Source organism: Leiobunum rupestre, chromosome 10 (genome assembly GCF_980474605.1).
Source record: "Leiobunum rupestre chromosome 10, qqLeiRupe1.1.hap1, whole genome shotgun sequence".
NCBI classification, from domain to species: Eukaryota; Metazoa; Arthropoda; class Arachnida; order Opiliones; family Sclerosomatidae; genus Leiobunum; species Leiobunum rupestre.
The window spans coordinates 39,059,311-39,176,667 of NC_143393.1; the positions used below are offsets into that span (position 1 = coordinate 39,059,311).

General features: G+C 37.0%; 7 protein-coding genes and 1 pseudogene across 15 annotated transcripts; 4 read left to right on the plus strand and 4 right to left on the minus strand.

The window, feature by feature from the left end:
* The first annotated feature begins 37,119 nt into the window (after positions 1-37,119).
* On the plus strand, positions 37,120-39,042 carry LOC149925623 (uncharacterized). Its single transcript, XM_090161794.1, has one exon. It carries the CDS (start codon positions 37,120-37,122, stop codon positions 39,040-39,042), a length of 1,923 nt encoding a protein of 640 aa, XP_090017920.1.
* Positions 39,043-39,500: 458 nt separating this feature from the next.
* Positions 39,501-43,040, minus strand: LOC149925624 (uncharacterized; annotated as a pseudogene).
* A 2,665-nt stretch (positions 43,041-45,705) lies between these two features.
* LOC149925625 (uncharacterized) lies at positions 45,706-50,392 on the plus strand. 3 transcript variants are annotated; one of them, XM_090160822.1, is made up of 18 exons: positions 45,706-45,804; positions 45,916-46,141; positions 46,206-46,333; positions 46,401-46,511; positions 46,572-46,667; positions 46,725-46,934; positions 47,006-47,243; positions 47,297-47,380; positions 47,442-47,503; positions 47,567-47,764; positions 47,827-48,104; positions 48,163-48,578; positions 48,641-48,858; positions 48,918-49,193; positions 49,260-49,720; positions 49,812-50,024; positions 50,085-50,175; positions 50,238-50,392. In XM_090160822.1, exons 2-18 carry the CDS (start codon positions 46,021-46,023, stop codon positions 50,286-50,288), a joined length of 3,252 nt encoding a protein of 1,083 aa, XP_090016948.1. In that variant the 5' UTR covers positions 45,706-45,804; positions 45,916-46,020; the 3' UTR covers positions 50,289-50,392. The 3 variants fall into 3 exon arrangements, with proteins under 3 accessions (XP_090016948.1, XP_090016950.1, XP_090016949.1); XM_090160824.1 differs by having other exon boundaries at positions 46,728-46,934; XM_090160823.1 differs by lacking the exon at positions 45,706-45,804 and having other exon boundaries at positions 45,811-46,141.
* A 15,604-nt stretch (positions 50,393-65,996) lies between these two features.
* On the plus strand, positions 65,997-72,983 carry Polr1B (RNA polymerase I subunit Rpl135). Its single transcript, XM_090159858.1, has 21 exons — positions 65,997-66,166; positions 66,241-66,318; positions 66,384-66,443; positions 66,503-66,697; positions 66,768-66,908; positions 66,969-67,240; positions 67,306-67,452; positions 68,200-68,253; positions 68,314-68,431; positions 68,500-68,587; positions 68,650-68,966; positions 69,497-69,703; positions 69,761-69,958; positions 70,435-70,542; positions 70,600-70,776; positions 70,831-71,069; positions 71,797-71,938; positions 72,004-72,286; positions 72,349-72,476; positions 72,530-72,694; positions 72,762-72,983. The coding sequence occupies exons 1-21, from the start codon at positions 66,047-66,049 to the stop codon at positions 72,966-72,968; spliced, it is 3,444 nt and encodes a 1,147-aa protein (XP_090015984.1). The 5' UTR covers positions 65,997-66,046; the 3' UTR covers positions 72,969-72,983.
* A 3-nt stretch (positions 72,984-72,986) lies between these two features.
* On the minus strand, positions 72,987-74,279 carry LOC149925627 (uncharacterized). The gene is made up of 2 exons (XM_090159859.1): positions 73,898-74,279; positions 72,987-73,832 (listed from the first exon to the last, which is right to left on the minus strand). Exons 1-2 carry the CDS (start codon positions 74,147-74,149, stop codon positions 73,158-73,160), a joined length of 927 nt encoding a protein of 308 aa, XP_090015985.1. The 5' UTR covers positions 74,150-74,279; the 3' UTR covers positions 72,987-73,157.
* Positions 74,280-88,631: 14,352 nt separating this feature from the next.
* LOC149925628 (uncharacterized) lies at positions 88,632-90,135 on the minus strand. Its single transcript, XM_090161795.1, has 2 exons — positions 90,127-90,135; positions 88,632-89,462 (listed from the first exon to the last, which is right to left on the minus strand). The coding sequence occupies exons 1-2, from the start codon at positions 90,133-90,135 to the stop codon at positions 88,632-88,634; spliced, it is 840 nt and encodes a 279-aa protein (XP_090017921.1).
* A 6,934-nt stretch (positions 90,136-97,069) lies between these two features.
* On the plus strand, positions 97,070-104,722 carry LOC149925629 (uncharacterized). 7 transcript variants are annotated; one of them, XM_090159838.1, is made up of 17 exons: positions 97,070-98,349; positions 98,653-98,694; positions 98,774-99,058; positions 99,130-99,219; positions 99,286-99,443; positions 99,512-99,626; positions 99,681-99,736; positions 101,313-101,417; positions 101,483-101,575; positions 101,647-101,712; positions 101,772-101,951; positions 102,042-102,458; positions 102,508-102,594; positions 102,679-102,854; positions 103,073-103,359; positions 103,447-103,492; positions 104,230-104,722. In XM_090159838.1, exons 1-17 carry the CDS (start codon positions 97,297-97,299, stop codon positions 104,433-104,435), a joined length of 3,462 nt encoding a protein of 1,153 aa, XP_090015964.1. In that variant the 5' UTR covers positions 97,070-97,296; the 3' UTR covers positions 104,436-104,722. The 7 variants fall into 7 exon arrangements, with proteins under 7 accessions (XP_090015964.1, XP_090015963.1, XP_090015960.1 ...); XM_090159837.1 differs by having other exon boundaries at positions 97,071-98,349; positions 102,057-102,458; positions 103,447-103,513; XM_090159834.1 differs by having other exon boundaries at positions 97,071-98,349; positions 103,447-103,513; positions 104,230-104,721.
* Positions 104,723-105,253: 531 nt separating this feature from the next.
* On the minus strand, positions 105,254-111,042 carry LOC149925630 (uncharacterized; the record flags this gene model as incomplete). The annotated part of the gene is made up of 3 exons (XM_090161796.1): positions 105,254-105,665; positions 105,748-107,302; positions 110,893-111,042. Coding segments are annotated over 3 exons (1,725 nt in total), but the record flags the coding sequence as incomplete, so codon positions are not given.
* Positions 111,043-117,357: the final 6,315 nt, after the last annotated feature.

The window sequence follows — 117,357 nt, forward strand, 5'->3', positions numbered from 1 at the left end:
TATGGTCCCTTTAACTTATACACGTTTTCTCCACTTTTTAAATGTTTTATGGACCTCACCCTCTCACACAGACAACAAACCAATTCCTCCTCTCGCAGAATCCACCCATTCAGACCATAGTAGCCTCGAGCGCGAACGAAGATATCGAGCCCATATAACACTTCGACGGGGGTCGACTCGCCTTTGAGAAAAAAACGCTCGCGGCTAAAGAACAGTGGCATCCACTATATGTATGCATAAATATTTTTTCGTCCCAAAGTTTTACCATCGTACTGTCAGACTTGTAAAAATCCCATGAAGAAGGAGGAACAGTTCCTCCGAAACGTTCGATTTTTTAAATAAATATATTGTGAATTTTAAAAACGGTTAAAGTCTCTTTTCACTAAGTATTTTATATATTTGAATATCGGAATTGTATTTCGTTGCGTTAAAAGTAGAGTTTAGATGTATAGTCTTTTTAAGTAATACTCGTGATATAGGGTCAAGTACCAAGCATATTTAAGTACTACAATGATATTAAATTAAAGTTTAAAAATATTTCCATTCTACGTTACTTTAACAACGAATATTCTATGACGTCAAAACACTCAAATCCATGTTTCAAATTCAAATTAACCGCGCAAAACACTTAAATCTATGTTTTCATTTGATTTTTAAATTAACCGCGACGCGCCCCCAGACCGCCCCCCCCCCCCCCCCCGAGAAATCCGCGCCCCAGACCGCGCCCCCCAGGGGAAATCAGCGCACGCGCGCCGCCCCTGGCTACGGCGAGGTGGGGAGGGCTTCGTATATCAACATATTGTGTTCAGGCCAACTTGTTCACTATGTTATATTGTTTTACTAATTTACGCGCACTGTGATTTTCGCAACTTACCATTAATATATTAGCATCTCTGTATAATGTATATAAACAAGGTATTTAACAATGAGTCGGTTAACGCCATGCAGTTACATTAACATCGCTGCAAAATATCGCGTTAATCATTCAATCAATCAGCTAAAGCACATATCGTGATGACTACATGTAAGTCGTTCCGGCTTCGTAGGTATGTCTCTTAAATAAATAACTAAATAAATAAATAAATCTAACCGTCATAAGAACATTTGTACCTACACATATTGCACTTTCATTACTTGAAACTTCAGATTAGTTAGATTGTATCGCTAATTAATCCACTGAATATTTTAGTATCCCGTTTTTGTGAATAATTCCAAACCGAGTTAGTTTTGTTTGAAGTTACGAGCAGACCTGTTTCAATAAAGTTTTAAAACGGAATTTATTTTTCCTGAGTGACAGAGAAAAGATTCGTTCATACCAAAAAAAGGTAACGTCGTCCATCGTAAGTTAATGCGAACTTGTCGTATTGTCGAAAACGTATACCGTTAAATTGTTAAAGCTCTCGTGGAGGTTTACGATAATAATATGTAATGACTAACGTAGCTAAACGATAATAGTAAGTTATGACTAACGTAGTTTAATGATAATAGTAAGTAATGACTAAACGCAAAATTTAACCATGGTTAATTTAAACTAGTAAATAGTAAGTAATATACTATAGAGACAGATACTTCATGGTTTAAAATACACTTTTATTAAAAAGAATATTGGGGAAGCTTTTTCGAGCCCACTCGTTCCTTTTCAACCCTGATAGAAATGGCTAAAAAATCCAAATACAAACAGATAGAGCGCGTAATCGGATAATACAGAAATATAAATTACTTGATCAAAAAATTTTACGAATAATTTTGAGAGCTTTATCTAGTGAATAAAAGTTAACCATCCCCGACCTCAAGGGTGGTATCGACTTAGATAGAAGACCCTATATGTTCGCGAATTCCGACAACGACCCTAATTTCAACCTATGTTTTTTATATTTTTTATTTCTTTCTTTTATTTTGTTTAATTATATATATTTAAAAATGAAGCTGAAACAAATTTTAAAATGACTTTGGTTTCCCATAAGACATGCTGAACACATATCAGTCGACTATAGCTATCTCAACAAGCTATACAGATGTTTCAACTCACACAGTTAACGTAACTTCAAGGCGGCGCGCGTGCGCTGATTTCCCCTGGGGGGCGCGGTCTGGGGCGCGGATTTCTCGGGGGGGGGGGGGGGCGGTCTGGGGGCGCGTCGCGGTTAATTTAAAAATCAAATGAAAACATAGATTTAAGTGTTTTGCGCGGTTAATTTGAATTTGAAACATGGATTTGAGTGTTTTGACGTCATAGAATATTCGTTGTTAAAGTAACGTAGAATGGAAATATTTTTAAACTTTAATTTAATATCATTGTAGTACTTAAATATGCTTGGTACTTGACCCTATATCACGAGTATTACTTAAAAAGACTATACATCTAAACTCTACTTTTAACGCAACGAAATACAATTCCGATATTCAAATATATAAAATACTTAGTGAAAAGAGACTTTAACCGTTTTTAAAATTCACAATATATTTATTTAAAAAATCGAACGTTTCGGAGGAACTGTTCCTCCTTCTTCATGGGATTTTTACAAGTCTGACAGTACGATGGTAAAACTTTGGGACGAAAAAATATTTATGCATACATATAGTGGATGCCACTGTTCTTTAGCCGCGAGCGTTTTTTTCTCAAAGGCGAGTCGACCCCCGTCGAAGTGTTATATGGGCTCGATATCTTCGTTCGCGCTCGAGGCTACTATGGTCTGAATGGGTGGATTCTGCGAGAGGAGGAATTGGTTTGTTGTCTGTGTGAGAGGGTGAGGTCCATAAAACATTTAAAAAGTGGAGAAAACGTGTATAAGTTAAAGGGACCATAGTCACGGTTTAAACATTGCGCAGATTTATTTTTTTAGATTTCGATGGATTCGCGTACATTAAAATTTGTTTTATATAATTTTGGGTCGAGCTAGTATATCTATTGAGCCCCACCTAGCATTATGGCCCCAAAAACACGAAGGTGTTCGTTAAGGGGAGAATTATTGTACGGGTTGTTTATATTTTTGGGGCTCTTTACGCCCTTGAAGAAATGGGCTACGGCATTGCCCAATGTAATTATCACCACAAGCACGGGAGATTTTATAAATGATGGCCTTGTTGGTTCTTTGTTATTACATAATAAAGCTGACAATTTGGGATGGTGGAAGATAAATAGGAGCGAGACCTACTGATTTAAGATTTTTGGCTATTTTTTGGAGAGAAACCATGATAAAAGGGGAAACATGCTGAGATGAAAGAAGGAGGAACAAGGGGAATCCCAAAATAGGCCTCACTTCAATTTAAATGCACTTTTTGAAACTTAATACTTTCATATGCTACACTGCCGAAACGTTGGATTTTTTAAATATATATATTAAGATTTTTAAAACCGTTTAAAGTCTCTTTTCATTTGGTTTTTCACAATGTGTTTTCTCTTCACTTCTAAAAATACTGAATTAAGTTAGTTTGTATGAAATACTTACTAATACCCGAACGATGGACTTTAGATTGGATAAGATTTGTAAATATCATTTCGAAACTAATAATTTTCACGCTTTATTTAAATCAAGCAATTTCATTTTTAAAAATGAAAGAAGTTAAACAATACACATGTAGTCAGAAAGATATTATAAAAACACTAAAATTAAAATAAAATGAAAAACTCTTTATTCAACTTTAATACGTTACGCTATTTAAGAAACGTAATTTTAGAAAACAGACATAACGTAAAACCAATGTGATGAAAAAGTAGCAAAAATAATCTTAAAACGACTTATATTTTCTTACACACGATTTTTCGGTACCACACAGCGATTTTGTGAGATTTCACAACGGCGAAATTATTAGGGTCACGGTGAAAATGACAATGTTTAGGAGCACTTATACAAAGAATGGTAGGACAGTCTAAATCCTCGACGTTCTTGACGTTAACTCCTATGAAATCCGATAAAACTTTGGCCTTTACTAAACCTTTCCAAAAAAAAAACTTTAACCCTTGTTCTTTTATATAATTCGCGATGGCTCCTAGGCTGTTGTAGTCTTCCTGTCCGTCGTCCCAACGGAGATCACAAATGTTCCAATACAACCATCTACAATGCCATTTATCGTCTTCCGTAAGACTGGAATATGGATATGGTGGTTTAAAGGTCCAGACGTTATGCTTCTCCGTTTCCGTATCGTAAATAGCTAACTCTTTAATTATCATTTCTCCATTCACACGGAAAAAGTTTGCCCCCGATAAAACATGTACTTTTCATTTTTAGAAATAAACTTGTTTTTAAAAAAACTTAGAATATGCAATTAAGACTTCGCTCTGAAAACACTGAAGCTTCCATCAGTCCAGTAACTTTATCTTATGAAAATTTTTCATCAGGTCAATGGAACCCCCAAAAACATTTTCTACGTTATTAGTACTTTGCACAGCTATTCTGACTTGAACCGGGTTTTTTAATGCTTGTTGAATTGAATGGATTAATTACTTCAGCTTTTATATAAAGGATATCGGTTGGATAGAAAAAAATCTTATTCAAAAGCTGAAGTATATTTTATTATATAACACCATCAATTAAAAACCACTTTGCCCAAGTCTGATAAGCTGAGTTTACTCGCTTCTTCAAATGTATTGAAATCCATATCGTTATAAATAATAAAACATAATTAATATAAAAAGTTCAGAAATGCTTATTTTATTTCGTTTAACAGCTTTCATTTTTAAAAATGTTATTGCTTGACTTAAATAAAGCGAGAAAAAACAATTGCTAAGACTAAATTTCTAACTCTAATAACTTGTAAATCAATTATACAATTATCTATTCATAAGTGTTAGAGACTTTATTACAGTGAAATAAAAACATGTAGAAATGTATATGAAATAAATTTAAGAAAACTCAAACATTTGACCGACATACCTTTTCTGGTTTAAATCAACAATTTTATTATTCTTTCTTTTCATTTTTTTGTACAACCATTTGTTTTTATATAGATAACCTGAGGACGGCTATAATATGAACATATACCAAAAAAATCGGGAATTAAACACAAACAACCTTAAGTTTACTATTTTTATATTCACACGTCCTCAATTATGCAAATTTTATATTAACATTTCTACTATACATATTTCATAATTAATTTTTACATAAATAATTATTTTTTATATAAAATCGTACAATTCTATCAGAACTTAAACCGTAAGATTCAGGCATATAATTTCCAAAAACACAAACTACATTTGGAGTACTAATATTTATACTCACACAATTATATTTCGTACTAACAATTTCACCATCTTTTAAACTTTCAAATACTGCCAAGTGTTCGTCGCATATTTTTATACTTCTCAAGGTGTTAAAGAAAAAGTGGTTCACACCAGAGCAAACTTTTTTCAATTGAAAAAGCATTTCACTCCCCGAAACTGTCACTTGCTGACAATGTACAAAGTCGGGCTTACGGGATTTCAAGTAATTTAACATCCACGATTTTCCTTCATTTCCATCTTTTCCTATTACAAATATTATTTTTCTGTCTGAGAGAATTAAATGTTCCAATAAACTTTTCTGCCATGGTCTAAGTTCTATATCTTTGTTTATTCGTTTAGGGGTTTTCATTTGTTCCACCCAAGCACTTGTCAAATTTCCAAAAAGATGCGATGGTAGTCCCGATCGAGCAACGGCTTCTGCGCGGACTCGTTGTTTATCAATTTCCGCTTCTACTTTACCCAAGTTTACTTTGTGAGGGCAGTTCTTAATAATGACGTGATTCCGTCTTTCTTCAATTCTTCGACTGATATTGCATTCACTAGTGGTAAATACACGCTTGGTTATAAATTCATATATAATTCTTATAATAGTTTCTAGTGAGGGCTACCAGTAATTAAGAATTAACATTACAACTAAATAATTATATATAAAAATAATGTGATTTCTAAGCTAGCTTTAAAAAAAAAATAACCGAAAACAATCTTACTTTTGAAAAATGACTCTTTAATATCAAAAATCGTCTGTCATACTCGGAAACAATTAATTGATCACTGATGTCGTTTCTAATATTTCTTCAGCTTTTAAAGAAAAAAAAGAGTTACTCGAGAATGGTAAAATAGTCTATACTTAAATTTAAAGTGCGTTTTAAATTGAAGTGATTCTTATTTTGTATTCCACTTTCACAATGGGAAAAGTGTCTTTCTCAAATGTTGTAGTTGTACTATTGTTAGAACTATTTAAATCCATAAGATAGAATCGTTCAGTACTTTGCTGATATAAAAAGAGGGACTCGTTCAAATGGAAATATTTTTAAACTTCATTTGAATATCATTAGCGTGTAAGTGGTCCATGTACCCAAAATTGAACCGCAAGTTCAGATATGCTAATACATAGAAAATACTATAAAAGCATCTTAACTCTACTTTTAATACATCAAAAAAAATTCCGATATTAAAATATTTCAAAATACTCAATTAATGTACTAAGTTACGTTAAAAAAGAGCCTATCGTAAACACGAATTCCTCCAATTGTTAAACATAGATTCCAGATTAGATGGTGTATGTATGATGGGTAAGACTCTTGTCAGAAAGATGAATTTTTATTTTAATACGTTAAAATAAATTTCGACTATACAAATATAGTTTTCGCATTTTAACTTTAAATATAGACTATTTTACCATTCTCGAGTATCTTGCATCTTGAAATTGTAACGCATACGTGGTTACCATTTAATTTTGGAATACATCGCCAAGCTAAAAATATAAAAATTGATAAAAACTTAAATGGCTACGTCCTCATCCGAGAACAGCGGAGATGGATTTTACATTTTTGGTGGGAACAATCGTTTGTTATAACCATTTTAGCGCGAAGAATCCACACCTGATGTAAAAACGACACTTTTAGCTAGCGAGAGGGGACACCCGCTGTGTCTATTTTACGCGCTGGGGGCAAGGGCCATCCTCTATCTACCCTTTACCCCTTAGGGCCGATATTCCGTAAGACGGATAGCTTTGCGCATCGTAAAAGTGATTGAAAATAATGTTACACGGGGAAAGTGTTTGTCGGTGAAAATAGTTATGAATTGATACACAAAAGGCTCGACCCATTGAACTATTTGGATTTATTTCATAACACCACTCGCACGTGGAAAAAAGTGTTTGACAGATGCCGTAGGGGGCCCATTACTCGGGTTTATAGCTACTGGCTGTTTGCATAACATCATGTCAGATGATTCCACCAGCCCTACCGAATAGGGACGATCCCGCCTTTCCCGTTACTCGCCTTATCGCGAACAATCCTAAAAACGCATTACTAATCGCGTTGATTTTACTTTTAATGGGACTTGTAGAATTTCTATCTCTTTGGTTTACCAATATGGCCGTCGCTATACACATAACACCGCAAAATTTGACTAATCGCGTGAGTCATTGAGTCAACCCATTACGTCATCCTGATTACGTCATCAAATTATTATCGCTATATAAGGGATTCATCCCCGTCATCCATCGGCAGTACACTACAAACCGTTTCTCGAGCATCATGTCTAAACGAAGCTGTGTAGATAACGTTCCTGGGTCTACTAAAATGTCTAAATTTGATCCGACTCAGCGTAACATTAACCCTCGGTATTCACTTTCATCCGAGCTTTTCGTTACTACGGGTTTTACGTCTGAGCTCGATATATCTGTAGCTCTATGCAATAAAATCACACACCAGGTCTTTGAGATGTCTTCGCGCGCCTGGGACGATTTATACGGGCACTGGGAACAAATAAATGATCCACAAAGGTTGCCCTTTCGATCACCGTTCCCGCTATCTGATGCGCTAGTGACCGCCGCCATGTCTGACCAAAAAGAATTAACCTTGCAGAGTACGATATCCGAAGCGTCGGTCGTAATCAAAGCGCCGGAAACTCGAGAATTGGACAGACTCAAATATTTCATTAATTCGCACATTCAACTCCTTAAAGTGAACCAAAAACTCTTTGAATTAATGGGTTACGTTATAACCGATAATTATCGTAAAATTTACGAAATATTGTATAAAGAACCATGTGCACCCAACAATTTATTTCTATCGGATGAACATGAAAGGTATGATACCGTTGTCCGCTACGCGTCCAATTACGTAACAGCATTTAAAATTATTGAAGATTTTAAAGAAACAGTGGCCAACCAAAATATGTTTTGTGTATTTAACTTTTACAATTTGTTTAATATGGTATCTACCAACCATAAATATATTAAAAATAAATTGTTTTATCTTTAAACGTTTTCATCCGCTTAATGTACTGTAACTTTGAATATCTAAATAAAACCTTATAATTTGTATACACTCTGCTCTTTTTTTCCCAAAACACTTTTACCGATGACCGCCCGCTATTTTACGCTACCCTTAGGGGCCCGAAAGTGTTTGTCGGCGAAAACCAACCAACTCGACATTCACTATGACGGGTAGGCTGTTTGCATAACATCGTTTCACCGCCATAGATAACCTATTGACCTAAAATGGGTTAACACCTTGGGTTTTATGGGTTATAACATCGTAAATCAGCTAACCTTTTGACCTAAAATGGGGTGCCTCCAGCTATTAACTATGACTGGCCGGCTGTTTGCATAACATCGTGTCAGTCCACACCACCTGCGGAATAGGGGCAGATAACCTATCGTAAATCATCTAACCTATTGACCTAACCTATTGACCTGCCGAAAATGTACGCAAAATGGGGCCCCTATAGGGGTCTGTTTCACCCTTATTTAACGGCTGTTTGCATCGTGTCCATAGGGGCAGATAACCTATTGACCCAGGGTTAGGTTTTATGAGGGTAACATCGTAAATCAGCTAACCCCGCCGAAAATGTGCGCAAAATGGGGGCCCCTACAGGGGCCTGTTTCACACCTATTTAACGGCTGTTTGCATCGTGTCCATAGGGGCAGATAACCCATTGACCTAACATCGTAAATCAGCTAACCTTTTGACCCCCGCCGAAAATGTACGCAAAATGGGGGCCCTATAGGGGCCCGTTCCACCCTATTTAACGGCTGTTTGCATCGTGTCCATAGGGGCAGATAACCTATTGACCTAACATCGTAAATCAACCTCGTAAAACAGCTAACCTTTTGACCCCGCCGAATATTGCCGCAAAAGGGGGCCCCTATAGGGGCCCGTTTCCCCCGCCCGCAGGTGCCCCTTATCGGCATACGCACTCCCTTATCTCTCGCGACGTATTTTCAAATCGCTGTAAATTAAAGAAACCGTAATTGTTGTTGCTTACTTAGATAAATTTGCTTTTCTTGTTGATCCTAGTTTATTTGTTGAAATTTCATTAAAATCCGTTGGCTGAGTCAAACAAATTGTCTTATTTCCAGTTTTGGACACTATATAGCAAGTGGAATTTTAAACAGGGATATTTTCAATTCAATTGATGAGAATTCAGCCTCCAGCTGCTTGTTAAAAGAACTAGATCCAACTGTCGAAGCTACAGCGCTTCTGATGAAAATCATCTACTTGCCGTTGGCAATTCTTCTCGCTGGTGTTTTGATTTCCACTGTTATTTTTGCTGTTGAGAAAATTATTAATGACATTGTAAGTCAAGCAATCTTAGTTTAATGCTTTCTACTATATATTTGAATTATGTTGTTAGTAAAATTAATTTACACAAGAACCACCAGGGTTACGCGTCTTTAAGTAAAAGAGTTTTAACGTTCCAGCGTGACGCAACAAAGTGTCCCAATGTAGCACAAAGAGTCGATTTAATGTCGGGTCGGTCCTGGATACGAGCTTTTAAATATTTGAAAAAATTAACTTTCTGTTTGAGAGGTTAATGTCATGATTTGTATTTCAAATTGTATCCAATTATTATTTGACATTTTACTTAAAATAGGCTTACATTAAATTACAAAAGAGATGACGACTGTAAGCTTAAAATAAAAAGGTCTTTGAGAAGGCAATTACAAATAAAAATTTATTACTTTTCATAATTTTTACCTCTCCGAGGGGACAAAGTCCACTAGGAGGGGTTATACAATCACGGTGTCTGTCTGTCTGTTTGTCCTGCTAACGCGTTCGCATTTTCCTAGCAAAGCTTAATCATTGCGTACGTAGTTTCTCGAAATCTTTGCGTTCGCAGTTGCTAGGAATTAGGGAACGAAGTCGAAGGGTTGACAAAACCACCGTGCGACGGTAAGCGTTAACGGATTAATTTGCGTTTGGGATTGGTTTGGATGGCTTTTTTTCGTTAACGCTCACCGTCGTGACAGTTTTAACTCAGTTTGATTGGATATTTCGTTACTGTAATGGTTATGTGTAGGGGGTGAATGTTGAGTTTGTGTTATGACGAATGTGGGTGTTAAGTCTGTTGCGTTTGTTCTTGTGTTTGTACGGGCATATTCTCTTCAATTTCTTCTTATTGACTTTTGGGACGGACCGAGTGCTGAGTGTTATGACAACCTCTCAACGTCCAATGACAGGGTTTTCACCAATTGTTCACGGTATTCGTCTTAGTGTCAATTTGCGCTTTATTGGCGCCGGGCGGGAATCAAACCCGTGTCTGCTGCGTGTCACAGATTTACTCTTAGAGACTGAGCCAACGACGCTTGCTAAGCTACGATGTTTTTCGAAAACAGCTTTGCCGAATGTCCTTTACGAAGTTATAACGTTAGGTAATATAATTTATTCTACATCATTTCAAATATTTATAAATTATATTAATCTTATATTTTATTTAATATTTATAAATTTTATTAATCTTATATTTTATTTAATATTTATAAATTTTATTAATCTTATGTTTAATTAAATATTTTTAAATTATATTATTCTTATATTTAATAAAATATTTATAAATTATATAAATCTAATATTTTATTAAACTTTTATAAATTATATTAATCTTATATTTAATTAAATATTTATCAATTATATTAATCTTATATTTAATTAAATATTTACAAATTATATTAATCTTATATTTAATTAAATATTTATAAATTATATTAATCTTATGTTTAATTAAATATTTATAAATTATATTAATCTTATATTTAATTAAATATTTATAAATTATATTAATCTTATATTTAATTAAATATTTATAAATTACATTAATCTTATATTTAATTTTAAATATTTATAAATTATATTAATCTTATATTTAATTTTAAATATTTATAAATTATATTAATCTTATACTTAATTTTAAATATTTATAAATTATATTAATCTTATATTTAATTTTAAATATTTATGAATTATATTAATCTTATATTTAATTAAATATTTATAAATTACATTAATCTTATATTTAATTAAAACTTTACAAATTATATTAATCTTCTATTTAATTAAATATTTATAAATTATATTAATCTTATATTTAATTAAATATTTATAAATTATATTAATCTTATGTTTAATTTTAAATATTTATAAATTATATTAATCTTATATTTAATTAAATATTTATAAATTACATTAATCTTATACTTAATTTTAAATATTTATAAATTATATTAATCTCATATTTAATTTTAAATATTTATGAATTATATTAATCTTATATTTAATTTTAAATATTTATAAATTATATTAATCTTATATTTAATTTTAAATATTTATAAATTATATTAATCTTATACTTAATTTTAAATATTTATGAATTATATTAATCTTATATTTAATTTTAAATATTTATAAATTATATTAATCTTATATTTAATTTTAAATATTTATAAATTATATTAATCTTATACTTAATTTTAAATATTTATAAATTATATTAATCTTATATTTAATTTTAAATATTTATGAATTATATTAATCTTATATTTAATTTTAAATATTTATAAATTATATTAATCTTATATTTAATTTTAAATATTTACAAATTATATTAATCTTATATTTAATTTTAAATATTTATAAATTATATTAATCTTATACTTAATTTTAAATATTTATAAATTATATTAATCTTATATTTAATTTTAAATATTTATGAATTATATTAATCTTATATTTAATTTTAAATATTTATAAATTATATTAATCTTATATTTAATTTTAAATATTTATAAATTATATTTATCTTATATTTAATTTTAAATATTTATAAATTATATTAATCTTATATTTAATTAAATATTTAAGTATTTTAATGTAAAATTTCATCGTGATCAGGAATGGAACTCGGGCCGCATTGTTACCATGCGTATGGTTCACCGCCGAGCCATTGACTTCCTTAACGAACATATTAAAGTAAAGTAACCATTATGATAAGGCGGGTTTTTTAATAAACGGATGAATACGATATCTGTATATATTGTTTATTGAACTTTGTTTTTTAATTTTTGTGAAATTGTTAACGTCTTAATATTTTACGTATGGAAATTTAAAGGTCAAATCTTGTTTTAGCGCAGTCAGCGCATAAAATGGTTAAAGGGTAGAACCCGTTAGTTTTTTGTAATTTATTTCGTTTTTTCGGTCTTTTTTATCTATTTCGTGTGTGTTTAGCGTATTAGTTTTCAAGGGTAATAGTTCATTTATGAAGAAAATATCGAGTTGTTTACATAGTGGTCTGGGTTTTTAACTGGGTCGTCATTACTTTGTAATTTATTTTAAACGTTTTATTTATAAAGAGCCCTAACTATTCCATCTACGGTCATTTATTGATATTCGAGCTGTCAAGGGGCTTTCTGTGCTGGTAAGTTTTTCACTTCTTGTTAATTCATTTTTTATTGGTGTGGATATTTGGACATCTACGATTAATAATGCAGTCATTGATTTCCTGGGTGTGCGAGTCATTATATGATATTGGAAATTGGACGGTATTGGTCTTTTTCATGCGGCATGTGTCACAACGTCAACAGGAAGTCTACCAGATGTCGAATATAGCTATTCTACGGTATCTTCATCAAGGGCGAGTGTTGAAATAAAATGAGCGTTAAAGATGCGGCAAATATTTCGTAAGCGAGAAAAATACAAATAACCTCTGTAGTTATTTCTTTCATTAAAATTTGCTTCGTATTATATTTAAATGATAAACTTGTTCTGTAAATAGGGTTAAATTCAATTGTGCATTGTTTTATTACGTCTAACTCGCTGTTGTAACTACTTAATTTATATTATTCTGAATAAATTAAACTCGGCTGTTTCGTCTCAATTATTTTAATTAAAATTAAAATTTTATACCTGGCAGGATTGAACCGGGATTACGTTTTTAGTAAATAACTTTTGAATTGCGGAGATATCTTTAAGAGTCGTCTCGAGAAATTAATACCACTAGGGACAATTCTTCCGAGGAGAGGTATATTTTGGCTTGCCAACTTGTTGTAAATATAAATTAATACAAACGTGAGGTAATTAAACTTCATTTAATTATTGATGATTTTGTATGTTAACAAAAAGAATGAAAGGCCAATGGTTCTGTTTTAATTTGACAAACGACATACAAGTATCTGTAAAAACCAAATGAGTTTCAGTGAAAACCAATTAACCACAGAATTTAGTTGATCGTTATTGTAGCGTTTGGTTTGCAACCCTGCGTACCAACGCAACACTTAAGTTGAGACTGCCTACACGTAACTTGGTATAGAATTCAAAAAGTACCTTCGTAAGGTTTTATCTCCTTTTCCCCAAGTAAAAGAGAGGTGTTTGTACTCACACTAACCAGCGGGTGGTCGTCCGCCACATCCTCAGTTTGACGGTCACTTTGGACGCCATCTTCATTGGTGGCTATTTCTTAGGGTCCTCTCCATACAGGCTAAAATAAGGAACACTGAAACCAGACATTACATCTTTGTGGGCAATTTTTAAGCGCCTTAAAATTCGATATTATATTATAGTCATTAGTCGTCCGTTAGGGGGAATGGTGAGGCTCCCCACCCCCCAAAGTTTGCCACTGATTAGTTCCGTAGACAGTAGAACACTATTTTAATGAAAATTTGGTTTCTTAAAGGGTCATGTGACATATAAGGTGAAATTATTTGAAAGTAAAATATTCCGCAATACAGCCCCTTTATCAAGTATAAAACGAGAGTAAAATGTTTGCAGCCACCAACCAAGCTCCCCAGATTTCGATGATCCTGTTACCTACAGCTGTAACAATCAATCTGGAAGGGGTTTCGTCGTTCATTAACTCGACGGAAGATACATTTTCAATATAAATTAGTACAATATAGATATGAAGGTCTAATATAGGTCCTATCCCCAGTTTTTTGTTCATTTTATTCAATTGTTTATCTTATTTTTTATATTATTCTAAATAATTGTGAATTTTTGCAGTTAGCATTGTTTTCATTTTCGTATATACCCTCTGTTCCGCGTTTGATTTCATTTTTAAAACACACAAATCGATGAGAAATTAAAGAAAATATTCATTCATCACTGATTTAAACTATTAAAAAAATAAGTTATGATGATAAAAAATAATGTTTTTAAAATGTAGGCTCCCCGCCGAGTGAGCGCTTGTTGTCCAACAAACCATCCGGTCGCTCACCGTGAATGAGATCATTCAGTATTATAAAATGAATTCAATGGCTCGGGTAGTTCTCTCTCGACTTTTCGGCAGCGCTTTCTAGTGAACGAGTTTTTGGCCGCTAGAGGACGCGGCGCTTAAAAGTGAGAATGCTAGCGCGTCGATCGGCCGATCGCGCTCAACGCGTCGTGAACGATCAGTGACTGAGAGAATTTCTCGGCGCTCGGCCTGAGCTGGCTCAGTTTTGCTTTTATTCTGAACAAGATTAGCGGACTTTGAATTTAAAATGCTCGCTCACTAAAAAGGATTTTCAAATATGAGCGCTCGTAATTTTTGCCCATCTCTGTCTAGAATAAACCCATAATTGGTCAACAAACACCCTACGCGGTCAACGAACACCCTACGCGGTCAACGAACACCCTACGCGGTCAACGAACACCCTACGCGGTCAACGAACACCCTACGCGGTCAACGAACACCCTACGCGGTCAACGAACACCCTACGCGGTCAACGAACACCCTACGCGGTCAACGAACACCCTACGCGGTCAACGAACACCCTACGCGGTCAACGAACACCCTACGCGGTCAAACGAAAACCCTACATGGTCAAACGAAAACCCTACATGGTCAAACGAAAACCCTACATGGTCAAACAAAAACCCTACGTGTTATAAAAAAAACCCTACCTGGTCCAAATAAAACCCTTTGTAGCCAAGATAAAACCCGAAGGTTTTATGCTAAGCCCAAAGGTTAAAACTAAAACCCTAAGGTTGTATAAACAACCTCTTCGATGAATAAAAACTCAATAAGGTTCTATAAAGAACCCGGGAGTAGGGCTCGGCGTTCAGTCGATGGTTATCCACTTATAGAGGGTGTCTGCACTTCCCATAAATAAAATAATGTATGCTATTCTGCGGTACCGTTAATCGTTTACGGTACGATTATTTTATTCCAAAGTAAACGAATTTTGACCCGTAGAAATGGTTAATCATTAAAAATAATAATATTTCTAAAACATAAAACGACTATTCGTCATTAAAAAACGAAATTCAATATTTAAAATCTTTACGATTAACTCTTTTTTTAAGACAGGCAAATAAATATATCTTTATGCTAGAGAGACCAAGGTGGAACATTTTCATTTGTTTAAGTATACCTATGTTTCGATTATTGTTAAAAAAATTTCCATATATTTTGGAGTAGATAACGTTACTGACCTTTCGACATAATAGCGTATGTATTCGCAAAATAATAATGTTTATCGAAATATTCGTGTTAGCTGATTGTACTGTTTCTTTCAAATTAGTTCTGGTTAATACATTTACGGAGCCGAGAGTAGTGGCTCACTCCTGTAATCCCAGGCGTCCGGGAGGCAGAGTTTGTGGATGGTCGTGTGAGGACGACTACCAATTCCCCAACGGGTGGTCGGAATACTTCCGCCACGGGTGTCCCCATCCCTGTCCCCACGTATCCCCCCGTTGGCGTGGCCGTTACACATATCTCGCCCTGATTAATCAGATGGTGTTCGCCAGGCTCGCGGTCTTCTCAGACTCAATCAGCCCTTTCTTCCTTGAATAAAAAAAAATAAAAATACATTTACGGAGAAGTAACAAATACCTAATTCGTGGTAACCAAATAGCATAGCAGAAAGTACTTATCGTGATACGACTGATGATGGTAGTAAGAAAAGGAAGTACCGCAGTGTTATGTGGCAGCATTTTCTTGTGGAATTTTTTTTTTTGAGATACATAAACATCGGTGTCGACCCGAGGCCTTACACACGAGCACACACACAATAACTGATTAATCAGGGTGAGATATGTGTAACGGTCACGCCAACGGGGGGATACGTGGGGACAGGGGTGGGGACACCCGTGGCGGAAGTATCCCGACCACCCGTTGGGGGATTGGTAGTCGTCCTCACACGGCCTTCCACAAACTCTGCCTCCCGGACGCCTGGGATTACAGGAGTGAGCCACTACTCCCGGCCTTTTTGTGGAAAATGAAATGGCAATTTGCAAATACTGCGAAATGTAAGTATTCTTTTTCACAGTTTACATAATAATATTTTGAGGCGGTGCTGTGGCAATAATATTTTAAGGGGTTGCTGTGGCAACAATATTTTTTTAGAGGGGTGCTGTGGCAATAATAATTTAAGGGGGGTGCTGTGGCAATAATATGATAAGGGGGGTGCTGTGGCAATAATATTTTAAGGGGGGTGCTGTGGGAATAATATTTTAAGGAGGGGTGCTGTGGGAATTATATTTTAAGGGGGGGTGCTGTGGGAATAATATTTTAAGGGGGGTGCTGTGGGAATAATATTTTAAGGGGGGTGCTGTGGGAATAATATTTTAAGGAGAGGTGCTGTGGCAATAATATTTTACGGGGCTGTTGTGGCCGATCCTATTTTACTAGTTTGTTGTGCCAATAACATTTTAAAGGTATGTATGGGCGATCCTGTTTATTGTATAATACGATGTAAATGAACCCAAGTTGAATTTCGAGTTTACTAAGTGTGTTGTGATTAGAAGTAAATAATCAGATATTATGAGACACTTAAAAGCCATCCAAGTGCCCTAAGTAGTTGTGATCAGAATTAAATAATACCAAGTTATGGAAATTACTGCGAGAAATATCCTCTCATTATACATTGTTAGGAGTCGTCATATGTAAATTCACCAAAGTTATTGTCCCACAACACATCCTATCACTGTACTTAAACCATGAAGTCGCTTAACGTATGAGTGATTAGAAGTAATTAATCAGGAATTAAGAAACACTACAAAAGCTATCAAATTGATCAGAAGAAAACAAATTGAAGTTTTGGGAATGTTCCCGAAAAATATACAGTAAATGTACTCTGGTTCATTTACTTATGACAACACCTAAGTTAGAGAAATTTGTTCGAATAACCGTCGAACAAAAGCTAAAGCGCGCCCGTCCTTCAGCTAGTTACCATTAAAGAGAAAACATAAGGTGTTAGAAGCTACGCCCGTTGGGTAGTGATTTCAATCCCGTAATATTGGGGAAGCTATCACGAAATATAAAGGTTCTTAGGAAGAGGGGGAAATCACTATAATTTCTTGCAATTGTGCTGGTACAGCTTCTATATATAAATATATTTTTTATTTAGCAATTTAATTTGATATTTTAATTTCTTGAATGTAGAGGCAAATATAAAATCGGTGAAAACACAAAAAACCAAGGAACTAGCCACTTAAAATATCACCTGGAAAAGAATCATCCTGAGTTGTTTGATACTTCATTTCCGGAAACGGAGCTCGAACAAATGCCGAACTTAAATTGATGCATCTGTAATCACGAGGTACCGAAGAGGTGGAGCTACTCGATTTTCACCCAGAGTTTTTTGAAAAGGCTGTGTTTCCCTTTAAGCAAAAATGCCCTAGAAGTTTCAACCACCTCGGGAGTCACGTGATCATTTTTGGCGTTTTCTTTTCCCGTTTTCACTTTGGTATCGATTAATTAAAAAATAAATTACATATATTTTTATATAGCTTTGGATCCAACTTTGATTTTGGATTTTGTGGAGCGGAACTTGGGAAGACAATGCAAAAATCGATTAAATCAATATTTACAATAATTTCTACGAAAATAATTCCTCTGCCTTCTCCACTACGGTTGAAGACTCTGAGGGAATTCCCGCGTTTTATCCCAAGCGACCGACTAGGTTAGCTCGTGGTTCACAGCTGCTTAAATTCTTCAAAGACGACCTCCAGGCAACAAAAACCAATGTACTTCGTTGGTGGAAAGTACGCATGACTGAGATTTTTTAAGCATTAATTAACCTTTTTCGATAAACGCGTACGATTTAAAAGAAGATATTTAATTTAATTCGGGGTAAATTTTCAAAACTAACTGGACATTTTTTAAGTTGAAGAGTGAAACTAATACGTTATTAAATGAATCGTTTTAATATTTGTTTTAGGCAAATGAAATAAATTATCCTTCGGTTGCTAAAATGGCCAGAGATAACCTCGCTATTCCAGCTACTGCGGTGCCCCATGAGAGAGTTAGTTAGTGGGACCGATCAGGGCCGTCTTAAGACCTTTGGGGGCCATGGGATAAATTATTTCTTAAGACGGTCAGCCTTTGTATGTCCGTTGTCTAAATTCAACTGCACAACAATAATCAAACCAAAGCTTTCAATTTCAAAAGTATAACATAGTCCTACTGAAAATAAGATTTTTACTGACAGTGACTCGCTGTTAGGTTTTAGAAATTGTTGGTACCGTATGATGTGGCGATGAGCCAAATTACCTTAGACGTAACTAAAAGATACATAATATGAAATGAGTATAAATAATATTTAATTAACTAATCCCTTATCCCTAGAGTATGGATGGCCTTTCCGGGGCCCCCCAACTGGTTGGAGGCCCTGGGCTGTAGTCCACTTAGCCCATGCCTTAAGACGGCCCTGGGACCGATTTAGTTACACCAAAGCGAGGAAGCTTACAAGCAGAAACAATCTCGGCTATGATGTCTCTGAAGCATTGGTGGAAAACCGTGGAAAGTAATTGATTATAGATTTCAAACCTGGAACAAAGGTTCACCGCTTTAAAAATATATGAATTCACAAATTGATAATAGAAATTGATAAGTAAGGTGTATAAGATAAACTTTGAAAAACATGTCAGAAAGATTATTTGATAATAAATCATAAAAGTAGGGCTCGGATTTTTCTGATCGTTTCAACCGGTAAATTCAGTTAACCATGATTAATCGGAAAACTTCCAGATAATTTAACGGTAAAATCTCGAGTTTGTTTATCAACTAATTATATAGTTTGAAAAAAAAACATTATCTTGATCGCTATAAATTCACCGCCGCCTTACTTTCCCCGAATGTATTTTTTTATCATGAAGCCGAGATGAACTTTTATTTAAATAAATTTGTACACACTTGTTTTTTTAAGAGAAATAAGATCAAATTATAACTCTTCGAAATATTTACGAATTAAATATTTACCGAAAAAAAGCAAATAGTTTTTTCTGGAAATATAGACCATATTTCTTCGTTAATCAATCATATTTGTTGTTCCGGTTGCGATGTGCCTCGACTAAAATGTAATAAAACACTAATGGAAAACTCGTATTAGTCTACCCATGGATAATAGTCAACTACTTTATCTATTTTTATAATAGTGTCAATGCTGACTAATGAAACGGTGAAATACATTTTATTTTAACAAAATGGATAAAGCGAGGGGTCGGACACTTGCCATTATTTTGTACGGGATTTCGGGATTTCGTAGAGATTTTGCGATTTTATCACTACTTTTTGAAGTGGTTTTGGGATTTCAATGTTAATTTACCATAGAGAGAGTTAAAAGATTTTGAGATTTTAGACAAAGTGTACGGGATTTTGGTAAATGTCCGACCCCTCGGGATAAAGTTGGTCATAAAATTCCCTTTCTAATCTGGGCCGCGGAAGTCTACATACATCTGGCCAGAGCGCAATATAACCTGTGTCGTTTGCGCAGTTTACTAAAATACGGAGCGACGTTTCAGTGAGACGGGCATTTTTGGTCCTCAATGCCCCCACAACGCGATTGAGTGACCAGTCCTTACAAGTACCCGGGTACAAGTATCGCACTTTCAATAATCAGCCTTTTCAGTTTACATAGAGCCACGTAGTGGCAAATGCAAGAAGCTCATAAACTGCTGGATTTTCGTCTGCTAAGCAGACGCTTTATGGAAAAATCGTCTGCTTAGCAGACGAAAATCCAGCATTTCATGAGCTTCTCGCATTTGCCACTATGTGGCTCTATGTAAACTGAAAAGGCTAATTACGTTTCTTTCTCCACTTCTGAAATAATATCCTTTTAGTAAGCTATGGAAATTTTACTTCCTTAATAGACAACATAAGTAAGGACTAGTAAACGTGTAGGGTGAATAAATATAGGAGTTATAGTCTTACAAGTTTACTCATTTTTTCCCAAGTTAATTTTTTCTACGCTTAACTTCCATAGTGTGCGTATAGATAATGTCAACAGTAGCAGACGTTGTCGTAGACAAATAAGTTACACGTAGAAAGGAGTTCTTCATAGTCCTTCAAAGAAAACAGGTGTCGGTTGCACACAGCAAAGCTATACGATATACACTCAGTGGCGTAAATAGCGCCCCCGCAGACCTCGTAAACGTTTATGATTGAAATTGATGCTTTTTAAAAGGACCCCGAGTCGTTTTTCAAGGGGGGCCCCGGAGTTCCTAGTTACGCTACTGTATACACTCCTAAAAGTTGCCGCTGATAATTATTGTTATATTATTTATTGGCTTATATATAGGGCGCCAAACCGGAAAAACTAAATAACATTTCTAGGAATATTTTCAAACTCTAGGAATATTTTAAAATTACCTATAAATTTTAAAAATCCTATATATTTTAAAGCGTTTCCTAGTTATTTTAAGAGAGACGTTTCCTACATATTTTACGGACATAATATATTTTTCGGCAAAACGCGGGAGAGAAAGCAGCGCTTGTAGTTTCCAATCGGAGAGTTGAGTGTGAACACTGTAAAGGCTAGCTATGATGGGATGGTACTTGTACCGTTGATGGAGTGGTACTTGTACCGTTGACCATAAATTTTCTTGAGGCGAGAACACGTAGAGCACAAGCATCCGAGTTCAATTAGGAATTAGGAGACCAGGTTTTCCAGAGGATACCTGTAAATCAGATCGCTTATTGAAGGATGCAGATTCGGACACTAGATCTTTCAGTGGAGGCTTATCATTAACGGTACAAGTACCTCTCCATCAACGATACAAGAACCATCCCATCAGTGGTACAAGAACCATCCCATCAATGGTACAAGAACCACCCCATTAACGGTACAAGAACCATCCCATCAATGGTACAAGAACCACCCCATCAACGGTACAAGAACCATCCCATCAATGGTACAAGAACCACCCCATTAACGGTACAAGAACCATCCCATCAACGGTACAAGTACCATCCCATCAATGGTACAAGTACCATCCCATCAACGGTACAAGTACCATCATAGTTCGCCTTTACAGTGTTCACACTCAACTCTCCGATTGGAAACTACAAGCGCTGCTTTCTGTCCCGCGTTTTAAAAATATTCACTGAAAGATCTAGTGTCCGAATCTGCATCCTTCAATAAGCGATCTGATTTACGGGTATCCTCTGGAAAACCTGGTCTCCTAATTCCTAATTGAACTCGGATGCTTGAGCTCTACGTGTTCTCGCCCCAAGAAAATTTATGGTCAACGGTACAAGTACCATCCCATCATAGCTAGCCTTTACAGTGTTCACACTCAACTCTCCGATTGGAAACTACAAGCGCCGCTTTCTCTCCCGCGTTTTGCCGAAAAATATATTATGTCCGTAAAATATGTAGGAAACGTCTCTCTTAAAATAACTAGGAAACGCTTTAAAATATCTATAGAAAGTCTATTAAAATATATAGGATTCTTAAAATTAATAGAGTTTGAAAATATTCCTAGAGTTTGAAAATATTCCTATACTAGAAGTGTTAAAATATTCCTAGAAGTGTTAAAATATTTGTAGAAATGTTATTTAGTTTTTTCCGGTTTGGCGCCCCATACGTTTCAGCCATGGTTAATCGCAACAATTAAACGTGAAAAATTTATTTCAACTACCTTGCGCATAAGTTTTAAAAATCGTTTTTTTTTAGTACGATAAGAAACCAAAAGTCTAAAGATTTTTTTTTCCGGTAATTGATAAATATGAATTTTTTAAATATTACCAACTATAAATAATGAAAAACTCACGGAAGATAATCAAATAAAGTTTTGGCCAAAAAGTGATAGAATAATTTAATTTTTTGGTTGAAAAAAAAACCTTAGGTGAATTTTAGATTATTGGATAATAGTTGAACTAATAAAAAAACTATTGAACATATTTGCTAATAATTACATCAAAAGATAACTTTATTTAAAAAAATATACGTATTAATCAAATTATACGAATAAAATTGATCGAAAATAATTAACAACATTTTTATTCAAAGAAATATTTTTCGAAAAAATTCGTTTGTGTCTTAGTTACGGTTAAAAGTTTACCGACACCGAGCCCTACATAAAAGGTATCAATTTCAATTATTTGTGGTAAATAAATTAAAACATATTTATAGACCGTAAATTTCGGGGTTACGTGAATTCTCAGGGATAACTGTTTACAAAGTCTGCTAGACTATTTTCGAATGGTCCCGACGTAGTGGATAATATCCGAAATTATGCAGGCGAGAGCTAGTAGTAACCAGATTTCTACGAGAGTTTGTTTGTATAGAGGGCTGTAACGTAATTGATTCAATTTAGTTTATGCGAACTCCGATCCGTCGAGCTAGAATGGAATCTAAGAGATATTTTACAAAGAGTATAAGGAAATAGAATTGTACTGGAATTGATAACACTATATCTATGGTTTTAAGCGGTTTTAAGCGGTGATGGACGTGTGAATTGAAGACTTTCCCTTTTGTATCGGTTCCGCAGTAGTCAGCACGATACGTTTGGGGTTAGGTACATTTGTTCGAATGTCAATCGTCCGAACGGTGGAACAAATGTTCGAATTTCATTCGTCCGAACCGCTGAAATAAAAATGTTTCAATTGTTCGAATTGGACAGCTTGTTTGTTTCATTCGTCCGAATCGGTAGCATCATTTGTCCGAATTCTGTCGCTAAATTAGTATTTCTTATTGCTGTTTTTTTTTGGTCCGGATTTTTTTTAGTACAAAAATTAAAAGTGAAAAACTACATTGTAAATATTGTTGTTTGTTCAAGTTGTTTTTGTGGGAATTGCGTTGAATGTTGTGGATATTTTAGGTTAGGTTAGGTTAGGTTCAGTTAATGTTACTATTTTCTTATATTAACAATATTTAAAAAACAACCAATTCCTAATGTTCGAAAAAACGGACAAACGATTATTCGAACAAATGAAATTCGCCAGTAAAGTGGTGATGAATTTTTCGGGTCAATGAAATACGTTTTCGGGCATACGATCCTGTTTTCCGGCATTCGGACAAGTTATCATTCGGACATTTGTACCACCGTTCGGACTACGATTCCAGACGTCACGCGTGCTTAGTCAATTAGCCGAAGGTACAAATTTAAAGAATAAATATGGCTGTCGGTCATAGGGCGGAAGAAAATAAAAATATGATAACGAACTTGCTGAGGCGGTCCTTCAGCTAGCTGCTCCATTTAGTCGAATTTTCCTTAAACATTGTTTCCCTTAGTTCCCTCGTAGAAGTGTAGTAAATCGGGGGAAAAGTCAGATAGAACAAAGGTAGTTCGAATGGCGTTAAAAGTATCAAATCGCCGGCCTCGCATCGAGAAATCATCGGTGACCCACGTTACTTACTGCTAGTTAACTTATGACACAACAGAAATACGTTACTTAATATTTTAAGTAACTTGCGTAACGTTTTTTGAACATTTTAAATTAATAAACTAAAAACCAAATTGGAAATCGAAGACTACTTTATGTGAAAACGCAAATCGTCGAATACATAAAAAAAATAACACACGTTTGTAACGCGCGCGCGAAAATCGTGCGAAAAGAGGAACAAAACTCGTCGACGACCTGACTGACGAACGAACGAACCACTCTACGTTTATTACATAGAAACGAACGAACCACTCTACGTTTATTACATAAAAACGAACGAACCACTCTACGTTTATTACATAGAAACGAACGAACCACTCTACGTTTATTACATAGAAACGAACGAACCACTCTACGTTTATTACATAGAAACGAACGAACCACTCTACGTTTATTACATAGAAACGAACGAACCACTCTACGTTTATTACATAAAAACGAACGAACCACTCTACGTTTATTACATAGAAACGAACGAACCACTCTACGTTTATTACATAGAAACGAACGAACCACTCTACGTTTATTACATAGAAACGAACGAACCACTCTACGTTTATTATATAGAAACGAACGAACCACTCTACGTTTATTATATAGAAACGAATGAACCACTCTACGTTTATAACATAGAAACGAACGAACCACTACGTTTATTACATAGAAACGAACGAACCACTCTACGTTTATTACATAGAAACGAACGAACCACTCTACGTTTATTACATAGAAACGAACGAACCACTCTACGTTTATTACATAGAAACGAACGAACCACTCTACGTTTATTACATAGAAACGAACGAACCACTCTACGTTTATTACATAGAAACGAACGAACCACTCTACGTTTATTACATAGAAACGAACGAACCACTCTACGTTTATTACATAGAAACGAACGAACCACTCTACGTTTATTACATAGAAACGAACGAACCACTCTACGTTTATTACATAGAAACGAACGAACCACTCTACGTTTATTACATAGAAACGAACGAACCACTCTACGTTTATTACATAGAAACGAACGAACCACTCTACGTTTATTACATAGAAACGAACGAACCACTCTACGTTTATTACATAGAAACGAACGAACCACTCTACGTTTATTACATAGAAACGAACGAACCACTCTACGTTTATTACATAGAAACGAACGAACCACTCTACGTTTATTACATAGAAACGAACGAACCACTCTACGTTTATTAAATAGAAACGATCGAACCACTCTACGTTTATTATATAGAAACGAACGAACCACTCTACGTTTATTACATAGAAACGAACGAACCACTCTACGTTTATTACATAGAAACGAACGAACCACTCTACGTTTATTACATAGAAACGAACGAACCACTCTACGTTTATTACATAGAAACGAACGAACCACTCTACGTTTATTACATAGAAACGAACGAACCACTCTACGTTTATTACATAGAAACGAACGAACCACTCTACGTTTATTACATAGAAACGAACGAACCACTCTACGTTTATTACATAGAAACGAACGAACCACTCTACGTTTATTACATAGAAACGAACGAACCACTCTACGTTTATTACATAGAAACGAACGAACCACTCTACGTTTATTATATAGAAACGAACGAACCACTCTACGTTTATTAAATAGAAACGAACGAACCGCACCCTGCCAACAGCTTTTTATTATATAGATATTATGTAGATGAGATAAAAGGTATAATTTGTATCTTCCCTCGAACCATCTATTGTTATTTTTATACTGACACGTTAGAAATTAAACGTTTAATCGTTAGGCCAAAAACGCATCGCAAACCTTTTGTGTGAACAAATCAGATTTAAATCGTTTTGGAAACGGTTTTTTCTCAAATCGATTGAAACCGTTTCAAACCAATGTATTTATTATTGAAAGGGGTGGCAAGCCATGCACTTCAACCTTAGGTCCATTGTGCAACCCCCAACCTGACTTTAGGTAAAAAGTCCTATTTCCGACAAAAAGTTAAGAAGTCACGCGTCGCCAACCGATGCATACCAAGGTGCTCAAACCTTTGAGCCGCATAATAGTCACGGCTACAAAGAATGTGAGAGGCAGTTTCCTCCTCGGCTAGACAAGCCATACAAATTGGGTCATCACTGACAACAATAACATTTAGGTTTCTGTTAACTGGCATTGGCCCGTTAGTAGGCTAGGTACCTTCCTCATATTCGTCTTAGAGAGCGAGAGTAACTCTTTTGCTCTCTGCTTGGACGGGCCAGGGATAAACTCCTTGGCCTGCCTTTGACCAACCATCTCAAGCCGAAGATAGAGTTGACGATCCAACAGTTTCAGACCAATAGTCCCAACGTAGCTTAACGGACCAAAGTCGGACGGGAATTTATAACACTAAAAAGGTACCGGATTTTAACAAAATGTGAAACGGACCGGAATTGCAATGCTTTTTTCGCAACGCGTAGCTTTCAGCTTTCCAGGATAAGCAGTTTCCTTCAAAATCATTTTATGTAATTTCGAGCAGAGCTCAGGGGCGGATCCAGACAGAAAAGGCAGAACAAGTCACGTGTTTAGCTACCGCTTTACTCTGGTATTTGCCTACGCAAATAATCAACCACAACCAATCAAGGTTTTAGACACATTACTACATTGTAACAACTTTACAACTAAACTCTGTAGTCTTCATCAATATAAATATACTTCAATAACCTGAAGAATTGCACAAAAATTGTTTTGAAAGTATTCTAAGGCAGGGGGGGGGGGGCAATCACCTCGATTGCCCCCTATGGACCCGCTCCTGGTAGAGCTAAGTGAAGGGAAGGTTTGGTTCAACAATGTATGAGGTCCGTGTAGTAAACAAGGGGGTAGTTACCCGGTCTAACCCCCCCCCCTTTGGGCCTACCTTTGACTGTACTAAATATTCCCCCTTACTCAACATTCACATACTCGGGCCCCCCCTTGACAAATTTCTGGCTACGCCACTGTATGAGGTTAAAACATCTATAACCGTTAGTGCTTTACCACACTTTATTCACACTCTTTGCAGAGAATGAGGAATTAAATGAAACGAGGCGTGATTTTTCCGACTGCAATATATAATCGATCATAATTTTTGTAAATATAATTTATACTTGGTTTAAAAAAATCGAAGCTATAAGTGAAAACTGCCTTACGGAATAATACCTTTTATTTTCATTACCAAAAGAATAACATATGAAAAAACGTTTACGAATATAAATACATTTTTTAATATATACATTTTTGTATGTATATGTATTTCAAAGCTGTTGATAGAGATAATCAACCGATATATATTTTTTGCATTAAATATTTCAATAACATGTTTTTTGAATAATTAGCGGTGTTTTATTGGTTATTGTAATCAAATTGTTACAAACTAATGTATTTTTTTCGATTAATCAAAAATAACCGCTAAATTTGTGGATAACGGTCGGATAATGCCGAGCCCTACCCGGGAGTTCTAGGAAAAACCCTACAAACACCCTTTTTTCTTAGAGTGTACTATCTCCTACCAGGAATCCATACCTCTACTTGGAATGCTTATAGCGGGAGATTTTCGTCTCGATGTGGCTGACGGGTTTTTTGACGTCACTATGTTAACTTAACAAACAACACGTGCGAGGGGAGCGCGCGCGAAGGGGATTTTTTCTCTCGTAGGCGGGACCAAAGCCGTCAGAGTTATCTTACCATACGCGATACGGCAGGATAAGCATTCATAGTAGAGGTATGGATACCTGCTCCTACTTAATGTTGCTATGCACAGAGCTGCTAGCGATCGTATTAACCTGTAAACATTTCCACTTCCATATTGTGGGATACAAAATAACAGGGGAGGCGGAGCACAATCCACTCTTAGGCATAGTCAAGAAGCCAATTCATCTCTTGTCTCCCCGGCTTCCAGGCCTACTAATGCGAAATTTTCGCTACCAACCTGAACTAATTTATGTTCCAGGATCACAATTGCATTTAGCAGACATGCTTTCAAGGACGGTACACTTTTAATTAAGAACTTCTCGGCGGTTCCTTTACCACTATATATGCCCTTACCACCTTACCTCCACTAACACATGAACAATATAAACAAGCTATTGCTTATAATCTTGTTCTTCAGCAAATCATTCGATCCAGTCAATCCGGCTGGCCACGCATCCTCAAACAGCTTAGTCCTGATTTACGCCTCACCAGGATGAACTACAAGTATTGGACGCCGGCGTGGTTCTAGAAATGTACTCTTAGGTGGGCCCATACTTCAGGAAATAATAGGGGGTGGTCGAGGAAATCGAATGGAAGTTTATATTAATTATAAATTTTTCGGTGGGCACGGGCCCATTGGGTCACCCCTAGAACCGCGCCTAATTGGACGGCTTAGTTTACCATATGGTTCAACTTTGGTCGTACCAAAGTCCTTACAATTGGAGACGCTCAAAACAATTCATGGATCCCACCAAGGTGTAAATGTTTGCCTAGCTAAGGCAAGGCTAAAATTTTTCTGGTCTTTTATTTCCGACGATCTTACCCGATATATACAAGCTTGGAAAATCTGCAATAACAGAGGCCTCAGAATTATCCGCTGCCAATGCATCATCACCCAATACCCCAATTGCCTTGCGAGACTGCAGGCACAAATCTTTTCCACGTCCATTCACAAAATTTCATCCTTTTAGTGGATTATTACTCTAAATTTGTGGAAGCTCGAGAACTCACTAACACCACCACTCAGAACGTTATAACATTTTTAAACCCTCATTTTTCTCGTCATGGCCCTCCTCAACTTCATATCTCTGACAATGGCCCTCTCTTTAATTCTACGGGTTTCAAGACCTTTTTAGAACCATGGGGCGTTATTCACATTATCCCCAATTCCATATGATGACGAAACGGACTATAGAAACCGTCAGGCTAACACAAGATGGAAAGGAACTATCCTATGTTCTTATGGAATATAGGTCGACTTCCAAGGGCTTATTGCCATCTCCTGCTGAAATGTGTATGGGACGTCGTATACGTACACCCCACACATAGGAGTCAACCTGGGTTGCAATGTGTTGCTATATCTGGTTTTTACCATTAAAAATTGTAATCGACTTTTGAATCGATTTGACATATTGGTATGAAAATTAGTTATTGGTATCAGAATTGATTAAATTACGATATCGAAAAAATCTACATTTGTAAACTCTACTTCAGTTTTTCTTAATTCTTCTATCATTTGTTTTTTATGAAGCTCCAAACTTTTAGGGTCTTCATAAGACGGCGTAACCTACAAGAACATTTTATTAGTTATCACCCACAACTTTTAAAAACTATTAACAGTCTTACTTTAAAACGTGTTCTGTGGTTTGTCGTTTTTTTCTGTTTGGAGTTTGACGTTTTCTTCAAAGTTTTCCTTCTAAGATTAGTGGAATTAGAACTCTGTGGTTTATCCGATGAGTGTCCAATTGAAGTCGAAGGGTAACCCAGAACTGATGTATCATCCGTTGAAGACTGAGAAGTCTGTGTATTGAAACTTGAATCCTTTTCATTCGTTGGATTTACTACTTTTTCATTTGTTTTTGATGTCTCAGAAGATTTATTTAAATTTTTGATTTCTATATGTGAAGGCAAACTAGGCTCTTTATCTTGAGGCGTTTCATTTCCGGAGATTATTTCGTCTTCAGATCCATATTTCTCGAGTTTTGGGCCCCAAATAACTCTTGCACATTCTACTTGTGGGTTATTTTTCACTTTCTTTCTATAGTTTTTGAACTTATTTTGCAGACGCGTCACCCATTTGGCCTTCACTTTACCAAAAATAAAAACTGATCAAAATTTTTACATAAAGTAAAAAAGTATTAAACCGAAGGCAACATTAAATAAAAATAGTTCACGCAATTTTAAATACGAAGTGCTACATATTTTATATCAATTCGTAGATGATAAATAACTAATAAAATAAATAACATTCATAAGCTATTCATTTTCAACCTACAAGCGTTCGGGTAAACCAGGCTTTAAAAAATCGTTAAAATTTATATCATTGTAAAAAAAACATAGAAATAATTTCATCAAAAGATCGTAAAAATAAGTGACTTAATTCCGGATTTACTCTCAAACTCTATATTTTTAATTGCTAGTGAAGTAAAGAAATAACCAATATTTAAGAAAAGAGTCTAAAAATTTAGAAATATATTTAAAACGTTTGACACTTCCTTTTCTTCAAACGACAATTAACAGTTACTTAATTTCAAAGATTTTCAATTTGTAAACATTACTTCAGAACATGCTTACCACATTCCCCAAGTACTTCCATTTAAATTTTCGTTCCAACATGCATAAGCGAAGGAGGATATCCGATAAAGAGGGTTCATTTAAAAAAAATTGTTCAAGATTATTAAGATTAAAAAACTTACAAGCCATAAGCGGACATCAAAGGGTAAAACAAGCAATTTGTTACATCTATATCAGCTTTTGCCTTATCTTCATCTTCCAAAGAAAGGTAACGTTCTTTATTAGTTAAATGGCGCAAAGAAGGTAATTTATACTCTATAGCAAACTGAGCCTTGCTAAGTTAGAAGAGACCACCTATGGACTGTGAGAAGGATGATAAAATACGCGAAAAAGTAGATTAGTCCATGATTAAAAGGGATAATATATCTAAATCCTAAACAAATTTGAAGAAATTAAAAACTTACTACTAACTCGTACCCCCCCCCCCCCCCCTTTTTCGGCTTTCCGTTGCTATGCAACGCGTTTTGAAATTTTTAATGTTTAGGCTTAGTTTCTCTTTTCGATATAACAGTCGCCAGCCATATTTCCCGCACGGTACTGATGAGTTCCAAATAGAACGAAACCGGTCTACCGTTGGAATTTCTGGCTATTTTATTTAGTTTTTATGTAGTTTATTGCTCGAAAATCTATTTGATCCGAGATTCGCTCGAAGACCTATCGGTACGAGTTATTAGTAAGTTTTTTAATTTCTTCAAATTTGTTTAGGATTTAGCTATATTATCCCTTTTAATTATGGACTAATCTACTTTTTCACGTATTTTATCATCCTTCTCACAGTCCATAGGTGGTTTCTTCTAACTTAACTTGGAATAATATTGACGAATATTGAGCTCCTTCATTAAAATACTTGAGATAATTTCATTGAACAAGAATGTTTGTACTTTTATTTATTTAGTTATTTATTTATTTATATGTTCTTGGTTTCTGTATAACTCTTTTATAATTTATAAACACCGTTAAAAAATTTGAATCATGAAAAAAATATTATACTATTAGTTAAATATTAACCTACATTCGGTTTAATTCAATGTTTTTTTAAATTTATTTAAAAATAATTGTTTTTTATGGATTTTTCCTATCTGACTAACCTTAAATTTTGGTCGTAGCGAAAGCCTGGTGGGAAAATTAATTCAGGCGATTTACGGGGCCGCTAAAGCGCGGTACGCGCGAACGAAGTTGGCCGTGGCCCAATGTAGCTTTATTGAAATTTATAAATTTGCTCGGTTTGTGCGGATGAAGTTAAATAATGAGTAATTTAGAAAAATAAAAGGTTGGGGAAAATGACCAATAAGTGATCGCTTTCCGAAAATGGTACAAGTCGTCGAAGTGGGATATTCCACCAGCGTTATTAAAACCCATATCAAGCCTAGAAGAGTTAGGCCTAGGCTCAAAAGAATCTGCAAAGACTCCAACCTTCAAGGTTGAACCTTGTAGATGCGCCAGAAAAGCTCAACCTGAATTTCAACTATTTTTTCCAATAAACCTGCTTCTTTTATTTGACAATTCAAATTTATTTTAGAACGTGAGTCTCCGAGAACTTCATTAATTTGCAAATTAATTACATTAACAGAACTTGACACTATATTGTAGTTCATTTTAGCTCCTAAGCCTTGGTTGTTCAAACCGGTTTGTTTACTAAAATAATGGCCGTCGGTTTATCAGACGTAGGGCATTATCGGCATTTGAGATTCGATGACGTGAAATATTACGTAGGGTACGGATGACGCAATATCTTTGAAACAAACCGTTAGTGAAGAAATAGAGCTAGTTTCATACTAATTATGTTACATATGCTCTCTGTTTAAGGTGAAAAGTTTCCATTATTTTAACAAGCACTATATAAACAGGGACTTATTGTTGCTGGATCTCAGAAATATTACTTCTTTTAAATTTCCTTGAAGATGTTTTTTGAAGCGCCTATTTACGTCATTTTCCGTGAACAAGGTTTCATTAAAGAAAATAGCTTTTATGGCGATTGTGTTACATAATTATGTCTATATTATGAGATGACTGAGGCACACATAGCACAAAGGTAAATCATACATTGCTCTTCCCAAATTTGGATGATCCCCAAAATAGTCCCAATTATTTCAACGTTAGACACGTTCCTACTTTTGCTCACTGCTGGCGGCACTACTTATGGTCAAAAGCGTTTGTTGAAATTGTTGTGGTGTAAATAATAATAAAATACACGAAAAAGTAGATTAGTTCATAATTAATTAATTATAGACTAAACTACTTTTTCGCGTATTTTATCATCCTTCTCACAGTCCATAGGCATAGCTGAACGGGCTCGTCTCACACTAAGAGCCCGAGCTCAATTTGAGAATGAGCCCAGGCTTTATTATGAGAATGATACGAGCCCGAGAAGAGACCAAAACGTTGTGGTCATTTAATTTGAGCCCGAGATGAGACCATTTTAATATAGCGTATTTGTGCGAGCTCAAGATGAGACCATTAAAATATAGTAAATTGCTGTGAGCCTGAGCTGCATCCAATATAATATAGTGTGTTACTACGAGTCCGAGCTGAGACAATTTGTTTGTAACGAGCCCGATATGAGACCTTTTAATTTTTAAGAGACGGTTATGTGTCCATTTTTGCACAATCATGTTCCCCTTGGCCACTGGGGAGCGCTACCGCACAGAGAAACACGGGCCGTAGCCGTAACGCTTTCTTTCTCACCGACACGACCAACTTTGATTGCGTGCTGTTTGCGTGGTAGGTAAAGACTCTAAAGAGCGAATAGCGCGTGATCATAGTTGGCCGTGTCGCCTTGAAGAGAGCTCTGGCCTACTAGGTTAATACGGAAACGTGTTTTCACTCAATGGATTTCTGATTGGTCCAAAGTAAACTACCTTCTGGAATTTTCGAAGATTGTTGTAGTGAAGAGAATGCCAGACCTGGTCGGCCGGCTGTTTCGTTTGACTTAGGATTTATATATCAACAAAAAAAAATATTAAAACTTCAAAAAGATATTAACAGACTGAAATGCCCCGCGAGTTACGCAAATTCTTCTGAGACTGACACGAGCCCGTGTTAGTAACATAAATAAGTATGAGCCCGAGACAAGCTCAAATGATTAGGGAGATGAATTGTGAGTTCGAGACGAGCTCTTGTGTTTAGGAGATAAAAAATATGAGCCCGAGACGAGCTCTCGTGTTAAAAAAAAAATATTGATGAGCCCGGGACGAGCTCTCGTATTTAGGAAAAGAAACTTATGAGCCCGGAACGAGCTCTCGTGTTTTTGGGGAAATTATTGTGAGACCGAGACGAGACTAAGGGCAAACAAAAATTTTGGTGAGACTGAGCCCGAGACCAAGTCTTGGTGTGCAGCTATGTCCATAGGTGGTTTCGTCTAACTTAAATAATAATAAAACTATTTCAGCGATAATTTTTTCTTCTTAAAAACTTTCTACTTCATTAATTCTTTAAAAAGTGTCTATAAAATAAGAAAATATAGGAGACAACTACATGTATTTTTTTCCATTCGGCAAAGTAACAAGTTTGAACAAGACGTACGACGGTCAGAATACACACAATCCTTCTAATGTGTTAAGTTTCTTTGAGCTATTCACATCAACCTGAGACGCCGGTATCACAACCAATATATATCCACGGCCACACATAATTGTATTTACACTTATTTGTTACTTTTAGTCATACCTTGAAAGCATCGAAGATTCCTTCGATCAGTGTCTTTCTTATTTTTTTCTTCTGATCACACTTATTTGTTACTTCTGGTCATACGTTGCAAGCATAGCGTACTGCTCCGATAAGTGTCACACTTATTTGTTACTTCAGGTCATACGTTGCAAGCATAGCGTACTGCTCCGATAGGTGTCACAGTTATTTGTTACTTCAGGTCATACGTTGTAAGCATAGCGTATTACTCCGATAAGTGTCACACTTATTTGTTACTTCAGGTCATACGTTATAAGCATAGCGTATTTCTCCGACAAGTGTCACACTTATTTGCTACTTCATGTCATACGTTGCAAGCATCACGTACTGCTCCAATAAGTGTCACACTTATTTGTTACTTTTGGACATATTAGAACGGCCTTGAAAAATGCCATAGATAAATTCGCGTATAGTCTCTATAACCACGCGTATTTCCAATGTTGGAAGTTGAGGGGGGTACGTATACGCTGTCCAAAAAACCTAACTTAGAATTAAACTTAAGCAACGTAATTGCAATTCTAGGTTATATGGAAACCACAGCTATTCAAAAATATAACTTTCATGAAAGTCGGACTTAAATCAAGGAACGTTATGTAGATTTTTAAGCGAAAATATAAACACACGAAAAATGAGGTCCCGTAAATTACCCTGAAAACTATACTTAAATTTAATATTTACTGATATAACCGAAGTTGTAGGTCCGCTGAATCCTTACCTATCCAATAATATATATTTTTTTAACGTTATCGGACTTAATTTTAAATAAAATATCTACCACATAAAGCGAAACCACCGAAAATAGTAAATTGGGCAAATGACCAACTTCTAGGGCTCCGATTTGAAAACTTAAAGGGGCTCCAAAGTTCGGTGGCAAAAAAAAAGAAAATTGAGCATCCTTTTCATAATAAAATACTATTATAATTATTAAATATAAAAAATAAAACACTATTATAATTATTAAATATAAAAAATAAAACACTATTATAATTATTAAATATAAAAAATAAAACACTATTAAGAATTAAATATATAAATAAAATACTATTATAATTATTAAATATATTAATAAAATACTATTATAATTATTAAATATATAAATAAAATACTATTATAATTATTAAATATATAAATAAAATACTATTATAATTATTAAATATATAAATAAAATACTATTACAATTATTAAATATATAAATAAAATACTATTATAATTATTAAATATATAAATAAAATACTATTATAATTATTAAATATATAAATAAAATACTATTATAATTATTAAATATATAAATAAAATACTATTATAATTATTAAATATATAAATAAAATACTATTATAATTATTAAATATATAAAATACTATTATAATTATTAAATATATAAATAAAATACTATTATAATTATTAAATATATAAATAAAATACTATTATAATTATTAAATATATAAATAAAATACTATTATAATTATTAAATATATAAATAAAATACTATTAATTATTAAATATATAAATAAAATACTATTAATTTTTAAATATATAAATAAAATACTATTATAATTATTAAATATATAAATAAAATACTATTAATTATTAAATATATAAATAAAATACTATTATAATTATTAAATATATAAATAAAATACTATACGAAGGAAGAAGAAACGAAGACTGAAACTGTTCCTTTTCGAAAAACTTTCTTGGGGCTAACAATAGAGGCAGATGTATATCTATTGAAATCAGTGACAAAGAACTTTTACATTTCTTAAATTCCGTTGTCAAGTGACCAGTGCTAGAAGTATCAGCACCACTGTAAAGGGATCCCACCTACCAACAGGTTTTAGCCTCAGTGTGGCCATGGAAGAAGTAGAGTAGTTAGGCTTAGCGGAGTTACCGCTGTAGCGAAGGAAGAGCGGCCCGTGCCAAAAGCACGGGCTAAGAGGCGCCATCCTGCAGTGGTAGGGTATTAGGCTTAGTCTTAGGTTGTTGTTGTCTTTATATCTTGCAAATAAAGGGCGAAAATGAATTCGAGTAAAGCGGACGTAACAAATGAGGACTTGTGCTATCTATGCAAAGAGGAAGATGCTCCTAAAAATAAAGGCACGGGGAAACCGAATACATGGATTGATTGTAGGCTTTGTAAGCAGTGGTTTCATGTGAAATGTGTGGAGCTGCGCATAGGGGATGCCCGTCGGCTAAAGGATATGTGGGAATGCAGTAACTGTTTCAAGAAGGATTGCTCGGTATATAGTCAAGGGCCCTTAGTGGCTATTCGATCGGTGGCAACCCGTTCCCTAAGCCAAAGTCAGCTTAGTCAAAGTCTAGTGAAGGAGCAGTTGCAAGAGCTACCATCTGCGAGTCACTCCGGGATTGTGGTTGGAACTAGCGGCGATCTGATTTTGGGTGGAACTAAAGATACTCTTGCTTTGGGGGCCTTGTTCTCTAGTCTGGAGTCTTTGATTGTCTCAAAGTTTTCCATCATGGAAGAGCGGTTGACGGATGTACAATCTATCTTTTTGTGTGAACTGGATAGACGTGATTTGGTTAACAGAGAACGTTTCGAAACCATGGAAAAACGACAGACTGACCAGGAGGATTATATCAGCGGTCTAAAATTACAGGTGGAAGCTGTTGCAATTACAATGCAGGAACGTGAAAACGAATCCAAGGCAATGCGTGACTCGATTTCGGCTCTCTCGGGACAAGTTGATACGCTAAAGGGTCAGACTATGAAATTTAAAGACTCTGACACTGCTCTTGTTTCCAAGGAAAGTGATGTTGTGGATGATCTAGCTACTAATTTAGTCGCCTTTGGTGTGGCCTTTGATGATCTGGACTCACCTAGTGGCGCTGAAAATTGGCTTCGGAAAAATTTGGGGATTGATGAAACTGTTCATTTCAGTGTCAAATCGTGTCAACGCTTTGGTAGAAGAGAGGATAAAAAAGACAAACCGGTGTTGATCTGCTTGGACAGTGCTGAAAGTAGAAAGTCCATACTTCTTGTCGCCAAAAGGTTGAGAAACCATCAAGTACCGGAGTATAGTCGCGTTAGACTAGCGCCCGATCGCTCTAGGGAGGAAAGAACATTCTCCGAATTTCAGAGGTGGCGAAAAAACCGTTTCCAAACTAACAGAGCTGTCGGCAACCTCAAGGATGGTGATGGAAAAAACTTGACTCCTGGCCTGCCTTCGGGGAATCAGGTTTAGGAATTCACGAAACCCCGATTTCCAATGTGGGATGCCGTTTGGCTACCCGAAGGACACGCGGGGGAATTCGTAAAAAATATAGACGTGTTCGATCTCTTTTGGCAAATAGTGTAAATAGTTCTTTAAAATTTGGTTTTCTTAATATGCAGGGTGCTTCCATACAAAAGTGGATGGAAATCGATTCAATTTTTAGTAACAAACAATTAAATTTGTTGTGCCTTTCTGAGACTCATTTGCGGGAGGGGAACCTTCCTCCTCCATTAAAGTGTCTCACATGGTTCGGTTTGAATCGTAAGGGTCGTGAGAAGAAAGGTGGAGGGTTGGGAGTTCTGTGCCGAGTAAGTGAATCTTGTAAACTTGTTAAGTCTTGTTCAGAGCATATTTGGTTTTCTCATGAAAGGTTCCCGGATCTTGTCATAGCTCTAGTGTATTGTGCTACGGGTAAATGTAGTGGAGTTTACAATCATAAAATCTACGACTGTTTAGCTAAGGATATTGAGGAATTTCGGGCTAATGGTGTTCTTAGTTTTTGCATCGGCGGAGATATGAATGGACATCTTACTGAATTTGATGGTTCGGATTGCTATAACGGTAAACTTTTGAGAGAATTTGCAGAAGAACAAAGTTTTACCATAGGGAATTTGTTAGACAATTGTGTTGGTCGCACTACTAGAAGTAGTAGGAACAGTAAGTCTACCATAGACTACGTCCTCTTTAGTGCTAACATTGTCGATAATGTTATGTCGATGGAAATTGACGAATCTGGATCAGATAGCCTTGGTAGTGACCATAACTTGGTTTCCGTTTCACTTCAGCCTCGTTCCAATTTAAAAGCAAACAACGATCAACCAAAAACTGATTCAGTTCCTGACGGTGTACCAGTGAAGACATTCTGGGACTTCGATAACGAGACAACTCTAAAGGCTTACAGTGACGAAATGGAAGAGTGGGTGTCTACGCTAACTGCTCAACCCTCGTATGGTGATTTTGTGGAGGCTATGGAAGCAGCAGCGCGGAAAAACTTAATAAAAAAATCACCTAGTGTCATTTTGAAGAAAGGTATTGTGCCAAAGAAATGGTGGGATAAGGAAATTGCTGATGCCATTCGTGCCAGGAAAAGAGCGTGTAAGGATCATAGACAGGCGAAATCTCAGGGCTGCACGGTGGAAGTGGTGCTTACAAAGTGGGTCTATTATCTACAGAAGAAAAATGAAGCTAAAGAATTGATAAGAAAAAAGATCCAACTTGTTAATAAACGTATTGAGAATGATATTATCAAGGCTGGCAAAGCGCAGGGGAAAAAGTTCTGGAGGTATATTTCTAAAATGCGACGTTTATCCTCCCAATCTGATTCTGGATTAAAGGGTTTTCGGTCTAAGTCTGGTATTCTTCTGTATGAAAAATCCGTCATGCAAGCCCGAATTCAAGAATATATAGCCGACATGGAGGCAACGCTATTGAGTCGTCCTACTGTGACGGATAGCCAAGCGCACTCCGTGGTGAAAGTTCCAACTGTAACTCCAGCCGAACGCCTTAATGAACCATTCTTACTACCGGAGTTTTTGGCCGTTATTAAAAAATTACAACGGGGTAAAGCAGCTGGGATGGATGACCTCTACGGGGAACTAGTTCTGGCTCTTGGTTCTTCAGCTCTTCAATGTCTGTTGTCCATCTATAATGAAATCCGAAAGTCTGGCGATATTCCTAGTAGTTGGAAGGAGTGTTGGGTCAGCTTGATTCACAAGGGAAAAGGGAAGCCCGAAGATGATTTGGATTCCTATAGGCCGATAGCCGTTACTTCTATTATGTATAAGGTGTACGCAATTTTGTGGAAGGAACGTCTTGCTATTTATATGGAGTTGAATGGTTTTTTAAACGAGGCGCAATATGGGTTTCGACATGGTCGACGAATTACTGATAATTTGTTCGTGTTAACACAACTTATTGAACTTTACCAATTAAAGAAGCGTCCGCTTTATTGCGGTTTCCTGGATCTACAGAAGGCCTATGATAGGGTAATTCCACGACAGATTTTACCACCTTGGGCACCCTATATTTTTAGATAACCCCGAAAACTTGTCTCTGGGGTTATTTTGGTTGCAAAACACGATTCTGAAAGTTTCGTTAAGATCCGCCTGGTAGCTTGCAAGTTACGCCATGCCCATTTTTGGTGAAATGACCTTGACCCCTAATATTGAGGGAGCGATTTCTTAGCCAATTGCTTTTCTATAAACACGTGCAGGGTATCATTTTAAAGGTAAAAAAGAGTGTAAAAAATAAACCACTCAATTTAAATCCCCATTTAGAATTACATACATAAAAACAGTTTTTAATATTTTGAACTTTGACCTTGAAAAAGGGCCATTTTATTTTTTTTAAATAGACATTTTTTTAGAGTTCCTCACTTATGATTTAGTTAAAAACAAAATATTGACTAGGTAAAAGTTTTAGTTTTAAAGAAAAAAAATAAAAATCACCACCATGTGGCCGTATACAAATATTTTTTTAACCAGCTCATACATCTTTATTTTTCTAAATACTTCAAATAAGCTTCATTAATTTTAATCGTATCTTCATCTTTCACGCAGTACTTACTTCTAGCACGGTTTACCAAGAAAGGACATTGTATTTTGCACAGTATATTTTCGATTGGAACCCAACAACAATCTTGTTTATTGGGCCAATATAAACTAGTAACCATTCCAGCAGGGTACATAAATGAAACTAGTAAATCTTCAAATTCCGTAGATGTATCTAAAACTTTCCCGATGTAATATTTTCCATCATAGATACAAGCCAAGAACTCTTCTTTTGTGAAATTCACAATTTTAGATTCGTTTTGATTCTCAGCAGCATCGAAGTTGATAGGAGATACTTTAAAGAGTTTGTAGTCTTCCATTTCCGAAAGAAATGAACCTTGAAGAAAATGTTGATCTACAGGAATGAACTTGTGAAGTCTCTGCGTACCTTTTATAGTTTTAGCAAGAGTAAATCGCTCTTCTAAAAGGTCTGACGTTTCATTTATCTCGTCGTCAGAGACGTAAATAAATTCAATGTTGGAAAAGGATTTTTGGCAAAATTCAAACATGTCTACCGGGGTTAATATTTGACCGGAAACCGTTCTCTGAAGACTTGTTTTAGCCGTTTGTCGTTTTACCGTGCCTCCAATTCCATCGCACGGGCCCTTTCCGTGCGATGTTGCGAAAAAATGCCATTCGCACTTTAATCCAAAATCGTCTTCATGGTGGCAAATATTAATAAAATTAAATCGGTTTTTATACTGGGCTGCACAGCCATCTGTAAAATATACTACTTTTTTCAGGTCAAAAATTGTTTCCTTTAATAATTTTAAGTATGGTCTGAAATGTATACACCGTGCTAGTTGAGTGATTTCTAGTGTCACTAATGACGCAATAATTCAAGTGTTTCAGAGGTTCTTCCGGAGCGCTTCTATAGTAAACCACGAAAGGGTGTAAAGTAGCCTGGGAATTTTCCCAATGATACCCTTGTACTTCATCTTGTACCACAAAGGAGTAATTTTCTGCGAAATCTCCCAAAATAATTGCTGTTTCAGTGTCAAGGTTTTCTTTCAGGTTTTTTAGATATTGAGATTGAGATTTAGCAGTAAAATGATGCCTTGTCAATTCGTAAATTTTGGACGCTAATGACAAAATGAAATCTTCCGGAGTATCCAGCAATGTCACGAGCTTTGTTTTGTCAGCAGAAACCCATTGTTTGTACTCTACGCTTTCAGATTCCTCGAAGTAGGTGGCTAGATTAGTGTTTTTAGCTACACCGTCTTTTCCCGGGCAATCTTTGCATTGTCTCATCATGCAGTTTCGACTGTTAATGTTGCACACGGACAAACTCATCAAATTAGCTAAAGAAATGAACGGGTCATTTGCTGGGAAAGCTGAGAGCATAAGTTTTACATTCTGGTGGTACGTGCAAACGCAAACTGCGTGAGTTCCCTTTGGCCCCGCTAATATACACCAAGGAGGTCGCAATGTACAAAATTTTGAAAAACCAATCGGCATGTGATGTTCTTCTTTAAATTGTGCATAAAGTTCTTTAAGATTTATAAGCATGAGCCGTTTTTGTTTATGTTCTTTTTCTCCAGTATTTACATTTCGAACTGAAATGTAGTCCTTTTGACCTGGGGTCATCCTACTGTAATCGTCACTTTCGTAGAAATTCGTCACGATTTCTTTCGCTTCAGCCGATATTTTAGAGCCTTTACTCTGGTGGCCTGGTACACCTAGTATTCCTTTCTCTTTCTTTAATTCGCGACTTTTTAGAACAAGGTATTTTGTCGTGCGAAATTCTTTTACTGTGCGATTTATTCCAAATGGTGATAGAGTTAATATTTGTAGTTTTTCTTTATAAGACGTGTTATCAGCATTGAACTTTTCCTTTAGTTCTAGTAATATTTTCTCATACTCAGCGTGCTCTTTCAACTTGAACTCTACATCGTTAGAGTTGTTATAGAGTGCTTCAACGACGACTCCGAGAGAATCTTCTAGTTTTCTTTTCAGATTTCGAGTAGCAGATATACATTTACTTTTTATAAGATTTGATTTTTTTCGTAAATTTTTACCTTCTAAAATAATTTTAAACGAAATATTTTACAAACTTAAGCCAGTTAAAGGGATAATGAAATGGTAAAATGACCTACCTTCAGCCTATACCTCTTCCAAAATTAAATATAATCCCGATTTTCTTTTGTCGGAATTATTTAATTTAAATTTAAAAAAAAATCGGTGCAATCGTCCGGAAAAATTCGGGCCTAACTCGTCTTAAAAATTCACTGTATTTTCAGTTTCCCGCAGGCAGATTTAACTTCTAATCACATCATAGATAAAAAAAATCTACGCCGCCATCTGATTGGAAGTTGGACTTCACTGCGGGAAACAAAAAAAAATTGCGAATTCCCAGAGACGCGTTAGGCCCAATTTAAGGTCAATTTTTCGGACGATTTCACCGAAATGTTTTTTTTTTTTAATTAAATTAAATAATTCCAACGAAAGCAAGGGGGGAAGGGAGCATTTTCCCTCCGAAAAATTTCACTGGGAAGGGCAACTAATGTAATTGCCCCTCTCCCACGACTTAGTCGGTTCTACACTTGAAACTTACAAATGAAAGGAACATTAAAGCAAACATTATAATAATACATACTTATAATTATACTTATACTTATTATATATAATTATTGATTTCGTATCAAATCATACTTGAATTTTCTTAAACGATACCCTCTTTTGTCGTAAATTTACATTCTAAACACGCAAAAAATTTCAAAAGGTAAAATATTTGAAATTTGTTACGCTTAGAGCAAGGGGACATGCTTTCCCCCTCAGGGTTTTGATTTGTCTTTGCCCCCTCCAACTTTTCAAACGTTCATACGCCACTGAACGAATGAAAATCTGAATTGTATTTAATTTTTCAAGCACAATAGACAAAGTAGGTTATTTTATAATTTCAGTAGGCTTATCCCTTTAAATAATTTACAAATAATTTACTTACTTAGTTTCACTGGTGACTCTCCTAAACAACCGAGTGCATTGTTAACTGCTACCAGTGAAATGTCTTGTGAGCTTGATGGTTGTGAAAAGATTTCTTGGGACGAGTTTTCGGAATTGTTTGGTTGTGATAAAGAGCTGTTAGCTTCTGGAGTTTCAATAATTGGGGAATAACTCTTTACTAGGCGCTGTTTTGTTAAAAACGCGTAACACTGAGGACAAAGTTTTTTCCCAGGAACTAATCCATCGACAAACCTTTTGTACGTTTTGTAACAATTCAACGAAATAACTTTAAGTCCTTTACTTCTGGCGGTATCATGTTGAAAAAAGGGATTACTGCATCTTCTTTGATTCAATTCATATTTATGTATATGAAGTTTTTCATGATGTAAACAAATAGATTTAATATTAGCCACAGCAACGCCTGTTCTAAGATTAAGGATATTTTTTTCGTCTTGAGATTTTACTTTCCTTATCGCTTTACGTTGAGAGAAATGCTTTAAATGACAAGCATTAGGTACACCTTTAAAAGAACAGCAATCCATTCTGTATATATTTCACAAAGTGACTCGATCTATCGAAACGTAGGCACCGATCAAAGTTACAATAACATTTTCCTAAAAGAGAAGAGTGGCAGACAAAAGAGCAGACAGCATTCTCTAGAAATCCAAAGACTGGAAATAAGGTAATGTTCAGTGAATCAGGGGTATTTTTTATTAATTTTTTTCTTTAAAACTAAAACTTTTACCTAGTCAATATTTTGTTTTTAACTAAATCATAAGTGAGGAACTCTAAAAAAATGTCTATTTTAATAAAATAAAATGGCCCTTTTTCAAGGTCAAAGTTCAAAATATTATAAACGGTTTTAATGTATGTAATTCTAAATGGGGATTTAAATTGGGTGGTTTATTTTTTTACACTCTTTTTTACCTTTAAAATGATACCCTGCACGTGTTTATAGAAAAGCAATTGGCTAAGAAATCGCTCCCTCAATATTAGGGGTCAAGGTCATTTCACCAAAAATGGGCATGGCGTAACTTGCAAGCTACCAGGCGGATCTTAACGAAACTTTCAGAATCGTGTTTTTCAACCAAAATAACCCCAGAGACAAGTTTTCGGGGTTATCTAAAAATATAGGGTGCCCAAGGTGGTAAAATCTGTCGTAGAATTACCCGATAGTGTTAGGTTACCCCAACTTTGGATGGCCTTGAAGAACATGGGAGTTGATTCTGATACGATAGACAGCATTGAGCGCTTGTATGCAGGAAGTAGTTGTGTCTATAAAGCGCAAGGAGTTAACACCACTTCTATGAAGACTTCTGTCGGCCTTCGTCAGGGTTGTCCATTGTCCCCCCTACTGTTTGTTATCTACATAAATGGATTGGCTGATCGCCTGGAGTGGTCCCCTCATGGTGCTTTTGTGAACGGGAAATATGGACGTCGTTTGAGCTGCTTGCTCTTCGCAGACGATGTTCTCTTGTTGGCGGATTCAGCGGGAGGCCTTCAGGAATTGTTGAATACTTGCACCTCTTTTGCGGAAGAGTGTGGATTGCGCTTTGGGAGTGATAAGTCTAAGGTTTTGATCTTTGGTTCAGAGGATGGAAGCGATACGTTCACTTTGCATGGAGCTAAAATTGAGGTCGCTACAGAGTACACGTACCTAGGAATTATTTTTTCTTCAAACGGAAATGGATATTCGGAAGCCTACGAACGGAAGTTGGTGTCTAAGGCGACGAGTCTCCGATGGGCAGTGAAAAATTTGGCGAAAAATTCTTATAACAACTACTCTGTTGGGCGCACTTTATGGAAGTCGGTGGCGGTTCCCACCCTTACGTATGCAAATGAGGTGATGGCACTCTCGAAAACTTCCATTGCAGCGCTGGACTATGCACAAAGAGAAGCCGGTAGGAGTGCTTTGTCTGCGGGTCCCTGTACTCCGAATGCTGCTATTAAGGGGGAGCTTGGTTGGAGCACTATGCGTGAGCGTGAGGCGGTCAGCAAATTGAAGTACTTGGGTCGGCTGATGTTGATGCCAAGCCACATGTTTCCTGGTATCGTGTTTCGGGCCTTGCGTCAAGAAAATGTTAGTACAGGTTTTTTCGGCGGCTAGAACATCTTGACAAAATTTACGGTATTGGCACTAAAAGGAGTGAGGCTACGAACGAACATCAATGGGCCACTATTGTAACAAAGGACGTGCGGGAATCTGCAAGCAAACTGTGGAAGACTGAAATAAGAGAGAAGCGTAGCCTCTGCCTATATCAGTTGAAAAGTGTTCCAGCTCCAGAGCCCTTCTACGACGGATCGTGGCAGAGTGGCCTACTTTTTGATGCCCGTTGTGGTGCTTTGTTAACTGGTCAACGACAGGCCCAACTTTTCGGTGACTTGCCGGCATGCAAACTATGTAACCATGAAGTCGAAGACCTAAGTCACATCTTTCTGTCGTGTCCAGCTTTGGAGAACCATCCGGGAGTGTCGGAATGGCGGATGGATCACTTACACCTCCCTACAGAGGTGCTTATAGGCTTCGGTAATACTGGTTCAGATGTCCATCAGGTCAAATGGATTCCTGGGTTGTGGAAGAAGGCCAAGGACGCTTGGCGTCGTTTGAATAATAATTAATCGGTTTCCTTCGCTCTTATAGTATTATCAGAAATACATGTATTTCTGGTATTATATATCTGTATTTTTATTTATATGCTTATTTTGAATTGAGTTTTTGGCGGGTTTTATTTCTGCTTTAAAATTCTGGATTGGGTCTTTGGTATTTCCTGGATTATATTCGATGCTGGTTTTGTGTATGTATTTTGTATTTTTTCGACTGTGCTCCTCGTTTGTGAGTGAGCCGCCCTGTTCCAAAAGGGTTGTCAGTAAATAAATCTTAAATCTTAAATCTTAAGTACTTCTTCCATGGTGTGGCTGACTCGCACGTGCGCAGTCAAAGATTCAAATTCTTGTAAAAAAGGAACGGCGACGACTTGTTGTCTGACATCCAGTGACGTTTCTTTCGGGGAATAAGTCGATGTCTTTCCCCTTTTCTCTCCTTCGCGAGTTTTTATATTTTCTCGTTTGAAAAGGGGCTTTAGCGTAGCTTTTTTCTAGGAACCTTGTACGGGATATGCCCCAAAAAGTTGGCGAATTTTTTTCAGTTGCCGAAATAGAGTGCATTTGTATTTTAACTTTTTATTTTTTTAATAGAACCAGAGAGAATAAATTCTCTCTGATAGAACATTTTCTGAAAACTTATCAGTGTGAGCATTTCGAATCTTCAGGTCGATGGCATTATTTGTCTTGATTGTTGAATTAAAGGTTAGTTCTGTTTATTAATTATTTTCGCAATAGCTTCTGCTAACAGTTGGCTGTTAATATTTTTGTTAATTTAAGATAGACTGTAAGGAATTTATATTTAAATTTGTTTAGACTTTTCGTAACCAAGGCTTAAAGTTTGGCGGTTAGTTTAATAGCTAATCGAGGGTGTTCCTCAGTTCCTGTCGTAAAAAAAACGAGTCGTAAACGTATTTTGTCATGAGTGGAAAAAATCATTATTCAAATTTCACAAAAGTTAGTGAAAAAATCGAGAATTCGAAACATTCAAAGATGAGTATGGATTCATCCCTTGGTATTTTGGATTTGGACAACTTAAGTAGTAAGATAATATAAGAAGCTTGGGAATGTAGGTCTAATTGTAATGTTACTTCTTGCTTTATAAGCATTCACCGAGTGTAGAAATACAACTTCTTTTGTTGATCGAATTTCGCTAATATCAGAGAAGACAAAGCAGAAAGTCAGTCTATTATATCAGTCTCAGTCTCAGCCTCAGCCTGTCTTCAAAGTTCCAGTGCGTGTTATTGCAACAATTTGAAACCATGAACAATTTTACATTTAACTATGTTTATTATTTAAAGGATATTTCAACCACAAGTTCCCTTCTGAGTAAACGCATGTTTCCTCAAGCATTTCAAAGTTCTGCCAAACATTCAGTGTCTGATGATATTCCTGTTAAGGAACTTTCATCTGTAAGAATGGTGTGATGGATTAAAATATTTTATGTATAATGCTGATATTTTCACTATTAGTTAAATGTATCGCAAGGCTCTCTGGATTCCAGATATTTTAGAGAATGTTCGGATTCTGAATGGAGATTCACAGGAACTATGGATGAAAGCAACAATGTATTTGATTGTATACCTTCATTATTTTATCATGTGTTAATTTTTTTTTAATTCAAGCAGCTGCAGGCATCTTTAAAATCAAATAAAGTGGAACCAGACCCTTTGCCAAGTTTCTCCAGAAACAATTTTGAAAATATTTTTTCAAAAAGCAAGAATTATGAGAGCAGAAAAGATTCTGTAATAACCGAAGGCCTCCCAACACCATTCAAAGGAAATCAATCCATTATTGGAATGAACAATTCTGCCGTAACTTCCACTTCGTTAACTGTGAGCGCATTTAATTTTGGTAACATAAAACCCTAATCGTGAAATCTAAACAGCTTTGTTTCTGATTATAGCTTGACTTTAGGAATGATCAAATATCAGCCCGTTCATCCTCTTTGAGTGGATCAGGGACTGATACTGGTAGCAGTAGTTCCAATTGTAATCCTTCGATCGCATTAAAGTTATCAAAACTAGGGTCCACTGTGTTAGCTGAAACTTCTACCCAACCTTTTGGTAAAACAATGATTCCTAAAAACCCATTTGATGAGTCTGGATGTCACGTGGAACCAAATGCATCATGGATGCCACCTGGTATGTTGTATAATCAGTCTATATTTGTTTTTGTTAATTGATCTATTTTGCAGATAATATACGACTGAGTTTTCCAAACAGCTTCAATAATGAATTTCAAGCATTTCAACTGGGCAATGAAGATTTCCTAAGTGGTGGTATGTGGCAATGCGTGGTTTTAGCGGTTAAGAGCAAAAAATTTAAATTTATACTATTTAGGAGATGCTATGAAACTTATTGATGAGGGAGAAGTATCATTTCTGAAAGAAAAAGAACTTGAAGTACTCAAGTTATTTAAAGAAATTAAACATTTTCAGATTTTAGGATTTTTTTATTCTTTTCAGCTACCAGATGAATTACCCCTTGGAGATGGGGCACCTTCTTTTGGAACATACAGAAATACTTCAACAGTTAGTAGGCCATCATTTGTGAATTCTATTTTGAGTAATGGTGAGGTGCCTGATCGTGTCACTAAGGATATTCTATTTCGAGCTAAGTCTGATCGGTTAGGTGCACTTGGACAAAAATCAAATGCGCTTAGGGTAACTATAATTTGTGAAATAATGAGTTTTAATCTTTATGAAGTATGACGTTGCTCTTACAGCCTTATTTTGGACTTGACGTTAAAAGTCCAGCAAGAAATGACCTGACCAATGCGTCTAGGGCGTCTGAATACAATATAAAGAGTTCCAATAATTGTGACATTTCTGAATTTACCAAAGATTTGTCTATTACTATACCTGATAATGAGCAAACACTCTTGGAAAGCATGATCAAAACAAAGCAGAATGGTAATCTTTCTAGAATAAGTGAAGTTTTTGATAGTCCTTCGCTGTCAGTTCCAAGTTATCAATCCAATGAGGGTACAATTAAAGTTACAAGGTCGTATATTTTAAAAAAAATCAAATATGAGAAATATATTTCTTATGTATTTGTGCAGGTCTCATTCGGCAAATGAAGTTGATTTTTCAAGCAATGTTGATATTCGTAAATGTCATAGTACGGGTGACTTGTTACCAGAAAAGAAACACCACCAATTTGTTTTGCAAGATCACTATGGCAGTTTTCATTCTCTGCCAAAGAACACCAACTCATTTTCACAAAATGGAGGGCATAGTTTCGGTTTTTGTCCATCTCATCATTCTCCTAGTCTATTACAAGCTAATTCTCATATCAATGGTCCTGTGCCTTGTCTTCATTGTTACGAAAATGCTGCTAGGATGCATAATATCCCTCCTTCTCAAATTCAATACCCCCATCCTAGTCCATTAACCAACTACCCCTACCAAGTGCCTCTGACACCAACAAGTTATTCAAATTTCTACTACCCAGAGCAGAATATGCCACAAAATGAAAGTAAAAAATTATATAAATTTTAGGAATATATTGGTGTGATAAATTACAACTAACTTTTTCAGTTATTTTGGGACCATCGGAACTCTCTGCTGGTTATGTTTGTTGGGGTAGTAACTCAAAAATTAATATTCCACTCATCAATCCATCGAACAGAGTACTAAGTTGTGGTTTTACCATAATTACGGTTTTCATGGGTAGTCAGAAAATTAAACCAGAGAAACTAGGCATTATCCTTCCTGGTAGTTGTGATATTCCCCCAAGAGCAACTAATGAATCTACGGTACCAATACTTGCCATTTAGAAAAAAAATTCTAGATAAGTCTTGATTCTGTGTTTTAGGTTAATCTGTCTGCTTTGGAAGAAGGCATATTCAATTTGTGGATTGAAATTACTACCACTGTTCCCTGTCTTCACACCTCTTTGGGGAGTTTCATATGCCACGTTACTCTTACTGTGGAATATCCAAAACTGGTTGTAGAAATTCCATTTGGAAAACATGATAACACTATAGATTTTGACTTTGCGCTGACACAAGATGAGGATAATAACACCATGTTTGTTAAAATTATGAGCCAAAGCAAAGCAGTTACTCCCGTTATTGTATTTTTACAAACTGTAAGTTGTCATTTTTCATGGGTATCTTTTTAATAACTTTTAATGGTTTTGCCTTTTAATTACAAGGAACAATCTGAGGATTTTCAGTATATATTTCCTGAAAGGAAAATGAGGGAAATTATGATGAAATCTTCTCATGTTTGTCAAATTCTATCATCAACAATTTTGCTGTTTCAAATTAAAGGGGAAACTAATAAAGACAACTCAGTTTTAATTCCAATTACCATCGCCATAAGGAATAAGTACAATTTTGAAAGTATATCATTGTGCGTTCTCAAGGGTAGTGTAACAGTTGGACTTCAGTGTCCTAATAAAGAAGATCAAGATCTTGAAAAAATATCCCTCCGTGGCAAAATAAGGCATTCAAGAAGTTTGTCTACCAGTAACATTCGTTCGACAGAAGCTACAAGGACTAAGCCTAATAGTTACAGGAAATTGGCACATTTGGTAAAACCTACATCAACCAAAGGCATAGATTCTGATGCAGCTGTGAGTCACCCTAATGAAGTTTTCAATAATAATCACCGGTTGGTATATTTTTTTGATTGATTCAAAAAAAATCTCTGAACTGTACTTCCTTGATGGTGAAAGTGTTAAAAAAAAAATTATTTTCGATAGAGAAATTGCGGAAAGAGATGAAACTAATTCAAAATTAGATAATTCTTCATTTATGGAAACAAAATGGGATGTAGAACCTATGAAATTGAATTTTAGGCAGCATAATCAAGAGCTGGAATTTTGTATTAGCAGCAGTATTTTATTATGGATGCAAATTTCATACCCCAAAGACGTTTTTCAAGTTAATCCTGATCAAGGAATTTGCAAGCCGAAGTGAGTAATATTTTCTTATCGTCATAGTTTTAAAAATAAATTACAATTGTTCGGTTGCAGTTCTAAAGTAGTGGTCAGAGTTAAACTATTGACTAGGACCAAATCTAGGAATGTGGAGGAAATCAAAATAACCTGTGATGGGTTGGAAAAAGTAATTGCTAAGAGTATAAAAAATCCTTGATGGGAAAATTAATTATATCCATGTTTGATTAGGTTTTGAAAGTTATGGTACGAGATCTCCCTGATTTTTCTCCACCTAGTTGAAATTTTCATATTTTGGTCTTGAACATATTTTTATGTATTTTTTGCATGAAACTTTTCTACTTGAAATTTGATATTTAATTGTTTTTAAAATAAATTACAAATGATAAAATTTGTTTGTTCCTTAATGTAAAAATTACACTGATTTGATTGGTTTTTAGGCATTAATAGCAGATGAGCTGCAGTTTTTTTATGTGGCATCGCGAATCCTCTTACGTAAAATCAAAATAGAATAAAAAAAGCAGACAACCTGAAGAGGTTACACTTTGTCCCGCCAGGAGGGCTAGTATCGGAGGGGCTAATTTCACAAATTCCCGCCGAAAGTTTCTAGTTTTTTAACCGTTTAGATTGGATGGGGAAGGTACGAAACGACTCGAATCCAAGACTTTCTGTTTGTCTATTTACTTTTGCTGTCACGAGCCAGGTAGGAGTTCGCTTCAACATTTCGTATCCTCTCTTGTATTATCCTTGATATATCCAGTAAAGAAAGATTCTCACTGGTCTAAATGCTGTAGTGCCAACTGCTCTAGATATTATGGAATCAACACTCCCAAAATGGTTTCTTCCACTCTATAGTGTATACATCTACTTCATAGTTATCTTGTGGCCATACAATTCATTCCTATTTACAAACGTCAAAATCAATAAATAAAGTTTCAATTTATTCAACTCCTGACCTTCGGTTTCGTCGCGAAAGGTTTTTTTTACTAACTTAGTGCCTCTGGCGGTAGAAATTTGATGCAAATACCAAATAATTTGATAAATTTGGATTAAAATCGACAAAACCAAATTAATTTTTTTTAAATAGAATAGTCGGTTTTTAAAAGTTCACTATTTGGTATTCTAGAATTTTAAAAACTAGAATTCGATTTGTCGGTGAGAATAGTTTAGCCTAAAAATGACCAAATAATTTGGTCAAATCGAATAATGACGAATACTTTGCACAGCCCTATGTGTCCGACGGATTCCTGCTCTCGGTGTTTAGCAGTGAACGTCGCCTCACACGCTCTTTTCGTTTGCCCCGCGAGTCGTGCGGAACGGGCTTACCTTCTGCGTGCGCTCAGGGCCGTGCTAAGAGGTCTCGCGGCCCCGGGCGAAATGCATTGGCGAAACTGACATTGTGAGTGTAGCGGCCCTCCGGTATATGTTAAAATATTAGAGCCCCTGGGCGACCGCCCGGCTCGTCCCGCCCCCTAAGCACGGCCCTGCGTGCGCTTTCAACTCGGCTTCTACCGGCTACACTTGTTGGCGCCCTCCAGTACACTCCGGATTCCAAAATGTCGTTCTTCTCATGGATAAAAATGTCAAGAAAGTTCCGCTTTTGTTAAAAATTCCCTCTTCTCTTCAGCTTGCTCCTCGATGACCTTCCTGAGGCCCTCCCTGATGGTACTCTGATTGCAATATATGCTGATGATATCGTCTTGTTCCTGACTGGCTTCTCTCTGTCTCTGTTGCGGCGACACATGCAGGAAGCTCTGAATTGTGCTGTATCGCATTTCATGCCTTAGGCTTTGTCCTGTCGCCTGATAAATGCGTATGTATGTGTTTTTCGAGGAAGCGCGATATCTCGGAAGCAGGTCCCTTGCGTATGTCCGGTGTTGCTCTCCCATTTCGACCTCAGTGCCGCTACTTGGGTGTAATTTTCGACAGTCATCTCACTTGGCGTCCCTATATTGATGACTTGAGGGCTCGTTGTCTTCGACGTCTGTCTCTTCTTCGCACCATTGCCGGGACTCATTGGGGCCCTGATCAGCTCACCATGCGGTTACTTTATTCTGCGTTGATTCGCAGCCCCCTTGATTATGCTGCGGTAGTCTATCGTACTGCGGCACCTTCTGTTCTCCAGCGTCTGGACGTTCTGCAAAATGCGGCGCTACGCCTGATTTTAGGTGTCCCGCGGTCGACGGCAGTGTCGGCTTTGGAAGTTGAATCGCACATCCCTCCGCTTTCTCTTCGGCGTGATTCGCAGTGTTTGCAATACGCCTTGTATTGTCTTCGTGCCCCGCCTTCTCATTTAACTCAGAGCTGGTTTCGTGAACAGGCCTTGCCATACCTGCATATTCGGGGTACTGTCACACTCCTGGCGCAAAGGTGGGACCTGGAGGACTTGTTCCACAGCGTTGTCCCGCAGTCTTTATGCTCCTCCTGGCCTCCGGGCACACAGTCCCCATTCGTCCTCGATATACGTTGGTTGCCAGGGCCCAAAGCCGATTATACCTCCCACTCTTTGGCTTCAGCCTTTTACTGTCATCTCGATTCTCTTCCTTTAGAGTGGTGTCCCGTCCTCCGATTTTGGAGGATTCACATTTATTATTCCGAGTTTGGGTGTTAGCCGTCGTTATCGATGCCCCTCCCACTTGGCTATCTCTCGGGCCGAGCTGTGTGCCTTGTACATGGCGGTGTCCTGGCTTGTTGCCCATGACATATACACTGCGATTATATGCTCGGACTCCCTCTCCGCTTTATCTATCTTTGCGGACGGCTCATCTGTGGATCCCTTGGTCCAGAGTATGTTGGGGAAGCTATTGCCTTTTCCCAATGCCCGTTTTCATTTACTGTGGACGCCTTCCCATGTTGGTGTAACCCATAATGAGCAGGTGGATGCCCATGCTCGGGCTGCTTCTACTGACACAGCGGCTCCTCTGTTTATTCCGCCCCCAGACACTTTGACCATCCGTCGCCGTTGCTTCTCGGCGTTGCTCCGTCTGTGGCAGCGGGATTGGGCAGACGCTCCAACGGGCCGGTTTCTCTTTTCCGTGCAGGATTTTCCGGCCCGCCCTAAGGTTTGGGATTGTCACTTGTCTCGGTTCCAGGAATGCCTCCTTTCTCTGGCTCGTGTTGATCGCTTTCCAGTTCCAGCGGTGTTGCACCGGTTCGGATTGCGTCCCTCTCCTCTTTGCCCGTTGTGCCGGGAACAAGGTGATCTGGCCCACTTTGCCTTTTCCTGCCCAGGTACAGCGGTTTCTCGCTTGAAGTTTCGGAACGCTTTCCGGGGGGTTGGCCTCCCCCCTTCCTTTGGAAACACCCTGACCTCTCTCTTCTCTTTCTCCGCTCTTCCGGATGGTAGCTCCCGTCCGGGATACTTCCGCCTGCTGTCGGGATTCTTGCGATCCCTTCAGCGCTTCTAACTTTGGTGCCGCTATAATATTAATTATTGTCTGTGACGTTTCTTTGTTGTGTTGGTGTCTAAGGCTCTAGCCGACACCATACCGTGTGACTCTCAAAAAAAAAGTTAAAAATTCCCTTTACGTTGTTATAGTTAATGTACAGGGACTTATAGGCTTGCCAACCACTGGGGCAGCGGGGGCGACTTGCCCCCGTTTATATTTCACGGCGTAGGAACGGGGGGTACAATGTACCTCTCTTCAAATTTAAAATGGCTATGTACCCCTGTACCCACACCCCTGATCAACTCTGTACTTTAACATAATCAAATAAGAAGGGGCACCAAAAGCTTATTTTTTATTACGTTTAACTGGGGCACCAAATTCAATGTTCAGACTGGGGTTGATGTTTTGGTGAAATTTACACTTATAAGTGTAAGGTTGTTATAGTGTTCTTTTAATTCAATAAACAGGGTGATTTAAATAGTGTCCCTAATGGACATGGTGATTAATAAATCGTGGTCATGGGTTTTTCTTTGAGGTAAAATGACTCTTTGTATGTTAATGCCTAGTGTGTAAGTTACGTTAAACGACAGGGGAATTGAGATAGTGTTTATAATATAAAGGGTGGTTGAGAAAATGACAAAATTCTTCTTATTATATTACGTTTATTACGATAATGTACATGATTACTGTAAAAATTTGTTCAAATTTAAATTTGATATTCAAAATATATTTAATACATCGGGGGGGGGGGGTAGGATTGTGTGTACTTAAATGCCCGTGACATCTTGATACTTCCACATATCGAGTGGGACTGGTTTTTCTCGAAGTGTAGTTGGCGCAGACACCCTTTTTGCCCTCAACGGCCATTGAATTTGACATTAGATATATCTGAAGTTGTTAAAGCGATAACTATAAGTGATACATCAATAGATAGGAATTTAAAAACATTTGAGATTACACTTTCAGTTTGGGAAAAAAAGGGTGCAGATCATAAAATATATTTCTATATCAATGTGGAACTAATAAAACCATAGAAATCTCATAGGTAACTAGAATGCTGCCGTGTAACTGGCAAATGGACCAAACGCCGTGGCAGACGATAGCCAGATCTCAGCCAATCAGAGCTCAAAACGAGGTTCTGCCAAGAATTTAATGTCACCAGAGAGAATGACGTCACCCATCTCCCACTATAGTAGCAGAATCAAGAAGGATTATTATCCTCCTTGGCGGAACCACTCTACGGCCTCTTATTGGCTGAAGGTTCAAAATGAACTGGCGTCAAGCTCGGCCATAGGCGGCAGCATTCTAGTTACCTATGAGATTTCTATGAATAAAACGGCTTCACCAACTTGTTCATCTTCATTTCCCTTAGATCAATCGTTTGCAGAAGTTTTGTTTTTGCAGCGCCGATTTTGCTTGACTTGTTTAGAACGCAGTAAATTGCTCGTAGGTGAGTCATCTAAATGGAAGAAGAATAATTTTAATAGCATTGTCCATTTGACTGCTCTGGATCACCCGGATCAACATTTTAGGTTCTATTTGCGTGCTCGGATCTGCCCCGATCAAGATTTGCGTGTTCCATTTCCTGCACTCGGATGCTCCTAGATCGCCCAAAAGCGATATGCCAATTTCGACAGATCAACGGATCGAGATCGCGATGGCGGAGCCAATTTTTGGTTGTTTCTTGAAGATTTTTTCGCAAAATGGCAGACCAAGACGCGAAAATTCAAATTACTAGCAGCCTAAAAACAAAAACGCGATAATATGTTTATGGAATTATATTATATTATATTATTTGCGGTTATACTGTGTGTAGAGTGTAGAGTAGACAGACTCCATGAGATGCTTTAAAATTGCCCGGTAATATAAAAATATTACATATAATTTTAATTTATATTATCTTATACTTAGTTTTAGTAACATTATTTATTGTACTTTAAAATATATTATCGAAAATTAACATTAGTATGTTTCTTATACACGTGAGCCGATGCGTTTCTTATCTGACGCAAAATTCTCATAAAGGCAAAAACGCGTCTCCAAATATTACTTTTTGGCTAGCCATTCTAACCGTTTAACCGACCGACCGGAAATAGCTCCTTCCCAGATGAATTTGGAGAGGGGAGCAGAAACCGAGTATCTTTTATTGAAGTGTACATTCCCTTTGATTCCCTCCCCGACGCTGCCATCCTCTCTGCTCTGCGTGATGCTGGAGTTTTTGGCGATGCGCTTGCTTGGATCAAAAACTATCTATCCAACCGCCGACAACGCGTTGTGATTCATGGTGTGGAGTCAGATTGGTCGGCTATTCACTCAGGGGTTCCCCAGGGCTCAATTCTTGGACCCCTGCTTTTTAATGTACTAATAAACTCTCTCCCTCAAGCTGTTCGCGAGGCTTTCATTGCCCTTTTCGCTGACGACACTAAATTGTATATGTGTATTAAAACTTCCGCTGATTGCCTCAAACTGCAATCAGATCTTGATGCTGTTGTCTCTTGGGCTACCTCTAAGGGTCTCTCTTTCAATACTGACAAATGCTCCGTTTTACACCTTGGTAAATCTAACCCAAATATTGTCTACAGCATTAATGGTGCCCCATTTAAAACCACGCTCTCCGAGCGTGATCTTGGTGTAATGGTTGATCCCTCGTTGCGTTTTTCTAATCAAGTTAACAAAGTGTCTAAAAAAATTCGTTCTACCACTGGTGTAATCCGTCGTAACCTACTCTTTCGCTCCCCCAAAACTATACAGACTCTATAACTCCCTGGTACTTCCCCACTTGGATTTCTGCTCCCCAGTCTGGAAACCCCGCCTTCAATCAGACATACTTGCCCCCCAGAAAGCTCAAAATTCTTTTACTAAACTCTCCCACAAAATTTATCGTCTCCCTATACACCACTCGCCTGCGTTTGCTTCGTATCGACCCTGTTCACCTGCGTCATCGTATTAACAATCTCTGCTTGCTCCACGACTTTTTCTACAACAACTTATTGCTAAACTTTTCTGATTTCTTTTTCGTTAACCTCACTCGTACCCGCGGTCACACCCTAAAGCTAGCCAAGCCTAGAGCCATTTCCTCTCAACGACAAAATCATTTTTCTTGTGGGGTCATAAATGATTGGAACTAGAGCATAGCGCCGAACCAATTTTCAACGGCGGCGGCGGCGGCGGCGTGGCGCGCCGATTTGAAGAAAATAATCGGCGGCGTGGAAAAAAATCGGCGGCGGCGGCGCCTAAGGGGGAAAACTGCCCCCCCCCTCAGAAATAGCGCCAGCCTGGGTGGGGTGCATTTGGCCGACTCCTCATTTGGCCGACTCCTCATTTGACCGACTTTTCATTTGGCCGACTGCTCATATGTCCGACTGCCCATTTGGCCGACAGCTCATTTGGTCGACTTTTCGGTCGGCCAAATGAGCAGACCATATGGCCGACTACTCATTAGGCCGACTACTCATTTGGCCGACTACTCTTTTAGCCGAAATTCTCATCGGCCAAATGAGCAGCCCATTTGACCGACTGCTCATTTGTCCAACTACTCATTTGACCGACTGCTCGTTTGGCCGACTGCTCGTTTGACCGACTACTCGTTTGACCAACTACTCGTTTGGCCGACTGCTCGTTTGACCGACTGCTCATTTGACCGACTCTTATACTATAGCCTGTCCTTATCTATGTCTTTAGTGTTAGGTTGACTTATAGAACGGGCAATTTATTCTAAGTATTGGCGCCTAACGGCGCCGCGCACTCGCTTCGCTCGAGCGCTGGGGAGCCGGACCGGCGCCCCCCCAGCCCCGTTCTTTATAACCAAGCTGGGCCTTCTAAAACGCGACCTAGAGGACAGTACTTAGCCAAACGCACCTAGTATCGTCCAAATGCCAAATGAGCAGTCGGTCAAATGAGCAGTCGGCCAAATGAGTAGTCGACCAAACGAGCAGTCGGCCAAACGAGCAGTTGGCCAAACGAGCAGTCGGCCAAACGAGCAGTCGGCCAAACGAGTAGTCGGTCAAACGAGCAGTCGGCCAAACGAGTAGTCGGTCAAACGAGCAGTCGGCCAAACGAGCAGTCGGCCAAACGAGCAGTCGGCCAAACGAGCAGTCGGCCAAACGAGCAGTCGGCCAAACGAGCAGTTGGCCAAACGAGCAGTCGGTCAAATGCACTGTCCATTTGGCCGACTGCCCATTAGGCCAACTTCTCAGTCGGTCAAATGGACAGTCGGACAAATGTTCAGTCGGCCAAATGAGCAGTCCATTTGGCCGACTGTCCATTTGTCCGACTTCTCAGTCGGACAAATGTGCAGTCGGCCAAATGGACAGTCGGCGTAACGTGTATTTTGTGGTCGGCCAAATGAGAAGTCGGCCAAACGAAACTCTCCCGCCAGCCTTTTAATAGACCGCTAGAACTTAAACTGTTAAACACATTTTTAAAAAATACAGGTTTAATAGAATGTATTTTTGGTTACATACTATCATATGTAACTTATTTAATTATAAGCGTGCCAGAAAGACCTTTTTCATAATGAGACCTTGATGCAAGGATACGACGTAATTGACGTCACTTCCCAGTCGATGACGGTTTTATCGTCATCAAAACTAGTTCTGGCGGAGGGGGGAAGGAAGTTAAAACCAGTTTTACGCGACGTTAGTGCTGTATTTTCTTTGGGGCTGTCAAAGACTATATAAAGCTACGCGTAGCTTTATATAGTCTTTGGTGGCTGTGAAACAAGGTCTCATTTAAATTTTTAATACAGAGATGTTAAACAGAGGCACACTTATGAGTAACTATGTTACATATGATACTATTAAACTAAACATTTACGCTAGTAATAACAATACTGTACTTATTTACTACGATTTCACTAGTATTATTATCTATACACTCTTTTTAGAAACTTTTACTGGGCGCCGCCATTATCGTACAGACAACCAACGAGCCAGCCTACCGCAGACATTTCATGCCCCCAAAACCCGTTTTCCCCCCGCGCATTTAAGTCTATTATTACAAATTATTTTATCTTTGTATCAAAGGAATTTTTAAAATATATTAGACTAGTTATTGCTGAATGCAGCTGATATGTTTCTGTACTTATTACAAAATACGAGGCGAGGCAACTCCAAAGCCGTTTTCGTTTCTCTCTCCGATCCCAGCTATCTGCTGCAGAAAATCTTGGTGCGCGCGGTGCAGTGGGGCCAGATCTTTTGGAAATTATTAATTATTTCCAATTTTATAACGCTAGTACGGGGCACCCAACCATAGTTCTTTAGTTCTTTTATTGCTCAACAAGATGTCTAAGACCCATCACGTTAAGACAGTGGACAATACAAATTATACATATACAGAGAAAAAATATATACAGTTTGTATGTACAGGAAAACAGTATAATGTGAGGGAGATACAAGAGAAATAAAACAAAATAAAGGAGTTATATATTACATTATTACATGTAAACGAGTTAAATATGAAGTTCTAGGAACTCAGTTAGCTCCTTGCGGAACTGTTTGGGGTTGGGAATGGACTTTAGGAAGTCCGGGAGAGAGTTCCAGTCACGGATCGAAGAGGGGAGGAAGGAGTGCCTGCGGACGGAGAGTCGAAAGCCAGGAAGAATGAGAGCCGCGGATTTCATATGGCGGACGCATGGGCCAAATAATGATAAATCGTTCGATCGGCGGCGCTATCCTCTAATATGTTGAAGTGTATTCATTTTTGTAAAATCTTGTAGGCTATCGTGTTTAAAATGTCAAATATTGCCAATATGCGTTAGAAAATTTCCTCTTTCTAAAAATGGTCCTTTTTAACAATACAACAATGTAAAACGCGAGAGTGCCCTTCTGGGGGTTTTTCCGAGGCGATAGCGTTGGGCCATCCCTGCCTTGAAAACCCATAAAGAACGGATATTGAAGGCAGGGGAAATGGAGTCCTGGTGTGTAGGGGAAGCACCGCAAATTGACGAAGGCTGAACGACCTAAAGGAGATATAGTAAAAATAAAACTTCTCATTAAAACCAAAAAAAAGGTATCGAAAAACAAAAATAATATGCTCGCTAGTAGAAAACAGTTAAAATATCGCTTTAGGTAATTTAGCCCAATTTAATTAGACTTTTCAGTTTCAACCTAAATAGTTAGTGCCGGCCTTAGAGTTTGCGAGGCTCCGTTCAAAATCAGCTTGCGAGGCCTGAATTTGGAGAATTTGTTTTGTGATAAAATACACGAAATGCAGGGTTTTGAGGAAAATATTTTACGCTAAGTTATTTTACAAATTTTAGGTTAAATGTGTTTAATCATGAAATTATTAATTCATTTGAAATGTCTTAGACAAAGGTGTCATTAACACTGTGTAACTTTCATCGGTCAATTTCTTTTGGCATTTTTTATTCGCTCAACTAATAGTACAGTGCGAAAATTAAAAATTGTACCGCTTTTACACGGTTCAATTATTATTTGGGAAAATGAAGTTTAAAGAAATTTGCCACAATAGTTGTAAAATGTGAACGAAATGTATAGGCGTCAACACTAAAAAATTTCAAATAAAATTATAAACTTCCGCTGTAAATTGAAAATATTTATTCCTTTAATTTCCCCAGTCGCTAGTTTGAAATGCGTTACAGATCTGATCTACGTAATTATCTTACGTAAGACGAATCAAAACACCGACTCTTCTTACTTAATCTAATTTGAGAGTGTGAGCCTCCTATAAGTATTTTCCGCAATATAGACTTTGCACGATGACATCAGATCGAGCATCAGATAACGTGACCAATACTTTTTCCCATTGAAACAGAATACAGTTATGGCGGTCATGATAGTTATTGTTGTAATCTTGGAATCGACTGTTGCAGTCGATTTGAGGCAAGCGAAATATACTTCCGCTGACAAGAGGGAAGACTGTAAAAGGCTTGACGTTGAGGTCAGCGCGAAGCCATGTGCACAGTGGCGCGTTTATACCACTTGAGGCCCAAAGCGCAGTGTGATTTTGGGGCCCCTGGTTCAACAATTAAATTTATTAAAAACTACCAGCCGATCATAAATATTTTTCATATCAAAAAGAAGAAAATAGAGCTCATTTCAATGGCTCGAAATGAGGCCCCTAAAAATGCGGGGGCCTTAGGCGCGCGCCTAATGGGTAAATCTCCACTGCACGTGCAGTTGAGTGTGTCGCACGTGACTACATGTCTTTATTTATGTCTATGGTAGCCACCTATTTTCAACAAAATTGGTGATAATCACCTCGGGTAGTCTCCTCGTTAGTAGGAATATCCAAGAAAGCTCATTTATTATTATTATTACTATAAGATGTTTTCGAAAACACCGTGCGAAAATGATACGTTATCGATCAGGGTGAGAAATAAGGATTTTTTTTAAAACTGGACCTGTGGCCAGTAGAGCCTAGATAGTTTAATTAAAAAACTGGCCACTGGCCATTTACCATTTTTAACCTTCAAAATCAGGCCTTCATAATTTAACGAACTAAAATCTTTTACCTCTGCCACTTCCTACTAGAATTGAGAACTGGGGAGTTGGGGAAATGGGCGACCCATTTCCCCAACTGTTCATTACGCCAACTTCGTAAAAAATTAGTTGGTGAAATGCTCGGTTGGGGAAATGCATAGGGTGGGTGGGGTTCATTTCCCCAACTTCTCATATCTCCAACCGTCCATTTCACCAATTTTTCATTTCCCCAACTACTCATTTCCCCAACTAAGCATTTCCCCAACCGGTCATTTCCCCAACCGAGCATTTCGCCAACCAATTTTTTTACGGAGTTGGCGTAATGAGCAGTTGGGGAAATGAGTCGCCCATTTCCCCAACTCGAAAACCCAAAGCATTTCCCCAACCGAGCATTTCGCCAACCAATTTTTTCAAGAAGTTGGCGTAATGAGCAGTTGGGGAAATGAGTCGCCCATTCCCCCAACTCGCAAGAGCCTTTGCATTTCCCCAACCGAGCATTTCACCAACCAATTTTTTTACGAAGTTGGCGTAATGAACAGTTGGGGAAATGAGTCGCCCATTTCCCCAACTCGCAAACCCTATGCATTTCCCCAACCGAGCATTTCGCCAACCAATTTTTTTTACGAAGTTGGCGTAATGAACAGTTGGGGAAATGAGTTGCCCATTCCCCCAACTCGCAAACCCTATGCATTTCCCCAACCGAGCATTTCACCAACTAATTTTTTTACGAAGTTGGCGTAATGAACAGTTGGGGAAATGAGTCGCCCATTTCCCCAACTCGCAAACCCTATGCATTTCACCAACCGAGCATTTCGCCAACCAATTTTTTTTACGAAGTTGGCGTAATGAACAGTTGGGGAAATGAGTTGCCCATTCCCCCAACTCGCAAACCCTATGGGGAAATGAGCATTTCCCCAACTACTCATTTCCCCAACCAAAAATGGCCATAACTCCAACTGTTCATTTCCCCAACTAAGCATTTCCCCAACCGGTCATTTCGCCAACAATTTTTTTTTACGGAGTTGGCGTAATGAGCAGTTGGGGAAATGGGCGACTCATTTCCCCAACTCGCAAACCCAAAGCATTTCCCCAACCGAGCATTTCGCCAACCAATTTTTTCACGAAGTTGGCGTAATGAGCAGTTGGGGAAATGAGTTGCCCATTCCCCCAACTCGCAAACCCTATGCATTTCCCCAACCGAGCATTTCGCCAACCAATTTTTTTACGAAGTTGGCGTAATGAACAGTTGGTTGGGGAAATGAGTAGTTGGGGAAATGCTCATTTCCCCGAAACTCCGCCGAAAACCTGACAAAAAAATGCAAGCATCAGCGCCGCCCTTCGGCCGGAAGGAAGCGCCCGTTTCAAGCCGAGAGACCCAAAAATTGTAAACAACGGTAACAATACTAGGATCTCTGCGATTACTCCCCACGTACAGGCGTCGCTGCGATCGGCAAAATTTAAAAAAAAAACTGGTTTGCTTAGGGTATAGGGAGTTTCGCATCTCTATAACTGCCAGGATCTCTGCTTTTACTGAGTTCGCGCCGGAAGTTCCGAAAAGTCTGGCTCCATAGCAGGGTGGGAAATAAGGAATTTCAATAGATAACCCAAGATTATATTACTCACCTTTAGTTTTCTTTCGTTTAGAAACATTTTTAGAGTTACAGGCATGATCCATTATTGTTTTAAAACCATATAACGCAAAAATATCGGGTATCTTGAAAACCGCGAGTCAAAAACAACGGCGCAATTTTCACTAAAACTTTACGTTTTAACTATATGACGGTAGCCCTGCCAGCTCCATGGAGGCCATTTTTTCCGACTTCCGCCGGAAACTCAGTAAGAGCCTGCGGCCCTGCGTTACGTTCAAGGAGCTTGATTTCCCAAGGTTGGTAAAATACTGCGTATAATAAGGTTAGCTCTTTCGACGGGGTCTGTAGAGAAGCGCTTCAGCGGGTACGTTGGGGGGCTTGACAACTACCGGCCCTCCTTCAATGACGTCACTGGTTGACAGGAAACCAGAAACAAGCCGTGGGAGGGTAGTAGAGCGCGAAGAGAGAGAGAGAGGCTAGAGAAATCAGTCGAATTCCTAAAAAAGGAAACCAGAAAAAATGCGGTATAGAAGATAAATACGTGCGGTCGATTTCGCCTCAATTTTACACTTGTTTTTGGCACTTCATATAAATTTCTGTAAGTATTATATTATCTAAATTATTAAAACTTCCAGTATTAGCTGACATTAAACCCAGAACTTTTATAAGCTTATAGCATAGGGCCTAGGCCTAATATTATTATAAATTAATAGTGAAATTGTAAAAGTGATAGTTTTAAGGTAAAGTTGGAAAGGAAATTAAGATTTAAATTTTTATCAATAACCTAACTAATGAACGTATGCCATTATTTTCAAAATATCCAAGAGAGATTGTTTTTTGTTATTTAAAATAGAGAACTAGAATTAAATATTTAAATTCAAAAAGTATTACTGAGGCCCAAGACAGGAAAAAAGATAAGAAAACTAAAAAATGAAGTAGTTAAGTTTAAAAAATAATCTGCCTTTTTGTTCAGTTGACAGATTTAAACGGAACAATATAATCCTTTTTAAATGAATTTCAAAATGTGCCTTTTCAATATTAAAATGTTCTTATTTTTTATTTTAATAACAGTTTTATTAAAAAATATAATTTCTTCTGACCACGTCCGACCACAATAATTGAAAAACCCAAAAATAATTCCAACGTATTTATATTCTTCACATTCTCCCAAGATTATGCAATTTCACCACATTTTTGCACAGATTTATTTTACCCATGACAGACAAACTACACGGTACTTATAAGACACCCTACTCTCCGTGTCTACGGGAAAACCGTCAACAAGCTACGTAACTCGCGCGGTAGAAAGAGAGCTAGCGAGTTTTCTCAAAAGGAACGCCGGGCAAAAACGCGAATGCGCTCCCCTTGTTGATTTCCAATCTAGGGTACGTAGTTATATTATCTTTGTTCTTAATTGAAATGTTTATAACTTTTTTTTAACTATTTCCATAAAAGTTATCCCCTAAATTTGTTATATGGTTTTAATTTAGTCTATTTGCTCATTATACTAGCTTATTCTTAATCGCACAATTTACCATTACTATACTATTTAATTGTTATATTCATTGCTTTTACTCTGTAATCTATTGTTGATGCTCAAAAAGAAGCCCTATTGGTGGCTTATTGAGCAGATTTAAATAAATAAATAAATTTTTAAACTGAGGATTGGCCTGTGATAGTAGGTGAAAACTATTCGCCAGTCCAGAACCGTTCGGACTGTCCCGACGCAGACTATTCGCCGGATATAGAATTCTCGGACAGTTCGGACGCAAACTATTCGGTCTCGAGAACCAGTTTTCGGATCGTTCGGGACTGTCCAAGCAGTACTTACTCAAGAGCAGGTACTGGCGAGAACCCAATTCCAAATAACTGAAAATTCGTCTGCATATTGCTCTGCGTAGAATCTAGTCTCAACGAACACTGGCCGCTATGGAAGTTATCCGATGTTATTAACATACATGGTGTGCCCATTGTATTTACTTAGGCCGCGGTAAATATTATTTATTAGTTTTTTATTCATTATCCTTAAACGAAATCGATTATATTTCATTTTGTTTTTTTACGGCTAAGGGGGAGAGACAGTGCGCACCTTGCAGTCTCAGGCGTATTCTCAGTTAAATCTCAGATAACAATAATTCATTCTTGACTGACTGCGTATTAAGCATTGTGAAATTAACAAGTAATATTATAGAAATTTGATGGGTTAAGCCTGTGGTACAAAATGTGTACTGAACTTGTAGGAGTGAAGATAGTTTTATGGCGTACAGTTTACACTCCTACAAGTTTTCTACAGCTGGCTAAACTAGTCAATGTATATCTACTGCAACAAGCATTGTGATATTAATAAATGCCAAAAATTCAGTATAATTTTCAAAACTAAACAGGTATATCCTCCACAAGGTTTTGCATTTTTAGTTATGGCCTTCAGAAATCCCAAGGAAGGTTTGGGAACAATTAGAACATCCCCTACATCTGTTTTCAACAACTGGATAAACCTGTGTCTTGTAAATAAGGCAAAGAAGTAAGCTACTATGAGGGGATTAAAATGTAAAAAAGTTAATAATAAAAACAATTAAAATTGGTTTGCCTCCAAATGGATTTTCATTTTACTTTTATCACTATATTTAAGATTCTACAAATACAGGCCAACCATAAAACAAATTAACACATTATTAGTAAATATACTTTATTTTCTGTAAAAATTGACAATTTACGGTTATACTAGTTTTATTGTTTTTCCTTCGCTCAAGGTTTGTTTTAAAATATGCCCGGAATTAGATTGAAGAGTTCACTAAAATCCCTAGAAATTAGGTAAATCTGATTTCTGTTCCAACCGTCCCTTAAAGCCTTATTTATCTTCTGGCTATCGAATTATACTTGAAGACACATTATAAAAAATTTATTGAGTCTTTTTAAGATGTTTCTAACACTGTTTTATGTTATGTTGAATCTGTCTGAAGTTTCATGGAATGATACACTCCAATCATGTCTAACAAACCAGAGGAATACTAATAGACGTTTATCTGGTGACAATACCTGTCTTCCACTCTCTATAATTATGTTACAATTTTATTTAAACCATTACAATATTAAGTAATGAAACATCCCTGGAAAATGTTCAGATGGTCTGAGCTACCAAATTTCCTGACTAGCTCTTCGTAAATTATAGGCCTAACTCTAAACATATACTCTTAAATTCAATATCATGATAACGATTAACAATTAACCTATCATAATTCATTATACTCATTCGGAAATTTCGTGCCGTACTTAAAACATTTCCTATTACTTCCATTTCATCATCAGATGAGGATTATGAGCTTGATATATCTGAATTTAATAAATTAAGTAACATGCCCATTACGGCCGCCATTTTTTAATTTTTATTTTAGGTTAGACTATTCGTGATCTAGTCCCGAACTGTCCGGGAAATTTTGCTGACGTCAGAGCTCAGTCCTGAACAGTTCTTTGAGCAGTCCAGGACTGGCGAATAGTTTTCACCTAGTGCCTTATTTCTCACACTGGTACTTTTCCATATTCTCCAAAAGTTTTAGAAAATAGTTAGCGGCAACTACGGACGCTAGTTTTGCTTTTGGTATTAAAATTCTAAAAGAGGCACTATGGCTGGTGGAGATGAAAGCTCCGGGAAAAATGAAGATATATACAAGGTTCCTTTAAATCCTTCTTTAAAAAACTTGCAAACTGATAATTTCGGTAAACTCAATCCACAACAATATAAGGTAATATTTATTATTTGAAATCACAATAATGTAACGATAGATCATAAGCCTTGCTAACCCAATTTTACTTTTAGGTATTACAAGAAATTGGCAAACCACACATTGATTCCTTTAATTATTTAATCAAAGAAGGGCTTCCCAAAGCAATAGATGTATGTAAATTGTTTTTATTGTCTTATTATTAATAATATCCATAACTAAATAGTTGTCAATTTAGAACATTGAGCCTCTTGAGTTTGAAGTCAGTTCTGGAGAACGGTTATGTTTTAAGGTTTTGGTTAGTATTTTCTTCTACAAGCATCAGTTTTTAAGTTATATTAAGTGACCCTCTTTCAGAATGCTTCAATCCTTCATCCAACCATTCACAAAGATAGTATATATTCTCGTACTTTCAAAGTTTACCCAGCCGAGTGCCGATCAAGGGGAACTTCATACAAGGGAAAATTAGAGGTAACCTTTGTGTGGACAAAGAATAATGTTCCGCAAGAAACTGTACAAAGAGTTATTGGTGAAATACCAATTATGGTCAAGGTATCATTCAATTTATATCTGAAATAATTTTTTTATTTGTGACTCTAAGGTATTTTATATTATATTTTAGTCTAATGTCTGTAATATTTATAACCTTACACCTGCTGAGTTGGTCAAAAGAGGTGAAGAAGCCGAAGAATTTGGTGGTTATTTTATAGTTAATGGAAATGAAAAGTTGATTCGCATGCTGATACTTCAAAGACGAAATTATGTAGGTGAAAATTAACTAATTTTCAATTAGCTGTAATTAATCTTACTGTAATTGGCCTAGCCTTTAGCCATGACGAGAAACTCTTGGAAGAATAGGGGTGCCATGTTTTCAGAGTATGGTATTTCTATTCGTTGTGTTGGCCGCGATCAAACTAGTCAGAATATTGTACTTCATTATCTCACAAATGGAACAGCTCAACTTATGTTCTCCTTTACAAAAGAGCTTTTTTTCATGCCAATTATTATGGTTTTAAAGTGCCTTCACAATGCTTCCGACTATGAAATTTTCAAAGAACTTATCAAAGGGCAAGAAGATAATACCTTTTTCAAAGGGTTTGTAAAATTATAATGCTTAAACCATATTTGTTATTAACAATGTAATTATAATTTTCATTAAGATGCATTGCCAACATGCTGCGTCAAATTCAAATTGAAGGACTTTACACACACTTACAAATTAAACAATACATAGGAGAAATCTTCAGAGTCAAATTGGGCTTACCAAATTGGGTCTCCGACATAGAGGCATGTGATTTCTTATTAAGGTACGATGTATTTTAAATATTAGCTTTACTTGTTTGGAATCAATGATGATTGATTGTGTAGGGCTTGTGGGGTTGAGGAGGAAACTTCCTCTCATGTAGGTGCCAAAGGTTCAAGCATCTTGGTATGCATCAGTTGGAAACCTCAAATTTCTTTAACATGCCGGCCAAGCAGACTCTCAGTTTTGTGTCTGGATATGGATCTTTTTAAGTCTTAAGGTCTTGGGTTCCACAATGGACCTCTGGTCGAAGTGCATGAATGGGCACATCTCCCGTCCGTCTCCCCATTCATTGATTATAATAAATATTGGCTAGTTTTATGATATAATTAGCTATGCACACAAACCAATATCAAATTAGTATAAGCTTCGTGTGTAGTTTGGTCAGCAGTATCGCCGCCTACTGACTTGAGTTTTAAATCGAATGTGTGAAAGCTGTCTGCTCATACAAAATTATCTCAACAAAAAAGATGAACTTTTCAGTTAAAAAAACATTCATATTCAAAAGTTGTCTGCTATTTCTTCATACATTTAGTTGACAGGTATTAAAGTAGATGGCGCTATCTTTTCTAAACTAATCTTATTGGTCCCTTATAATAACACAATTTTGAAAATTTATTGGTTCGAGGAAATTATTGGTAACAGTATTGATTTGCTGTATTAAAAGGTATCAATTGAATTTCGATATTGGTCTAGATTAAAATCATCGATATTGGTCAACACTAATATTAATAATTTTTTTTAATTTTAGGAAATGCATCGCTATTCATCTAGATAATAATTTGGACAAATTTAACTTGTTGATGTATGTTCATCAAAATTGTGTCCATTTCTAGTTATCTTTTTAATAATTTCATTTTGATAGTTTTATGACTCGTAAATTATTTGCCGTGGCCAAAGGACAATGTGCCGTTGAAAGTCCTGATAATCCAATGAATCAGGAAGTACTTCTCGGTGGTCATTTGTATTTGATGATATTAAAGGTATTTATTCCAACTCCAGCATCTACCGCTCCTATTTTCCTATTTACTGTCTATGCATTCATTTTCAGGAAAAAATTGAACAGTGGTTAAACACGATCCGCTATAATATAGACCGTAAAATCAAATTTAAAGGAGCAAACTTCCAGCTAACAAATAGTTACGTAATAGAGATTTTTGATTTTGATTTAGTTATTAAAGCTTGTTATATTCGAATGTAGACATTGTAAATAGCTGCATTTCTGGTGCTTTGGACGTGGGGAAAGCCATGGAATACTTTCTCGCAACTGGAAATTTGATCTCTAAATCTGGCTTAGGAATGCAACAATATTCAGGATTGACCATCGTTGCGGAGAAACTCAACTATTGGAGATATTTGTCACATTTCAGATGCATTCATAGAGGGTCGTTCTTTCAAGAAATGAGAACTACAACTGTAAGGAAACTTCTACCCGAGGCGTGGGGTTTCTTATGCCCAGTTCATACACCTGATGGAGGGCCATGTGGTCTTTTGAATCATATGTCAGCTCTATGTGAGGTAATATTTGTGATTTCATATTACCAGAAGTAAATGAACCGAGTTATCAGACCATTATATTGGCCATGTTGGAGACGTTTTCCTTATGGAATCATAGTTTAAAGCATCCTCTTAAGTGGCTATCAAGCCTAAGTTTTACTATTGCCGCCTACCGTTTCTCGGAGAAAACAGTTAAGCACTGATATTAACCATTGTTATTGTTAAGTTACTTTTCAATGCATAAAATAACACTGGATATTGAAATGATGCCTGTCTTAACATAATTTAAAAATGTGCACTCACAATTTTTCGCCTAATTTTTAGAGCACGCTCTTAAGTCACAGGGTTATATACAGAGTTTACATAGGAAATATGATACCCACAATTCTCTAGTGCAATTTTTCATGGGAGTAGATGAAGCGGTACATCAGTTTCGTTTTAACTAGATTTCCATAAGGAAAATACCTCCCAGTTTTTAGGTCAATTCCAATAACTTTAGTTAATTTACTTCTGATATTACGTAACTGCTTTATAATGCGTTGTATTTTTAGATTGTAAATTTCCAAGAACCTTATACCCATTTACCACGTTTATTTTGCGGTTTTGGCATGACCCCATGGGATATGGAACCATCGTGTGCATATAAGAATTGCTATACTGTGTCCTTCGATGGAAAGCTCATTGGTTGGATACCGCATGTAGATGGGGACAAGTTTGTGTCACAAATACGTTATATGAAGGCTAAAAAGCTTGAAAGGGTATTTAGTACATTTTGATTGATTTCATGCATTATTTTGACTTGTCTATTGTTTAAGGTTCCTTCTACTCTTGAGATTGCCTTTGTACCAATCACAAAAGAAGCATCACAATATCCTGGAATTTTCATGTTCACAACTACAGCTAGAATGATGAGACCAGTTATCAACTTGAGTGCAGGGACAATTGAGAAGATTGGGACATTTGAACAAGCTTATTTGGATATATGTATCATACCTGAAGAAGCTCATGAAGGAGTAAGCTTAATATATTGCTCTTGTAAAAGAATTAGAGTTTAGTGATCGTATTGGGACTCCGACCATGACCCGACTAGGGTCGGGTTGTTAAATGTTTTGGTCGGGTTTTCCAAATCCAAAAAAAAATTGAAAAACAGCCGAGCAGGCGCTTAGCTACAACCAAAATAGGGAAGGAGGGGGCAAGCCAGAGTATTCTCTCGGCTACTTCTCTCATTCGAAGGTAAAAAGGTCGCATCACACTAGCCTCTCGTTGGCTGTTGTTTTGATTTTGTTTTTGGTTTTACTTTTACTTATAAATAGTTGGCTGTTGAAGCCACTACTCTTGTCCCGGCGTTTGTGGATAGGCTGTGGCTTAGATTACGCTGTCAAAGTCAGTTAAACTACTTAGAAAACGCTTTAAAATAAAAATTAAATAACCCCAACTCTAATGACACTCCGTACGATCACTATTAGAGTTTTAACTTTCCTATATTTAGATTACGACACACCAAGAAGTTTGCGAAACCAGCATGCTCAGTATATTAGCCAATCAAATACCCTACTCGGATTTTAATCAAAGTCCTCGAAACATGTACGAGTGTCAGGTATGGTATTAATTTGTAAATTATTGGTTTAATTTTAATAACCTAGTACTTTTTCAGATGGGTAAACAAACAATGGGAACTCCTTGTCACACTTTCCGTCATCGTTCCGATAACAAAATGTACCGAATTCAAAATCCACAAGCACCTCTAGTTAGGCCAGCTATGCACGATTATTATAAATTAGATGATTATCCAATGGGAACTAACGCAATTGTTGCTGTTATTTCATATACCGTAAGTGTGATATTTTTAAAAATTTGGGTTTAATTTTAAATTAATTTATTCCAGGGTTATGATATGGAAGATGCAATGATATTGAATAAAAGTTCATTGGAAAGGGGATTTAAACATGGAAGTATTTATAAGTCACACTTTGTAAACTTGAGAGAAGAAGCTGGGGACAGAGGGACAGCTATCTCTTACTTATTTGGACGTAAACCCGAAGATAAGCATTTAGATGGAAAAATTGATAATGACGGCCTTCCTTTTATTGGAACTAAAGTTAAAGAAGGGGATCCCTTATGCAGGTTTTGTAACTTAAAAATTGGGGTGTGCGAGTCCTGTTTTTTAGGTTTTCAAGTCGAGTCCTGATTCTGGGAAAATTGAACTTGCAAGTCTTCAAGTCCAATTTTGCAAGACTCATTAATAATAAAAGCATCTTTATTGAGGATAACGATATAAGCCAAGGCTAGTTTACATTAGAGTCTTCGAGTCCATAAGAAATAAATTTTATTTCTTTCGAGGCCAATTAGAGTTCTATTTTTCTAATAGTCCTATTCAAGCCATAAATTTTATCCTAACCATTTAAAATCAGAATAAATTATTTTAACTAATTATTCATTATGTACTTAACTAATTTTTAAATTGGAAATTTCCCATTGGTATTAAAATATTACAAATATTCTCAAAAACTAAATTTTATTATCACTTATCAGGGATTTATCGCTTTTGTGATAAATATTAACTACTAAATAAAAATTATTTTCAGAATATTTGGAAGCAAAGCAAAAAAAGAATTGCTGGGAAATAGACTTGCCGGGGTAATTTGAATTTTATTTATAAACTCTAGTCCACTTAAGAGTAATTTTTAAGCCATGGCAAAGGACCCGGGTACCTGATCAAGTCCTAGTAAAACGATTTTTGAGTCCCGAGTTAGGTACTCTGACTGACTACTCTCGATTTTTGAGTACTCGCACAGCCCTACTTAAATTAAAATACTCAATAACCTTGTATTAATCTAATTTTTCTGCATAGTTTTATTAACATTGCAACAGGCGAAACAAGAATTGACAAATATAAGTCATCAGAAGAAGCATACATAACCGAAGTGAAAATACTGGGAAATGATACAGGAACTGACATACTTCAAAATATTTGTATTGGTCTATGGATTCCTGTAATATTTTTTATTGAAATTGTCTCATAATAGAGATGAATTAGTTTTTTTTTAATTCTATATAGAGGAATCCAATTATTGGTGATAAATTTGCGAGTCGCCATGGACAGAAGGGAGTGTGTAGTCAAAAATGGCCTCTTGAGAATATGCCCTTCACTGAAAGTGGGATGACACCCGATATTGTTTTCAACCCTCATGGATTTCCCTCGCGTATGACCATTGGAATGATGATCGAAAGTATGGCTGGGAAATCTGCCGCATTGGATGGAAGAGTATACGACTCAACTCCATTCAGGTTCTCGGAAAAACAACCAGCTTCCGAATATTTTGGAGAGTTATTACAAGCTGGTACACAACCTTCTGCAACTATACCATATTTACTCTTATTTTAAATGTTTATTATTTTATAGCTGGGTACAATTATTTTGGTAACGAAACCATGTACAGCGGTGTAGATGGACGTGAACTAAAAGCTGATATTTTTTTTGGGGTGGTTTTCTACCAACGTTTGAGGCACATGGTGGCTGATAAATTCCAGGTACTCCTTAGTTTTGAGTGTTTTCAGTAAGACCATTAGGCTTTTTTATTTAGGTGAGAACAACTGGACCAATTGATAATTTAACTCATCAGCCAGTTAAGGGTAGAAAACGAGCCGGAGGTATTAGGTTTGGAGAAATGGAACGAGATTCACTACTAGCGCATGGAACGTCATATTTGTTACATGACAGATTGTTTAACAGCTCAGACAAATCAATAGTAAGATTTTTTTGTTCTGCAAATTATACTTTCAAGATGTTAACCAATTTCCAACCATTGATCTTAGTTTCACGTCTGTCACAAATGTGGTAGTCTTGTCTCTCCCAAATACGCTAAAGTATCAGATGAATTGGATAACAAATCCCGTTCTTGGATTTGTTCGTTATGTGGTACAGGGAAAGATATTGTGAAAATTTACGGACCTTATGTCTTTAGTTATTTGGTGACTGAATTAGCAGCGTTTAATATAAATGTGAAATTAGACATTAAATAAAGAAAACCAATTGAAACATTTTGCACAAATAGTTATATTTATAATCCAATAGAATGTAAGGATTGAAAACAATTTCTAGAAGATTAAGCGGGTAAATGTTTTAGGAATAATTTGTTTATACAAAGTCCAAAACATCATTTTTCAGTAATTGAACCATTTTAATTCAGACCTAAGGCTTAGTATAAGAAATTAATTGGGTAATGCATACACATCGTGGATGTCATCAGAGTCCATTACATCATCAACTTCTTCCTCTTTGGGAATTTTACAAAAAGTAATTAGCTTAGTGTTACTCATGGCATTTGTATCAAATTTCTCTTTAGTTGGTTGTAGGTGGTTTTTCAAATGATCAAACAAACTGAACTGATTGGTAAATAGTCTACTACATTGTGTGCAACCGAATAAATGACCAGGCTTTCTTGGATGTTTTTCAAGATGCAATAACAAACTCTTACGCAGTTGGAATGCTTTTCCACAGTCACCACATTTATAACGTAAAGCATTTTTGTCTCCAGTATGGAAAGGAAGGTGTGCTCTCAGAGATTTCTTTTCCGTAAATTGAATATTACAAACACTACATTGATAAGGCTGTGGTTCATTTTCATGCGTTGCTAAGTGAAAGTTTAAATCTTGTTCTCGTACAAAGTAAAGATGGCAAAACTGGCATTCGTGAGGTTTATCGTTCAAATGAACTCTGAAATGTCTGAACAAATCTGATGTCTGCAAGAATCCTTTATGACAAACAGGGCAAAAATGACTCCTTTCATTCGTATGCGATTTTTGATGCCTTAGTAACTGCTGTTTTTGATTGAATCTTCTTTCACACATGTTGCAACCAAATGGGCGAACATCTCCATGCGTTATCTGTAAAGTTATTTAAATTACCATATGTCGTTTAAAATATTTATAAGGCCAAGTTGTTCACGTACAAAATGTTGAATCATGTTCCCATTTGTGGTAAAAGCTTTTCCGCATTCCCAACATTCAAAAGGTCGCTCTCCCGTGTGGGTTCGAACATGAGCATCTAAATTTGCTTTCTTTTTAAACTGTTGACCGCAATATTCACAGGGAAATAGTTGAGCCTTTGTGATTCGCGTATTATTTGGACCTCTTTTTCTGGGAATTTTTATTAAAGTTTTTAACGTTCCCGGCATTAAAATAGGATTTTGACCAAGTTCCATCGTTACATAAATTATGAAATCAAGAGGTTATTTTATCCACATTCACACTTATTCGTCTAGTCTGCCATCTACGTAAAAACAAGCTGCACTCTTTTTAAGAATCCCGAGACCACGAACTAATGAAGTAGCCGGGACGCAAGGTGTGCCGGGACGGTTCTCTTAGGTCTATTCGCGACCGAAAACTATGGCTACGCCCCCTTTCGTTCGCCATTGAAACCTAGATAGGTAGCATACGCTAGATCATAGGCCACGCGCTACCTCTTAGAAGCTATAGCGCCGTTACGCTACTTAGACTCGTTTCGGTCGCGAATAATACCAAGTGTATTATCCTTGAATGTTGGAATCTTCGAAATAGAAATGAGACTAGACCCACTGCGTTTTCCGCCAATACCAAAGGAAACGGGCAAGATCGAAGGCGGCTATTAGGGTGGAATAGGGCTATCCACGCCATCTGACAAGCGCATTAAACATAAAATTAATTTTATTTTATTTAGTTTTTCACTCGAAGATCTATTTGGTCCGAGATTCGCGTCTTTTTGTTTGCTTAAAGACCTATTGGTACCATGGACGAATTAACAACAGGGACGGTCAAGTTCTATAACATATTCCCTAAACTTCGCGAAAAAAAGTTGTAATGTTTTTTTCAGCGTTGCCAGGTAAATATTTTTCACAAGGTGAATCAGACGACATCAACCGGAAATACTATTATCGAAATGTCGCCATCTATCTCAAAATATTTTCACTTTTAAAGTGTCTGGATTTGAAATGATTTTCCGTTCGAAGCATCTTTGTAATATCTAAATGTTTTCCTTATTACCTTAAAATAAGTATAATTGTAGATGGGATGTGAAACACATTTGTTAAAGATTTTTAGGCTTTTTGCCTTTTTGAGTTGATTTCTTTTGTGGAGAAAGTGTGTTGTTTTCGAGAGTGTTTTCAACATCTGATTCTACGCCTTCTAGATAATCTAGAACGTCTATATACAAAGATGAGTTAGATAAGCCTTGGTAGAGGCTTGCGCCGCCGCTAAACGCCGCCGCCGCCGATAATTTTGAACGCGCCGATCCGTTTCTTTTTTCTATATACACTTTTTTTTTGGTATATTAAGCTTGGTTTTTACAAGGATCCTAAATTTAGGATCCTTGGTTTTTACCTCTCCGAGGGGACTATGTCCCCTAGGAGGAGTTATACAATTACCGTGTCTGTCTGTCTGTCTGTGGGTCTGTCTGTCAGGCCTGCGAACGCGTTCGCATTTTCGGTGCAAAGTGTAATCACTGCGTACGCAGTTTCTCGAGACCTCTGCGTTCGCAGTTTCTCGAAGGGTTGGCAAAACCACCGTGTGACGGTGAGCGTTAACGGATTCATTTGCGGTTTGGTTTGGATGGTGTTTTTTCGCTCACCGTCGTGACGGTTGGTGTGTTACGTTTTTGTAATGTTTATGCGTAGGTTGTGAGTGTTGAGTTTATGTTCTGATGGTACTTGTGCATGTTGAGTCTGTTGTGTTTGTATGGGCGTTTTCTCTCCAACTTCTTCTTAATGACTTTGGGACGGACCGAGTGCTGAGTGTAATGCTACCTCTCAACGTCCAATGGCAGGGTTTCCACCAGTTGTACACGGTATTCGTCTTAGTATCAATTTGCGATCGCATCGGGCGGGATTTGATCCCGAGACCTCCTGCTTGACAGGCGGACGTTCTACCACAGAAACACCGACACTTGTTACGCCTTATTGAAAATTAGACCTTCAGCTTTATCGGAAGCGTATTTAATATTACGAAATTTTGGTTCAATTGAAATAGAATTGAAATTGAAATTTTTGCATAGAAGAAATTCTAATTTAGCGTTTCTCTATTGATTAAAAGCAAATGCGCCACCCAGGTTTCGGACCCAGGCCATTCGGCTTGGCAGTCGAGCGCTCTACCACAGAACCACCGATAGCTGCTTAGGTTCACTGAAATTAAGACACGCATCGTAAGCATAATAGGTAATAAAGTCTTTTTTTATTAATGAATTTATGAAGGCCTAATCTGTTTTTTTTTACGAATGAAATTTTAAAGGTTAAATCTTGTTTTAGCGCAGTCAGCCGAGATAAGAGGGTTAAAGGGTAGACCCTGTGGGTGGTCCACTTTGTTAGTTTTTTACCTCTCCGAGGGGACAAAGGGTTATACAACTAGCGTGTCCGTCTGTGGGTGGGTCTGTGTGTATGTATGTGTGTGTGTGTGGCCTGCGATCGCGTTCGAATTTTCGGGGCAAAGGGTAAACACTGCGTACGCAGTTTCTCGAAGGGTTGGCAAAACCACCGTGTGACGGTGAGCGTTAACGGATTGATTTGCGGTTGGGTTTGATAGGTCTTTTTTCGTCAACGCTCTCCGGATATTTCGTTATTGTTATGTTGTAGGTCGTGAATGTTGAGTTCGTGTTGACGGTGTTGGGTTTGTGTTATGACGGTTGTGAGTATTGAGTTTGTGTAATGATGGTTGTGGATGTTGAGTCTGTTGTGTTTGTATGGGCGTTTTCTCTCCAACTTCTTCTTAATGACTTTGGGACGGACCGAGTGCTGAGTGTAATGCTACCTCTCAACGTTCAATGGCAGGGTTTCCACCAGTTGTACACGGTATTCGTCATAGTATCAATTTGCGATTCTTTTGCGCCGGCCGGGAATCGAACCCGGGTCTGCCTCGTGCAAGAGATGTACTCTAACCACTCAGCCACCAACGCTTGTTAATTTACGGTGTTTTTCTAAAAAACAGCTTTGGCGAATGTCCTTTACAAAGTGATAACGTTAGGTACTATAATTTATTCTACATCATTTTAAATATTTATAAATTAAATTAATCTTATATTTAATTAAATATTTATAAATTAAATTAATCTTATATTTAATTAAATATTTATAAATTAAATTAATCTTATATTTAATTAAATATTTATAAATTAAATTAATCTTATATTTAATTAAATATTTATAAATTAAATTAATCTTATATTTAATTAAATATTTATAAATTAAATTAATCTTATATTTAATTAAATATTTATAAATTAAATTAATCTTATATTTAATTAAATATTTATAAATTAAATTAATCTTATATTTAATTAAATATTTATAAATTAAATTAATCTTATATTTAATTAAATATTTATAAATTAAATTAATCTTATATTTAATTAAATATTTATAAATTAAATTAATCTTATATTTAATTAAATATTTATAAATTAAATTAATCTTATATTTAATTAAATATTTATAAATTAAATTAATCTTATATTTAATTAAATATTTATAAATTAAATTAATCTTATATTTAATTAAATATTTATAAATTAAATTAATCTTATATTTAATTAAATATTTATAAATTAAATTAATCTTATATTTAATTAAATATTTATAAATTAAATTAATCTTATATTTAATTAAATATTTTAGTATTTTAATGTAAAATATGATCGCGATCAGGAATTGAACTCGGGTCGCATTGTTACAATGCGGATAGTTCACCGCCGAGCCATTGACTTCCTTAGGAAAAATTTTCAAGTAAAGGAACAATTATGATTATGAACTAAACGGATTAATACAATATCTGTATATATTGTTTATTGAATGATAATTATTCAAAACTCCCGCGGAAACTCTATCAAAGTAATAATATAGCGCCACCGTGTGGAGAACTATCAATCAAACCGGGTAAAAAATATAATCTCTTCAATTTTTCGAACTTTAGTCAAATCTTGACGGGTCTAAAAAACGCCAAATAAACGTATATAAAGCCGTTGCCGTAAATAAAAAAGATTTAGTCTTTCTTAGTTCTTGGCTGTCAGACGAACTATTACAGGACGGGGTCCTGGTGTCGGTCAAAAGTGGTAACTTTGCGGTTTTAATTAGTATGTTCGGTCTTCGGTCATGAAAAGAGTTAAATTGTGTTTCGCGTAAGTGAGTGAATGGACTTAAGTGTATGAACAGTGCGTGTTTAAGACTGAAAGTGTTAAAGTAATTGTGAACTAACTCAAGTCAGCTGTAAGATAAAATTGATTGTTTTTATTTTTTGAATTGGAATAACCTAATTATACCCTTGAAATTATCAACTCAACCTGTGAGGCTAATTAAGTAGATTGGAAGTAATTAGTAGCGAACAGCTCTCAGCTGTTAATTGAGACAAGAGTTAATAGTAAGGTAGTTTGAATTTAGTTAAAATTACTCAGTATAATTTATGATATTTACTTAAGTGTAAGTGTGTTTTGGTTTATTTTTCCATCACGATGAACTAAGACCAATCTAGTCTTAGACACTTGAGTACCAGTTCTGTACAATTACGTAGGAGGGATATATATTGTTGGGTTATTGATGAAAGTTAAATCTAGAACGTTCCATAGACTGTTCTGAATAAAAATAAACATTTATAATTTTGCATAATTCTGGTTGCCATTTTATTTTCTAATCACTCGCCCACAACATTACAGTTCTGGCAATCCCGAATCAAATAAATTTTCGATATAACGGCGACGGGAAATTATTCTTGTAAATTTATCGCGCAGCCTTAGGGAATATTCTTTTAACAAAATTTCGATACACTATCGTTTAATTAAATCGGCCCGATTCCGTTAAAATTATAAACCAACAAGTTGGCAAGCCAAAATATACCTCTCCTCGGAAGTATGGTCCCTAGTGGTATTAATTTCTCGACACGACCCCCAAAGATATCTCTGCAATTCAGAGTTATTTACGAAAAACGTATTCTCGGTTCAAACCCTGCCCGGTATAAAATTTTAATTTTAATTTAAATAATTGAGACGAAACAATCGAGTTTAATTTATTCAGAATATTATAAATTAAGTAGTTACAACAGCGTGTTAGATTCACTAAAACAATGCACAATTGAATTTAACCCTTTTTACAGTACATGTTTATCAGTTGAATATAATACTAAGCAAATTTTAATGAAAGAAACATCTACAGATGGTATTTGTATTTTTCTCGCTTACGAAATACTTGCCGCATCTTTAACGCTCATTTTATTTCAACTTCCAGTTGACGTTGTGACACATACCGCATGAAAAAGACCAATGCCGTCCAATTTCCAATATCATATAATGACTCGCACACCCAAGAAATCATTGACTGCGTTAGAAATCGTAGATATCCAAATATCCACACCAAATATATTTACAAGAAGCAAAAACCTTACCATCAACAAAGCACAGAGAGCCACTTGACTAACCGCCAGCTCTTAAAACAATTAACGTTAAATTATCTCCTTTGAATTAACACAACTATATATAGGTCGTTAATAATACCCGTAAATAAATAACAAAAAAAACTAACAAAGTGGACCACCCACAGGGTCTACCCTTTAACCCTCTAATCTCGGCTGACTGCGCTAAAACAAGATTTAACCTTTAAAAAAAACCAGATTAGGCTTTCATAAATTCATTAATAAAAAAAGACTTTATTACCTATTATGCTTACGATGCCTGTCTTAATTTCAGTGAATCTAAGCAGCTATCGGTGGTTCTGTGGTAGAGCGCTCGACTGCCAAGCCGAATGGTCTGGGTTCGAAACCTGGGTGGCGCATTTGTTTTTAATCAATAGAGAAACGCTAAATTAGAATTTCTTCGATGAAATAATTTCAATTTCAATTCTATTTCAATTAAACCAAAATTTCGTTCTCTATTAAATACGCTTCCGATAAAGCTGAAGGTCTAATTTTCAATAAGGCGTAACAAGTGTCGGTAGTTCTGTGGTAGAACGTCCGCCTGTCAATCAGGAGGTCTCGGATTCAAATCCCACCCGATGCGATCGCAAATTGATACTAAGACGAATACCGTGTACAACTGGTGGAAACCCTGCCATTGGACGTTGAGAGGTAGCATTACACTCAGCACTCGGTCCGTCCCAAAGTCATTAAGAAGAAGTTGGAGAGAAAACGCCCATATAAACACAACAGACTCAACATGCACAACCATCAGAACACAAACACAACAAATTCAACACTCATAACCTACGCATAAACATTACAAAAACGTAATACACCAAACCGTCACAACGGTGAGCGAAAAAACACAATCCAAACCAAACCGCAAATGCATCCGTTAACGCTCACCGTCACACGGTGGTTTTGCCAACCCTTTGAGAAACTGCGTACGCAGTGATTACACTTTGCACCGAAAATGCCAACGCGTTCGCAGGCCTGACAGACCCACAGACCCACAGACAGACACGGTGGTTGTATAACCCCTCCTAGGGGACTTTGTCCCCTCGGAGAGGTAAAAAGCGAACGGTCGTTATAATACCCTCTGTAGATATTTCTTTCCTTAAAATTAGCTTTGTATTATATTCAACTGACAAACTTGTACTGTAAAAAGGGTTTAATTCAATTGTGCATTGTTATAGTACGTTTAACTCACTGTTGTAACTACTTAACTTATGATATTCTGAATAAATTAAAATTGGTCGTTTCGTCTCAATTATTTTAATTATAATTAAAATTTTATACCGGGCGGGATAGAACTGGGATAACATTTTAACAAATAACTCTAAATTGCGGAGATAAGGGTTATCTCGAAAAATTAATACCACTAGGGACAATTCTTCCGAGGAGAGGTATATTTTGGTTTGCCAACTTGTCATTTATACGAAAATAACTACATTTGAACACGACGTTGAACGTCAAATTTTGGTTTTCGGATTTCGGTCGACGCAGAGTAATAGTATTTTCACTTAGCGTCAATAGATTCCAGCATTGCTATCTTGGCTATAACTAATATAACCAAGGCTTATCCACTTTTTAATTATCTTTAAATTTAAATGTTGCTTGGTTTATTGATATGTTTTCTAAAATTGCATTATAATAATCAGTGGCGGACTGGGTCTAATATTTTTTGGTTGCTAGGAAACTAAGGGTCCAATTTTTAACAACTATAAAGCTACCATGTTTACGGAGGCCCACTTCATGAAGGTCCATGGGATCCACGCCATCGGGCAGGTTACCTCTATGGCCAATCCGAGATTGATAATATTTTTTTACTTTAAATTCAATAAATGAAGCATTTGATATACTGCATTTTAGACGTCCAATACGTCTATAAAATCACATCATAATACCTTAAATTATATTTAAATGGAACATAGCATATCAAAATAGCAATATGTATGTTCACCGTGCGATGATAACCAAAAATGATATTATTCGTAACTCGGATTTATTTCTGATTGGAAGGCTCAGAGCGTCAGTGGCGTAGCCAGAATTTCGTCAAAGGGGGTTCAAGAATGTTAATATTAAGAGGGGTGTCGAGAAGGGGGTGTCAATTTAGTATAGTCAAGGTAGGCACAGGGGGTTGACATTGAACCCTCCTTGTCTACGCCACTGCAAAGCGTTATCGTGGAGCACGACCTAAAAAATAAAAAGCCAATATCGATCCTTCAACCTAATTTCGACTCTGCATAACTGCGAATAATTTTCGATGTTGTTTGACGTCAGGCCAGTGGCCTACCTCCGAAGGACCATGGACTTATTAATGTACTTCGCACATTAAAACATTAAAACAAACGTTTTACAAATTGAACCAGTCCCACGTGTTTTCCAGCTGCTGAGCTACATTTGTATTTTCCCTCCCCTCACCCCTTTTCCTTCTTCCCCGGTTATCATTAGTTAGTTAGTTCCTAACTCCGCCACCAGAGCGCACATTTAACAATCGCCCGAAGCAAATATCCGGGAACGGGGCGTTCCTGTGCGAAGTACATTAATTAGTCCATGGAAGGACTAGTCCGAGTTGGTATTTGCCCTTGCCCTTCTAGTCGCGTGTTTTTTAAACTGTCGCTACAATAAATAGCTCTAAAATTTATACAAACGCCGGCGTACGCCGCCGCCGCCGGTATATTTTGGGTCAAACGCCGCCGCCGAACCATATCAGATCGGGCCCGGCCTCTAAGCCTTGGTACAAACTTATTTTACGATTTTATAAGATAATACTTACCATAACAAACTTGGGTAACTTTGTTAAATGATTCACCGAAAATTAATTGATAAGCGTGATTCGAAAAACTGGTCATAATTCAACTATTATCTTATAAATTAATTAAGAAATAAGGAACGCATGGTGGATAGACCGAAAGGTGGGGTTCAAAAACTTTATTCCCCCCTTTTGAATCATTAGCAATTTGCTGTTACGCCAGAAACCGTCACTAGAGGGCATCGATATTAGTTCTTTTCATATTTTTTAAGAACCAGACCGTCCCTGTTGTTAATTAGTTTATGTTGGTACGAACTATTTGTAAGTTTTAAAATTTCTTTAGGGTTTAGCTTTTTAATCCTATTTCATTATGGCTTTTCAACTTATTCGCGTTTTTTTTTTCTTCACTTTTAGCAATGCAGTCCATAGGTGGTTCCTCTTAACGAAATATTATAGAAATCGTTCTAGTTATTTCTCCGATTTTTATGCGTTCTATCATAAGTAATGTAACATCTCCAAGTATGAAATTAGGAATTTTTTTACTACATCCTTTCTTCACAGTGACGCCAAAATTGTTTCTAAATAGCGCCATTCGGTAGCGGCACCATGAACTAATTTAATCCAACTTCCATTAATGTGATATTCCGTGAATTTGGTGCGCTATTTTGAATACCACCATTTTTAGGATTAATGTGTATTTAGGAGCACTATAATTATAAGCTTTGTGCGTACTGCGTAGTGTAAACTTTGGTCAGAAGTATCGCCGAATACCGACTGAGTTTTAAATCGAATGTGTGAAAGATGTCTGCTCATTCAAAATTATCTCGATATAAAAGCTGAACGCTCCAGTCATGGTTTATATATTTACACAGGTTAGACTTGTCGCGCTCCGGGAGGGGCCACTTAAGCGCTACTCGCGCATTCGGAAATTTCCAAATCGCGTTCGCTGCGCCATCTCGGATAAAATTGTAAAACTATTGACTAAATTTATATATATATCCAATTAGTACGGTTTCAATAAATTAGATGGCGCCGCGAGCGCGATTTGGAAAACCGAGTTGCCAGTCAGCAGAATTTAAGCGGCCCCGTCCCGTAGTATGCACGAAGCTACGTACAATTCTAACCTGTGTAAATATATAAACCGTGCTTCAGTTAAAGAACATTCATATTCAAAAGTCGTCTGCTATTTCTTCACACATTTAGGTATTAAATTAGATGGCGCTATCTTTCCTAAGCTTGAAGCCTATGGTTACGCAAAAGACGGTTTTTTTGGAGTACTATATGATTGGCTGAATTAGAACTTTGACTCTTTTTGTATGATCAATAGAAAAATTCAAGTCACAAAGAGGGTTAAACTTCCGGGTTACATGTTGCTAGTCGTTTTACTCATTTATCTTCGGGGAAGAAAGGATGTAGTAAGAAAAAATGCACGAGAATAATAATAATGTAATACTTAGAGGTAATATGTTACTTATGGTACTATATAGTACCCCTTTTTTCGATAAATAGGCAGCATGACGTCACGTCGTACCTTTCGCTATGGCCGCCATGCTGGCATTCTTTTTTTTTCAATTGGAAAGAGCATGGGTGACGTATTATATACGTCATACTGTCCCTATTCGTCATTGGTATACTCTAAAAATCGATAAGTTGGTGGCCGAATGGTCGATCTCAATTTTTTCACGTTTACTTCTTTTTAAATGCAGCAAATTCTGATTTATACATTTACAAATGAGGAAACATTATTTTCCGTAAATATATATAATACTCGCTTTGTCTCTGATAAAAATTTGAAATGTTAAAATCTATAAGTCAAAGAAACTCCACATACTTAGGTCCAAAATTGTACAACACTTTAGAACCAGATATTAACAAGTTGGCAAGCCAAACTATACCTCTCCTCGGAAGAATGGTCCCTAGTGATATTAATTTCTCGACACGACCCCCAAAGATATCTCCGCAATTCAGAGTTATTTACGAAAAACGTATTCTCGGTTCAAACCCTGCCCGGTATAAAATTTTAATTTTAATTTAAATAATTGAGACGAAACAATCGAGTTTAATTTATTCAGAATATTATAAATTAAGTAGTTACAACAGCGAGTTAGACTTACTAAAACAATGCAGAATTGAATTTAACCCTTTTTACAGTACATGTTTATCAGTTGAATATAATACTAAGCAAATTTTAATGAAAGAAATATCTACAGATGGTATTTGTATTTTTCTCGCTTACGAAATACTTGCCGCATCTTTAACGCTCATTTTATTTCAACGCTCGTAGACTTCCAGTTGACGTTGTGACACATACCGCATGAAAAAGACCAATGCCGTCCAATTTCCAATATCATATAATGACTCGCACACCCAAGAAATCATTGACTGCGTTAGAAATCGTAGATATCCAAATATCCACACCAAATATATTTACAAGAAGCAAAAACCTTACCATCAACAAAGCACAGAGAGCCACTTGACTAACCGCCAGCTCTTAAAGCAATTAACGTTAAATTATCTCCTTTGAATTAACACAACTATATATAGGTCGTTAATAATACCCGTAAATAAATAACAAAAAAACTAACAAAGTGGACCACCCACAGGTTCTACCGTTTAACCCTCTAATCTCGGCTGACTGCGCTAAAACAAGATTTAACCTTTAAAATTTCATTCGTAAAAAAACCATAAAAAAATCATAAATTCATTAATTTTAATAAAGACTTTATTACCTATTATGCTTACGATGCGTGTCTTAATTTCAGTGAACCTAAGCAGCTATCGGTGGTTCTGTGGTAGAGCGCTCGACTGCCAAGCCGAATGGCCTGGGTTCGAAACCTGGGTGGCGCATTTGTTTTTAATCAATAGAGAAACGCTAAATTAGAATTTCTTCGATGCAATAATTTCAATTTCAATTCTATTTCAATTAAACCAAAATTTCGTACTCTATTAAATACGCGTAACAAGTGTCGGTAGTTCTGTGGTAGAACGTCCGCCTGTCAAGCAGGAGGTCCCGGGTTCAAATCCCGCCCGATGCGATCGCAAATTGATACTAAGACGAATACTGTGTACAACTGGTGGAAAAACTGCCATTGGACGTTGAGTGGTAGCATTACACTCAGCCCTTGGTCCGTCCCAAAGTCATTAGGAAGAAGTTGGAGAGAAAACGCCCATACAAACACAACAGACTCTACATGCACAACCATCAGAACACAAACACAACAAACTCAACACTCACAACCTACGCATAAACATTACAAAAACGTAATACACCGAACCGTCCCCTCGGAGAGGTAAAAATGTACGACTATAAAAAATTAAAAAAAAAAAATATGTAATTGGATAAAAGGCTATGGATATCATTTCTTCTTAAATTTTTTCGATTAATGTGAAAACAAAGGCTAACTTTAAATTTGAACTAATAATATAATAATAGTATGTGTATTCTAATTTCGAATTGTTAACGCGAATTAACCTTGTATATATATCCTTACCGTTCATCTCAAAGCTAAAACTGTACATTTATTAGTTACCCCCACCACTATCAAGCTTTTGCTTCTGTGGATCGGGGGACAACTAATAGCATCAATAAATTAAAAAAAATAAAAATAACCGTGCATTTGGAATTCCTTCGTTAGAATACTCGTCAAACGGTGGCACGAATCGTCTTGACCAGGGTGGGAAATAAGGATTTTTTTGAAAGTGGACAGGTGACCAGTGAGTCGACCCCCCTGGCCTAGAATAAATAAACTGGACCATGACCAATGCACGTCGTCTGCTACATTATAATAGCTTGTTTTAACTTTTAACGGTTTTTAATAGGGTGAATTCTAGGGCTGTGCGAGTCATACAAATAGAAATGAGACTAGAACCACTGCGCTAACCGGTAATCTCAAGGGAAACGGGCAAGCTAGAAGGCTTCCATGAGAGTGGAATCGCTATACTAACCCACGCAGGAGTGCGCCATCTATTCAAAAAAATTTTAACTTTAAATTCTTTAAAATAGATGGCGTGCTCCCACAAAGAATACTGGCGATTCCACTCTCATGGCAGCCTTCTTACTCGTACATCTCACCACAGTCTAATCTTGCTTCTAGTCTCATTTCTATTTCTATGGTGCGAGTACACGAACATCATCGATTACTCGGCATTTTTTTAAATCGAGTACTTGAACTGGACGTCGAATAAGTAATTGGAAAACACTCGTCGATTATCGAGACCAAAAAGTTGAATAGTCGAGCATCTGATTACTCGAATAAGCTGCTGTAAGTTCAAATACGGGTTTTTGCATTTTTTTTGGGGTGGAAATAATAAACGGTACCTACAAGACGTACAAAAAACCAATGCTTTGATTGACCTTGGGGATGGATCACGGTTTTTAATACGTAGTGCGCCTGCACGGTTTTTCTTCACACATTATTATTAAGTTTTTCTTTTGGTTTGGAGTGTCACTTCACGAATTCGGATGTCGGTCGGCGCTAGAGCTTAGGAGTCTTAACTTCCTAAGCAATATACGGACAGACGGTACATTAATAATTCTATGGTTATTTTACTATTAATTACTATAATTAGGCTATTAGCCTAGTATACTAGTCTTTTTATATCCCACTAGTCACTATAAGGTTACTAAAGTTCTGAAAATTGTGGTTCATTTAATTAAAGGAAAATTTTTCAGCATTGAAAGCTAGTTTATATTAATCTTAAATTTAATTTCATAATTACTCGAATAAGACCAGCCCCTAATCAAGTATACTCGATAACCCTACTCGAGGTTTTTTTTAAATTACAGTCCTAGTTAATTCGAATTGGAGTGTACAAACATCGACCGAAACGAGTCTAGCTGGCGTAACGGTGCTAGCTTCTCCGACTCGGTTGCGCCCACAGATATATGAAATAAAATAGATACCTTACGCTGCATACGGGCCCGTGGGAAGAACACGGAATAGTGCCATCTATCGCCGCGGTGACCAAAATTAGTATTCGGAAAATATTTTCTGGATGCCCAACGTAATAGTGCCATCTCTCGGTGTTAAAAATTAGTATTTCGAAAAAAGAACGCGGTAGACTAGGCCTAATAATGTTGATACCTCAGTAACGTGGAGTTGGGGTCGGAATAAAGTTTTAAAAGTTTTTGGTGTATATAGCGGGGGCCTTCACACCAGGCGCGCAATTTAAAAACAAACAAAACAAAAAAGAAAAACAATAAAAATAATAAAAAGCCCGAAGAACACTGTACAAATGGTAGAATTACACCAAAAACAAGGGAAAACAAAATAAGGAAACCGATCAGAATGTCAATGCACCGCACGTTGCAGAATAGCACAGGTGGCAATAATAATGTCCATATGACCTCCATGTACTGCTTTAAGAACCCCCACGAGAGTGTTCGGAAGATTGCGCTTCTGGAGCGCTGAAACCAGTGGCGCCGATCCCATGGGGGCGGCGGGGTCGAAGCCCCCATTGGGATAAATTAATGGGGGCTCTGCCCCCATTGGTAAAACCGCCGATGCTAAAGGCCATTTACTTTTAAGCAAGATAGTGTTGCCAGCAACCTCATTCCAAGTTTATTAGTGAGCTTCGGCCCCCATTGGGAAAAAAAGCGATCGGCGCCACTAGCTGAAACCAGCGCTGGGTGACGCCCAGTGTGATAGGGGCAGGTGAATAATATGTGGTAAGCATCGTCGATAGCTCCGCAGTGAGTGCAAACGGCCGTCACACTGAGGTTGAACCGGTGTATGGTCGCGTTTGTGGGAAGGCGACCACATCCTAGTCTCGAGAGAACGGTATCGTCCTTGCGCGAGGGTTTCAAGTTAAGTATAGCACTAGAGCCGGGAAAGGGTTTAGGCTCATGAAGAGGCCGCACTACCCTACTGGTCTGCCAGTCCGTACTCCACTCAGCTGAGAGAGCCCGACGACACACACTCTTTATTTCTACAAGAGTAGACTGGAGGAGGAAGTCCACTCTAGAAGGGTGCTGGAGCCCAGTGACCGAGGCGAGACGATCGGCCGTCTCGTTTCCGGGAACTCCCACGTGTGCTGGACACCAGATTAGAGAAACCGGCTACGGGTACTTATCGCAAAGCTCCTGGATACAGATGGCCACCGGATCCATAGACCAACTTAGCAGTTGGGTGAGTGCGCTTTTAGAGTCGGAACAGACAACTACCGGCGAACGCAGATGTGTGGACGCGTAGGAGAGAGCCCGATTAATAGGATGACCGGAGTCCACTAAATTAACCGCACCAACGTTGAGGGAGGGAATTGCGAAGGCAGCACCCGCGACCCCTGAATCGGGGGAAGCCGAAGCGTCCGTGTAGAAAACCACCGCGTCCCTCGCGTGAGATTCGAGAGTTGCGAAAAACAGTTGCCGTAACTGCGTAGAGTTATTGTCATCCTAAGGACTGGTGAGCCAACGCGAGATGATGGTCGCCGACGGAGGGGTCCATGGTGGGGTCTCCGCAGTGACGAGGTGTCGACTAGTAACGTGGAAAAGCCAATCAAGATTGCAGGCCTGAGCCAGGCGCCAAGCTCTAAGTAGAAAAGGGAGCCTGTTCTTTGGGAAGCGATGCTCCAAAATCTCCAAGGACGCAAGGTCCCGGCAGGAGAGTGCGGTAGAAGTCCGGAGTGTCCGCCGCCCCACATAGAGCAAGGGTGATTAGATCCATATAGTATTTCCTGTTGCTTAAGGGCGGAATGGCCGCTTCGGCCTCCATTAAACTGATAGGAGAACACGGTGGAGTCCCGAGGATGACTCGAAGGGCCGCATTTTTAATTTTATCTAGTTTCTTGAGGGCACAAGCGGGCGCCGACGCGTAAAGGGGACTAGAGTAATCCCGTCTGGAGCGTACCAGGTGTGTATACAGAAGCCGCAAAACCTTACGACCTGCACCCCACTGGGTACCCAAAACCGCTCGCAGGAGGTTTAGTCTCTTCATCGAAGATGAGGAAAGGTCCTCGATATGGGGAATCCAAGAGAGACGGTCATCGAAAAGGCCACCTAGGTGCCTGTAGGTGGATACCTTAGTGAGCGGCTGATGGCCCAGTGTGAGAGTGAGGGCCGCCGGCAAGTCGGTGTCGCGAGAGAAGGTCATAAAATTGCACTTGAGAGGTTGAAAGTTTAGTCCCCAGTTTGCGCCGTAGTCGGTGATCCTGTTAAGAGCGACTTGCAAAGTCCTGAAAAGATTCCCCCAGTCAAAGCCACTGATCCAGACGGTGATGTCATCCGCGTGCTCCCACGACGACCTTTTCGGAAACCGGATTGTTCCGGAGGGAGCACCTTGTTGAGCTCTAGATACTAGACTAACCGACCAAGTACCAGTTTCTCGTAGATTTTCCCCAGATTTGGGAGAAGAGCAATGTTCCTGTAAGAGGTAGCGTCCGTAGCGGATTTCCCCGGCTTCAATATCGGGTGTAAGATAGCGTGTTTCCACCTCGAAGGCATCACCCCTTTAGCCCAGAGGCGGTTGACTTATTAATTCTTGTGATAGACATAATAAAGAAATAGACACCAGCTACGTTCAGCAGCAGTCAACGAAAAAAAACCCGATGGATTTGATATTTTCCACCGATGAGCTTTTTCGTCATAATGACGTCGTAAGTTGCTGAACGCTTTTATTCAGTCATCGGTGTTTTTTAAAATGCCGTAGCTTTTATAGTAGTTTTACATCAGAAATGACGTCAGTCATCGGAAAAACCGACTCCTCCAGCCGATGACTTCGATGAGTAACCGATGACTATCGTGACGTCAAAACCGGAAACGCGACAAAGCGTACAGTAGGAAACCGATGTCACCGATTAGTGAACGTACCCACCGTACGCGGAGTTTGATTTGATAAAAATATACGGGAGCGATAACTAGCAGACAACCGGCAGTTGATCCGTATTCCTGAGGTACAACGTGTAAAGCGCCACATAACGTTTAAAAAAATTTATCGGGTTTAAAATCAGACTCAAAAACTTTAGCGGTGAATTTGAAAAACGGGTAGTACGTTTATGGCTTAAATAACATGTTTTCTAATGAAATACCCAAGTCATTGTGAGTATTTAATTTGAAAAGAAGTAGTAAAAGAGTTTTCTACTGAAAATCGGTTTTCATTCAGTGGCGGCGCCAGGAATTTTCGCGAGGGTAGGCAAACCAAATAAATGGGCCCCCGACCCGGGATCCGCCTTTTCTCAACGAAATGCTTCAATAAAATAAAGTAGTGATGTACAGGCCCGTACACGGGGAAGAGGGCGCCAGGGGATGCTCAGCGCCCCCAAATGAGTACTTGAGCATCCCCAATCCGACTAACCCAAAAAAAATCGATTGCTCAATTACCGAAAGATATGATCTAAAATATTTGTATATTAATCAAAAAGGAAAATTACTTTTACTAGAGAGCTAGTATCAGTAAATATTTGAAACCATTTTAATAAAGTTTTTGAAAATTGCTTTCGCGCGTCTCACTGAACCAGAAAAACTTTCAATTGTAGAAATATTGAACCAGCTTATCAAAAATGTTTTGACAGATATTTTAGGGCTACAACCGGATTAGTATATTTACTAATTTCAGAGGTGGGGAGATAAAAATTACTCAAGGTATTGGCACCCCCAAAAAGAATTTGAGCGCCCCCGAGTTTTGGCGGCTGTGTACGGGCCTGGTGATGTACATGACGAACAAAAAAGTTCTAACAACAGTAAAACGAGTCCAAATATAACAGAACTGGTTTTATTTACTAGGAGATACCTCAAAAATTTCTAAATACATTATCGACATTTGTTTCATTGTTATTTATAAATACTTTTATCTCTTGGGACAATTTTGACACCTTTTCTAGATCAATTTGGGTCCCCTTATACGGTGATTTTGGGGCCCCTCAAAATTTTAAGGTAGGCAGTGGCCTACCTGGCCTACCCCCTAGCGCCGCCACTGTTTTCATTTGATAGAAATGGTAAAAAATTTTGCTTTTACGCATTGCAGCAACTCTTCAAAATGTAAAACAATACCGGAAAATGTTTGATTCCCTAAGTAGGTAAATAGCAAAAGGGGGCTTACGCAAAAAGTCATTCCAACTCAGGTTTGGTTTCCAATAAATTAAAACAAGTAAAAATAGTCTAAATATTTTTTTATTTAATGTAAAGAAATTACATGCGCTTAAAGTGAAATAGAAAATGCCGGTGATGCTAACCTCTTACTTTTAAATTTTGACCACGAGTTACTTAAGCCTTTGACCAAAAATCATTTCGTTTTTTAATTTTTTTTATTAAAAGATTATCTGCTGCTTTTTATATGGGTTTTCGAAAGAATGAATTGACTTATTTACAACTTAGAATTGAAGTTAACCTTATTTTAAATTCTCACAGCCGAAGTATTCGCGAATCACGTCAGAGTATCTAAAATATTACAAAAACGAACATGTGATGATTTTTTATTTGCTCACCTACTCGACAGGCGTCACTTAAACCACGGCCAACTTTGATCACGTGCTGTTCGCGCTACAGTGGCCAACACATTCGTCGAAATTCCGCGAGCAAGGAATATCCCCCTATAAACTGTACTATAATGTGTAGGAGGTCAGCGCCACGCTCGGTTGTTATATTGACTTCAATGTAAAAACTATACTAAAAATAATAATCCGCTAGGGGCGCTGACGTCATACACATCTTTTGCTCATAGGTTAACACAGAAACGTCAACGAATGAGATGGCCGCTGTAGCGCGAGAGATGCGTGAGACATAAAAGTTGGCCGTGCTTAAACCAAAGATAATCTAGACTACGTACCCTAGATTGGAAATTCGGCGAGATCACTAAGGCCTCCCGTCTAACCATGCGATTCCCTACTTGCGGGGGGCAATGTATTAGCGTGGGTGTAAAAAGTCAGTTCGGTTCAGTTTTAAATCTCGTATTCGTATATAGGAAACGTATATAAAGGTTTAGATAAAATATTTCAAAGGGAGTGAATACGGGTGTTACAGCTAGCAGAAACGCGTAATTTCTGTAGGCTATCCTTATAAGGCGCTATCTATCGGTAAGAAAGCTCGTGCTATCGTCGCGAGAGCCATTGTCTCCTGCTTAAAAATTATACTAAAAGTCACCAACAGATGGTGTCTAAAGACTACGGCCTGCGGAAAGGTCAAGCACTTAGTACTAAAATGCTAAGAGAGCTCGCGCTCTTGGTCACGTGCCTTCCTCGGTGTCTGCTAGGTGTCAATTCCGTATTTTATGTTAGGCTTAGACGCCCCGAAATTTATCTAGACCTTTATATACATTTCTTATATCTATGGTCTAAACAAAAAAATCGGGACTGGAGGACGAGGCCCAAGCCCCGAGTGTTCGACCAAAGATAATTTAAACTCGTACCCTAGATTCGAATACTGAGAGCTTTCCCATTGACGGTTTTGTTACGAAGCGTTTACCCTTTTCCGGCACGTGACCTCAGAAAAATCGGGCTCCATCGGTTGCGGTAAGGCACAAACCATGGAGCGAATATTTTCTGAGTTTCCGAGGGAAGTGGGTAAACGCTATCGGCAACGCGCGAGAGAGTGATTTCGAATCTAGGGTACGAGTTTAAATTATCTTTGGTTCGACCAAGTTTGATTTGAAGCGTAAATTTTCTTTATTTTAATTTTTAACCAGATATAATATTAAACTAAGGTTTATTTTATTTAACCACGGCGTTAACTAAATATGGGAAAATCTTGCCAATTCAAGAGTTGTAAGAACTATCACAAGTCATCTTTAATCATAAGTTGGGAAATTGTAGCGAAATTTATTAATGCGTTGGTGCCTTCAATGGACGCTTCAATAAAAGATACTCGGTTTCTACTCCCCTCTCCAAATTCATCTGGGAAGGAGCTATTTCCGGTCGGTCGGTTAAACCACGGCCAACTTAGATCCACTGCTACTCGCACTAGTGCGAGTAGCAGTGGATCTAAGTTGGCCGTGGTTAAACGGTTAGAATGGCTAGCCACAATGTCATATTTAAGCCAATTGGAGACGCGTTTTTGCCCTCATGAGAATTTTGCGTCAGATAAGAAACGCGTCGGCTCACGTGTATAAGGAACATACTAATGTTTATTTTCGATAATATATTTTATGGTAAAATATATAATGTTTTTAAAACTAAGTATAAGAAGATAATATTATTATTATTATCATCCTCTTATGGTATAAATAATTAAAATTATATGCAATATTTTTATAATACCAGGCAATTTTAAAGCTTCTCATGGAGGCAGAGTTAATTCATTTCGTATAAAATTATCTTTTGGAAAAAGATGAAAACTCATTCCTTTAGAACTAAACATATTACTTTTGCGGTACGGTATGCAACAAGTGTTTCCTTTTAACCAGGTAACTTTTTTGGCATGTTAAGGCTTAGCAAAAAACTGATGTTACGTTCGAGAAAGTTTCCAGCTTTCTATTCACCAAGCACTATATAAATAATAATAAGTCCTGGGCCTCCTGGCTGTCGGAAATATTACTTCTTGGCAATTTCTGGGAAGATGTTTTATTTAAGCGCCTATTGTAAATATGGACAAGTAATGGAAGGCTTCATTTGTCATCATTTTTATTGGATTTGCCTTAATTTTTTTCTAAGCAAAGCTGTTTAAAAATAATAAAAATATAGAAAAACATTTGAAATTAAGCATTTAAAACTAATTTTTACAAAAGGTAAATCAGGAGATTCAATCTCTGCATTGGGCAAAAATATTAATTTTGAAGCGTTTTTTCCAGTTTACCCCTGAAATTATATTTAAAACAAACAATTTATGACTACATCTATGATAATTAAAATTGTAATACTAACCATTCGGCTTTTTAGATTTGGGTTGTTTCTTTTGACAATAAGCGTGATCCATTTTTAGCCCGAGGCCCGAACGAGGTCCAGATACCGAAGCAGACGAACCCACTGAAACTTTTCAGACTACACTTCCACCCCCACTGCACCTCTCCCACTAGGGAATCGCATGAGACAACGCATAATGCTAGGGGGTCACTGGTTATAAGGACCAGTTTAAAAAAAAACCTTATTTCCAAGGCTGTTCCTGAGGTACTACGCTTAAGCGGGGTAGAAACGTACTCGAGTCGCGAAATGCGTTGTCTCATGCGATTCCCTAGTGGGAGAGGTGCAGTGGGGGTGGAAGTGTAGTCTGAAAAGTTTCAGTGGGTTCGTCTGCTTCGGTATCTGGACCTCGTTCGGGCCTCGGGCTAAAAATGGATCACGCTTATTGTCAAAAGAAACAACCCAAATCTAAAAAGCCGAATGGTTAGTATTACAATTTTAATTATCATAGATGTAGTCATAAATTGTTTGTTTTAAATATAATTTCAGGGGTAAACTGGAAAAAACGCTTCAAAATTAATATTTTTGCCCAATGCAGAGATTGAATCTCCTGATTTACCTTTTGTAAAAATTAGTTTTAAATGCTTAATTTCAAATGTTTTTCTATATTTTTATTATTTTTAAACAGCTTTGCTTAGAAAAAAATTAAGGCAAATCCAATAAAAATGATGACAAATGAAGCCTTCCATTACTTGTCCATATTTACAATAGGCGCTTAAATAAAACATCTTCCCAGAAATTGCCAAGAAGTAATATTTCCGACAGCCAGGAGGCCCAGGACTTATTATTATTTATATAGTGCTTGGTGAATAGAAAGCTGGAAACTTTCTCGAACGTAACATCAGTTTTTTGCTAAGCCTTAACATGCCAAAAAAGTTACCTGGTTAAAAGGAAACACTTGTTGCATACCGTACCGCAAAAGTAATATGTTTAGTTCTAAAGGAATGAGGACCAGTTTAATAATTCATATGCTAGTAGCATATGAATTATTAAACTGGTCCTTATGACCAGTGACCCCCTAGCTTATGAATTATTAAACTGGTCTTATATAAAATGTGCCAATGTCATTTATATGCCTTAAAAAACATATACTACATGTTTAGAAGTTAGATTATGTTGGTAACATTAACTTTGCACGAATTCAAAATAGTTAACTTTATTTTACGAGTACCACCAGAATAGTACAATATAGTACTATCTCATTTAAGACTACTACCAGAGCCTAGAAGACCCTCGTAATTTACCGTATTACCTCTCTTTCTCTAGGCTCCGTAACTCCAGAGTCCCCGGTCCGTTACCGCGTAGCCAGGTAGCCTACCGTACTCGGGGGAAAGCGAGACTAGAGGATTGAGGGTTTGAGGCCAGAGGGGGGTTAGACAGTTCGACTCGTTCAAGGGATGCGAGCGAAGGAACTCCACATAAAACCTCGACGTGCGGCCCCGGCGGTAGTAAGAGGAGTCGCTGTACATAGGGAAATCCAAATTGATATAAACCTTTAACTAATCTAATATTATTTGGAATTATTAAACTGGTCAACTTCTGTTTTTTTGATATTATTTCGAATTAATAAACTGGACACGGTGACCAGTGACCCCCCAAATTTTGAATAAATAAACTGGTCTGAACAATTAATTAACTGGTCTTTGACCACCTGACCACCGTTATTTCCAAGGCTGCTCAGGAATACGGAACAACTCGCTACCTGAGAGCAAAAGTCAAGTAAGTCGAGATACGTGACTATTGAAAGAAATTCAAAATAAGAATCCTTGAGTGTTTTTAAATTAAGATGACTCAGTACAAAATTTTCAATATATATTTTCACTCTATTTTTATCAATTTTCATTATTAGATTATCTTTGTTATTATGCTAGATTTCTAAATTAAAATTGGTTTTTCTCAAATAGGGGTTTACAGACTTGCTTGACTCTTGCTCTAAGGTAGCGAACTGTCGGTTGTCTGCTGGGTGTCACTTCTGTATTAACCGCCCGTAGAATCTTGTGTCTATTTCTTTATTATGGCTATGGTTAGGGATGCTCAAGTATTCATTTGGGGGCGCTGAGAATCCCCTGGCACCTTCCATATACAGGCCTGGATCTATCGAGACAAATTAAAAATTCATAAGAACGTTTTTTCTTAAAGAACTTATCAAAATTTAGGCAAACGATGCAAAAATTATAAAAAATTACAAGACAGTACCAGTAAAATTTACCAATAAATGCCAATAATGAGGAGGAAAAACTTTATCCTATCTAGATTTCATTGGCGAACCAAAGGGGGCATAGCGATAGTTTTCGGTCGTGAATTAAAAAGTAAAGCTATTATAGGGAGTTTACCCGTGCTTTTTCCTATTGATAAAAAATTCCCCCCCACAATGGCGGCCATGCTCAAAGCTACGGAGTGATATTTCCCTATAGTGTATTTTTCTCGATGGACCTTGATTAGTACCCATGAAAAGTGAGAGTTTGAGGTTAAAGCTAAGACCATTTGGTCTTAGGTTAAAGTAACATTGTCGTTTTATCTTATTCTGATTTTTTTAAAAAATGTAATGAGTCAGCCTAATCTAAAAACACCCCATTATTTATGTTTTGAAATTCTATCACAAATCACTTATCTCGATCAATGATGTAGATGATTGAACGTATCTGATTTTTGGGCCCTTTACTATAACACGGCCAACTTTGATTTCTCGCGCATCTCTCGCGCTACAGCGGCCATCTCATTCGTTGACGTTTCTGTGTTAACCTATGAGCAAAAGATGTGTATGACGTCAGCGCCCCTAGCGGATTATTATTTTTAGTATAGTTTTTACATTGGGGACAATATAACCACCGAGCGTGGCGCTGAACTCCTACACATTATAGTATAGTTTATAGGGGGAAAATCCTTGCTCGCGGAATTTCGACGAATGTGTTGGCCGTAGTAGCGCGAACAGCGCGTGATCAAAGTTGGCCGTGACTATAATCACAACTTGCTTGATTTTTGCCCTCAGGTAGCGTGAAGTGCGGATTTTGATAGATGGCGGTATTAAATTATTAATTCGAGTCGTATGCATATGCAACGTTAATTTTTCATGCCCAAGCAGCCCAAACAATTTTTTAGAATTTCTATTATAATTTTAGAAAATTATACATCAAACATTTGCTAACATTTACGAAACTAACTTTATCGGTTTTGCTTTTTAATTGAAATGATCAAGTAAAAATTCAATTTTTTGTGTTTATCATCCGAGGCTTAAGTTTTAATAAGCCTTTGCGTCTGGTAGGAATTTTTTACATTCATTGAATTTGATTCGTAAATCGTGAGAGCTGTGTAACAATTCTGGGTGTATCGTAAAGTTTACTTAAAGTGTAAATTATAATTTTTTCCACAATGGATCATGATGAATCTTCTAATGGTTCAAGTGATAGTTCTGTTAATTTGGATATCGGTAGTCCAGAGCCACCTGAAAATCGCGGTAAAGTGACGGATTATATCAAATCACCAGATCCAGAAACAGTTGACACAGGAACTATGGATGGACCTGAATCGCCAGATGAAACCCCCATGTCACCAGAAGAAACCCCAATGTCACCGGATGAAACCCCCATGTCACCAGATGAAACACCCATGTCCCCGGATGATGCTCCTATATCTCCTGATGAAACACCTATGTCTCCTGATGTTTCTCAATCTGGGGATGATGCATCGCGTTCATCTATGGGTGGACCTAAATCTGTGGATAGACCACAGTCTCCCGAAGATAATCCTCGATCACCCTCATTAGATAATCCTCGTTCACCTTCACCTGATAATAATATATCTTCTTCTTTTGAAAACCCTATATCTCCTTCTCCTGACAATATACAATCACTATCACCGGATAATTTACAATCTCCATCGCCTGGTGCAAATATAAGATCCCCATCTCCTGGTACCAATGTTCGATCTCCATCTCCCAATGTTAGATCACCGTCACCTGGTACTAATGTTAGGTCCCTTTCACCGGGTATTAATGTAAGATCGCCATCACCTAGTGATAATCCACGATCACCATCACCGGATAATCCTCGTTCTCCCTCACCAAATCCAAGATCACGATCATCAACCTTAGATAATTCTGCCGATGAAGCACCTAGGTCAACCCTCCAGAGAACTAATTCACCCAAGTCTAGTGACAAAACAGATGTTGCTGCCTATAAACCCTTTATGAAACTTGAAACAGCAAACACTATCAAGGACAAACCTATGGATAGCAAAACTGTGGAAACGTTAGAGGGAGAGTTAGACTTTGAGGAGGAAGTTCAGGAAAAGGAAGAAGATCCTGTGGTGGAAGACAAAGAGATTTCACTTCAAGGAAATTTAGTCAGAAAAGGGGATGATGAAAGCAAATCTCCCAAGGCTAAAGAAAGAAAATTAATAAAAATGGATGATACAAAACCCAAAGTACACATTATATTCAGGCTAATTTAATTACAAAGTCCTCAGAAGAGAGAAGAAGGGAGTGGTATTTTCAGTAGTTAGATCCAGTCAGTATTTCACAGAAGGGTTTTTGTAATCTTCCAAAAAAAGCTGAAAAAGGATACACTGAGCTGTAAGATCAGCAAAACTTAGGGCTAGTAGTTTTAGGTAAAGTTAAGGTAGGTATAATTTGCATCCCTTCTGCCTCCCATCTGAGGACTGCAGTATATGAGGTTTAAACTAAGTGTCGCTATTGAGACTATAGTTTTTTCTAATATTCCTGTGTAGTCTGAAGAAGAAGGTGAAGCTGATGATGGGGAAGTTACTGATGTAAGAATCATTTATTGGCTTTCTAATTTTAAAATTTTCCTAAATATTTAATGTATTATGATCTCTCTAAATCACTTAGGAAGATGATTTAGAAGAAGGAGAAGTTAAAGATGGTGCTTCAGCTCGTAAAGGATTTCCGAGACCCAATTGCCGTTTCTTTAACAAGGGACAGTGTACCTGGGGATCTTCGTGCCGTTTCATACATCCTGGTGTAAATGATAAAGGGAACTACAACATGTTTGCACCGTCAAAGCCCATGCCAGCTAATATGATGATGATGCCTGGGCCACCTCCACCCATGCCACCTCCAATGCCGATGATGAAAATGCCTCCTTTACCTCCTCATCCTCGAATGAGACCTTTGGTAAATGTTTTGTCATACATCTCCCAATTTTTGACTTTATAATTTTAACTGTTTACTCACTAATAATAAAGATGGGACCTGAATATAGACCATTTCCACCTCATGAAGAACCACCACCTGTGGAATCAGCGTGGGAACGAGGGCTTCGTCATGCCAAGGAGGTTAGTGCTTTTATGAGTTGTAGTATTCCGTTGTTTGAAATTAATGTAGTGATTTTTCTGAGATAGATTATGAAGAAAGCTACTCGACGCAAAGAACAAGAGTCTGATTTTGAGGATAAAAGAATGAACTTGAGTATTGAAAACTCAGATAGACTCTATCCTGAACGTGACCTTGATAAATATGGACCAAGCTATAGGAGACCGAGTGAATCTGGATATTTTAAGTAAGAACTTTTTTGAACTATTACTCTGACTTGAGACTGTAATTAATTTTTTATTTGAAACTTTTCAGAGATGAATTGGATGATCCGTATGACACTTTAGAAGAAAGAGATATCCAAGAACGTTGGAGAGGTGGCCACTACGAAAACTTTGAAGTTCGATGGAATAGACCTGATTTTGATAGAGTGAGTTAACAAGGGATGATTTTCAATTTGTCTTTATTCATTAATTATTTACAGGAATTTCATGACAAAGATCGTCAAAGACGGTACCCTAGATCTATGGAAAGAGAAAAGTAAAAATTTCTTGGGTTTTATTAGATTATATCTCGCATGACATGTGTTGTTTTAAATTTTTCGTTTCCATTTTGAAGAGAGATAATTCATATAAGTTACTCATAATTAGCCATGTGCGAGCCTTGATTTTTGGGTTTTGAGCCGAGATTAGAGTATGAAAAACACTTTTCCATTATCGAGACGACCGTTAAAATTTTATCGAGCTTTCGAGTTATTAGGCTTGGCTTAAAAAGTGGTTTAGAGTACTCGAATAACTAGGCTTAGCTTAAAAAGAGGGTTTCTAGTACTTGAATAATTAGGGTTACTCTATCACTAGGTTCTACTATTTCTTCTTTAAAAGAATATTTAGTGCCAGAGCTTTTACGTTTATTTGAAGTCGTATTTGTGAAGTCTAAAGTAATAACTGGCCATACAAGGGATTATAACAAGAAAATAGTGGACTGATGAACCGCCGTACAACTGACAATAAATAGCTAGTGCACCCTACGTTATGTAACTTATGGTTTTGTTTTCTACATTTAAATTCTGTGACCAATCAGAAACCACTAGGACTTGTACCTCACCCAATAAGAGATCTTAAGGTTGAACCAAAGGGAATTTTACTCGGCTCAAGGCTCGATCGAGTACTCTCACATGCCTACTCCTGATGTAAATTTCATGCTATTGAACTTTAGTCTAAATATCTTAAATGATTTTGTCGCTCTTCAATCATTTAAGCTTATAACATTTAGCTTTTAATTTTAACGATAGCCTCTTGATTTATGGTCTAAGAGTTGGTAATATCTCGACCATTTCGTATAATTGTTTATTTGTCTAACTTCTTCAAACTTTTCGGAACAGGTGCGGATATTTTAGTGAAAATGCGTATTTTCACGAAGAAGTTAATAGTGATTCATTATCGGGCAAAAGTTTAAGTGTGTCAATTTCGCAGTGCCCTTTCTCTTTTTGCCTCTCTCGTTAGTTGAGTTAGAGTTTTTAGTTTGTTATAAGTAAAAGTAACCAATTTGGCCTAACGGTTTAGAGAAAAAGATTTGTTAAAAAAAATTTTTTTGCGTAAGTATTATTCCCCAGTCACATAAAGCGCGACCGTGAAAAACTCTCATTAGATATGTTAAAATTGCCAGTCTCGGTCGTGTTGGATGAACAATATTATAGTGGCTTATTTAGTAGGGCTTACATAAATGTTACAAAACATAATAGTAATTCCTGACAACATATTTGGTGGTAAGTATGCTAGTTATAAAAACAGTTCGGTTAAGCATATTTCACGATCAATTTGGGACCTTATAATAGTTTTAATTTTATATTTTAAATTTTGGTTATCAGTTGTTAAATATGTGTATAATTGTTATGTTAATCTGTCTCTAGTCTGGGAATTCTTACGCCCTTTGTTGATTTTTCAATACTGTATTTTAAATGATGTTAGGGAATGCACATTGTCTATTATCAACCTCAATGTGTTTTAAATGCATTAGGGAACTTTCCATTATTTTCCAAATTAATACATTTCAGTATTAAGAGATTTATGTTACCCATTCTTAGTTTTGTAATCAATAAATTGTATATTTTGCTTAGATTTGAAAGGCGATCACCGGAAGCTGATAGGTGGCAAGATGAACGTTACCGTGAGGCTCAAGCTCCAAGAGGAAGGGCAGATGAATGGAGTGATCCTTGGAGAAGGTATTTATATTTTGGGCCTGGGTTCTGTTTTTTTTTTTTTTTTAATTTTCTCAATAAATGCTTAGATCCAAAACACCTAAAGGTAGAAGAAGCAGATCGCAAGCTAGATCAGGCCGGAGATCATATTCATCTGGCTCTTCTAGATCCTATTCTTCAAGGTTTAATAAAACTGCTGTTTTTGACTATTGCATATTGATAGATATGGACTTGAACCAGTTTTTTTTTACAGTTCTTCGAGATCATCATTTGATTCTAGGAGTTCATATTCCAAAAGCTCTCGTTTTAGTTCTGAAAGGTATAGAATATTGACGCGAAAAACCACTTTGATTGTCAATAAACTGTTATATTTTCCAGGTCTCGCTCCAGAAGTCATCCTCGAGTTCCATCTAGAGAATCTCGTCAAGGATACCGTTACAATAAATCACCCTCAGGTGGTGGTGCTCGTACTTTTGAAAGGGACCTTTACGAATCAAGGCGCAGAGCTCCACCTCAAGCCGCTGGTTCACGAGATCCACTAATGAGAAGCCCGACTTTGTAAGTAGATTTTGCTATAACATTTTTATGGGACTGGTGATGGTCGCTTATTTGCTCGTTTTGTGTCTGCTTTGTGAATAATCTTATAAGGGCTCGAAACAGCAGCCCTCCCACCAGACCTCCCATTGGCAGGGGTCCGTCTCCCGTTCACAAGATTGTGGATATATCGCCACTGAACAAATTCTCACCCAGTAGACGCTCGCCGCCTCCCCGTAAAATGGCCTCTTCTCCCATTGCAAAGAAACAACAGCCCAAGATTACTCCCATTGATTTGTCCCCTCCGATGACGAAAAGAGGACAGTATCCACCGGAAGGGAAGCAAAAGCCAAGAAAATCACCAGTAATTGACCGTAAAAAGACCAAGGTGGGACCTAAATCCCCCTCTCCTTTATCACCATCACCTGGAGGGAGACTGGGCGATGCACTTGTGCCTAAAGGAAAGGAAAACAGAAAACATCCAGCTCCGAATAATCCCAAGGGAGCTCCAAAACTTAAAGGAGACTTTAGGTAAACATTTGTTTTTATTAAGGTTGTGTGCAATTTATGGAATAAAAAGAAAACCCAACAGAGCCAGAAATTCTCGTAGCGGAAGCCATAGTGGTGGCAGTGAATCCAGTCGATCTGTGTCAAGATCTCTTAGCAGGTTCTTATATACCTTCCTCATTTCCCCCTGTCTGATGTTGTTTTCGTGTTTGTATTTTTTACTCGAATGATACCAATTTCTAAGGTCTAGCCATTCAAGTACACGATCTCGATCCAGATCCAGGTCCCTCAGTCGCAGCGTTAGCATGAGTAGTGTCTCGTCAGTATCCAGTAGTATTTCTCATTCGTCATCAGGGTCTGATGTGGGCAAACCTAAAGGCTCCAAGGGAAAATCGTCGAGCAAATCTGTAATTCCTCCAGGTAAGACATAATACTAGTGATGTGTGCTATCTTAGGTAATGATTAGGTAAAAGCCGATTTTCTCTAAGAGTGACATTTTTGCGATAGCAAATAACTAAAACTTAACAATAGTTATTAATTGATTACGATTTTCAGTATCGGTTAAAACTCATTGTGCAAACGAAGCAAATTTTCTTTTAGTTTTTTTTTAAACTTCATGAATTATGGGATTATATCAGGTTTGAGGAGGCCGCCAGCGGACAAAGCTGTGGTGAAGAAGGAAGCGCCACTCAACAGACTACCTCAAGAGGGAAAAGTGAAGGAACGGGTCACAAAGGAGGCTAAAAGGACTCATGAAAGGCATTTCACAGAATTTGACGACCATCCGAAAGGCGCTTCTGGCTATGATGACCCAAGAGGAACCCCAACTAGCCTTACAATACCCCTTATGGTCTCGAAGCAATCGAAAGATTTGATAAAGCAAAGTGGTCAAAAGGCACCAATCAAATTAAATTTACTTTCTAAGGTTGGTTTGTCTTTTAGCTTTTTCTACTATTTTTACTATTTATATGTAATTTTTAATTACATTGTTAATGTAAATATATCTTTCCAGGCACAAAAGCAAACCACATTAGACAAGTCACCAGTTAAACCTGATGGTAGGAAACATGGTGATAGGGGTATGACATTTTGCTATTTCGCTTTGCACTCTTTGAGTAAAATATGGAGATTTCTGTGGGTACTAGAAGTAAATGAACTGAAATATACATAAAGCTATATTTTTTTAGTAAAATAATTTATTTCCTTAAAGGGAATATAACCAAGAATTTCTCTTGCCCCCCTCTCAAAAGCTGTTGACGGTATCGGTGCAGAGGTTTTCCCTTAAATTGTTAGGTTCTTCAGTAAATAGCCAGTTATATTCCCTCTAACATATATTAGCTTGTGCAAAACATAGTTGCCCAACATTGATCGTTTAATTACCTCACAAAAAGTTTAAAAAATTCAGCTAAATGTCAGGAAATTTGAATATGGGTCTAAAAGCCAGGGAATTTTAAAAATAAGTATAAAATTCGAGGAAATATCAGATAATTTGAATTTAGGTTTAGTAGTCGGGGGAATTTTTTAAATAAGTATAAAATTTGGGGAAATGTCAGGTCATTTGAATATGGGTCTAATAATCAGTGATTTTTTAAAATAAGTATGGAATGCCAGGGAATTTAATTTAGTGTACAACTAGGAAACCTTTATTTAAAAATTGACAAATTTTGATTGGCTAACCATGTTTTGCAAAAAAGTTATGTGCTGAAACCATCTTTAAATTTCATTTACTTCTGGTTGGCGTAGGATATGAAAAGACTTGAGCTTTTAATTAAACTGAGATCTGTTTTGAAATTAGGTGATGAAAGTAATCGTGGAGTAAAAAATCCACCAGTCATAAGTTCTGCGGGTAGCCGGAAAAGACCAGCATCACCATCACATAAAAAGGCCTCAGCTTCAAGTATCGCCGCAGCAAAGGCTACTAATTCTAGACGAGAGGAGTTACTAAAACAGCTTAAAGCTGTTGAAGATGCCATTGCTCGTAAAAAGTCAAAACCCAATTAACTTATATAAGTGGTAAGTTTAGAAGTGTAATATTTTAAATAACTAACTCAGTAAGTTCTTGACACTTAACCCATTGTATTTAGTTATGATAGATTTTGACCTACGGTAGTATAAACCATTCTTTTGCTTTTAAAAGACCTTAATGGTGTTAAACTTTGGCACATTATAATGTTGTATCATATTCTAGTTTACCGTGTTTGGCGCTATAGCTTTAGTGCTATGGGTTTATTTGTATTTTTCTCATTGAAACAATGTTAAAATTAGGACTAACAAACTTGGAACTTATTATTATTAAAGTCTCAATTTGAGTCTTTTATTCAGACAAGAGTTGTTTATTTACATAATATTTACAATATACAATTTGATCTTTAGGCATGTTTTGGCTTGCAACTTACTGTAGAGCTGTTACTGCGCATTGCCGTAACGCCAAGTAAAAACTCAAGTTTCCCCAAAAAAAAGCGACATTTATCTCAGGGATCCATGGTATTTTGACCTTTGTGAACTTAACTTCGATTTCTGCGACTCATATTGGTCTTTCCAGCAGTTCAGACCTTAATTAACAAAGCTCATATTATTTAGGTTAAATCCATTTGACCCATTAATTTGAAATTAACCATATGACTTGTGGCAGTTACACCCAAATACATTTTTTCTCCTGTAGTTTGTACGCCGTACGCAATATCATCATGCCAGTTTAATCATGACCTGACAAAGGGATGATTGTTACAACACGTTTTACACGTACTTGCTTCATAATTTAAATGATTTCATTTAAAGTTAGTCTTAAGCTTTAGAATTTTCAAAGGCTTGGAAATTAGTGAAAAGTTTGAATGTTAGTTTTAGTTATTTGACTTATTTGCCAAATGGCAGGGTGAACTCAAATTCAATTGTAGTTTTAGGTTTATGTGTTGGAATTTGTGGTGGTCTATATCTCTCGGTATATTCAATCGGAGCAGACGTGGTGGTTGTTAGTTTAGAAGAATGAGGTTTATGAGGTTTTGCAATGCGTTTTCCTGAAATAAAATTACAGCGGTTTGGTTTTTAGTATTTTAGTTTATGAAGTTAAAAATTTGGTTTTAAAAGTCATGCAATAATAGTGTACACTTGAATTTGTGTGCTGATTTGTGCAATGAGTGCATATTATCCCTTAGAGTGTTGGCATTTACTGAAAGTTTTGCAGTGTTGGTTAAAAGGTAAAATAGTGTATTTCTTAGTCCCTATCACCTTGCTCTAAAATGTTTAAAAAAATCAGTCCATTACTTAAATACCTTAAACATGCTTGAATTTAAAAATAACGCTAAATTATATTAACCATAAACTTGTTCCTTGCGAATTTTGGCTTGCTCTTTGGCCTTTTTTGTAATTTGTTTCTTGAGTTCCTTAGCATCAAATTTAGGGGCTGGTCCTGGTCCTATAAAAGCAGGGTCACCCCCAGGTATCTCTACTGGCTGCCTAGTATTTTCTGGTTCAGGCATCTTGGTTATGACAATGCGCTGTATTTGTCGCCTTTGTTCGTAACTTTCCTGATTTTGAACTGGGGATGATATAATATGGGATATTTCTTTACCTTCTTGTGTGTTTGGGAAAGGTCCCAAAAAGATGGATTGGTCTGGGTTTTTAATGGGTGGAAGAATGGCTTGGGTTCCTTGTCCACTTTCACCGCTATGGGCCCCGTTAAGTCTTTGAGTGAGTCCACTGCGAAATCCTTGTGTGAAGCCTTTAACTAGTTTGAAAGGGCCACGTATATTTACAACCTGAGGTTGGGGTGCTGGAGATTTAGCTAAACCATTGTTTAATCCTCTGAGTCCATGGATGAAACCAGCCCTTAGTCCTTGTCGAAGGCCACCAGTGATTGTATTTCCGGTTAAGCCTATGATATGTTGAGGTTGCTGTACAAATACGTGACCCACTCCTGGTCCCCTGATGATAGGTGCACCACCACTAATCTTAAGAGATCCGACATCTCCTTGAATGGGAATTTGTTGTATTGGATACCCTTGCCCCTGAACCGGTGCTGGTGTAATGATCGGTCCTTGTACTGGTCCACCACCGATATGTAGTCCACCAATGGGGCCTTGATTTATAATGGGTCCGCGGTTGAAGATAGGCCCTTGAATGGGTGCCGTGTTTATTATGGGTCGACTTTGAACGGGTACTACGCGAAACTGTTGATTTTGATACGTTTGTATAGTGTTTGGCTGAAAGTGCAGGTTTCTAAATCCGCCAACGTGTACGGGGTTTGTTTGAAGTGGTTTAACTAACGGTTGGTGTTGTATTAAGGGGCCTCCAAACTCAACCTGGGGTCGACTGTTCAGAATATTAGCTGGTTTCGCCGCGAACAGGTGTTGCGTAAACGAAGGTGGTGGTTTGGCGATTTGTAATTGTGGGGCTGGTGCTGCGAAATATCGAACAGTTTGGGGTGGAGGCGGTGGCGCGAACTTGATAGGTTGCGGTTCAGGTGGCGCGAATCTAATAGGCTGTGCAAACCTGATCGGTCGAGGTGGCTGTGGCACAAACCTCACGATTTCACGAGGTGCCGGGAATTTGACCCTCGGGATCTGGATTTGAGGTATTGGCGCGGCACCGTAACCTTCGCCACCGGGGCCAATGACTGGTTTATACTCCGACAATACGTTGATGTGAGCCGGGTTGGAACTGGTCGTTCCTGGTTCGTTGGTGCGAATGGCCGCTCTGAATCCGTTATGGTCGGCGACGTAATCCACGATCCTGAAGAGACCATGGGGGTCTCTGTATCCGTAGCTGCCCCTCTTGTTGCCGGAGCCATCGTCCTCTTCGTGTCTAAAACTTTTGCCGTTGCGTGGATCCTTAATCTCGTAACCGAACCTGTACGGCTTGGGTTCGTAGAACTGAAATCAAGAAAAGATACGAAATGCTTGAAGTAAAGGTTGGTTTTTACGAAGACGATATCGCAGTAACAATCCTCTCCGTTAGGCATAAATGCATTTTTTTGCGTCTATATTCGCCATGACGGCCGGTTTTTCCTAATGAAAACCAACATTTAGTCCAATATCCACAACTTTCTCTTTAAAATTGCTATGTAACAAGTCAAGCGAATTTATTCACGCGTGCGAATCGAAAGGACAAAACCTAAAGTTTGTCCATTGTGTTTTTTTTTTCTAACCATAAAAGAACGAAATAGACAAATAAATCCGAGGTCAGGATATAAAACGGAAAGTATGGAAGGGGGGAATAGTCGGACAACAATGACATATCCTCTTATAATGAATTCCTTGTAGTAGCACGCACCACTAAATTGTTATTCGCCCGAGAAGTAACTAGACCGCGGAGAGTTTTCGATAATAGCGTGTATTTAATTCAAAGAGAGTGATTCGATAATGGCTTGTTTTCAACAATTTGTTCAGGGATTTAGATGAGAATTCAAGTTCAAACGAAAATACAGTTTCCTCAGCTTGTTTATTACGTTTCAAACTTTATTATTATTGCCAAAAGTATATGAATATAATCAGAAGTAGGCCTATATAAAATTTATCTTGCAAATGCTCTTTTGCTTGATAAAAAATTGCTAAATGATATAGTTATTTCCCTAACTGTTATATCGAATAATTATGGTTTATAATTAAAGATACTATGAACTAATTAAATAAATATGCTAACAGGTGTTACCACTGGTTTCTAAATATAAATATAAAATTGGTTGATCTTCCATAAGCATAAAAGTTCGTAGTCCCTTTAACGCAAATATCACTACATTTTCCAGTGGAGTAGTACACACTACGACCCCTATACTAGTGATAGCATAGAGTGGAAGGCCCTATGGAAGCGCATGAAACATTAATCCTAACGGGCCAACTTGTTTTCGAGGCGTGAATAAATATAGTCCGAAGAGCGATGGTGTTGTTTTTACATTTTTTAATGTATAAACTTCCTTTTTAATCTAGATATTTAGTGAGAGCGCATGGTGATAAATTGTTCGAAATTGGTATACAGCTCTGAAAATTAATATACACGTGCCTTGGACTATACTCTCGACTACCTAAATTTTATTTAAAAAAAAACCGACTGGAAAAACGTTTATAAGCATAAAACGCCCTTGTTGCCGAGGATGCGCGCATCTTAGTTAAATGGAGTTTTTAAAATAAAATAATCTAAGTTGCACCGCATCTCCGCAACTTTAGGAATACAAAATGGTTAATCGCGTGTAGCTCGCGTGGTAAAGGTGGTAAAGTTATGAATTTTTTTATGGTAATACGTGTCACAGTGCTACTTAAATCTGATATGGAACCACATCGAGGTATTTTTTACTTGACGTTTTTTCCCATTTTCATTTTTCTCCATAGTGAAAAATGGTAAATCGCGTGTATCTCGGGTGGTAAAGGTGGAAAAGTTATGAAATTTTTTATGGTGATACGTGTCATAGTACTACTACAACACGCGATTTACCATTTTTTATTCCCAAAGTTGCGGAGATGTGGTGCAACTTAGAACAAATCATTTTAAAAACAATTAAACTAAGATGCGCGCAGCCTCGGCAACAAGGGCGTTTTTTGCTTATAAAAGTTTTTCCAGTCAGTTTTTTTGAAAAATAAAATTTAGGTAGTCGAGAGTATAGTTCAAGGCACGTGTATATCAATTTTCAGAGCTGTATACCAATTTCGAACAATTCGGGTATATTTTGTAACCATGCGCTCTCACTAATTGTACATTACCTTTAGCCGCGGCTAAAGCTACCATAAGTTATTAATCACGAATTACAAGTAACAAGTAGCCAATACGATAAATATTCTGTGATCTAGGGGGACGGGGTGACCCCGCCATTAGTGACGACAGAGAGGTTAAGCAGAACGCTCTAGGCGTCTGAACGACAACGTTGGGAGTATCTACATGTTTATGAAATTAATTTCTTTAAAATCAGTTGGGCCTAAACGTGCTTTCACTTTGACAGCACACATTCTCGAAATATTTGCTAAACCCAAGTACATGACGAAAATAAAAAAGTGTTTGACCAATACTAAAACGCGACTTATGTAAGGCTGTGAGCATTGTCTAATGACAAACATTTGAATTAGCTTTACATTAAATGCATCTCCGTAGTCCTCCCTGGGGCCTTATTCTATCTCTTTCGTTATCGTTAAAAATGGGTCGTTTTTTTTTTTTTAAATAGAGCTAATACCCAAGGCACCACCTTCGACCACATAAGCAATGTTGCTTGTGCGTGATCAAGTAACAGGTGGCCGGGTTACAATGCGTAGGAGGGTGGTGGCGAGCCCTTCATGCCACGCGAGCCAACAGCTCACTACACTAACTATTACCGTTAACCTAAGCAAGTTTTTATGGGAAGGGGAAACCGAAGATCTCGGGGAAAACCCCTTTAACCAGTGGGGAGAGAACTTACAAACTCTACGCGGAAGGAGTGGTTCCGGATTTTCACCCAGTGCCACTAGCTGGGTTCGAACCCGGCTCCTCTTGCTGCGAGGCGAAAGTGCTAACCACTCCGCCACCCCACTCGTTAAATTTTACGAAAAACGTTAAAATTATCGAAAACTGAATTTTAGCAATTCTATCTCTTAACGGTAACGAAAATCCGTTAGGTTTATTCGTTAAAGATAACGAGAGCTATTTTGGCTCTTAAACGGTTACGGCTGTGCTCCCATTGGACGAAAGTATTTGGTGGTTTTTTAAAGGTTGAAGTTCACTAGGTTTATTTAAATTTTACATCATTTTTGTGTGAAAATATAGAATATAATGGCGGTACGTACGTGGTGTCTTTAGGATGGAGTTTTTAAGGCAATTATTTAAAAATGAAATTAACAATGAAATTGGAAATAGAGATTTAAGGAGACAAAGAGTTATAAGAGATGCTAAGAATGCATGGGACTTAAGTGAATATACGTTCAAAAAGCTGTTTTAGAACTTTGCCAAACTTTGGACAATCGTCTTTCTGGCTCTCAGAGTACTGCTGTTCCAGTTGATAGCAAAGTATGCGAATTAACCCTTTCGGCGCCTTTAGTCACAGAATAATTTTCCGCCCCTGGGCATTGTCTATTCAATTTTTATTTAAAGAATTGGTTGTTTCCCGCTATAATTATCGTGGCGCTGAACTCATACAGTGTTTTTATATTGGCTTCAATGCAAAAAATATTATAAAAATAATATTCCGCTAGGGGCGCTCAAACCATACAGATATCTTTTGCTCATAGGTAACATAGAAACTTCAACGAATGGGTTGTTTCCCGCTATAATGATCGTGGCGCTGAACTTATATACAGTGTTTTTATATTGGCTTCAATGCAAAAAATATTATAAAAATAATATTCAGCTAGGGGCGTTCAAACCATACAGATATCTTTTGCTCATAGGTAACATAGAAACTTCAACGAAACCCGCGGAGTAGGACCACATGACTCTTGACGTTGTCGTTCAAACTTCTAGAGCGCTCTGCTTAACTTCTCTATTACTAGTATTCGCGGCTTCTTACTTGTTGAACTGGTCGTCCGGCACCTTTAGCCCCTCCGTATCCGTAGGCCACGGGTGCTACGACTCCAGCCGCTGTTTGAAGCTTTTGAACTTTCCTCGGCACATTGAACACTCGGTCTTCGATTTGATCCGGTCTACTCTCCTCTTCTCTGACTTGCTCGATTTCATCATTGTCCGCATCCTTCTTCTTATCGGCCAGCGACGAACTGGTCAGTAGTACTAGAAGAAGTACCTTGCATTGACAGAGCAAAAGCCAAAATTAAATTTGATATTTAAATGACAGCCTAGCCATGCTTGAAGAAATGCCATGATTAAAACTGTCTCGCTTAGCGACCTTTTTCGGAGCCGGCGTCTATATTTAGAATCGTTGAGCTTATCAGGGTAATTTTATTTTGCATACGTTCGTTAAGTAAAGTTTTAAAAATAAGGAAATATTGTTCTATTTTATACGAAAAAGGTATACTTTATATTTCAAGGAAAAAATGCTTCCTATATGCTAACTTCATAAAGTATACTTCTTTATGAAATGGAAAGATTACAGTTTCTAAATTTAAATTTCATGGATGGCCTTATGCAAATTGCATTTTAAATTTTTATTGGATTAATATCTGCATTCCATTATTTAGAAATTTTGGAACCGAAGTTTAAATATAATGATTGTTATTAATCTCCTCGTTTTAAAAGGCATTCTTTCTGTTTTAAATAATATTCTAATTTTACAAAAAAAACATTTAATTGTCAGCTAAAGGGCCAGAGAATGGTTTAAATTTTGTAGCAAGGGCTACAGAATCTAGCGGTTTTGTAAGCGGGAAGGTCTTAGTCACGTGACGGAAGGGGCGGAGCTACTTTCATTTTTCAAAAGATTCTATAGCCCTTTAAGTTTATAACTCTATTTCGTAGAAAGTATTTTTAAGAGTCATATTTCATATGGCGTTTTTCTCTTGAAGTTTTCAAGTTAGTCACAACAAACGCACCGTAGCCGCTCCTAGTTTAAAGTTATGTTTAGAATGTGTGACCCTTTTGAAGGGTTTTTCTGTTTTTCCTTTAAATAGTTTACGACAATAGATGTTATCATAGTAATTAATTACTAAAGTTAAAAATTAATGCTTTAAAAAGGAATGATAAATTTAATTTAATTTTAAATCTTCGGTAACCACGTTATTCTGGAAACCTATTCCGTGCAACTGAAGCTTAATTTCGTTAAATTAACGCGAAACTTATGGAAAATTTTACCGTGAATTCTACTAAGAAAATACTACGTCGAAAGCATTCTAAACTCCACTCTAATTATATTTGATTTAAATCAGATTTATTATTAAACTTTAATTGATTTAGTCGGTTTAATCCTTTGATACATTGATCGTATTGTTAACGTAATTTTTTTTTATATTTTCATTACTCAATTGAAGTATACCATCTAATAAAACAGCCCAAGTAAACACACGCCTTAATTAACAATAATTTAAGCAAAATCACGCAAAATCCATAAATATAAATCCAAATTTCAGACAATCCCCTCAATTTATATACTTAGCATCGTTAGCAAAGCGGTAATCCTGAAAAGCGTCGCGATGAGCTCACAACGGCGTGTTAGTATCCAAATATGTACAGATCACACTTAGAGGAGCACACTTAAGTTAGCGTCCGAGTATAAAACGTCGAAGCGCAATACCTTTGAACAAATCTTGATTTTCATAACCGCTCTTAATAACAATTTTCGAATAACTTTCTTAACCAACTACTAATCAAGCACTCTGCCATTTCTGGTCCAGTGCAGTTACTTTTATATGTCGCGCGATTTTCCTCGTAAAACGTCACTCTTTTCACCCAATGAAGAGGCTTTGATCGCCGAAAAAGATAACTTTAGAATCTCGTATTTAAACGTTACATAAAATTCGCCTTTTCCCTCCCCAATTCCGGCCATGATTTAATGACAAACCGTCATTGTGGAAGATATTGTATAACGCTATCTTCTCCCCCTCAATTCCGCCTAAAGAAGTTTCCAAGCTTTATTTTTAGTCATTTCTTACCCTTAGGTTAGGGATAAAGACGTAAATTATTATTGTTTGGGAGATTTGTATGTATTTTCTATAAAGGGAAGTGAACACCTAAATTACCGGTCTCGAAGCTACTTTCATTCCACTTTATAATAAATAAAAAGTGGTTTACTGCTTGAAATGAAACTGTAGCGAAATTCCTCGGGCGGTGTGTTCCGACAGAAGAAGATTTGGATAAGCTCTTCCGTCTTCGACACTCGCCTATATCCGTATGTGACAGTTTCTCTAGTTTCCCTATTAGATAATAGACGAATTATAGTTCATTTTTTACGTTTTTAAAATGGCCAGAAATCGGGTTAATTTTAAGGAATAATCGGATGTTACCGCCAATTTTTTTTATTTACAGGGTGTCTTTATTTGATCGGCCTAGGCATTTTTCTCAAAAACTATACTTTCTAGAAATGATAAATTTGCAGTATGTACTCTCTCGGGGGAGATCGTTGTTATTAGTAAATTTCAGAAAAATCGTGTAATTTTTCACGGTTTTAGAATTTGTAGTTATTGAACGCTACGTGTTAGACGAAAAGTCTCAATAAGCAAGTTGTAGAGCATACTTAAAAAAACTTTAATGGAATTGGTATGGTCAAAATCGGACATTTCGTCACTGCAATAATTGGTCATGAAAAACAAACAAAATTGAAACTTTTCGTCTACCACGTAGCGTTCCAAAACTAACACTTCTAAAACCGTTAAAAATTTCACGATATTTCTGAAATTTACAAATAACAACGATCTCCCCCGAGAGAGTACATACTGCAAATTTCACATTTCTACAAAGTATAGTTTTTGAGAAAAATGCCTGGGCCGATCAAATAAGGACACCCTGTATATATAATCTCGAATAATCTTTAAAAAAGATTTTCGATTCGGCTAAAATGAAGTTAATTTTGGCGCTCGTAAATCGCTCTATTTTGAAACTCCACTTTTCCGTTTTTATCCGCTTACGTCACTAGCATTTGAGTAATGCGGGTGTTATCTCGATTTACTGCATTACCTCAGAGTGGTGTTTTTTGCGCCTCTTCTCGTTAGCTACTGTTATTTTGAGGATATGAACAATCTCGTTTATTTTTCAAATTTTTTTATGATGGTTTGAAACTAGTTTGGTGCCTCAATTAAGGAGTTAATGAATGCATTATTAAGTAATTATACGGGTTTCTTCTAAATGGCTTTTAAATTGTGCTTGGTTGCCATGTTGTAATCGCAATGTTAATTGTCACGTTTAGTTACAAATTTAACGTTTTAAATATATCTATAAGAATGTATTTATAAGAATCACTATAATAATGTTGAGACGATACTGAAATTTCGCATCGGAAGACGTCAGTTGCGTGAAGGGATTGATCAGTTCAGTGCTCAGCAAGGTTGTTCAAAATGATTTTTGGGTTTTTAAAAAATGCAAAATTCAAAATACTTTCTCTATAACGTAAAATGTAAAATGCAAAATACTTTTTCAATAACTCAAAATGCAAAATACAAAATGCATTTTGAAAATTGGTTATTCTAAATGCCAAATGTAAAATGGTTTTTGCAGTTCAAAATAAAAATACAAAATGCATTTTGAAAATGGTTTTTCAAAATGCAAAATGTTTTTACAAATACATTCTGTTTACTTTTACCACATGTTGGTTTTGGGGTTTAAGGTCTTTGGCCAACGCCATAAGTTGTTTTAATAAAAAATACGATGTTGGTTTAACCAGTTTGGAAAATTTAGGGTAAATTTGAGTAAAAAGGGAAATTTTAAGACCATGTGAGGGAAATTTCATTTTGGCGACTTGGCATCACTGCGATTGAGAACAACGCTAATAATCGACTCAACATAAACACAACAAAAAATTGGTTTTACAAAACGTTAAAATTTTATTAAAACTCGATTGCAGTTTCGGATTAATTTATATTATTATTATTATTATTATTATTTATGTTTTATAATACTTTGCGCTAAAAAAGTAATTAATGATTTAAGTACATTTACTTTATTCACTTATTGTGTAATGTGAAGGTTATGAGAAAATTGTTTTTGGCTTCAATATTGGTTTTCGAGAAACAACCTAGTTTTATTTTTTGATCAATTAAAAATTACGTCAATAGTCTTACAATTTCCAGTCGATTAAAATAATATACATCCAGGGTGTCCTGTATGTGAGCAGTCCATTGTAATATATATTGAATTTCTTCACTAATTATTGCATGGCGGTCGCTATAGGCTCTGTCGGTTTCAAACGAAAATGACACGCAGCGCCTCTCGTGGCGAGATCACTCGTAACTTGGTTAAAAGTTTTTCCCCGCCCCCATTGAAATTTATGTAAAGTTGGCGATAATTAAACGTTAATTAACCTACCAAATGATTTAAGAAATAATTCCACTGACAATTTTTCCCGTTTATATGAACTTAAATGTAATATTAAATCGTCTTAAATAATCGTTTATCGCTTTATAATATTCAAAAATAATATTTTTAAAGCGTCATGTAGATAATCGAACAGCTGCTCGTCTAGGTAAAGTTTGCGTTGTCAACCCGCGTATTAGAAAGCAAAATGAGATTTTAGGAAGTAGGTTGTAATTCGGAACAATATTAATACTTTTCGCGAATATTGTCATCAGTGAATTATAAATATGACTTGAAATAAGTTTCAAGGTTTATTTAAAAGCTAGATTCATAACTTTTCATCCATTGGTTCGTTCACAATGTATCTTTAAAATAGACGAAAATTTTAAGGCGGTGAATCTTGCCCATGACGGCTTTTAAAATTCATTTTGCGCGTGAAAATACCCCTACATGTTATGGTCAAAAAAGCACGCAAAGAAGGCTGTGTGCCCAAGACATGTACCGGTAGTGTCGCGCGCTAAAACGTCATTTCAAAATCCGTCAATTTTGAAACGGAAAAACCCGATTACTATCTTTAACTGATGGCGAACGCTAATTGTAATACGAAACAAATAACGAAATACGTGGGATTTTGGCCGTTAAATGGACTTAGAAAATATTTTAGAGAATCTACGTATAGAAAAGGTCAAGCTCTTTTGGTATATCTAACGTTAGGGAAACAGTTTACGAACTCAGCTCAGTAGTTCAAGGGCAATGCATACGAGACGTCGTTGACTGAAAAAGTCTACGATATAGCAATTAATGAAAGTAATTTAATTTTAAATGTCATATAATTTCTATTAAATACCACTCTAGGTTGTAAAAGATAGAAGTTTTTAAAATTCGCTGGAATCACCGCCCTCTCCCTAGATGTATATCTAGGCATATGCATCAACTTTGAGCCCGCCTATTTCGAAAATAAAACGATAAAATATATCTTAAAGGCTTTTTTTCGGTTTCTTTTAAATTCATTTATTATGGAAAATGTTAATGAAATATTTTTTCTAAAAACGCTCGTACTCTATAGAGCAGACATCTTTTCCACTCGGGCTTCCGTTGAAATTCAACGTTAAGATAGTTCCATCAAAAGTCAAAATTTCTGTCAGAGATTAATACACAGTACTGATGGGCCCCTAAAGGACGAAACTGACTGTTGGAATCTCTGACTGTTGGAATCTCTGACTGAAATTTTTAAGTCGATAATTTAAAATAATGGTCGAAAAAATATTACGGGGGCGGAAACATCCACCATTTTCGGTGTGGGGGAACAGCGCTGCCAGGCAAACAAATATCACAGCCGGCCAAAAAAGATAGCAGTGTTGTCAAATTCAAATTATTTTGTTTGAAATACTCCAAAAAGTCCGACTTTCGTTTTTCCGCCAAAATATGAAGGAAATAAATTAATATTTGGCGACGTAGTATCGACTGGGGCTATTAATTACGAAATTAATGGTTTCAATTACAAGCTTAGCTCTAAACAAGAACAGGAAAAGTTTTTCTATATTGACAAATTTAAAACTACATTCTTTTATGTAATAAAATAAATCATTTTTTCTTCAGTACAAATATCCAGTTCTCAGCTGATTTACCATTTTGTAAACAATATTATCCACAAATCGTTTTCCCTAATACACAATTCGAAAATTTTCGGAAATTTCCCGGAACTTATTTATAAAAATCTGCCTCTTGGAATCCTTGTTTATACTAAACACCATTTTAATCTATATTTTGCGGTATAGGGAACTAACACTCCGTAGCTTTGGCTGTGGCCGCCATGTTGGGTAGAATTTTTTTCAATACGAAAAAGCGTGTGTGACGTAGAACTGTTAGCTTCCTATTGACTCGATATCAAGCAAAACGTATTTCTTTCGAAAAATATACGAATTTCCCAAAAATAATGACTTTATTTTCGATTCAATTCCAAATAGATCTTTATGTTAAATCATATTCAACTGCCTTGCCCCCCGCCGAACACTGCTGCCAGAACTTTGATGACAGCTTAGGCAGTATAACGAAAAACAAGTTGTAAGTCCAGTCGCGGTAG

What these genes read in the sequence shown, in the direction of transcription:
- Polr1B (XM_090159858.1), top strand. Translation starts at nt 66,047, where the DNA reads ATGGCTGGTGGAGATGAAAGCTCCGGGAAAAATGAAGATATATACAAG. An exon ending in AAATACCAATTATGGTCAAG is followed by an intron (nt 66,698 to 66,767) that starts GTATCATTCAAT and finishes ATTATATTTTAG; the next exon opens with TCTAATGTCTGTAATATTTA. An exon ending in TGGTGGCTGATAAATTCCAG is followed by an intron (nt 72,477 to 72,529) that starts GTACTCCTTAGT and finishes TTTTTTATTTAG; the next exon opens with GTGAGAACAACTGGACCAAT.
- LOC149925629 (XM_090159834.1), top strand. Translation starts at nt 97,297, where the DNA reads ATGGATCATGATGAATCTTCTAATGGTTCAAGTGATAGTTCTGTTAAT. An exon ending in TGGATGATACAAAACCCAAA is followed by an intron (nt 98,350 to 98,652) that starts GTACACATTATA and finishes ATTCCTGTGTAG; the next exon opens with TCTGAAGAAGAAGGTGAAGC. An exon ending in AGATCTATGGAAAGAGAAAA is followed by an intron (nt 99,737 to 101,312) that starts GTAAAAATTTCT and finishes TATTTTGCTTAG; the next exon opens with ATTTGAAAGGCGATCACCGG.
- LOC149925625 (XM_090160822.1), top strand. Translation starts at nt 46,021, where the DNA reads ATGAGTGGAAAAAATCATTATTCAAATTTCACAAAAGTTAGTGAAAAA. An exon ending in AAAAATCAAATGCGCTTAGG is followed by an intron (nt 47,765 to 47,826) that starts GTAACTATAATT and finishes TTGCTCTTACAG; the next exon opens with CCTTATTTTGGACTTGACGT. An exon ending in GGTACAATTAAAGTTACAAG is followed by an intron (nt 48,105 to 48,162) that starts GTCGTATATTTT and finishes GTATTTGTGCAG; the next exon opens with GTCTCATTCGGCAAATGAAG.
- LOC149925623 (XM_090161794.1), top strand. Translation starts at nt 37,120, where the DNA reads ATGCAGGGTGCTTCCATACAAAAGTGGATGGAAATCGATTCAATTTTT.
- LOC149925627 (XM_090159859.1), bottom strand. Translation starts at nt 74,149, where the DNA reads ATGGAACTTGGTCAAAATCCTATTTTAATGCCGGGAACGTTAAAAACT. An exon ending in GGAACATGATTCAACATTTT is followed by an intron (nt 73,833 to 73,897) that starts GTACGTGAACAA and finishes ATAACTTTACAG; the next exon opens with ATAACGCATGGAGATGTTCG.